Source organism: Phocoena phocoena, chromosome 8, assembly GCF_963924675.1.
Source record: "Phocoena phocoena chromosome 8, mPhoPho1.1, whole genome shotgun sequence".
Classification (NCBI taxonomy): Eukaryota; Metazoa; Chordata; class Mammalia; order Artiodactyla; family Phocoenidae; genus Phocoena; species Phocoena phocoena.
The window spans coordinates 12,142,471-12,264,366 of NC_089226.1; the positions used below are offsets into that span (position 1 = coordinate 12,142,471).

The following is a 121,896-nucleotide window of genomic DNA, read 5'->3' on the forward strand; positions in this document are numbered from 1 at the left end:
TATGATTCTAAATTAATGAGAATGACACACTATAATAGCAATTTGTGTTGCAAACACAACACAACAATTTGTGTTGCAACCATCTGTACTACACAAATAAATTTGCCTCTGAGTCTGCAAGACAGCACTTTCCCAGAGTCCTACAGAGAGTCCAGATGCAGATTTTCCTGGCTCACTGCCTTTGCTTTATCCATTTGGCTAACCAGCTCGTGCGCAAATTTATATGTAAAATTAAAAAGCTGGCTCAGGCCTCGAGAGTGAGGTGCAGAAATAATAACAGCAATTTGTATTTATGTAAGTAGAATATTTATCCTAAGTGATCAGATCATATCAAAATGTTCTCTCATTCATTTACAGCCATTTATTCAAAGCAGAGAAAGTATAAATAAATATTTCAAAAGCATGATTTGGTGAGAAGTATACCCAGCAGTCTACATTGGTTTAAACCAGACATGGGTGTTGTGATTTGTATGTCCCTTAGGGAATGTTTCTTTAAATTCAGAAATGCTGCTTTTTACCAACAGATTGAGATCCCATAAAGTTGTATTTCTTCATCTACTGTGCCTAAGATCTACGAAACACTGAGCTCAGAACTAGAAATAAACAGAACTGTAAGACTCAAACTTTGTAATGCAAGAAATTTACAGCTTAATTTTTCTCCCCCCACCCAGCTTTATTGAGATATAATTGACATATAATATGGTATAAGTTTAAGGGGCACAGTGCGATGATACATGTATATATGGCAAAATGTTTACCACAGTAAGGTTAGTTAGCACATCCTTCACCTCACATAAATACCATTGTTGTTATTGTGAGAACATTTAAAATCTAACCTTATAGCAACTTTCAAGTGTACAATACAATGTTGTTAACTATAGTCACCATACTGTACATTAGCCACCCCCCCAAACTTATTCCTCTTATAATTTGAAGTTTGTACCCTTTGGCCAACATCTCCTCTTCCCCCATTCCCAGCCCCTGGTAAGCATACTTCTACTCTTTGCTTCTATGAGTTCAGCTATTTTAGAGTTTACTATAAGTGAGATCATATAGCATTTGTCTTTCTCTACTTATTCTATTTAGCATAATGCCCTCAAAGTCCATTTATGTTGTCAAGAATGGCAAGAGTTCCCTTTTTTAAAGGGTGAATAAACACTCCACCATGTATATCTATATCTAAATCTAGATTCATCCATTTATAGACACTTAGGTTGTTTCCATGTCTTGGCTATTGTGAATAATGATGCGGTAACACAGAATAGTGATTTCATTTCCTTTGGATTTCTACGCAGAAGTGGAATTGCTGGATCGTATGGTAGTTGTATTTTTAATTTTTTGAGGAAACTCCATACTGCTTTCCACAGTGGTTGTACCAATTTACATTTCATCAACAATGCACAAGGGTTCCCTTTCTTCACATCCTTGCCAACACATGTTATCTCTTATCTTTTCTGATAATGACCATTTTAACAGGTGTGAGGTGATATCTCACTGTGGTTTGGATTTGCATTTCTCTGATGATTAGTGATGTTGAGCACATTTTCATGTGCCTGTTGGTCGTTTGTTTGTCTTATTTGGAAAAATATCTATTCAGGCCCGTTGCTCATTTTTTAATAGGATTATCTGTGAGTTTTTAATTTTGCTATTGAGTTATATGAGCTCCTTTTATATTTTAGATATTAACTTCCTGTCAGAGAGATGGTTTGCAAATATTTTCTCCTATTCCATAGGTTGCCTTTCATCTTGTTCATTGTTTCTTTTGCTGTGCAGAGCTTTTTACTTTGATGTACTCCCACTTACTGATTTCTTTCCTTTGCTGCTTGTGTTTTTAGTGTCATATCAAAAAAGCCTTGCTAAGACCAGTATCAAGGAGATTTTTATCTATGTTTTCTTCTAGGAATTTTATGGTTTTAGGTATTACATTTAAGCTCTTAATCCATTTCAAGATAATTTTTGTGAGTGGTATTAGGGCATCAATTTTCATTCATTTGCATGTGATTATCCAGTTTTCCCATCACCATTTATTGAAGAGACTGTCCTTTACCCATTGAGTATTCTTGGATCCCTTGTCAAATATTGGATGACTGTGTATTTATTTCTGGGCTCTCCATTCTATTCCATTGGTCTTTGTGTCTTTTTTTATGCCTGTATCATGAAGTAATTGCCTTGAAATCAGGAAGTGTGATGTCTTCACCTTTGTTCTTTCTCAAGATTGCTTTGTCTATTGGGGGTCTTTTGTAGTTACTTATGAATTTTAGGGTTGTTTTTTCTATTTCTGTAAAAAATACAACTTTGATGGAGTTTGCAGTCTGTCCTTAGATGGCTTTGGGTAGTATAAACATTTTAACAATGTCAACTCTCCCAGTTCATGAACATGAAATATCTGTGCATTTATTTGTGTCATCTTCAATGTCTTTCATCAGTGTCTTACAGTTTTTACTTCCTGGTTAAATTTATTCCTAAGTAGTTTATTCTTTTCGATACTATTGTAAATGGGATTGTTTTATTTCTTTTTCAGATAGTTATTGTTAGTGTACAGAAATGCAACTGATTTTTGTATATTGATTTTGTATCCTGTAACTTTACTGGACTCATTTGTTTCTATTTCTTTTTGGCTGCACCATGCAGTTTGCAGGATCTTAGTTCCCTGACCAGGGATTGAACCCAGGCCCCTGCAGTGAAAGCACTAAGTCCTAACCACTAGACTACCAGGGAGTTCCCTCTAATGTTTTTTTTATGGTGCCCTTAGGATTTTCTATATACAGGATTATGTCGTCAGCAAACCAAGACAGTTTTACTTCTTCTTTTCTGATTTGGATGCCTTTTATTTCTTCTAATTGCCTAATTGCTCTGGCTAGGACTTCTAGTACCATGCTAAATAGGAACAGTAATAGTGGGCACCCTTGTCTTGTTCCTGATCTTAGAGGGAAGCTTTCTACCTTTCACTGTTGAGTATGATGTTAGCTGTGGACTTGCCATATATTGCCTTTATTATGTTTAGGTATGTTCCTTCTGTACCCACTTTGTTGAGAGTTTTTGTCATGAAACTATGTTGACTTTTGTCAAATGCTTTTTCTGCATCTATTGAGATGATCATGTGATTCACATTATTAATTTGCATGTGTTGAACCATCCTTGCATCCCAGAGATAAATCTCACTTGCTCATGATGTATGATCCTTTTAATGTGCTATTGAATTTGGTTTGCTAGTATTTTGTTGAGATTTTTCGCATCTGTATGTATCAGGGATATTGACCTGTTGATATTGATCAACGTTTTCTTTTCTTGTAGTGATATTATCTGGCTTTGGTAACAGAGTAATGCTGACCTTATAGAATGAGTTTGGGAGTGTTCCCACCTCTTTAACTTTTTGGAAGAGTTTGAGAGGGATTGATATTAATTCCTCTTTAAATGTTTGGTAGGATTAATCCATGAAACCATCTTGTTATGGGCTTTTCTATGTTGGGAGGTTTTTGTTTAGCAATTCACTCTCCTTATTCATTATTGGTCTGTTCAGGTTTCCTGTTTTCTTCCTGAGTCAGTTTTGGTAGGTTGTAAGTTCTAGGAATTAATCCATTTTTTCTAGGTTTGTCCAATTCGTTGACATATAATTGTTCATAGTTGTCTTTTATAATCCTTTGGGTTTCTGTGTATTGGTTGTAATGTCCCCTCTTTCATTTATAATATTATTTATTTGAGCCCTCTTTTTTTTCTTAGTAAGTCTAGTTGAAGTTTTCAATTTTACTTAACTTTTCATAAAACCGTTTTGTTACATTCTCTATTTCTGCCCAGATCTTTGTTATTTCCTTATTTTCTGTTAATAATTGACTCTGGGCTTAGTTTTTTCTTTTTCTAGTTCCTTGAGGTGTAAAGTTAGGTTGTTTATTTGAGATCTTTCTTTTTTCTTTTTTTTTTTTTTTTTTTCCTCCCTCACTCCCCTCTTTTTTCTTAATATACACATTTATTGCTATACACTTCCCACCTGAACAATTTTTGCTGTATCTCATATGTTTTGGTATGTTGTTTCCATTTTCATTTGTTTGAAGATATTTTTTGATTTCCCTTTTGATTTCTTCTTTGACCCATTAGTTGTTCAGGAGTGAACAACCACATTTTTATGGATTGTCAAGCTTTTCTCTTTTTGTTGATTTCTAATTTCATACCATTGTGGTTGGAAAAGGTACTTGGTATGATTTCAATCTTTTTAAAATTGATAAGTCTTGTTTTGTGGCCTAACATACAATCTATCCTAGAGAATGTGACATGTGCGCTTAGGAATGTGTCTTCTGCTGCTTTTGGATGGAATACTCTATATATTTCTGCTAGATCCACTTGGTCTAAAATATAATTCAAGTCCAGTGTTTCTGTATCAATTTTCTGTCTCGATGATCTATCCTTTGCTGAAAACTGGATATTTAATTTTCCTACCATAATTTTATTGTTGTCTATTTCTCCCTTGTATCTGTTGGTGTATGCTTAATATAGTTAGGAGCACCAATGTTGCATACCTATATATTTATAATTGTTATATCCTCTTGATACATTGACCTCTTTATCATTTTATAATGACCTTCTTTGTCTCTTAATATGGTTTTTGACTTAAAGTCTATTTTGTCTGATGTAAGTGTAGCTACCCCTGCTCTCTTTTGGTTTCCATTTACATCAAATATCTTTTTTGATTCCTTCACTTTGACCCTGAATGTGTCCTTAAAGTCACAGTGAGTCTCTGGTAGACAGCATGTAGTTGGGTCTTGTTTTTTTATCCATTCAGTCACTCTGTATACTTTGGTTGGACAATTTAATCCATTTACGCTTAAATTAATCATTGGTCAATAAGGACTTATTAATGTCACCTTGTTAATTGTTTTCTGGCTGTTCCATAGTTCTTTTGTTCCTTTCTTCACCTCTTGCTGTTTTCCTTTGTGCATTGAGGATTTTCAGTAGTGGTGTACTTTAATTTCCTGCTTTTTAGTGTGTCTTTACCTATTATAGATTTGGTTTTGTGACTACCCTTATGCTTACATGAAACTTCTTTTTTTTTTAATTTTTAAAAAAATATTTATTTGGCTGCACTGGGTCTTTAGTTGGGGCATGTGGGATCTTCATTGCAGGGGACGGGATCTTCATTGCAGCTTGCAGGATCCTTTTAGTTGAGGCGTGTGGAATCTTTAGTTGTGGCATGCGGGCTCTTAGCTGCAGCATGCAGGATCTAGTTCCCTGACCAGGGGTCGAACCTGGGTCCCCTGCATTGGTAGCACGGAATCTTAACTGCTGGACCACCAGGGAAGTCCCTACGTGAAACTTCTTATAGACAGGTTTAAGAGTCTATGTTAAGTGATAACAACTTAATTTCAATTGCATGTAAAAACTCTACCCTTTTATTCCCTCCTCCACATCTTATTATTTTTATGTCACAATTTACATGTTCTTATGCTGTGTATCCATTAACAGATTATTGTAGCTATAGCTATTTTTAATACTTCTGTCCTTTTACCTTTATGCTGGAGTTTAATATTAGCACCCACCATGTTACAGTATTGGAGTATTCTGAGTTTGATTATATATTTTTCTAGTGTGTTTTGTATTTTCATATATATTTTCATGTTACTAATTAGCATTCTTTCATTTCAGCTTGAAGAACTCCTTTCCACATTTCTTGTAAGGAAGGTGTAGTTATGGTGAACTCCCTCAGCTTCTGTGTGTCTGAGAGTCTTTATCTTTTCTTTATTTCTGAAGGACGACTTTGCTGGGTAGTGTATTCTTGGCTGGCAGGTTTTTTTCTTTCAGCACTTTGAATGTATCATCCCACTCTTTTGCAGCCTATAATGTTTTTGCTGAGAAAGCAGCTGATAGCTCTATGGGGATTCCCTTGTAAGTCACAAGCTTCTATTCTCTTGCTGCTCTCCAGATTCTCTCTTTGTCTTTGATTTTAGACAGTAGTATTATAATATATCTTGGGGAAATCATTTGGGGTTGAAATTTTGGGGTGACCAGTTAGCTTCATGAACTTGGATGTCTAATTCCCTCCTGTTTTGGGAAGTTCTCAGCCATTATTCTTTAAGTAAGTTTTCTTTTTTTTTTTTTGCCTTGTTCTCTCAGTTTATTTTATTTTTCTTTGAATTTTTAAATTTATTTATTTAATATATCAGGTTCTTATTACTTATCTATTTTATACATATTAGTGTATATATGCCAATCTCAATCTCCCAATTCAGAAAATGTGGAACGCTTCACAAATTTGCGTGCCATCCTTGCGCAGGGGCCATGCTAATCTTCTCTGTATCATTCCAATTTTAGTATATGTGCTGCCAAAGTGAGCACAAGTAAGTTTTCTTTCCCTTTCTTCCTCTCTTCCCCTTCTGGGACTCTAATAATGCATCAATTGTTTCTTTTAAGGATGCCCCATACGTTCTGTAGGCTTCTTTTCATTCCTTTTAATTTTTTTCTTTTTGTTCCTCTGACTGGATAATTTCAAATGATCTGTCTTTGAATTATTGATTGATGCTTTCTTCTGCTTATCCAGTTGGCTATTGAACTTCTCTGTTGAATTCTTCAGGTCAGTCACTGTGTTTTTCATCTCCAAAATTTCTGTTTAGTTCTTTCTTGTGTTTTCTCTTTCTTGAACTCCTCATTTTGTTTCATATTGTTTTCCTGATTTTCTTAAATTGTTTATCCGTGTTCTCTTGTAGCTCTCTGAGCATCTCGAGAACAATTATTTTGAATTCTTTATCAGGCATTCATGTATCTTCATTTTCTTGAGGTTACTGGAAGTTTACTGTGTTCCTTCAGTGGTGTCATGGTTCCATGACTCTTTGTGATCTCTCTAGCCTTGTATGTGAAGAAACAGTCCCTTTCAGATTTTATGGACTGACCTTGGCAAGGAAAGACCTCTACAGCATGCTGGAGCATGTTGTGACTCTAGGTCCACACATGTGGGGACTTGTGATGGTCCATGTCCAGGGGTTATGATGTCTCATCAGCTTGGGCTACTAGGGTCCATGACATCAACAACTGCATGGTCCTAGACGAGGACTGCAAGGGTCTGCAGTGGCTGCAGGGCCTGTTAGTGTCCTCATTGGTGCCTCCAGTTCCAGTGGCTAGGGACCAGGGCAGGCAGTGGTGGTGGCCAGAGCTGGTGATGTGCAGACACTTGTCTGTGGGGGCTGGGTACAGATGCCTTGTAGTGGCATGGACCAGGTACAGAGAAGCACATAGTGGTGGTGGCCAGGGTCAGCAGCAAGGTGCCAGGGCCAACTGTGGGTGCATTGGCAGCTGCACGGGCCCTGGCTGTCAGTGTCCACTCTGTGGCTACAGGGTCTCCCTGTGGGCACAGCAGAGCTGTGGAGGCCAGCAATAGGAGTTGGCCTGGGGACAGGCAAGTGCATAGGTGGAGGGTCTAGCTGCAGGTGAGTCGAGCAGGACAGGCCAGTGTCAGGAGACAGGGCTGGATCCAGGCCCACAAGCCACTGTAGGGCCCCTGGCTATTGGCATTCACTCCTGTGCCTGCAGGATCTCCTCAAGGGTGTGCACATAGCAGTGGAGACTAGTGATGGAAGTCAGGCCAAGCGTGTGCAGGTACACAGCTAGAGGGGCTAGCTAGCCCCAGATGTGCACAGAGTGTGTGGAGGGGTCTGCTGCCAGGGTCTAGGCTGGCATCTTGTATTCATATAGCCACAGAGGCTGGGGCTGGCTGCCAGTATGGATCCCGGCTGTAGGGGTGAGGGAAGTCGAGGATGGATGCTCAGGTGGCTGGCATCTGTGATCAGGAAAACCTTTGGAGGAAGTCTCAATGGTGGACTCTGTAGGGGGTCCATGCTGGCTCTGCTGGGCATTGGTTTCTTCAGTGGCAAAAGCTGCTGGTGTCCTCTGCAGAGCAGGTCACTGGGAACCACGGTCGCTCCGCTATGTGGCTAGTACTGATAGCCCTGCTTTTCTTCCTTGTCCCTAGCTATGTCTATATGTCTCAGCCTTTTCAGTTTCTGGGTGGGGTGAGACCAATGTGAGCCCCTTGTGCAGTGCCCTAAGCAGCTGGTAAAGCTCTCACTCTCCCTTCCCAGCGAGGGGAGCTCTTCAAGCTGCGGAGCTCCCTCCTGGTGCTGAACAGGGTTCACCTGGGGGGTGGGATGATGCAGGCAACATGATTCTGTTCTTCCTTTTTTGTGTGGTTATTCTCGGGTGTTTTGTTCTACTGTGTTGCTGAAGTTTCTTAAGTGGACTCTGAACTCCCTCAGAGCCATTTTTGTTTGTGAATAGCTGTCTAATTGTTGGTCTTTGTCAGGGGCTGGAGGGTGGTGTCTCCTACTCTGCCACAATGGTCACGTCACTCAGCCTAATCTTTCTTAACAGTAATTTTGCACCGCTTCTAAAAATAAGACACATACTCTAGTATGCTTTTAAAAATATCTTACTACGGATTTAATACAGACTAATTGTAAAAAATTTAAAACTACAGAAAAGTAAAAAGAAGAAAATGAAGCCATCTGCAATCTTAATACTCAAAAATAACTGCTATTAACCAGTCGGTACACTTTTCTTTTAGTCTTTTTTAAATGCTCATATTAAAATATAAATTTTACGTAGTTCATACAGATCTTAATTTTCAAATGAAACAATGTGAATTTTCTGAAGTGGCAAAATATTCTTCACAAACTTTATTTTAAAGACTGCAAACTTATTTATTATATACAACCAATAAATATTATGTTTTACACACATCTGATTACGTCAATTCCCCATTGCTCTCAGGTTTAAGTACAAACTTGGCATGGCCTACGAGACTGTTCTTAAACTTTCCCTTGCCTTGTCTCATGCTTCTTTTTCCTCCTTTACGTTCTAGACTGAGGGTGTACTCACTCAGTTTCCATGTATCATATTCTCTCTCACTTCCAGGACTCTGTCCATGCTGATCATTCTAACACATTATTATTCTTTTTCCTCTCCATCACTTACTTCTACCCACTTCTGCTCCCACTCATGTTTTCTAATTAACACCTACTAATCTCTGATGGAAGGAGAAGGTATAGACAGAAGAAAAGAGGGAAGCCTCTGATCAAGTCCTTGGAACAGAATAGAGTTCATAAGTAGACCCAGGCATGTATCGTCAACTGATTTGGACTAGAGAGAGAAGGTAATTAAATGAAGAAACGACAGTCTTTTCAACAAACGGTGCTGGAACAGCACGGTATTTTTATAGAAAGGAAGAATTTCAACCTTTACCTCACACCATACATAAAGATTAACTCAAAATAAATCATGGACCAAAATGTAAACATTTAAACTACACAACTTCTAGCTAAAACCAGAACATAATCTTTGAGATTTTGGAGTCAGCAAATAATTCTTAGATAGGACACAAAAGCATGAATCATAAGAGAAATAAATTCGTAAAATGAACTTCATCGAAATTAAAATCTGCTCTCTTGAGCACCATTTAAAAAATGAAAGACAAGCTGTAAAGTGGGGAAAAAATTTTACAATACATGTAAGTGACCCAGGACTTATCTAGAATATAGAGAACTCTTGTATCTCAGTAATAAGAAAACAGCCCGTAAAAAATAAGCAAAAGATTTAAACAAACACTTTACAAAAAATATATGCAAATGGCCCATGAGCACATGAGATGTTAAACATCATTAGTCATCAGGGAAATGAAAATTATAACCACAATGAGATATCACAAAACATCTATTAGAATGACTAAAAAAGATGGACGACGACAAGTGTGGTGAGGTGTGAAGTGACTGGAACTCTGATGGTTGGTAAAAGGAGAATGTAAAATGGTACAACCACTTTGGAACCAACTTGGCATTTCTCATAAATTTAAAGATCCACTTTATGACCCAGCAGTTCAACCCAAAGTATTTATCCAAGTGAAATGAAAATACATGTCCACACAAAGACTGGTACGTGAATGTTCATGGCAGTTTTCTTTGTAGAAACCCCAAACTGGAAGCATCTCAAATGTCTGTCAACAGGTAGATGGCTTCCATACTGCTCACTAATAAAAAGGAATGAACCACTGATAGATGAAATAACATAGATAAATCTCAGAAACTTGCTGAGCAAAATAAGTCAGAAAAAAAGAAAATATACAATCCCATTAATAGAAAACTCTAGGAAAACTTTAAAGTATAAAAACAGAAAGTGTATCAGTGGTTGTCTAGGATCAGGGTGGTTGTGGGGATTGATTGGAAGGGGCATAAGGGTACCTTTGGGGGTGAGGGACATGTTCTATATCTTATTGTGGTAGTGGTTGCTACAGAGATGTATATATTTGTCAGAATTCATTAAACTGTACACTTAAGATGTGTACCTTTTATTATCTGTAAATTATACATCAATAAGTTTGATATTTAAAAAGTGTGTCCGTTGCTCTTGAGAAGTTTGGTAAGTCAAGGACAGAGAAGGGACTATTGCAAATGGCAATATTAAAAGTCATGGGTGACTTACTTAAGAATAGTTTCAATGAAGGGATGAAGACCAAAACCTGACTGAAGCAGGTTGAAGAGAGAATGGTGGTTGAGACAGTGGAAATACCGCTGTACATAATTCTTTCAAGGATTTTTGCTTTGAACGGAAGCAGAGAAATCGGGTGGTACTTGAGAGGCATGTGGGAGTCAAGGGAAAGATTGGGGTTATTAAGGCATAAGTGTATGCCGATGGGAGTGATCCAGTAAAGAGAGTGAGATTGATGATACAGAAGAAAAAGAAAGTATTGCCGGAGAAAGTTGTTGAGAAGGCGAGAGCATGTGGGATATTAAGCACAAGAGGAGATACTTACCTCTCATAGGAGCTGGTATGCATTGTCCACTGTAACAGCAGAGAAGGCAGGTTAGGTGGGTACAGATGCATGGAGATTGGTAGATATGCTGGTGGGAGAGTGAAGGATTGCTCATCTGCTGGCTGGTTTTTCTCAGTGAATTAAGAATGAGTGGGGTAGAAGGTGGAGGCTTAGGAAGGGAGATTAAGGTGGGAAACAGTCTCTGGAGAGAGAGAGAATTCACTAGCAAATATAGCACGACTGGTTGAGATGACTGCCCACTAGAGAATTTTTAGTCATTCATTCAAAGGGAAACCAATGGGCAGAGGTGTGCGGCTTTCTCTAGCAATCCTCAGCTTATGGGCTGCAGGCACGTAGAGCACAGAATCTTGCACTGAACTAAGGTTGACACTTTGCAGGTGATTATGCAGAAAAAGCTGGGCAGAGGTTTTAGTATGGTTGCAAGGGAGTGTATATAATGGACCATAGAATCTAAGGTAGGTAACAAGGGAATGATGGCAAGAAGCGTGTGATGGATGGAGAAGTGGTCAGGTCAATAGCTTGCAGGCTCTGCCGGGATCAGAGAATTGCTAGAATGGGAGTAAATGAGCTGAAAGGCTAAGAGTTGGAGTATGCTCCAGGAGTATGAAGCTTGAAATCAAGCTTTGAGATTGGGTTCAATTCTTTAGATGATGAGGGTTAGGGTATGACAATGGAAATGATGGCTGAGGGGCAGGTGGAAGTCAGAGACCTGACAAGTCCAAGGCATTTGAAATCACCAAGCATGATGACAGGAGTAGAGATAGAAAGGAGGGCAAGTGAGCCAGGACTAGAGGTACAAGTAAATGAGAGTGAGTGACCAAGTAGGACTCAGTAGGTGACAACCACCCGGAAGGGGAGCAGTTGTGAAGTCTGATGGCTGGCTTGTCTTTACTCTGAACCACTGAATACTATTTCCCCCTTTATATAGTTTTGAAGGTGGAGAGAAAGAAGGAAAACAAAATAGATTGTATCTATGTTCTTAAAGTGTTGAATTTTCCTCTCTATTTTACTGATTTCAAGTCCACCTTGAATCACCTAATCATACTTTGCTGGATGAGTAAAGTTTGAGAGCTCTCCGCTGATGGGATTAAAAGTGTTTGGAAGGATTTTCTTGACGATAACCCGATGCAAACAGCCATTTACAGCACTGTGAATGCAATTGCTACTGAAGGGATTAAATAACAGCTGAACCTTATTAACTATGTTATATGTGGCCCAAAGATCCAACTTTTAAAAAAAATTAATTAATTTATTTTTGGCTGCGTTGGGTCTTCGTTGCTGTGTGTGGGCTTTCTCTAGTTGTGGTGAGCAGGGGCTACTCTTCGTTGCGGTGCGCGGGCTTCTCATTGCGGTGGCTTCTCTTGTTGCAGAGCACGGGCTCTAGGTGCGCGGGCTTCAGTAGTTGTGGCTCACGGGCTCTAGAGCACAGGCTCAGTAGTTGTGGTGCATGGGCTTAGTTGCTCCGTGGTGTGTGGGATCTTCCCGGACTAGGGATGGAACCTATGTCCCCTGCATTGGCAGGCGGATTCTCAACCACTGCCCCACCAGGGAAGCCCGATCCAACTATTTTTATTCAGAGTTATGCCAAGACCCCATTTACTGTGTGGGGCAGACACTCATGCCCAGCATCCTCATTTCTACTTGTGATATCACTCAAATTTTAAAAATCTATTATTAATAAATATATTAAAAACAATTACCTACCATGTTGAATACCTACCATGTGCCAGACACTTGGCTAGCTATAATATTAATATCAGTATTAACATTAATTGAATCTTATTATGTTCCAGGCATTTATGCTTTGACTGTGTAATCTAATTTACTCTCCACAGTAGCCAGATGAAGGGTTAAAGCTAAGATGAGATTATGGTTCAAAAATTCTTGCCTAAGATCTCATAGTTATTAAAACTGAATGCAAATGGGGTTCAAAAGTCTGAAGTTGACTCTGAGGTTTCTGCATGAACAGTATGTCCTATTTGCTGTACAACGATCCTTACTACATGCAGAGGTGAATGGTCCCCTGAATGGTATCACCCAGTGGAGGGAGGTAGACCTCTCAACAAATAGGTACAAGACCACAATGGGTGCTAGGAGGAAGGCTTGAATTATGTAGTAAGTGGTGAGCTCAAGAGCCACGTCAAAGGAAAAATATTCAGCATTTAGCAGATTGGCTAGTTGCCTGGCTACAGTAACAGCCTCCTAGGTGGTGGGCTCCTGTCACCAGGCCTTTCCTTCCATACCATTCTGAATATCCCTGCTAGAAGTCATCTTCCTAAAACACCTGTGCACTTGCTCAGTTTTTCCTCTGTCTAGTATCCAGACATCTGCACTTAGCTTTTAATTCCCATGCTTTTTTTTTTTTTTTTTGGGTGGTAGGAAAACAGGTGATTTTAATTTTCTTTTTTTAAACATCTTCATTGGAGTATGAATGCTTTACAATGTCGTGTTAGTTTCTGCTGTATAACAAAGTGAATCAGCTATATGTATACATATATCCCCATACACAAAAATAAACTCAAAATGGATTAAAGACCTAAATGTAAGGCCAGAAACTATGAAACTCTTAGAGGCAAACATAGGCAGAACACTCGATGACATAAATCACAGCAAGATCCTTCTTTGACCCACCTCCTAGAGAAATGGAAATAAAAACAAAAATAAACAAATGGGACCTAATGAAAAGCTTTTGCACAGCAAAGGAAACCATAAACAAGAGGAAAAGACAACCCTCAGAATGGGAGAAAATATTTGCAAATGAAGCAACTGACTAAGGATTAATCTCCCATGGTTTTTAATGAAGTTATTTCTAAGAACTCTTAAGAACTCCAGCAGGAGTAAACATGTGTGGGGCTTTCTGTCCCAGACTCCCTCTGTCCCAGTTCCTCTGAGGAATTGCCTTCTCTGCTGTGCCCATACCCACTTCTCCCCATGGTCCCCCCTCCATGGCAGGAAACAGGCCACAAGCATTCCTGCATTTGACGAGTATTCCTTTCCTACAGGAGAGGCTGAACTGTTTCTCAGTTTCAGTGCTAAAACCCTAGATTGGGACTTTTCATTCGAGTTGAAAAAAAACTCTGAAAAAATGAATCACAGCCAACAGCAGGCAGTAAGAGGGTGTGAGGGTGCGGGCACATCCTCCTCTATATCCACAATACAAGGAGCACTGTGTCCAAACATGGAAAGAGAGAAAGCAAGAGAATGCTAGAGCAAGCATGGTTTCTTTGTTAAGTATGTTAACATTTGGGGAATCTGGGAAGAGGCATAAGATTTATCTTCTAAGATATCGGAAAATTCTTTGAACTATTTTTAAACCTTTCTATAAGTCTGAAATTAGTCCAAAACAAATGTTCAGCAAATTTTGTGATATGTGTGGGCTGTTTTTTTTTTTAACCAGAATAAAAACGTAAAATAAAATAAAATACAAGTGGTTTCTGGGAGGGGACGGTCAGCTTCAGTTTCCATGGTGCGTGTCACTCCCACTGCCCTGCACTTGATTTTGCACAGGTACCTTGACGACCTAGCCTCGTGAAGGTGTTTCAAGGGATGTGCAGTTAGAATGACCTTACTGGGGACGATATTGAGCACAGGGTCTAGGGATTTTGATGTTATTTCATATCAGCAAACAGGTCATTGGTGGTTTTGAACAGTCAAGCAATATTATTTCGAAAGAGAACTCTATGTGGAGGACAATTTGGAAGCAGAGTGACCTCAGGGAGACTTAACTAAGAACAATGGAAAAGGAAAGGAGAAATGTGAGCTCAATTTTAAAGGAAGAACTGACAGATTTGGCTACTGCTGGTGGTACCATTGATGGAAATGGGGGACACTGGATATGTTTGGGGATACGTAAACATAGAGAGCTACAGAGCATTATAAATAGTGGCAGGGAAAAAGTAGAGGGACTTCCCTGGCGGTCCAGTGCTTAAGACTCCACGCTTCCACTGCAGGGGGTGCGGGTTCAATCCTTGGTCGGAGAACTAAGATCTCCGCACGCTGTGTGGCGCGGCCGAAAAAAAAAAACAACATAAGAAAAAAACAAATAAATCTAACCTGAGCAAAAAAAGGAGAATCACCTTATGAAAAAAAGGCATGGATAAAATCATAAGGTGGGTAAATATTTATGTAATGGGGGGTATTTCTAAATATGACATCAAACAGAGAAAGCTTGGAATATAAAATTTTAAAAAAATATTTATTTATTTATTTGGCTGCGCTGGGTCTTAGTTGCAGTACGCGGGATCTCTTAGTTGCAGCATGCAGAATCTAGTTCCCTGACCAGGGATTGAACCCGGGCCCTCTGCATTGGAAGCATGGAGTCTTAACCATTGGACCACCAGGAAAGTCCTGAACTATAAATTTTAAATTGTATAGATTTTTTAAACCCCCCCACACAAATTAAAAAGTAAATGAATGACCTGAGAATAAACTTTGCAATGTACATTTATATATCTATTTAAGATATATTCTCAATATCAGTAAAGCCATAGTAAAAGACAAACTCCCAATTATGAAATTGGTTAAAGGCAGCCAATTTACAAAAGAAAACACACATATGGCTGAAGGAAGGAAGGGAGGGAGGGAGGGAGAAAAGAAAGTAGTTCAGTCATTAACAGTCAGATAATTAAATTAGAAAAGCTACTGTGTTCCACCCATCAAATTGCAAAGATTCAAAAATGATAGTAAGCCGGGGAGTTTGGGGAGTTATGCAAAGAAACAGGCAGTCACATACGTGATTGGTGGGAACAGAAGTCTTTCTGGAAGAAATGTACATACCTATTGTCCAGCACTTTCCTTTCTAGAAATTAATCCAGAGTAAGTAATCGTAAGTGTATACAGTAACTTATCTACAAGAATATTCATTAAAAGTGTTTAAAATAATAAATTTATTGCAAATGAAGCAACTGACAAAGGATTAATCTCCAAAATTTACAAGCAGCTCATGCAGCTCAATATCAAAAACCAAACAACCCAATCCAAAAATGGGCAGAAGATCTAAATAGACATTTCTCCAAAGAAGATATACAGATTGCTAAGAAACACATGAAAGATTGCTCAATATCATTAATCATTAGAGAAATGCAAATCAAAACTACAATGAGATATCATCTCACACCAGTCAGAATGTCCATCATCAAAAAATCTACAAACAATAAATGCTGGAGAGGGTGTGGAGAAAAGGGAACACTCTTGCACTGTTGGTGGGAATGTAAATTGATACAGTCACTATGGAGAACAGTATGGAGGTTCCTTAAAAAACTACAAATAGAACTACCATACGACCCAGCAATCCCACTACTGGGCATATACCCTGAGAAAACCATAATTCAAAAAGAGTCATGTACCAAAATGTTCATTGCAGCTCTGTTTACAATAGCCAGGACATGGAAGCAACCTAAGTGTCCATTGACAGATGAATGGATAAAGAAGATGTGGCACATATATACAATGGAATATTACTGAGCCATAAAAAGAAATGAAATTGAGTTATTTGTAGTGAGGTGGATGGACTAGAGTCTGTCATACAGAGTGAAGTAAGTCAGAAAGAGAAAAACAAATACTGTGTGCTAACATATATATATGGAATCTAAAAAAAAAAAAAAAGGTCACGAAGAACCTAGGGGCAAGATGGGAATAAAGATGCAGACCTACTAGAGAATGGTCTTGAGGATACTGGGAGGGGGAAGGGTAAGCTGGGACAAAGTGAGAGAGTGGCGTGGACATATATACACTACCAAACGTAAAATAGATAGCTAGTGGGAAGTAGCCGCATAGCACAGGGAGATCAGCTCGGTGCTTTGTGACCACCTAGAGGGGTGGGATAGGGAGGGTGGGAGGGAGGGAGACGCAAGAGGGAAGAGATATGGGGACATATGTGTAGGTATAACTGATTCACTTTGTTATAAAGCAGAAGCTAACACACCATTGTAAAGCAATTATACTCCAATAAAGATGTTTAAAAAAATAAAATAAAATAATAAAATTTAAAACAACCTAAATGTATAAATTAGGGGATTGCTTAGATAAATTATGGTAATAAAATGCTCAGTAGCCATTATAAATGTTATTATAGATGTATGTCATAAGGATGAAGAGTTATTCAGTAAAAAGAAAAAGAGAAGAACAAAAATCATGTATATTGTAATATCATTCTTGTTAAAAAATTCAAAGATAAAAATCTGGAAGTACATGTATCAAAATAATATTAATAAAATTGTTTGTGAAGGCCAGGTATGGAAATTATTTCTTTCCCTCATGTTTTCTTACTGTATTTTCTAATGTTTGTACAAATAGTTTTATTACTTTTATAATCTTTTTAATTATACTTTTTTAGTTTAGCAATCTTAGATTTATAGGAAAGTTGAAAAGATAATAGATCCCTACATCCTTTGCCCAGTTTCATCTATTGTTGTTGCTTTATTGAGATATAATTCACACACCATACAAGTCACCTATTTAAAGTATACAATTCAGTAGTTCTTAATATATTCACAGAGTTTTACAATCATCACCATACTCAATTTTAGAACATTTTCATCATTTCACAATTAAATCTTATACCCATTGGCAGTCCCCATTTTCCCTCAGTGTAGACAACCAATACTCTACTTTTTGTCTCTATAGATTTGACTGTTCTGAACATTTCACATTAAAGGAGTTATACAGTATGTAGCCTTTTGTGACTGATGATGTTTTCAAGGTATGTCCATGTTGCAGCATGTTTAAGTACTTCATTCCTTTTGATTTCTGCATAATATTCCATTGTAGGGAGATACCGTATTTTATTTTTCTGTTCATCAGTGGAAGGACACTTGGGTTGTTTCCACTTTTGGGCTATTATGAATAATACTGCTATGAACATTAGTGTACAAGTTTTTGTGTGGACATGTGTTTTCATTTCTTTTGGATGTATACCTAGGAGCAGAATTGCCGGGTCATATGGTAACTCTATGTTTAACGTTTTGAGGAACTGCCAGAATGTTTTCCAAAGGCACTACACCATTTTACATCCCCACAGCAGTGTATGAGGTTTCTAATTTCTTGGAATATCCTTGGCAATATTTGTTATATTGTCTTTGTTATTCTAGCCATCTTAGTGGAAAAGTGAAATGTTATCTCATCGTGGTTTGAATTTGCATTTTCCTAAGGACTCTTGATGCTGAGCATCTTTTCAGGTCCTTATTGGTCATTCGTATGTCTTCTTTGGAGAAATATCTATTCAGATAATTTGCCCATTTTAAAATCAGATTATTTGTTTTTTTTATTGTTGAGTTATTAGGGTCCATTATATATTCTAGACACAAGTCTTTTATCAGATATATGATTTGCAAATACCTTCTCCTATTCTGTGGGTTGTCTTTTCACTTTTTTGATGGTGCCCTTTCAGCAAAAAAGTTTTTAATTTTGATTAAGTCAAATTTATCTATCTTTTGCTTTTGGTGTCATATCTACAGAACCATTGCCTAACCCAAAGGAATAATTATCTAAGAGTTTACTCAAGAAATGTAACTGTTAGCCTTTACATTTAGGTCTATGACTCATTTTGAATTAATCTTTGTGTATAGTATGAGAGAGGGGTTCAAATTCATTCTTTTGCTTGTGGATATCCAGTTGTCCCAGCACCATTTGTTGAAAAGGCTGTTCTTTCCCCATTGACTTGTCTTGATCCCCTTGTCAAAAATCAATAAACTATGAATGTATGGGTTTATTTCTGGACTCTCAACTCTATCCCATTGATTTAAATAGGCATATGCCAGTACCACACAGTCTTAGTTACTGTAACTTTGTATTAAGTTTTAAAGTTGAAGAGTGTGAATCATTCAAGTTTGTTAGTTTTTTTTCAAGATTCTTTTGGCAATCTAGGTCCCTTGTATATTCTTATGTACTTTAGGGTCAGCTTCCCAATTTCTAGGGGAAAAAAGGTAGCTGGAATTTTGATAAGGATTGCGTTTTGACTCTGTGAATCAATTTAGAGAGTCCTTCCATCTGTAATGGGTTGAATGGTGGCCCCAAAAGGATAGGTTACGTCCTAAACTCTGGAACCTGTGAATGTGGATTTTTCTGGAAAGTGACTCTTTATAGATGTAATTAAGTTAAGGGCTTCAAAATAAGATCATCTTGGATTTACAGCTAAATCCAATGACAGTTGTTCTTATAAGATAAAGGTAGAGGGAGATTTTAAGACTTAAGACACACAGAGGAGAAGACCATGTAAAGATGGAGGCAGAGGTTGGAGTCATATAACCAACCTCAAACCAAAAAATGCCTGGAGCCACCAGAAGCTGGAACAGGCAAGGAAAGATTCAGAGGGAGCATATCCTTGAGGACACCTTGAGTTCAGACTTCTGACCTCCACAGCTGTGGGAGAGAATAGATTTCTATTGTTTTAGGCTACCCACTTTGTGGTAATTTGTTACAGTAGCTTTAAGAAACTAATACATAATCAAACAGCATTAAATCTTCCAACCCATGAATATGGTATATGTTTCCACTTATTTAGGCCTTCTTTAATTTCTTTCAGTGATGTTTTACAGTTTTCAATATACCCATCTTTCACTTCTTCTGTTAAATTTATTCCTAAGGATTTTGTTCTTATCGATGCTATTATAAATAGACTTTAAATTTTTAAAATTCTTGGATTGTATAGAAATACAGTTGTTTCTTGTGTCTACAACTTTGTTGAACCTGATTATTAGCTCTGATAGGTTTTTTGCATATGTGGATTTCTTGAGGTTTTATAAAAATAGCACCATGACATCTGCAAATAGAAATACTTTTGTTTCTTCCTTTCTTAGCTAGATGCCTTCCTTTTTTTCTTGCCCTTTTGTCCTGGCTTGAACCTCCAGTACAACGTTAAATGGAAGTGGTGAGAGCATGTGCACAGCATTATGCAACTACGTGGCCCTCTAGATTCCCAGGAATATGTCAGATAATTGCAAAGCCCCACATAAACATCTTATTCCTCAACTTTTTATTTTACCCCCAGTTTTTTGGTTATCCTGTTGCGTTTTGAATGAACACCAGCTCCTTTTTGCTACCTTCAGTGTTTGCCAGGCTGCTGGTTTTAACTGTGATTGTGGGCTGTTGGTTTTCAGGGTTATCATAGAGTGAGAAGGGGATGGAAATAGGGCAAGTTAAATGCCACAAGGCTCATTGTTCTTATCAAGATGCAGCCTTTTTTCTTGAAACAATGTTCCCTGATTGTTTATAGACTTTGATTAATTTCCAGAGTTCTGAAAAGCTGATCATGACAATTTTCACCAGTGTTCCCTTTTCTTTTATGGAGTAGAGAATTTTTGGAGGTCATTTTCATTACCATCACCTTTATAGTCTTCTTAAGCTTAGATTTTAAAACTGAAAATGTATTGTCAAATGTGTTTTAAGTACTGAGAAAGAGGTCTGTATACAAAGAATATTGATGTAGATCTTCCAATAGCCAAACATCTTATTGTGCAATGAGATGTTGAAGAAAAGGCAGTGAGAGTATGATGAGTTTGATCTGCATCCTGACTATGTAAGTGATCTATATGGCTAGGTGCTGTGTGTAAATACCAGCTTGAGGAGAGGTTTATTCATGTATTAAATCTAGAAATAAATAATCCATGTTCCTCAAGATTTATTAATAAAACATCGGGAATGTTATTAGGAATTAAGGTGGCCTGCATGGCTATGTTAAAGATGACTGAGGAATATTTTGCTCTGGAAAATTCAGCTCCCGGCTCCCCTAAGCATTTGAAGTCCGTCTCTCACTTCTTAATTTTTGCCTCTTCTTCTTTTCCAACAAATGACTCTGCAACTTATACAACCAAATCTCCCAAACATTTTTGTCTCTTTGCAAGACTATGAGCTTTCAGTCATTTTAGAATCTTAAAAAGGTGTACTAGGTCACAGCATCCTCTGGCTGGTAGATAATTAAAATCAGCACACAACTGCAACGTATACCCTCTAAAGCAACGGTCAGTTCTCAGCCTTTTTGCTGCCATGACACGCTTGATAAATGATTCTTTTACGTGGAAAACACTCTCAAGGGCACATTCGTATTTGGACAAACATCTCCCAAATTTGGAAGTCATGCACTGTGGTAATTTGTAATCATCAGAAGAGTTAACAGGTAGCTCTTTGTGATCTATTGCGGGAGATAAACTTGGGCTGTGCGGCAGGACATTCTTAGCGTTCTCGCTGTGATGCCACTCCCTTGTCTCCCAGAATTCATATATATATACATCTATACAGATATATGTATATATGAATATAAACACACATACATACATAAAGTAAATCTTTTGGAAATTTCAGCACTTTAACTAAAACAATTTAACATATTGCTTTTGGTTCAGAGTCTGTGCAGCCAGATTGTGTAGGATAGAATCTGGCTTCACTGTGTACTAGCTGTGTGATGCTCTGGCAAGGTACTTGACCTCTGTCCTTCAGCATCCTCATCTATCAAGTGGACATAATAGTGCCTATGTCATAAGGCCATTGTGAAGACACCTGAGATCACGTATGTAAAGAACCAATTCTGCTTCTCGTAGTGGACACTCTTGTTTGGAACAGATCACTGTGACTCACCTTGCACTTGATTGCTTGAAAAGATTAAGAGTTACCTAATAAAACTACGTGAGTTTGGTTGAATAAGTTTTCACACCCATTCAGGACACTGTGTCAGTAATCTTGAAACCTTTTTGGTTTCAGAGACTGAATCCTTTATTCACATGAAATCATAAGGAGAACCCCAATGTGGGAAACAAACAGATGCCCTATTTGTAGTGGAGGGTGGGAGGTCTGCAGTCGCATCTATTCTGTCTGCAGTGGCACTTGTAGAGTTGTAAGGAATTCTAGGGATCCAAGGAAGACAGTTTGAAAGCCTGTAGTCTGTTTGGTTATGCTCTTGCAATATCAACATTCTCTTTCTTGGCAACCTCTGAGCATGTAAAATTAAGTCTAATCTCCAACCTAGCTTGTTATGTCTTGGGCAAAATCAACATGTAGGCTTGCATTATTCAAGGCTGTGAGCTCAATTAGCAATTTCATCAATGTATGTGTTTAGGAAATTATCTGCCTTGGGAGTGCAGTACACCATTTGGAAAGTAAAACCTTATAGGATAGTGGCTTTCAAACTTTAAAAAACATTAGTATCACCTGGAGGGCTTGTTAAACCACAGATTTCTGGGCCCTACCACCAGTTTCTGATTTGGTAGGTCTGGGATGGGATTTGAAAATGTGCTTTTCTTTTTTGTAAGCAATTTTATTGAGATATAATTCATGTACCATATTATGAATCCACTTAAAGTGCACAATTAAGTGGTTTTTAGTATATTCACAGAGTTGTGCAACCATCACCACAATCAATTTTAGAATCAATTTTCATCACCCCAAAAAGAAACCCTGTACCCTTTAGCAGTCACTTTCAGTTTCCTCCCAACCCCAGCCCTAGGCAACCACCAATTTGCTTTCAGTTTCTAGAGATTTGCCTATTGGGGACATTTCATATAATATGTGGTCTCTTTTTAAAAAAATTCATTTTATTAAAGTATAGTTGATTTACAATGTTGTGTTCATTTCTACTGTACAGCAAAGTGATTCAGTTATATATATATATATGTATATATTCTTTTTCATATTCTTTTCCATTATGGTTTATCATAGGATAGTTCCCTGTGCTATACAGTAGGACCTTGTTGTTTATCCATTCTGTATATAACAGTTTGCATCTGCTAATCCCAAACTCCCAATGCAACGCTCTCCCACCCCCCTCCCCCTTGGCAACCACCAGTCTATTCTCTATGTCCCTGATCCTGTTTCTGTTTCATTTGTGTCATATCTTAGATTCCACATATAAGTGATATCATATGACATTTGTCTTTTTATTTCTTACTTACTTCATTTAGTACGATGATCTCTAGCTCCATGTCCACCCGTGTTGCTGCAAATGGCATTATTTCATTCTTTTTCATGGCTGAGTAGTATTCCATTATATATATATATATATATATGACACATCTTCTTTATCCATTCATCTGTTGATGGACATTTAGGTTGCTTCCATGTCTTGGCTATTGTCAACAGTGGTGCAGTGAACATTGAGGTGCATATATCTTTTTGAATTATAGTTTTCTCTGAATATATGCCCAGGAGTGGGACTGCTGGATCAGGACATCCATACTGTTCTCCATAGCGGCTGCACCAACTTACATTCCTACCAACAGTGTAGGAGAGTTCTCTTGAAAATATGCATCCTTAACAAGTTCTGGGTGATGCTGTTGCTGCTGGTCTGGGACCACTTCAAAAACCATTATTATTAAAGATGAGAGTAAGTGGAGTGGTTGGTTAGTCCATAACACCAGGGACTTATTTTTGATAAAACAATCTATGTTAATCTGCAACCTTGTGAAAGTTTGAGATTTAATTTAACAGTTATTTATTGAATTCCTACTATGGGCCAAAAAACACTGTGCTAAATACTGAGAGTAAAATAGACTAACTATACTGTATCTTCTTGAGAAGGATTGTATTTTGGTGTGGGACAGTCCAGTAAATGGGCAATTACAATATGGTGTGCTAAGTACGAGGTGCTAGGGAACATCTACGTGGGCACCTACCGCATCTTTGGGCTCAAAGACTTTCTCAAGAAGATGATACCTACTCTTAAAATAAAAAGCACACTCTCACTTAGAAGACAACCTAAGGAATATTTGGTAGGTTTTAGGTTGTATTTGCTGGTGGTTAACATTTATATATCAAAATAATCTTGTCATTGAGTCTAAAATTCAGTTCTTTTTATATTTACTATTCTAAGAGCTAAGACAAGTTTCTGGCAAGGCATGGAAGCATGACCCATTGTACAAGCAAATGTGGAAGGGGGAATTATTGTTTTCTATGCTTGAGCAGCAGGAACAGTAATAAGAGAAGTTCCTGTAAGCGGTTTTCATTTCTCTTTCTTTTAAAGTGTAATTAGAATGACTGGTCTATCGTGTAGGTTATAATATTTGCTGGTAAACAACTTATTGATAGGTTTCTTCTGAAACACTTGATAGGAGTGATTAAAATGCATGAGACTGGGCTTCCCTGGTGGCGCAGTGGTTGAGAGTCCGCCTGCCGATGCAGGGGACACGGGTTCGGGCCCCAGTCCGGGAAGATCCCACATGCCGTGGAGCGGCTGGGCCCGTGAGCCGTGGCCGCCAAGCCTGTGCGTCCGGAGCCTGTGCTCTGCAACGGGAGAGGCCACAACAGTGAGAGGCCCACGTACCGCAAAAAAAAAAAAAAAAAAAAAAAAAAAAAAAATATATATATATATATCAAAAATTTTGATCTAAAGTAGTTCTTAGAAAGAAATTTATAACCTTAAATGCTTATGTTAGAAAAAAAGAATTATACAAAATTACTTAGCTAATTCTACATTTTGAGGAGTTAAAAAAATAGCAAAATTAGCTCAAAGAAAGAATGTAATAAAAACAAAGGCAGAAACTAATAAAATAGAACACATAAATACAAGTAGGAAAGATGAACAAAACCAAAGATTGATTGTTTGAAACACAAATTGACAAATCTTTGCCAAGATTGATAAAGAAAAAAAGAGAAAAGGCCCAAAAGATCAATGTCAGGAATGAAGAAAAGGGGAGAGGGGATTACTGGAGATGTTACAGACATTAAAAAGATGACATTAAAAAGACATTAAATAGATACAATCAACTTAATGCCAATAACATTTAACATTTAAATAGAATGGAAACTCCCTAGAAAAATATAACTGCTAAGACTCAGTTTTATTAAAAATATTAATATTTTATTAATTTTATAATTTATAATGATTATAATAATTAATATTAAAATATTTTATTAAAAATAAAACTGACTCAAAGAAATAGAGAACCACAGTAGTTGGGGATTAAGGGAATTGAGTCAGTGGTTAAATATTGTTCCACAAAGAAAACTCTAGGGCTACGTGGGTCCTATAAAACATCAAAAGAGAAAGCAATTCCAGTCTTCCAAAAACAATTGCAAAGAATTTTTAAAAATAAATATTCTGGAATGAATTATATGACTATAGCATAATTTTGGTATAAAATTCCAATGAGGACAGCATAAGAAAATAAAAACTATAGGCCAATATAAACTAATTATTAGCAATCCAACAATGCTCCAAAGGTGGATATTTCACAAGCAAGTTGTATTTCTCCTAGGAATGCAAGGTTGGCATCATATTAGAAAATTAATTAAGCAGTTCACCACGTTCATAAATTAAAGGAGAAAAATCATGTGATGAACTCTATAGATGCTGGGAAAGCATTTGAGAAAATTCAGCATCCAGTCATAGTGAAAACTATTAACAAAGTAAAAATATAAGGGAACTTTCATAAACTTATAAGCGCATTCACAAAAAGTTTGAAAGCAAAGATAATACTTAGTGGAGACACATTGAAAATTTTCATTTGTGATCAGGAATAAGACAAAAGCAGATGCCATCACTCATATTAAAGAGCATCCCTGATATCCTACCAACACAGTAAAAAAAAGAAAAATAGTAAAAGGTATAAGAATAACAATGGAAAAAACAGAATTATTATTTTCAGATTATATGCTGTATATATGGAACACACAAAGACTCTACAGATAAAATATCACAGTTATTTAGGGAGCTTGTAGAAATTGCTAGAACGAAACTCAATATATAACAGGCAATTGTGTTTCAACACATCAGTAGCAGTTAGATAATGTGTTCAGAAACAAATACCATTTACGTAACAACAATAACCAAATACCTAGGAATTTTTAAAAAGAAATATGAAACTTTGAGAAGAAAAAAATTGCAAATATTTGGAAAATTATTAAAAATCTAAATAAATAGAGAATCACAGGTAGGAAATCTCAGTGTTATACAGATGTCAGTTCTCAAATGGATTTTTGGATTCAGTGCAGTTCCAGTCAAAACACCAACAGGTTTTTTTGTGTTGTTTTACTTTGGGAAATTTATAACTTTTGTTTATGTGAATTTATATGGAAGAGCACATTATATATGCTGAAATTTATACAGAAGAGTAAATGCCTAAGAATAGCCAAGTCATTCTTTTTTGTTTGTTGGTTTTTTTAACATCTTTATTGGAGAATAATTGCTTTACAATGGTGTATTAGTTTCTGCTTTATAACAAATTGAATCAGCTATACATATACATATATCCCCATATCTCCTCCCTTTCGTCTCCCTCCCACCCTCCCTATCCCACCCGTCTAAGTGGTCACAAAGCACCGAGCCGATCTCCCTGTGCTATGTGGATGCTTCCCACTAGCTATTTTACATTTGGTAGTATATATAGGTCCATGCCACTCTCTCACTTCGTCTCAGCTTAGCCTTCCCCCTCCCTATGTCCTCAAGTCCATTCTCAACGTCTGCGTGTTTATTCCTGTCCTGCCCTTAGGTTCTTCATAACCATTTTTTTTGTTTTTAGATTCCATATATATGTGTTAGCATATGGTATTTGTTTTTCTCTTTCTGACTTGCTTCACTCTGTATGACAGACTCTAGGTCCATCCACCTCACTACAGTTTCGTTTCTTTTTATGGCTCAGTAATATTCCATTGTATATATGTGCCACATCTTCTTTATCCATTCTTCTGTCGATGGACACTTAGGTTGCTTCCAGGTCCCGGTTATTGTAAATAGAGCTGCAATGAACACTGTGGTACATGACTCTTTGAATTATGGTTTTCTCAGGGTATATGCCCAGGAATGGGAATGCTGGTTCGAATGGTAGTTCTATTTTTAGTTTTTTAAGGAACCTTCATATTGTTCTCCATAGTAGTGGTATCAATTTACCTTCCCACCAAGAGTGCAAGAGGGTTCCCTTTTCTCCACACCCTCCCCAACATTTATTGTTTATAGATTTTTTGATGATGGCCATTCTGACTGGTGTGAGGTGATACCTCATTGTAGTTTTGTTTTGCATTTCTCTAATGATTAGTGATGTTGAGCATCCTTTCATGTGTATGTTGGCAATCTGTATATCTTCTTTGGAGAAATGTCTATTTAGGTCTTCTGCCCATTTTTGGATTGGGTTGTTTGCTTTTTTGATATTGAGCTGCATGAGCTGTTTGTAAATTTTAGAGATTAATCCTTTGTCAGTTGCTTCATTTGCAAATATTTTCTCCCATTCTGAGCGTTGTCTTTTCATCTTGTTTATGGTTTCCTTTGCTGTGAAAAAGCTTTTAAGTTGCATTAGGTCCCATTTATTTATTTTGGGTTTTATTTCCATTTCTTTAGGAGGTGGGTCAAAAAGGATCTTGCTGTGACTTATGTCATAGAGTGTTCTGCCTATGTTTTCCTCTAAGAGTTTTATGGTGTCTGGGCTTACGTTTAGGTCTTTAATCAATTTTGAGTTTATTTTTGTGTATGGTATTAGGGAGTGTGCTAATTTCATTCTTTTACATGTAGCTGTCCTGTTTTCCCAGCACCACTTACTGAAGAAGCTATCTTTTCTCCATTGTATATTCTTGCCTCCTTTATCAAAAATCAGGTGACCATTTTTGCGTGGGTTTAACTCTGGGATTTCTATCCTGTTCCATTGATCTATATTTCTGTATTTGTGCCAATACCATACTGTCTTGATTACTGTAGCTTTGTAGTATAGTCTGAAGTCAGGGAGCCTGATTCCTTCAGCTCTGCTTTCTTTCTCAAGATTGCTTTGGCTATTCAGGGTCTTCTGTGTTTCCGTACAAATTGTGACATTTTTTGTTCTAGTTCTGTGAAAAATGCCATTGGTAGATTGATAGGGATTGCACTGAATCTGTAGATTGCTTTGGGTATTATAGTCATTTTCACAATGTTGATTCTTCCAATCCAAGAACATGGTGTATCTCCCTCTGTTTGTATCATGTTTAATTTCTTTCATCAGTGTCTTATAGTTTTCTGCATACAGGTTTTTTCTCTCCTTAGGTAGGTTTATTCCTAGGTATTCTATTCTTTTTGCTGCAATGGTAAGTGGGAGCATTTCCTTAATCTCTCTTTCATATTTTTCATCATTAGTGTATAGGAATGCAAGAGATTTCTGTGCATTAATTTTATATCCTGCTACTTTACCAAATTCACTGATTAGCTCTAGTAGTTTTCTGGTATCGTCTTTAGGATTCTCTATGTAAAGTATCATGTCACCTGCAAACAGTGACAGCTTTACTTCTTCTCTTCCGATTTGGATTCCTTTTATTTCTTTTTCTTCTTTGATTGCTGTGGCTAAAACTTCAAAAACTATGTTGAATAATAGTGATGAGAGTGGGCAACCTTGTCTTGTTCCTGATTTTAGTGAAAATGGTTGCAGTTTTTCACCATTGAGAATGATGTTGGCTGTGGGTTTGTCATATATGGCCGTTATTATGTTGAGCTAAAGTTCCCTCTATGCCTGCTTTCTGGAGGGTTTTTATCATAAATGGGTGTTGAATTTTGTCAAAAGCTTTTTCTGCCTCTATTGACATGATTATATGGTTCTTCTCCTTCAATTTGTTAGTATGGTGTATCACATTGAATAATTTGCATATATTGAAGAATCCTTGCATTCCTGGGATAAACCTTACTTGATCACGGTGTACGGTCCTTTATTGTGCTATTGGATTCTGTTTGCTAGTATTTTGTTGAGGATTTTTGCATCTATGTTCATCAGTGATATTGGCCTGTAGGTTGCTTTTTTTGTGACATCTTTGTCTTGTTTTGGAATCAGGTTGATGGTGACCTCGTAGAATGAGTTTAGGAGTGTTCCTCCCTCTGCTACATTTTGTAAGAGTTTGAGGATAGGTGTTAGCTCTTCTCTAAATGTTTGATAGAATTTGCCTGTGAAGCCATCTGGTCCTGGGATTTGGTTTGTTGGAAGGTTTTTAATCACAGTCTCAATTTCAGGGCTTGTGATTGGTCTGTTTATATTTTCTATTTCTTCCTGGTTCAGTCTTGGATGGTTGTGATTTTCTAAGAATTTGTCCATTTGTTCCAGGTTGTCCATATTATTGGCATATAGTTGCTTGTAGTAATCTGTCATGATCCTTTGTATTTCTGCAGTTGTTACTTCTCCTTTTGAATTTCTGATTCTATTGATTTGAGTCTTTTCCCTTTTTTTCTTGATGAGTCTGGCTAATGGTTTATCAGTTTTGTTTATCTTCTTAAAAAACCAGCTTTTAGTTTTATTGATCTTTGCTATTGTTTCCTTCATTTCTTTTTCATTTATTTCTGATCTTTATGATTTCTTTCCTTCTGCTAACTTTGGGGTTTTTTTGTTGTTATTCTTTCTCTAATTGCTTTAGGTGTAAGGTTAGGTTGTTTATTGGAGACTTTTCTTGTTGTCTTAGGGTAGGATTGTATTGCTATAAACTTCCCTCTTAGAACTGCTTTTGCTGTATCCCATAGGTTTTGGGTTGTCGTGTTTTCATTGTCATTTGTTTCTAGATATTTTTTTATTTCCTCTTTGATTTCTTCAGTGATCTCTTGGTTATTAAGTAGTGTATTGTTTAGCCTCCATGTATTTGTATTTTTTTTACAGTTTTTTTTACTGTAATTGATATCTAGTCTCATAGCATTGTGGTCAGAGAAGATACTTGATACGATTTAAATTTATCAAGGCTTGATTTGTGACCGAAGATATGATCTATCCTGGAGAATGTTCCATGAGCACTTGAGAAGAAAGTGTATTCTGTTGTTTTTGGATGGAATGTCCTATAAATATTAAGTCCATCTTGTTTACTGTATCATTTAAAGCTTGTGTTTCCTTATTTATTTTCATTTTGGATGATCTGTCCATTGGTGAAAGGGGGGTGTTAAAGTCCCCTACTATGATTGTGTTACTGTGGATTTCCCCTTTTATGGCTGTTAGTATTTGCCTTTTGTATTGAGGTGCTCCTATGTTGGGTGCATAAATATTTACATTTGTTATATCTTCTTCTTGGATTGGTCTGTTGATCATTATGTAGTGTCCTTCTTTGTCTCTTGTAATAGTCTTTAAAGTCTGTTTTGTCTGATATGAGAATTGCTACTCCAGCTTTCTTTTGATCTCCACTTGCATGGAATATCTTTTTCCATCCCCTCACTTTCAGTATATATGTGTCCCTAGGTCTGAAGTGGGTCTCTTGTAGACAGCATATATATGGGTCTTGTTTTTATATCCATTCAGCCAGTCTGTGTCTTTTGGTTGGAGTGTTTAGTCCATTTACATTTAAGGTAGTTATCGATATGTGTGTTCCTATTACCATTTTCTTAATTGTTTTGTGTTTGTTATTGTAGGTCTTTTCCTTCTCTTGTGCTTCCTGCCTAGAGAAGTTCCTTTAGCATTTGTTGGAAAGCCGGTTTGGTGGTGCTGAATTCTCTTAGCTTTTGCTTGTCTGTAAAGGTTTTAATTTCTCCGTCAAATCTGAATGAGATCCTAGCTGGGTAGATCAATCTTGGTTGTAGCTTTTTCCCTTTCATCACTTTAAATATGTCCTGTCACTCCCTTCTGGCCTGCAGAGTTTCTGCTGAAAGATCAGCTGTTAACCTTATGGGGATTCCCTTGTAAGTTATTTGTTGTTTTTCCCTTGCTGCTTTTAATATTTTTTCTTTGTATTTAATTTTTGATAGTTTGATTAATATATGTCTTAGCATGTTTCTCCTTGGATTTATCCTGTATGGGACTCTCTGTGCTTCCTGGACTTGATTAACTGTTTCCTCTCCCGTATTAGGAAATTTTTCAACTGTAATCTCTTCAAATATTTTCTCAGTCCCTCTCTTTTTCTATTCTTCCTCCAGGACCCCTATAATTCGAATGTTGGTGCATTTAATGTTGTCCCAGAGGTCTCTGAGACTGTCCTCAATTCTTATCATTCTTTTTTCTTTATTCTGCTCTGCAGTAATTATTTCCACTATTTTATCTTCCAGGTCACTTATCTGTTCTTCTGCCTCAGTTATTCTGCTACTGATCCCTTCTAGAGAACTTTTAATTTCATTTATTGTGTTGTTCATCATTGTTTGTTTGCTCTTTAGTTCTTCTAGGTCCTTGTTAAACTTTTCTTGTGTTTTCTGCATTCTATATCCAAGATTTTGGATCATCTTTACTATCAGTACTCTGAATTCTTTTTCAGGTAGACTGCCGATTTCCTCTTCATTTGTTAGGTCTGGTGGGTGTTTATCTTGCTCCTTCATCTGCTGTGTGTTTCTCTGTCTTCTCATTTTGCTTAACTTACTGTGTTTGGGGTCTCCTTTTTGCAGGCTGCAGGTTCGTAGTTCCTGTTGTTTTTGCTGTCTGCCCCCATTGGGTAAGGTTGGTTCGGTGGGTTGTGTAGGCTTCCTGGTGGAGGGGACTGGTGCCTGTGTTTTGGTGGATGAGGCTGGATTTTGTCTTTCTGGTGGGCAGGACTGCATCTGATGATGTGTTTTGGGTTGTCTGTGACCTTATTATGATTTTAGGCAGCCTCTCTGCTAATGGGTGTGGTTGTGCTCCTGTCTTGCTAGTTGTTTGGCATAGTGTGTCCAGCACCATAGCTTGCTGGTCATTGAGTGGAGCTGGGTCTTGGTGTTGAGATGGAGATCTCTGGGAGAGCTTTCGCTGCATGATATTATGTGGAGCCAGGAGGTCTCTGGTGGACCAATGTCCTGAACTCGGCTCTCCCACCTCAGAGGCACAGGCCTGACACCTGGCCAGAGCACAACGACCCTGTCAGCCACACGGCTCAGAAGAGAAGGGAGAAAAAAAGAAAGAAAGCAAGCAAGCAAGAAAGAAAGGAAGGAAGGAAGGAAGAAATAAAATAAAATAAAGTTATTAAAATAAATATTAAAAATAAAAAAATTGAAAAATAATAAAAATAGAAAAATGGACAGACAGAACCCTAGGACAAATGGTAAAAGCAAAGCTATACAGCGAAAATCACACAAAGAAGCATACACATACACACAGAAAGAGAAAAAGGAAAAAAAATATATATCATTGCTCCCAAAGTCCATCACCTTTATTTTGGGATGATTCGTTGTCTATTCAGGTATCCCACAGATGCAGCGTACGTCAAGTTGCTTGTGGAGATTTAATCCGCTGCTCCTGAGGCTGCTGGGAGAGATTTCCCTTTTTCTTCTTTGTTTGCACAGCTCCTGGGGTTCAGCTTTGGATTTGGCCCCACCTCTGTGTGTAGGTCGCCTTAGGGCGCCTGTTCCCGCCCAGACAGGACGGGATTAAAGGAGCAGCTGATTCAGGGGCTCTGGCTCACTCAGGCAGGGGGAGGGAGGGGTACGGATGCAGGGCGGGCCTGCAGCGGCAGAGGCCGGCGGGACGTTGCACCAGCCTGAGGCGCCGTCCGTTCTCCCGGGGAAGTTGTCCCTGGATCCCGGGACCCTGGCAGTGGCGGGCTGCACAGGCTCCGGGGGGGGGACGTGGGGATAGTTACCTGTGCTCGCACACAGGCTTCTTGGTGGCGGCAGCAGCAGCCTTAGCGTCTCATACCCGTCTCCAGAGCTCGTTTAGGCGGTCCTCTGAATCCCCTCTCCTCGTGCACCCCGAAACAATGGTCTCTTGCCTCTTAGGCAGGTGCAGACTTTTTCCCGGACTCCCTCCGGCTAACTGTGGCGCACTAGCCCCTTTCAGGCTGTGTTCACTCAGCCACCCCCAGTCCTCTCTCTGGGGTCTGACCTCCGAAGCCCGAGCCTCAGCTCCCAGCCCCCGCCCGTCCCGGCGGGTGAGCAGACAAGCCTCTCGGCCTGTTGAGTGCCAGTCGCCCCGATCCTCTGTGCGGGAATCTCCCCTCTTTGCCCTCTGCACCCCCGTTTCTGCGCTCTCCTCCGCGGCTCCGAAGCTTCCCACCTCTGCCACCCACAGTCTCCACCGCGAAGGGGCTTCCTAATGTGTGGAAACCTTTCCTCCTTCACAGCTCCCTCCCAGAGGTGCAGGTCCCGTCCCTATTCTTTTGTCTCTGTTTTTCCTTTTTTCTTTTGCCCTACCCAGGTACGTGGGGAGTTTCTTGCCTTTTGGGAGGTCTGAGGTCTTCTGCCAGCGTTCAGTAGGTGTTCTGTAGGAGTTGTTCCACGTGTAGATGTATTTCTGGTGTATCTGTGGGGAGGAAGGTGATCTCTGCGTCTTACTCCTCCGCCATCTTGAAGGTCTCCAGCCAAGTCGTTCTTGATAGAAAGAACAGAATCAAGGGATGTGTCCTTCTAGATATCAAGATTTATTATAAAGCTGTAAGTTATCAAGATAGTGTGGTTTTAGGTCAGGGATAAATAGATAGGCCAGTGGATAAAATAGAGAATTCAGAAATAATCCATGCGCACAAAGGAGGCATTGCGATTCAATGGAGAAAGGATAATTCTACAAATGGTGCTTGGGCTATTTGTTACCAAATGAAAAGAAAAAGTGTATCCCAATCTCACACAAAAATCAATCCTAGTAGATTAAAGACAAATATAAAATGAAAATTTTAAACTTTGGGGAGAAGAGCTTTATGAACTTGAGGTAAGAAAGGTTTTTTAAAAACACACACAGGCAGATGCCACTAACTGATTGATAAATCAACTATATTAAAATTAAGAATGTGTATTCCTTACAAAAACAGTAGAGTGAAAACAGATCACAAATTGGGAGAAGATATTTTCAACATATGTAATCATAAAGATTAGAGTCCAGAATGTAAAAGAATTCTGTGAATCAATAAGAATGACAATTTATCAGAAAAAACTGAGCAAAAGACATAAACAGATGGCACAGAAGAAGAAACAAAAATGACTCATAACCTTAATAGTAATCTAGACAATTTAAATAAGAAATACGATACACTGTTTCACACTCAACAGATTGGCAAAAATAAAGATTTACAAAACCAGGTTTGGTCAAGGAAGCCAAGCAATGTCAACTCTCACGCATGAGGTTCAGAGAACAAATGGATACAATCACTTTGGTAGACTGTTAGCATTACTTTGTAAAGTTGAACATCCCCTGTGACCCAGCAGATTCACTCCTGGATATATACCTTGGGAAGGAAAAATGTGCATGGTAGCGCTGTTGATAACAACAGTAGAAGAAACATGATGCAATTCAAATGTCCTTCTGTAATAGAATAGTAAATAAACTGTGGGTTATTCCTATAATGGAGTACTACAGTCGGCCCTCTGTATCCTTGGCTTCTACATTTGCAGATTCAATCAATCACCGATTGAAAATATTTGGGGGGGAAAAAATTACAGAAAGGTCCAAAAGGGAACACTTGAATTTGCTGTGGACTGGCGACCATTTACACAGCATTTACATTGTATTCACAACTATTTACATAGCGTTTACATCGTATTGGGTATTATAAGTAAGCTAGAGGTGATTTAAAGTACGTGGAAGGATATGTGTAGGCTTTATGCAAATAGTATGCCATTTTCTATAAGGGACTTGAGCATCTGTGGAATTTGGTATCTGAGGGGGGTCCTGGAACCAATCCGCCGAGGATATCAAGGACGACTGTATACAAAAGTAAAAATGAATGAACTAGAGCTACATACATTAGCATGGATGAATCTCAAAAATGATGGCGTTGAGTGAAAAAAGCAAGTCAGTAAATACATACAGTATGATCCATTTTATATACAATTTGAACAAAGGAAAAGGGAAGTCATTTATTGTTTGGGGTTACATATATAGGTGGTAAGATTAAAAGGAGAAAATATGAATGATTTAAAAGATAATGATTACCTTGAGGAGGGTTACGTGCATAGATTTGATTGGGGAGAGTCGTTCAAGGAGGTTTCAGGGTATGTATAGGTAATGCTCTATTTTGTGACATGTGGTTGGCACCTGGGTATTCAGCTTATTACGATTGTTTATCTTTATACACTGTCTTGTCTGTATATAACCTACTTCACAGCAAAAATTTTAATTAAACATTTACAATTCTGCAAAGTGAACATCTGGACATTTTCTTTCATTATTTACAAACGTGTCTCAAAGCCTTTTAATAAATTAGAAATCACATTCATAAGTAAAAAAATAACAGTAACACTAGAAAACCCAATTAATTTGCTGCTATGTACCTGATGATTGTAGAATTCGGCTAAGTATCGAAAATTTTCAAGAATAATGAAGCTTATTCTGTTACTTTGCTCCTACTGAGGTATCCCTACATAATAATTACTTAAAACCTCATCTTTAAAAAGTATACTTTATAATATACATAATATATTAGTAAACCAGTACCGATATCTAACTTGTACGTAAGCATAAATATTATATTGGAGCATGCTCAAAAATTTCTACTGAGTGGGCAATCAAAACATTTGAAGACCACTGCTCAAGAAACCGTTTGCCAGCCCCTCTGTAACCAAGGGTGCCTGAGAGTCACCTGAGCACACGTTTAAAATGCTGTCTCCCGGACATACCCCCAGGATTCTGTTAAGTTAGTATGGAGAGGGCCCCGGAACATGCATTTTTAATACACACTCCAGGCTGTTCTGATATAAGTAGTTCCCTGCCGCAATTTTGCTCTAAGTTTAGATAACAATCAAGTCACATCTTTAGAGAGCTGTGTACCCAGACTGTGCAGAATGGCTTTGACTGAATTGAACTTTGGCATGATGCCATTGAGGGGCTCTGGCAGAAGGAAATGGCCTTTTAAAATTCATGCCAGCAACTGGGATGAAGCTATGATTGATGATATAATGTATGGAGAGGGCAGATCATAAAGCCCAGCACAGAGTGCGTACTCAATAAATGGTCACTTCTTATGTTATAATTCTGTCTTATGTGTTAATTATCCTTATGAGAGCACTTAGGAGCAAGTTCCTTCTGCTCTAAGTATAGGGAATAATTATGCTATTCTTTATAATACAGCAATTTGATGGTCTCCTTCTTAGTTCAGTTTATTTTGATACTGGGTTCAAATGGCTGTCATAGTGACCAAAGATACTTCCTACGAATATGGAGATCCCAACAGAAAAATGAGTCATTGGTTGGACTTACTAAATGGTTATACCTATTTACTTATCCCAAGTAGTCTGTTTTTATACTATAGACATTCCATTGAGTGACTTTGCATTGTTTCCTAGGCAGCTTAGAACCAAATTAGTGGCTCTTCTTTAGCATCTATGTAGAATTTCATGACATGCAAAAAAACATATAATTTTTTTAAAATTAAAAAATTTTTTTTGCCGTACGCGGGCCTCTCACTGTTGTGGCCTCTCCCGTTGCGGAGCACAGGCTCCGGATGCGCAGGCTCAGCGGCCATGGCTCACGGGCCCAGCCGCTCCGCGGCACGTGGGATCTTCCCGGACCGGGGAACGAACCCGCATCCCCTGCATCAGCAGGCGGACTCTTAACCGCTGTGCCACCAGGGAAGCCCCAAAACATATAATTTTTTATACTATTTTACGTTCTTACCCCTTTTTCTCACCTACTTCTAAATAATGCATTTGGGGGTTATTTCTATATTCCTGTATTGCCTTAAAGAGGTGTTGGAGTAGAGCCAGAGGAAGGGAAAGAAGAAGGTGTGAGTAGGGACATGGATGAGAAGAGGAAGAAAAGTGAGCAGCTAGAAGGGACCCAAGCATCTAGGTCAGTTCAAGCTCATTCATGCCCTGGGGCAATAGTCAGAATTAGGGTTCAAGTAGGCAGTTCATATTCCATGGATATTTCTCTTTCTCTTTCATGGATATTTATCCACTGGTTCTATATTTATCCACTAGTTCTATATATATCCACTAGTTCTATAATACTAACAAATTAATTAGCTCTTTTATAGAGAATTACCTGTTATTTTTGCTTATAGACTGGTCTCCATTGTATCGTATAAGTCAGTGGTCCCCAACCTTTTAGGCACCAGGGACCAGTTTCGTGGAAGGCAATTTTTCCACGGACAGAGGGATGGGGGCTAGGTAGGGGGGATGTTTCAGGCGGTAATGAGAGAGATGGGGAGTGATGGGGGGCGGCAGATGAGGCTTTGCTCTCTCTCCTGCCGCCCGCCGCTCACCTCCTGCTGTGCGGCCGGGTTCCTAACAGGCCTCGGACCTGTACTGGTCTGTGGCCCGGGGGATGGGGACACCTGGTAAGGTTTGAGATGCATCTTTTTAATTAACTGGGGGAAATTTCCAAGTGTTCAATTTGGAGGATGAGAGAGGAGCAGTCCTTCTTCAATTTTTCTTGGATTCTTAGGAAGTTTGTTTTAATCTTTTCATTGGTCGAATTTTCATAGGCTAATGGAATTGTTATCAGTCTAACTAGCCTTAATAGGACTTTGTGAGGATTGCTATTTTGAAAAGAAGTTTCTATTTTTAAGTGCTAGTTAAGAGCAATGTTTCATCTTATATTTCTTCCTACTGATAACATTTAGGAAGAATATCCAAGTGCAATAATAATGGGTCTGAAATGAGTGTGTTTACATAATTTTTAATAAATGAAAACTGCTCATTTTCTTTTCATTAATGCTTCACTGTTTTTAATAGCTTTTAATGTCTCATACCTTTTTGGAAAGGCTGCATGCTCGATAATTTTCCCTTTTAGACAGAACTTTAGCATTCAGAAACACCAGCAAGGTTTTTGGAGAACATTCCAATAAGAGGTATCTATATGAATGCTTTTACAATAAGTGGGCTAGTATTCTTAAGAGGTTAATAACTTTGCTGATTTGGTCCCTCTGCAGGTTAAAATTAATTGGGAAAAAGAAGCCACTCAAATACTTTACAGGACAGACAAAGGGTATTAGGGAATGGTAAACAAAACAGGTTTTAAAGTAATTCATGGTATACTCTCTCACTGACACTGAAAAGCAGTGTTTTACTACAAGAAGAAATTTATTCTTATACCTTTTTAATGATTTGTAATGTCAATAAGGAAAGAGAAATAGGAAAAGGCAGTATAATTGGCATTCTTAGAAACACGGTCCTCTGCTAACTTCTCTTCCATACAGTACAACGACAAAGATGGCATTGAGATAATGAAGATGGAAAAAAAAAGCCTGCTGTATACTTATTATATACAGAGCCCCATGCTAAGTGGCAGAGATTTGTCATTTCACTAAGTACTTCGAAAAAGCATAGAGAATAAGTAGTATTATTCCTATTTTATAGACTTGGTAGGTTCTCAGAAAGATTCAGTAACTTGCCTGATATCTTCGTACACTCAACACAATTGGCCACTCTATCCTGCTTGAAATACTCTCTTTCCATGGTATCAGTCACATTTTCCTCTTGAGTTTTGCTCGGCTTTTCCTGGCTATTCCTCAGTTTCCTTTGGTCACTCCTCCCTCTCTTCCTAACCTCTAAATTTTGATCCTGCATATTCTCAGGCCCCCTGAAAGTGGGGCCCCTTCCCTCTCTAATTCTGTCCTCTGCTTAAATGCCATCTAAATGTATAGGATTCCTATATATGGCTTATCACCACCCCAGACTAGTCTGACAAGCTCCTGTCATACATCTTCCTGCCTACTTGACACCTCTGCTTGGATCTCTTACAGGCATTGCGTGCTCAACATGTACCAAACTGAACAGTTGATTTTCTCCCTGACACTATTTCTCACTCTTTTTCTATCTCAGTAAATGACATCATCATCCATCCTGCTGTACAAATCAGAAACAGTTTTGATTTCTATCTTTCCTCTATCTTCAAATCCCATGTATGACTTAGTCTCACAGCTTCTTCCTTCAAAATATAGCTCGAAGTCATCTATTTCTTCCTAAGTCCCTGGGCTTTTGCCAACCACCCAGCCCTGTACAAGAGTCCCTTGTTTTTCCTGCTTCTTCTCTTTCTCTCTACAAATCCATTCTCCATATAGCGTTTAGAGTTATTTTTTCATGGCAGTTGGTAGGAATAAATAGGCAGAGCACAGAGGGTTTTCAGGGCAATGAAAGTATTCTGTATGATACTATAATGGTGGGTACATGTCATCATACTTTTGCCAAAACCCACAGGGCGTACATCACCAAGAGTGAGCCCTAGTGTAAACTATGGGCTGCGGATGATGATGTGTCAGTGCAGGTTCATTGATTGTAACAAATGCACGGCTCGGTGTAAGATGTTGATGGGGGGGGAGCTATGCATGTGTGTGGGCAGGGGATATTCGGGAAATCTGTGTAGCTTCTGCTCGATTTTGCTGTGAACCAAAGACTGCTCTAAAAGATAAAGTATTTCTTAAAAAGTAAATTGGATGATACCACTCTCCTACTAACAATCTTCTAGTGGCTTACAATTGCCCTTGACTTAGAATTCAGATTTTTTATGGCTGAAAAGGCCCCTGCCTACCTCTCCAGCCATACATAGCGTGTGGCAACCCACAACAGCTCTCCACTTCCCTGCAAATGCCATTCTCAAGCCTCAGGGCCTTGCCCTTGCTCTGGCCTCTGTCTGAACCCCCTCCTTCATGCTTGCTTGGTTCCTTCTTTTCCCTTAAATCTCAGCTGAAATGATACCACTCAGAAGACCTACTTGACCACTGTATCTAAATGAATTTTCTACCCCCATTTCCCCCCATAGCATCCTGTTTGCTTTCTCATAGGACTTTTCTCCTTTGGAAATTAAATCTTTATCAATTTTCATTTACTGCTGTAGACCAATACCTGGTACAAGGGAGGCAATCAATAAATATTTGAAAAATGAATGAATGAATGGGTGAAATGTATCTGGCTAGTAAGTGGTGAAACTAGGACTCAAACCCAGAATCTGTCTGACTCCAGAATCTGTGTTCTGAACTCTTATGCTAGGAGTAAAATCAATTCGTGTTCAGTGGAATTTTAGAGTAAAATTAATTTTAGCATAAAAATCTAAAATTCTTTTTAAATGTGATAATCCACATGATAACCCTCCAAGGACAACAGAGTACTTGATTGACCTCTCTCTTAGTGATGCTGAATAACATAAAGTATCCAGCAGTATACAGTATGACAGTATGGATAACCTGTCATATTTGGCATTTTATTTACTAAGATGCCCAGACAAGATGCCTTGCAATAATTCTTTTAACTTTGTCAAATATTCTGGGAAATCAAATAAAATGACTTTCGGAAAGTTACTTAACTTCTTTAGACCAGCATCTATAAAATAGGAAAATAATGATTTCTTAGGATTATTTAGGAGGAATACAGAAAATAGATGAAAAGTCCTCACCACAGTGTTGGTATACGGTAAGTAAATAATAACTGTGGTTATTTAAAAAAGTCTTAATTCTTCGATTGATTTTAAAACTCTAATCTTCAGGGTTAAGTAAACAGGGCTCCTTTTTAAACTATTTCTCAATTCTGACATGATTTGGATGAGCTGGATTGACATGCCAAGTCATCAAAGACTAATGATAGCTGGAAAAAAATAAGCAGGAGAGTTTCCTCTTCAGAGGGACCCGAGAAATCCACAGGCAGCTTCTAAATCTCAATGAACTGACTTCTAAATTTCCATTGAGTTTACACTTTATTGCAAAGGACAGCTATAGTCCTGATTTGAAGTCAGTGCCATTTTTGGAATTTGTGTCTGGTTCATGAGCTTACATTTCTGACAAAGCTTTGAGGAATATACAAGAAAAAGGGAGCAACGTATATGTTTTTCCAAATTACTTTTTTTTTTTTTTTCTTGTGGCACGCGGGCCTCTCTCTCACTGCTGCGGCCTCTCACCGCTGCGGCCTCTCACTGCTGCGGGTGCACAGGCTCCAGACGCGCAGGCTCAGCGGCCATGGCCCCACGGGCCCACGGGCCCACGGGCCCACGGGCCCAGCCGCTCCGCGGCATGTGGGATCCTCCCGGACCGGGGCAAGAACCTGTGTCCCCTGCATCGGCAGGTGGACTCCCAACCACTGTGCCACCAGGGAAGCCCCCCAAATTACTTTTAAAGAGAAGTTTGATTCCATTCATTGATTCTGCCTAAAACAACAACAAAGTAAAACAAACACACACTGATATTTAGGGATAGGAATTTTTCTTTTCTTTCCTTTTTTTTTTTTTTTTTTGTTTCAGGGGACTTTTTTTTTTTTTTTTGAGATCAGTTTGAGAGGACCATATTTCTTTCATAAGAAAAAAACCTCAGAATTTCTTTTCTGTCTCTCAGGTTTTGGATGTTATCGTGACAAAACTAGACAAGCTGGCAGAGGGAGCCATGGAAATTTTTGAGAATCTGAAAACGTAACAAATGGAGTTGAATGGATTTTGAACAATAGATTCCTCACCTAACTCAGGAGAAATTAAATAGAACTTTTGCTAAATAGTTCACATTTTAGAGAAGAAAAACTCAGACCTAAATACTACAAATTTTAAGACTCATCACAATGAGAGTCTTTTCTTACAACTCATCCTGGAGTCTTACATTTACACACACACACAGACACCTGTATAAATAAGTGGGACCTCAGCTGTCCTTGATGACTGGGACTTAGGCAAAAGAGAATGGCCAAGCCAACAGTTTTACAACATCCTAGGGGGAAATTATTGATATTTCTTATGTATCTTATGAACTGGACTTAATATTTATTTACTTGTGCAACATAATCAGTTTCGTGTTGTTTTAAAATAGGCATTTGTTCAGAAGGTAATTGTATCAAGACACTTCGTTCTTTCCTTTACATGGCTTAGTGTCTAGAAGGAATATTTTATTAAATTCAGACTTTCTTCCTCAGGGTAAAATCCAGTCTTTACATTTCATTTCTTGGATCTGGATCCCATTAGATTTTTACTCACTGAATTAAATCTGAGGGAGTCACGGGTCTCCTTCTTAGAGTGTTTCCAAACATCTCAGAAAGAGAATTAAGATAATTTTCTCCCACCTTTTAACGAAATCTCTTAGGAGTTTTTGCAAGAGAGAACTTTCCTTTTCTTGTCATTTTTGGAAGGGGAAGTTAGTTACCTTTGATGGCATCTGGTCAACCTGGCTCTCTCGAGGACCCAGGAGAAGTAAGGGCCAACCCCGATCCATCTGCGTTCTCTCTACTATCATCAGCTGCACTTTCTTACATGTTGGAGTGAAATCTTCTTGTCCTACCTTCACAAAACTGAAAGGTTATACCACTCATTTTTCCAACCTATGTACATTTACATTCTTCTGGTGAGAAGGAAAAGCCCAGAATAGGATTGGAATAAATAATGTAGGAATTTGTGAAAATGCTTGCATTTTCAGTTGTTCATAAAAATAAAGCTGCCATAGGAGCATGCATTGTCAGTGATCACTTCATGTTTTGGAAGTGGCATTTAAAGAACCCACTTCTAAGATTAGACTAAAAGATGAGGCATTGTGTTGTTTCTGTAATATCCAGGCACCTCAGGATGACACTTTTTGGTAGAAGACTTAGAAATACACCCATACATTCCACAACATTTTATTATGGAAAATTTCAACCATCGTCCAATTTTAAGTTCTGTAGTTTCAAGCTGCCAACACAGTATGGAAAACTCAAAAGGAGAGGAAATATAAAAGAGTTCATACTGCTGTAGCTGTGAGGTCTCCTGGCTTCTAGGAGTCACGGGTACCTCTTTGGGGGTCTACCCAGGAAAGCTGACTTTTGATGAATTTGTGTTTTTAGAGTATAATACCTGGGAACACAGCAATGTCCTCATTTGTTGTGACTGTCGTAAACTGCTCTTCCTCAACTTAAAAGTGTTTAGAGTTGTATGTGCAGATGCGTTTCCCTAGGGTTAGGCAACCTGTGCTTTCAGGGCAATTTGCCTAAATAGTGTGCATTCAAACTCACTGCAGTCATTCGCTAAATTGTTTACTATGGTCCAAGGTGGTGGCGGGTTTTTAAGGTAAATGTGGTAAGATTTCTCTCCCTCTGTTGACTTAGTTCTTGATTTCCACTTAAACTTAACTAGTGAAAGTAATTGTTTATGAAAAGGGCCAAAAGGGCAAAAGTACAACTAATAAATGTTAACACATGGGAGATGTGAATACAATCTACAGGGGCCAAGCGTCTCTAGACTCTGCTAATCTGGAATTAATATTTAGAATATTTCCACTCCTGTCTTGGAGGTTCAAAGTAAGCATTTAGAATCTGTGGCTTTTTTAGAGAAAAAAAAAAAAAAAAAAAAAGGGTTCTGTGCTATCCACAATTCTCACTTTATGCCTTTAATATTCTGCTACAGCGCCTAGACACTTTCACATTTTATGTTCATTTATCATTCATCATTTTCCCTTGTCAAATTAGTTTGCCAAATTGCTTTTTGCTCAGGACTCTTCAAGAGAGCAGAGTTCCTCTTTTGCAGGGATGAAGACATTTCTTAACAGCATTTTGCAGTCGTGAATTCAGAGACTCATGGAGAACATCATTGAATGTACACTTGTAACTCCTTGATTTGAATGATCCATGTAGATACGTAAACTACACCCAAGGACTAGGACGGCTGGTTGCATTGAGAATGTTTGTGGCAGGTAAGAGGAAAGTACAGGAGCCACGCATTTTTGTCTTTGATTAACACATAATTAACTTAATAGCATATTTCTATGTGAATAGAGTGTTTAAATCAGAAAACTTTTGTGAGTCCTAGATAGATCCAATGCAAAGATTTTCAAGACCTAAAGTACAATAATTAAAAATGTTATCCTTCTCAGTAAAATCATATATTTTTGCCCAACTAAAAATAGGGTAATATCAGTGGATTATTGTACCCTAAACTATTCCCCAAAGAAATTCAGGAGTTAGTGGGGGAAACCAATAATGGTATGTCATGGTTTGTTTGTTCTTAAAAGGCACAAAAGGCTGAAAACACTGCTATCATTCTCATATGTCTCATTAGAAGCTGGAAATTACTCAATAAACCTGTAAGCACAAGCACACATATGAGTGGGTTTGCATTTTTCCTTAGCTAGTACTTTAAGCCATTGTAACTTCAACCTAACGCTTTCCCTCTGATTTCTCTGTCAAAATGCAGCATGATTTAGGATTGAATAATAGTAAATACGGGTGGGAAAGCATTTGTTATGAAAGATGCTCCATGCGCATAAGGTATTGTTATTTCATCTGATGAGAGAATGTCTAAGTTTCAAAACTATTTCATCATCAATATTTTATGCTAATGAATGAAACAGCAGCTAAGCCAGAGGCCACCTGCAAACAGAAACACACTGCAAAATATACAAAGAACATTCTTCCTCCATTTGTTTCCTTAGCAAATACAACTTGATTACCGAGTTCTTCATGGAGCGATGAGTCTTTGTGTTTTATTTCTGACTATAGACAGAGATCTGTCCCTCTGCCACGGAGGTGTTGTCTTAGAGTCATATTTCAGCAAACATAATTAAACCATCACAAACAGAGTCTTCCATTAGTCAGACCAGAGTTATGGTTGTTGTGCTTTAGATTCATAAGAAAGCATTTCACGTTCTGCTGGGGGAAAAGAAAGACCGCTAAATATTTCATGGCTTTTCTTGATCACATTGTTTATTTCTCAGCATTTTAAAGAGATACTTAATTTTTCTCGACAGCTATTTTTGTCAACACGTTAGAGAGATTAGATACTAAGGGCAAAATTTGCATGGGATACCAAGAGCTGGTATTTTCCTGGAATGATGCTTACTGGGTGTATAAGAATAAATCTCACGCTGTTCTCCAGAAATGTCCTTGGCATATGATGTGTTCTCTAGAGCTACATTCTGGTAATGTTCCACATCTAAGGTTTCGAGGAGGGGGAGAAATCATATTTTGATTGGTGTCGTTCAATATACGTTTGGGTTTCATGCAAAAATAAAATGCGGACACTAGAGGGTGCTGTTTGATTTTCTTTTTCACTGAGTTGTGCTGCGGATTCCCGTGAATCAGGGCCCTGAAAAATACCATCGTGTTCTAACCAGGACCAAATCGCACTGCTCTACAGGATGTAGAAATACCCTGAGTTCAAGGAGAGAGGCCGGAAGGTTCAAAATGGGGTAGATGCTAAATTAATTCAGAATTAGTAAAGAAGTCATTCTTTATTACTTTAAACCTGTATGATTGTCATTTTCTGATAATTACTTAATTTCCTTGGTTGAAAGAAGTTTTATTAGATTTCAAGCTCTCGCTAAATGTCAAATGGTTCTAAAAATAGCTAGAATATTAGACAATGTGAAACAACTGGTGCTCTCAAGTTTTGGCACTAGGATTTTGAGCAGAGCGCATACTTACTACTGGTTAAGAAACTAATTATAGAATTCTCAATTGTCAGAAATGCCAGACCCCGCGATGTTGTTTCTTTTTGATATCAGAGAAATACCAAGTTAATAAGATTCCCAATTTTCACCTTCACTGAACATGTGCTTCCCCCTCACCCCAGCCCCCCACCCCCCCCGCCCTGCTTCCTTGAAGCAAATCTTTTTGAGTGGCAGGAGAAGGCAGTGTTCTGGAGTTCTCTAAATATATGATATCATATGGTTTATGTTTGTATCGTGTCATTTTCTAACCTAAGAATATTTTTTAAAAAGCTTAAAGTTCTCGTTTTATAGAGAGGAAAGTTAAGGTATTGTGATCTTAAATGATTTATTTCAAGCCGGGAATTAAATTAGTAGAAAGGTCAGGATCATCTCCCAGTTCTTCTGCCTTGCAGACAGTCAGCTAAGGGACCTGTTTGTTTTTAGTTCTGTAGATGTGTTTCTCTTTAATACAGATGGGCATGACTGGCTCAGAGACTACTGGCAGCCATCACCACAGATTTCCAGTTCTCCTCCCTCCCAGTTTCATGGGAAGTTCACAATTCCCCCTCTCTGAAAGTTAGTTCCAGCCATGTACCTTGCTTCAGCCAGTGAAATGGTAACAGAAGTGTGTGTGTCCCTTCTGGGGTGTGACCCCTAGCTGAGGTGAGCCCCAGAGCCTCGTTTTGAGCTGGCAGCATCAAAAGATAATGAAGTGTCAAGAAATAACAAGTGCTGGTGAGGACTTGGGGAAAAGGGAATCCCTTATTGGTGGGAATGTAAATGGGTGCAGCCACTGTGGAGAACAGTATGGAGGTTCCTCCATAAATTAAAAATAGAACTACCATACAATCCAGCAGTTCCACTTCTGGGCATTTATCCAAAGGAGATGAAAACACTAACTCAAAAAGATACCTGCACCCCGCTGTTCACAGCAGCATTATTTATAATAGCCAAGATACGGAAACAACCTAAGTATCCATCGATGGGTGAATGGATAAAGAAGATGTGGTCTATATATACAATGGAATATTACTGAGCCATAAAAAGGAAGAAAGTCTGCCATTTGCAATAACATGGATGGACCTTGAGGGCATTAAGCTAAATAAAATAAGTCAGACAGGGAAAGACACACATAGTATGTTCTTACTTATATGGGGGAATCTAAAAACAAAACAAAACAAAAAACATAGAATGGATTGGTGGTTGCCAGAGGCATGGTAAAATGGGTGAAGAGGGTCAAAAGATACAAACTTCCAGTTACAAAATAGATACATCCTCGGGATGTAATGTACAGCATGGTGAGTATAGCTAATAATACCGTATTGCATATTTGAAAGCTGCTAAAAGAGTAGATCTTAAAAGTTCTCATCACAGGAGAAAAGATTGTAACTGTGTATGGTGATGGATGTTAACTAGACTTTTGTGATGATCATTTCCTAGTGTGTATATATATATAGAATCATTATGTCATATTCCTGAAACTGATGTAATGCTATACGTCAATTATATCTCAATAATAATGTGATACAGGGCTTCCCTGGTGGCGCAGTGGTTGAGAGTCCGCCTGCCGATGCAGGGGACACGGGTTCGTGCCCCGGTCTGGGAAGATCCCACATGCCGCGGAGCGGCTGGGCCCGTGAGCCATGGCCGCTGAGCCTGCGCATCCGGAGCCCGTGCTCCGCAACGGGAGAGGCCACGGCAGTGAGAGGCCCGCGTACCGCAAAAAAAAAATAATAGTAATAATGTGATTCTGACACAGGAACAGACAAATCAGCCAATGGAAGAGAATCCAGAGCTCACAAAGAGAACCACAGAGGTTGAAACTTGATATATGATAAAGGCGGTACTGAAGTCCCATGGGGAAAGGATAAATTGTTCAATAAATTCGGTTGAGAGAAAAAAAAGATAATAAAGTCTCATCAACCTCCCTCCCAGGATGGAAGTAAGGATCAGAGCCCCCTGATGTGAGAAAGAGAGAAATCTTTGTTGTTTAAGCCACTGAGATTCTGGGGTGTTCTAATATGGCTCTACACCTAGCTTATCCTGATGACAGACAAAGGTGTCCACCAAGTGAGAAGACCAAAGGCCAAGAATTAAAGTGTGGTAAGAAAGGATTTAATTAAAAATCTAAAAAACAATTATAGTGTTTACTTTAGAAATTTCTAGTGACTTTGATATGAAAATCAATAAAGAGAAGTTATTAAATATGAAAACATTTCCTCCTTGTATGTCTTCAGTTAAAATTCATCTAAGGAAATCAAGTTAAAAAAATAAATGAGATGTTACTGTGTTCAACTCAGAATCTGACTGTGGAAACCTAAACCTTAGACTATGGAAATGAGAATGGAGCTCTAAGTCTGCTGATCTTGAAGTGGGGGAAAGTCTGGAGTTGAGGATTTTCACGTGAAAAAAAACAGGTACATGACATCAATTTCCATCATGGTGAGGAAGAGATACTGTGTCTCTCCTAGAACAGACGGTTTGATTCCTTAATCCATCTCAATGTTCAGCATTTTCCCAAAAGATCCTAAGATGTTTAAGTTGAAGCAGATGTATATTTTTCTCCATCAATACTGGTTGTCCTCTTGGCCGCATAGCATCTATGACTGCCAAGCTAGAGCTTGTGGACCCTCCCTGGGGCTGGGAGAGCAAAGCCGCTCAGTGCAGACTCAGTCTATACCCCGCTTCTTCAGCCCAGTGACAGTGTGATGCCGGGCCTTTTATACGTAAGACAACAGGAGTCGTACCCACAACCCATGGTCAAGGACGCCAGGATTTCTGCTCAGCGTTTCTGCCCAGAGTTCCCAGAGAAAGAAAAGAATGCCATCAGCTTAAATCCAAAACAACTTCAAAATAAACTTGAAGTGGCATTTACTTTGTTTTTAACCTTAAAAAGAGAGGCACCCCAGGGATATATTTACCAGGCCCTCTATTGTGTAGTTAATTATAGTAAATGTGGGTTTTTTGTGCCACATACAAAAGAGGACGCTGCTTGCTTCTCTTCTACATGGCACCTCACTAAACAACCTGCTAATGCTCTGCCAGGACAAATAGCCACATTAACAAAACGCTGGCCAGCAGGGCCTACCTGCTCCAGTCGCTGCTGCTGGGTTTTTTGTTTTTTTGTTTTTTTTAAATCAGAGGATGCTATTTGGTGTGCAAAGCTTACCATCGATAAGTGATTCCAGCCACGGAGTAATGAGAATAATTGAACACAAAGTTTATTTAAGCATAAAACACGTTAAAAATGATTTGGTTGATTTGTGAGAGAGAAGAGTTTGGGTCTGAAGAGACGGATGGGGTGTTGGGGTTCCCCAGGTCTGCAAACAATACATGCGGTGGCCACGTGGCCCGTCAGGGCTGGAGGACACAGCGGCGGGTGTGGGGAGGGGAGCAACACAGGCGCATCGAGGTCAGATGCTTCCAAACATCGGAGAGATTCCTTAGAGGGAGTCAAACCTTCCAATCACCGCTTCTCAGTATTCGATATCGTTCCAACAGGCCCCTTCTCTACAAAAACTATGATACAGAAACAGCACTGGTGGGATAGATTTCTCTGGTCAGATTTCCGACAGACGTGTCTAACCAGAATTTTTTCCTTTACCGGTTTTTCATGCGAACCAACGTTTCTAGTGACAACTAATTGGAAATTTTAGGCAAGATATATGTTTTCCAAAACTGGCTTTTAGAAGCCCAGTTGCATACCTTGAAAGAGGAGCATGGCATTTCCCTCTTTTCTGGAACCCTGACCGTTTGGGGCAGGTGGCATCACTTTGAGACAGTGGGCAATCTCAAATAGGTTTTGACTTAAGGGCACACACCTTTTATCCTACAGGGAGTTGAAGTAAGTAAATTACAGTACTTTATATAGCAACCTTGAGTTAATTATGAGGTCGTGCCTGATGTATAGACAAAATGCCATAATGAAATCTGGGTCATGATGAGAAGCAGCGTCCAAACTTGAAGTTCAATGGAAGAATTAGAGGCTGTGAACAGAGAGAGACATAGTAAGTCCTATGGAAAAAAATATACCTGTTTGACATGGATCAGACATCTTTGTGGCATTCCAATAAAGGAACCTACTTTCTTCATTGCCAAGAACCCACTGTCTCCAAATGGCCTGGACTCAGGCAGCACGGAAGCGAAATTAACCCAACCTTTAGGAGAGTCCTGCTAACTTAGAGGGTACCAGGGACACCTGGCAGCCAAGGCTATTGCAGGAAACCTTGTTTGTTGGATCACACACCCCAGTCCCAGCTCAACCCAGGTAGACATGGGGCCAGATCTAAGGCCAATATTTGGTATTTAAATGGCTGGATAACTTCCTTCTTTAAATATCACCTTCATCTATACAAGCAGCTCATGCAGCTCAATATCAAAAAGACAAACAACCCAATCCAAAAATGGGCAGAAGACCTAAATAGACATTTCTCCAGAGAAGATACACAGATTGCCAGCAACACATGAAAGGATGCTCAACATCATTAATCATTAGAGAAATGCAAATCAGAACTACAATGAGGTATCACCTCACACCAGTCAGAATGGCCATCATCAAAAAATCTACAAACAGTAAATGCTGGAGAGGGTGTGGAGAAAAGGGAACCCTCTTGCACTGTTAGTGGGAATGTAAATTGATACAGCCACTATGGAGAACAGTATGGAGGTTCCTTAAAAAATTAAAAATAGAACTACCATATGACCCAGCAATCCCGCTACTGGGCATATACCCTGAGAAAACCATAATTCAAAAAGAGAAGTGTACCACAATGTTCATTGCAGCTCTATTTACAATAGCCAGGACATGGAAGCAACCTAAGTGTCCATCGACAGGTGAATGGATAAAGAAGATGTGGCACATACATACAATGGAATATTACTCAGCCATAAAAAGAAACAAAATTGAGTCACTTGTAGTGAGGTGGATGGACCTAGAGTCTGTCATACAGAGTGAAGTAAGTCAGAAAGAGAAAAACAAATACCATATGCTAACACATATATATGGAATCTAAAAACAAAAAAAAATGGTCCTGATGAACCTAGGGGCAGGATAGGAATAAAGACACAGATGTAGAGAATGGACTTGAGGACACGGGGAGGGGGAAGGGTAAGCTGGGACAAAGTGAGAGAATGGCATTGACATATACACACTACCAAATGTAAAATAGATAGCTAGTGGGAAGCAGCCGCATAGCACAGGGAGATCAGCTCCGTGCTTTGCGACCACCTAGAGCTGTGGGAGGGTGGGAGGGAGACGCAAGAGGAAGGGCATATGGGGATATACATATGCATATAGCTGATTCACTTTGTTATACAGCAGAAACTAACACAACATTGTAAAGCAATTATACTCCAATAAAGATATTGAAAAAAAAAATCACTTTTATCTTTTAGATAAAAGAGCAGGGGGCTTCCCTGGTGGTGCAGTGGTTGAGAGTCCGCCTGCCGATGTAGGGGACACGGGTTCGTGCCCCGGTCCAGGAAGATCCCCACATGCCGTGGAGCGGCTGGGCCCGTGAGCCATGGCCGCTGAGCCTGCGCTCCGAAGCCTGTGCTCCACAACGGGAGAGGCCACAACAGTGAGAGGCCCGCGTACCACAAAAAAAAAAACAAAAACAGGGACCAAAAGGTTTAAAAAAAAAACCCAAAATGATGCTAGAATTCCTTGGGCGTTTCCCTCATCTCTCCTTCTTACTTTCTGGAAGTCTCATAGATCAGTTGCTGACCGAGTGGGCCTCATAGGACTGTCTCCTTCTCAGGGTCAAGAACGTCCTATGTCCCCAGCTGCCGGCCCTGAACGGGAGTCGTGCTCACCTCTGCAGCTCTTGCCGTCCTCCTGCAGGGTCCCCGTCACGCAGCTGCACAGAGGCCCGTCCACCCGGCTCGTGCAGATCTGCTCACACCCTCCGTTGTCCTCACACCAGTCCAGCCCTGAAAAAGAGCCGCTGGACAAGTTACCTGCAGACAGTCCAGCTCTTCAACTCGTATCTAAGGGCAAGGCCTTAAAGAGAGGAGTGGAAGGAAAAAATCCCGGTACTGTCATGAGTTTTTAATAGTCCGTGAAAAGATTTCATTATGGAAGCGGGCAGGCTTCTCAAACTGGGGTCCCCAAACTGGCATCCTCAAGCTCCTTGTTCACCAGATTCACACAGTAGGCGAAACACACCCCAGACTTAGCCCGAGCCTTCAAATCCCACTGTTTTAATCATTTATAGTGTATTTTAGGGAACATACATACTTTTTCTCCTAATAGGTCCCACCGAAATGATCTGTTCTTTAGGTTCCTTGGTGTAATCTGTGGCAATCCTGGAATTTTGAGGGCAATTCTGAAAGACAGAACACCGGAGGGAAATTTTCACACAATTAAGCTGATAACTTATTCTTCACCACGTTTCCACCTCCAAAAGAGGCAGTGGCTCAGCCTGGAGCACTACTGCAGCTCAGATTAATTAGAATCAATCCATTCTTGATCACTGAGCCCACTGGGACTCGGGGCTTTATGTGGAACAGAATTAAATATATTCTCCACACTAGAATTAGATTCAAAGAGGCTCCCTTCCCAGGGAGGGGGATCCTGTATCAGATCAGACAATAATGTACACAGCAGCACCTGTAAGTAGCTCTGACCATAATTCACATCTCGATTCGGCCAACATGGGGCGAGCATAAAGCTGCAGCGTTAAAGGTGAGGGACGAGGTACTACTGCAGTAAAATCTTAGGGACGTAGCCTCTTGTGGTGGGGATGTAAGCCTGGCGTGGACCAGGTGATTGGTTTGTCACCTCATCCCGCCAGCCCCTCCAGAGCCTCAGGCCTGGGTGTGGATTTGGACGACCTGTGGGATAATCCCTGTCTAAAGGACACCTGGATAAAGCGTATCCTGAACCCGGGAGTTTGCTTCTGTGGTGGAGGGGAGCTTGGCCCCATCGCTCACCTCAGATGCGGGTGGCCTGACTCTGGCATATTGGTTCTCAGACAGGGCTAATTTTGCCCCCCGAGGGACACTGGGCAAAGTGGGGAGGCATTTTGGGTGTTGCAAGTGGAGAGCAGGTGATACTGGGGTCTACTGGGTAGAGGCCAGGGATGCTGCTAAACAGCCTACAGAGCACAGGGCAGCCCTACAACAAAGAATCGTTTGGTCCAAAATGTCTGTAGTGCTGAGGTTTGAGAAACCCTGGTCTAGTGTTACGCCGACAACAGACTGACATTACTAAGTCAGGTAAAAGGAGTAAGTGGTCATCATTCTACCCTGCTCTCTCATTGTTCCGGATGACTGCCACTCCTAGGCATCTACAGATGGTTCCACGTCAGCCACTGCCAGGTGCAGTGAGTCCTAAAGAACTCTAAAGAGCCGCCGACGTCGGGATTCGTGACTCCCCCCGTGGGGAAAACTGGGACTGAGAGAAATAAAGCCAAGCACTGAATTTTCACGCTCACTTACTATTTTACAGGAGTACTTTTCTGAATCACAGAGGGACACTGCGCAGTGAAGATGGACTTCATCGTAATCCCCAATGAACTTAAAGACGGTGACGTGGAAGCGACAGGTGAGGGAGACACCGTTTTCCTCGATGCCAATGGTGTTGTCTTTAATGTTCTGACACCTGTTCGGAAAAAAGGGACTCTCTGCTTCACGCTTTCACGTTTCATACAAAAACCATCGTGAACGGTAAAAATGCCTTTGCGTTTGAAGGTGACCTCTGGAGTGTGTGGGTCTGTCATTTACTACGACTCCCTTATAGTTTCAGTTTGTTGGAAAAGCATCAAATAGCACCTCAAATTAGGATCTTAACTACAGCTAAAAACAAAATGACCACAGGCCTGCACTCAATTTCCCTACCCGCCCGTTTCTCACTCCTCCCCCTCACGATGCTGTGTTTTACTGATATCAGTTTAATAAACACAAGATGAGTCCTTACATCTTCTGTACTTTCTTCAGTTAATTATCAGTTTTGGCAGGGGCCCCTTTTTCAAGCTCTATTGGCAAATCTGTTTTCACTTGTGGGAGCTGGAGAAGACGGACCAGCAGTCAAAGGTGAGCTGAACGATTGTTCTGATGTAGGGATCACTCCCTTCCCCTCTCCTTTTGGTACTGAGCCAACAGGCAGGGACACAGGTATCTCGCCTCCTCCTGTTAGAGTTTCTTAGATGGACCACAGTCTCTTATGCCCCAGGGTCTTTCATGTACTGTTTCCCCCACCTGGAAGCCTCCCTGCACTCCTTCTGCTGCTAACTAACCCTGCTCTTTCTCCAGTGCCCATCTGTGGCTCCCCCTCCTATATACACATGCCCTGACCAGGCAGGAACAGGTGGCTTTGCCTGGATTTGCCAACAACACCCTGGTGAACCCCTGGGGTGCAGGAACCAAGGTGTAGTCCTCACTGTGTCTCCAACACACTGAAGGACACGCAGTTAAGTATTTAAAAAGATGTGGTACATATATACAATGGAATATTACTCAGCCGTTAAAAAGAACGAAATAGTGCCACTTGCAGCAACATGGATGGGCCTGGAGGTTATCATACTAAGTGAAGTAAGTCAGACAGAGAAAGATAAATATATGATATTCTGCTTATATGCGGAATCTAAAAAAAGTGATACAAATGAACTTATTTATAAAACAGAAATCGACTCACAGACTTAGAGAAAGAACTTATGGTTACCGGGGGGGAAGGCTGGGGGCGAGGGATAGATTGGGAGTTTGGGGTTGACATGTACATACTGCTATATTTAAAATAGATAACCAACAAGGACGTACTGTAAAACAATAAATAAAAATGAAAAATAAATTAAACAGAATACTTAGATGCTCTTTAGTCAAACTCACACAAATATTTGCCTGAGAAGCAATAAAAGCTATGACCCGTCTTTCAGCTCTGAGAGAACGTGTATGTGTATATATAAAGCTGTACTTTTACTTTTGAAACATTACGTACAGTATTAACTCTCAGAACCGTTTTGTTTGAAATATGGTATTAAAATTATACTTAATTTTTAGACCAAAAAAAAAAAATCTTTTTTTTAGACTGCGTGAATCAGTGACTGAATGAATGAGTTGTGCTTCCACGGCCAAGGTTGGCCCACTGTGGCCAAGAAGCTCTTTAAAACGATCTTATCGAGATAAAAAGGGTGACTCTTTTCCTTACGTTTCCTTCCCCTGGCCCCCAGGATTCGGTAGCTTTGTGATAAGGAAAATTAAAAATGGAAGTTATCCGTCAGCATTCCCACACCTATTCAGTTTGGTAGTTAGTCCATAAGGCAATAGTTTCCTTAAATGCTTTGAAACAAAAACTTACTTGCCATACTTCTCCTTGTCACTGTGACTCATTTGAATAATCTAAATTGGTTCAAGGATTCTACAACATTCTCAGCCCTCCAGTCTTCACGCAGACCTTCCGTCTTAACTAGACCCCCAACTCCCAGAGAGATGATTCGAGGTTTAAGTGTCAGAAGAACAGGAAGCAGAAGGAAGGAGCCTCGGGAAGCAGGGACAGGCTGTCTGGTTGCCGCCTTAGGGGGACAAACAAACCGAGCACCAGAATCCTTTGTCCACTATCAGAGGAACAAGTGTCCTTTCCTCTGGGCACATGAAGAGAACAGAGAAGTGACCTTCGTGTGCCCAGACCTTGGCATCACTGGTAGATGGCGGCGGCATCTCTGCCCCCAACGTAGCTGGAGAGGAGCGGCTGGCCCCTCCCCCCAAATTCTGAGGCGGACCCACTCTGCTGCATTGGGCGGCAGTTTTCCCGTAAGCTCACTGGGAAAAACCAATAACCACATCCCTCCAAGAAAGGTCAAGAGGACTCATGAATGAAATTCTCTCACACGCTGAAATTCCTTCACACCCAACAACAGTTTAATTTGAAGACCTTCCTGCAGACCCTGGGGGGAGCTGAGATTTATGAACCCGCTCACTTACTCTCCCTCTCTGGGTCAACTCTATTAAATACTATGTAAAAAATGCTAAATGCCACAGTGTCCTTCAAAGGCGGCCCAAGCCTGCCCACCCGGGTTGTACAGCGGCTCAGATCGCAGCTCTTTTACTTTGGGAAAGGGCCATGGCTGGGGCGCGGGGAGGGGGAGGGAGAGGAAGGGAACAGATGAAGAAACGGAGACCTGTGATGTTAGCCAGAGCATCTGGGCCTGTTAAGACACCACACAGTCACCAAGTCCTTCCCTCTGCCTCTAGGGAGGCTAAAAATCAACTCAAAAAGGTAGTGCCTTCATGAGGCCTTTGCTGAAAATCCCAGTCTTTGCCTCAGCAACGCAGGCCACAAGCCACACCTGGCCAGGTAGGGAGTTGATGCGTCTTGGTGCTTGAAAGATTTCTTCCTCTGCCCCTTGCCGGTTGGGTGTCCTTGGGTGAGCTGTGTACAGGCTCTGAGCCTGTTCATGTGTGAAACAGTGGCTATTTATTGTCTGTCTGCCTAGAACCATACTCTTCTTCTCTGGGAGAACCATCCCTTCCTTCCCCAACTTTAAGGGTAATTACAGTATCCGTAGCACTCCCTGGGAGGGACCACTCCAGGGAGGGATGCTGACTCAGGCCTGGGATAGGGTTCAAGAAACACTACCCCCAAACCTGGCGCCTTGAATATTTTAAGCTGACGGAGTTTGAGAAAATGGCAGAACCAGGAATGTCACTCTTCTCACCCGAAACAGGTCATAAAGCCCTTATGTGAGAGGTGCCCTCCCTATACCAGAAGGAAAGGAGCATCCTTATTTCTGAAGACAAAGGGACACTGAGATGAAACTGAACAGTCTGGCTAAGATTCCCCGCAGTTTACTACAATTACCACACACTCTTGACCTTCTCCACGACTGTCCACTCTTCATCAAGCCGGGCATAACTGCTCAGCATGAACTGTTTCTTCGAGTCTTCGTTTCCTTATGAAGACTCCCAAGTCACGTAGAACTTACATTAGATAAATGTTATGATTTTTTCCTGTTAATCTGTCTTTGTCCATTTAATGTTCAGACCCAGCCAGGAACCCTAAGAGGGTCAAGAAAAACTTTGTCCTCCACAACACCAGGCAATTTAATGTTGCATCTCCTCCAAACAAGGCAGAGGAAATCCATCCGAGAAAGGCTAATCATACTCCTTCTCAGGGATTCCCTGAATTGGGGTTAGAAGGAATGCTCGCTCCGGGGGGTTACAATGCTGAAAAAAATGCCAGTGTCTAACGAGGTCAATGAGAGAGACAGAGACAGAGAGGGACAGTGACTGAGACAGAGAAACAGAGAGCAAGGGATAGAGGGAGGGAGGGAGTCGACAGCATCTGGCTTCCTGGACCCAATCCCTGAAGCCACATCTGCTTAACGTGATTTGGTTTTGTAACCATTAAGCGCCTTGCTTTTGCATAAACTAGTTTGAAATGGTCTCTACCGCTTATAAGAGAAAGAATTTTGATTAACATAGTCAACTGCTTTTAAGAATTATGGTACTGGGATGATGGAAATGTTCCAAAATTAGATTATGGTGATGGTTGCACTTCTCTGTAAATTTACTAAAAATCATTGAATTTTGCACTTAGAGCAAGTACATTATATTGTATATAAATTATGTATGCAATAAAAAAGCATTGTTGCTTGACAAAACCAGTAAGTATGTTTATAAACTAAAGATAATTATCATGGCGGTTGTTTGGTCCAGTCTTTTCTTCTTTCTCATTCACCCATTCATTTTTTCATTCATTCAACAACTTTGTTGCACAGCCATGCTGTTTCAGGAAATATGCTAGGTGCTGGGCATATACTGGTAAGTAAAAAAAAAAAAAAAGTTCATAAGCTATTATTCTAATCCCTTTTAAATTTTCATAGATGTTCTATTCACCAACCTTTAGTTATTCTCCTTACATCCTTTCGTTTGCAGATAATCCACATTCAACTCAGATTGAAATTCAAGTAGGCAGGACAGAATGCCCTCTTGGGTCACATTGAGAGTAAAGCATTTTCTAGTTAATGCCACATGGAACTGGTGATCTACCACTAAACTGCTGTGGATTTAAGCACTGCTTGATTCACTAAGCCTCAGCCTTCTCATCTGTAAAATGGGGCTTATAATATCTACCTCATACGTTGTCATCAGGATTAGACAGTTCTTGGGTGCAAAACGCTGGCCCTGTAGGTCGTCAACAAATGTTAGTTCCCATTCTCTTCCCTAAAAAACAATGTAGGCAAATCTAATACTAAAGGCTCTGAGACTGTCCTCCGAGAAGAGGCTACCCACCCTTCTTCAATGATGAAGTATCGGAGCTTGTCATTGCTGTCGCGGGAGGGGGTGGCGTAGCATTTGTTCAGCGTCAGAATCAGATGCGTGGAATCGGCTCCAACCACAAAGACCCCTACATACAGCACATCTCGAGTCGTCAGCACCACTTCGCCCTGGCGGTATGGATGTTTGTAGGAGGCATTTTTGTAGAGCGCCATCTTGGTGGTGAAGCTGCCTTCTTGGGTTGGAACTGTCAGGTTAATGACGCTACAAGAGAAACAGTCATAAGTCGGGGAACCCCAAGCAACGTTATCTATTCAATTACTTACCGTTTTCCAGGCTGAAAATGCAGAGGGAAGGCCAAGCAGAGAGTAGTAAAGTCTAATAATTAAATGTAATTAATTAAATCTAATTTTAATTAAAATTAAAAATTCAGTTCCTCAGCACCTCTCTCGTCCTGGCACATTTCAAGAGCTCAATGGCCACATACAGCTACTGTATTGGACAGTACTGATATAGGACATTCCCATCACTGTAGAAAGTTCTATCGAACAATGCTGGTCTAAGGCATCTGGGTTCAGAAAATATGAATTATTCTCTCCCTAGTGCTTCAGAGACAGATGCTAGCAGTTTTGACTGTGCTAACCTTAACTGTCAAGGAAAAGACAGAGCAACGTGCACAGCCCATGAGATTCTCTACCTTAGCATAGGCTTCACGACAGAGTCCAAGGAGATCTTGATATCCAGCTCATAAGCACATGAAAATTCCACACTGATCGTCCTGTCCCTGGTGATGATGTTGCCAGTATTGTTGGCACTTTCTATCCAAATGGTGTTTTTATACATGATATGAGTGGCATTGGACTGCAAAGCAAAGGGAGGTCAGAAATCATTAAATCTGGGCGCAAGTATGTGGCTTGCATTTCAAATCCACGGGCCGGAAAGTGGAAAAATGGCTTCATTTCATATATAACCCAGAGGCCAATATAAGTCAGGATGGAGCTAGTCTCAGCACTTACTAGAAAAAAAGTATTACAATAGATGTCAACAGCACCCTTGAATGCCCACGGAGGGTGATTTCATGTACCACTGAATTCTAAGTACAACCGATCCCCAGTTATCTGTGGGAACCCAAGCTGGGGACAGCATGAAGTATTGCCATCCTGAGGTAATATATATCTTCTCTTTCAAGTCTTAATTCAAAATCCAGCCTCCGCCAAGTCTTGTACCAGACAGCCCACAAGTACCAAAATGAACACATGCATGTTTCACCGTCTCGCACCTTTCACTCCCTGATAAAAAGTGTTAATGAACACAGTTATCAAAAAAAGACAGTGGGAAGGCACAGGAGGAAGAGAAGTGAGATGCTTTGCTAACCTATGAATTGGATAACCCGACACAAAATGTTGTGACCTTGCTGTATTTCTGCAGCCAACTGTTAAGTGATGTCTGGGATACCCTTACACCCTGAAATAGCTGAACCCAGCTGTCTTTACCTGGAAGAACAACAGAAGCACGAGAGAGGTAAAAACGTGTCAACATGCAGGGCAAAGGACAGCAGACAGCGCATCCAGGGAAGGAAGCATGTCACTTATCTTGCTTTCAGTTCAACCACTTAGCACCCAATGATTATCTTCCCGCTGTCCTTCATTTCGCACATGCCTTTTGCTGTTTTCCAAGGAGCATGTTTCTAAGTCGAACCCCTGAAGTTGGCTTAAGAACAATCAATGTGCAAACACCTGGAGCTGTCACCACCTCAGCCAGGTGCTCTTTCCTGCCCTCGTTCCTCACCTGCACAATGTTTCCACAGTTCCCTTTGGTGTTGTTGATCTGAAAGGAGATAAAGTCCTCTCCCTCAATGCCGGTGCACTGCCTGTCATTGATCCGCACACCCTCCCTCTCGAAGCCGAGCTGGAAGAGTTTGCACTTAGATATGGACACTTCCATCTGGGCAGCCTTGCAGGTCACCTCTGCGTCAATGATGTCGTGGGAGTCTGTGGGGAAACAGTCATTATGAGAGGCACGTCAGTGGGAGTTAGTCTTGCTGTGTGGGTGGGTGAAGCACCCCATTCTCTTTAGAAGAGGCTGATGGGCTTCACACAGAGGCTGTAGCATTTCTAATAAAGCTCTGATCAAACTAAATGAGTATATGAACTCATTCAAAGCAATAACTTGGGCAATGCAAGGCCTTTTTTTTTTTTGTCCATGCCGTGCGGCACGTGGGATCTTAGTTCCCCGACCAGGGGTCGAACCCACGCCCCCTGCATTGGAAGCGAGGAGTCTTAACCACTGGACCACCAGGGAAGTCCCCAGAGAGCCTTTTTTTAAAGGTGAAAATGCTATACAAAGCGTCTTTGATCTTTTCTTCCTAAACCCAGGATTTCCGCCCCGCTTTGGTGGTAGCTACTGTCCGTAAGCTCCATACCGCATCTGGCTCACTGTGGCCTGGCTAAAGAACGTGCCCCCAGTGAGGGCAGCCCTGGTCAGGCCACTCCACAGCCCAGCTGGCACCCAGGCCGGCACTCAGAGCTCTTGTTTTTTGAAATGGAATGCGCCAATGGACATTTTCCGTGAGTACACAAACACAGGCTAATAAGCACTAAAGAAACGGAGAGAAACGTTTTTATCTGCTTAGGTGAAGCCTTTGAACAGCACATGTGGGCCCCTTCTGCGGAGCCTTCTGGTCAACCAGGCTTTCATTCTCTGATGATGCTAAATGTGGCATGTGCCTTCTGAGTTCCTCGATTCAGCCAAGGACACGGAGCTGGGAAGCAAAGCAGGTCCCCCACAAGCCGACAAAACGAGTGTGCTCTTGGCCAGGGGACAAGGCCATTCCTACCTTAAGGGGACTCCTACCTGGAGTCCTAGTTGTTTGCCGTTTGCTTCAACATTTCTGCTTTCTTCAGGACCCACCGAAAAGCTTCGGGCCAGATAAAGCTGGCTTTAAACACGTCTTACATCACCTGGCACTCTCATCCTGATTCTTTCATGTTTTCGTCAAACCACCTTATCTCCCTGTGAGTCTAAAAGATCAGTTTGGATCCCTCTGATGTTGAACATGGCCTCAGATGGAGCTGGCTGATGCTATGCATGTCCAAATTTGCGTGTTATCATTTATTGAAGAAAAGGATGTAGCTACAAGGAAACGAACATTAGCCTGCTCTGAAGAGGTCGGGTTCCTTCCTTGTTCTGCTTAAATGCTCATGAAAGCTTCATTACTTGGGTTTCTAACCCACAGTGTGGGACGTGCGGGCTCCCACCCGAAAGCCTTCCTACATGGCTGCCGGGCGTCTCCTGCGGGGCCTGTCTGGCTGGGGGTGGGGTGGCGGCAGGTGTCACTCACTGTTTCCGTAGGGAGGGGGCTCCATGCAGCCACACAGCTCCCCTCCGTTTTCCAGCTCACAGGTTCGATTGGGACAGTCCGCCCCCAGACAGGGATCTTCAACCACTCCTGCTAAAAAGGAAAACAAACAGAAACACAACTTGATTTTCACACCAACGCACGGCAGCATGTGGTCACACTCTGGACTCGCCACTTCAGTGGACCTGGTGCGGTCAGATGGCAGATGCAAACCAACAGACAGGGCAGCCTTCCGGGAAATCATGACGATAGCGAGTAATTGGGTCTTTGCTACGTGCTTCGTGCTTTGGTGGCATTACCTCTTCCGACCCATACGAGCTCTGCCAGCTAAGTATTGTAACTTGGCATCACAGCTGAAATGCACCCAAGGTCACACACAGGTGAAGGTAAGTGGGGAAGATGGAATACACAGACACGTTTAACTGCCGGGACATCCCGAGACTGCTGCACTTCCTGCTCTGTACCACAATCATATGCATTGGTATCGTTATATTTATATAAAGAGTAGGGTCCAAGCCATTTACCTCTAGATTCCCAGCACCCAGCCACCTCATAGTAGATGCTCAACAAATACTTGTCAACAATGAAGATTTTAGGGCCAGTAAGGTCCCAGAGAGGTCCCTCAAACCAGGACTTCTTAGTCTTTTTTTTGATTCATGGTCCAGCTACCCCACAAACTTCTACTTAATGTTATAAAAATAGACAAACTACCTACACACAACTCACCAGCATTGACTTAGAGTAACGGTACTGTTTTACCAAGAAGGGGAAAACTCTAAGTAAAATACAGATGTATGTGAAGTGCCATCACCAACAGGTTATAAACAATATTTCTGTAGTAGATGAGCCCATAGGCCACCTGTGAGCTCATCAACATTTCAGTTTGAGAACTACTGATTGAGAGCATTTCTTTTAGACATTCACTTGTTTTCTTTGAGTTCTTTATTTTTTTTTTTATTTTTATTTTTTTTTCCGGTACGCGGGCCTCTCACTGTTGTGGCCTCTCCCGTTTCAGAGCACAGGCTCCGGACGCGCAGGCTCAGCGGCCATGGCTCACGGGCCCAGTCGCTCCGCGGCATGTGGGATCTTCCCGGACCGGGGCACGAACCCGCGTCCCCTGCATCGGCAGGTGGACTCCCAACTACTGCGCCACCAGGGAAGCCCGAGTTCTTTATTTTTGATATGCGTTTGTTTTCTGATGATTTGACTCAATATAACAAAAGCACATTTCACTTACATATTTCAGTTGTTATTTCTAATTGTGTTCCCTTGGAAATTTTTAATTTTTAAAGTTTTGTCAAATTGCCATGCAAAAAAAAAAAAAAAAAAAAAAAAAAAAAAAAAAAAAAATCAAGTAGTCCTGAGAAGCTTAAAGTGAAACCCAGCAGTCCCTCGCCTAGGCCCTCTCCACTTCCCTGTCATTTTTCTTGGTCATTTTAAAAGTCTTTTGGTGGTTTCATCGGATATTTAACTCTATGTTTGTAAATGGTAAGCAAAAACTGTTTTCATTTAATTTTTACTTTTATCAGAATAATACTGGTAAAAAGTCAAATAATGCTGTATTGAAGAATGGCAATCCCATGTCCCAATCTTCTTATCTTCCAGTTCTAATGCTTCTGAGACAACTATTTTAAATCTTTTAATTCTTCTAGTTTTTACATCCATATATCGAAATATCACTATTTTTCTTGATTTTTCAGTATTAGATCTCTGTCGACTTCCTCTTAGAGAAGATTAGGATTTAGTAGACGCTCACTTCTTTATTTAAAGACTGTCTCCCTATCCAGGTGTAATAATCCTCATCGTCGTGGCATATGATGGTGAGTGTTGAAGAAATAGCAATGATTCAGTCCCAGCACGAGCCAAGTTCTCTTCACGAGTTCAAAAGCAAAACAAAACCCCCGAGCTATCCCATAGCTGCAGATGCTGCTCCCGACCCTCTGCTAAGTAACTATTATACGTGGGAGGATGGGTATGGCGGAGCATCAGCCTGTCTTCATTCCTAGAAAGACGACTGAAGGAAAGCCATCAGCATCAGTTACAGGCACTTACTTTTTAAAGGCTTCCTTTTGTAAAGACGCTTTTGCTTGCCCAGTGGGTTCAGCACCTAACACCGGTGCCAAGCACACAACAGCCGCTCCATGTATGTGCTGGTTGATTAACACAATATGAACACCACCCAAGAGAATAAGGGAAAGAAAGTGTGGAGGTTACAGCTTCCAGGAAGGGAAGAACCTCACTTACAAACATGGTGGTCCACCTACCGCTTGGCAAATACGACATGCCCAATTCAGAGGGAAGTTTTAAGGTTAAAAGCAAAAATTCATACTTAAAAAAAAAAAAATCCAGACCATTTTTAAAGTTCAAAACAGTTAACGTTTTTTAAAGTATTGTTTATTAACAGAACAGGGTAAAATACTGAAGTTATCAAACAAACTATTTCTGTTGCTTGCTAACAGAGACCGGTCATTTGCTTGTTAAGAGTTTCTGAAGTCACTGAATGCATATTTTAATGAACCACATTGTTTTCAGGTTCTGAATTAAGTACATCCCTACTCTTGCTCAGGTTTGGTCTGCAGATTTACTGATGTGCACGCTCAGTCTTGGAGTGAACAGGGCCAGTTTTCACGGCAGTACCTGTATGCACATCGGGTTGGTGGTGCGTGTCGAGGGACAGGCACACATCCTGTCGGCCGCAATGTCATACTGCATTCATGGGACAGATTGATCAGTATGTATACGCACACACATATAGGGATGTGACAAATTTATGTGTGATTACGTACATATTTATTTGCTCCATGTATTTGATTAACATGGTAAGAAAATGAACAAAGAGAATAATGGATAATGCAGATCAAAATAGTTTTCTTACTACAGAAAAAAAATGCAAGAATCTACAGATCTTTATTTCATTAGTAATATATGTGTGATCCCTTTATGAATCCAGCCATGGCTTCCCTGCAACCGGGCGGATACAGCCAGCTCAATTCCAACTCGACTTGCCACTTGCCATGTGCCTTCTCGTTCTGATCTGGGCTCTGACCCATGTTAAGGGAGCCATGTTAAGTAGAGCTGAGTTTGGGGCACTGAAATCAATCAGGAATCCTATACTCTGTCCAGCTATCTTAAAGTCACTAGCTACACTGGTGTTTCTCCAACCCAGAGAACCTCACCTTCCCCAGCGGGTGTTCCAAATTCCATAACTGGTCAGGCAATTAGAGGGGAGTCAGGCTCCACTGAAAATGCGCCCCATGAAATCTGCTACAGCTCACACAGCTCTCCACCCTCCAACCCTGGAAGCAGATCTATGGGTCAAGACGCAGACCAGCCAGCCGGCCCTGGACACAGTGATGCCACTGGCAAAGCTGTGCTTTCAACTTAGAAAAGAGTCTGCAGAAATAAAATAATTCTCTTACAGCAATTCTCTTTCTCAATCCACTCGGTGCTGAGGATCCCGAAGGAGCGGCAAGACTCCCCATAGGCAGCCAGGGAGCCGCACAGCTGGTACTTCTTGTGGTTGTAGCAGCCGTCCAGGTAGCAGGACTCGTAGAAGGGAAGGGGGTCGAGCAGCCCATAGCAGGGCTGGAAGAAGCCCTTCATGTCCGTGAGCTTCAGGCAGTAGCCGTCGCCCTGCATCTTCTGGATGTGCACGTTGTCACACATGGCCGCGTACTGGGAGAACTGCAGCTCGTTGCAGCTGGGGGCGAGAGGTCTGGTCAGGGTAGGAAGCAAAACGAGGCATCCAAGATGGCCGATGAAAGGGCAGACCGTGGCAGTGCCCTTTTCAGCTAACCCAGAAGTTAGTGTGGGATGCTGATCCCAACACTAACAGACTGTGTGACCTTAGGAAAGTCACGGTAATTTCTATTGTTACGCCACTGGGATAAGTGAGGGTAAAATAAAGTTTTGGACTGGTAGCCAAAGTGTCAGACAAAAGGTAGATATTGATATAATAACCATTAACCTTCGATATAACTGATGCAATAACTATTAACGGGTGTTCATATAATAACAACCACCACCAATAATAATAATAGTTACTATCACTATTAATAATCATAGCCACGACAGTTGGTAGAATTAAAGATTTGAAAGGAAGTCCAGAAACTTCTCAACCAGTTCCAGTTTAGCTATCAGAGACCGAAAGTAAAATCATCACAAGAAAATTGGTGTCAGGCTGAAATCGTTTATAAAGGAAGAAAAAAAGGAAGAAAGGAAGGGAAAGGAAGCTTAAACAGACTCATAACTCCTCAGGAGGAACTGAAGCTTGCTCACCTTTGGAAGCCCCAGAATAGCTTAAGTGTACAAAGTAGTCATTTTTCTAACTGTGGGCCCTAGAAGTGACATTTTAGTGAAAGCATCACATTAGGAATTCTGGAATCTAATCCTGGCTTTGCCACTTATAGGACCCCGTCAACGTAAATCATTCCACTCTAGCCTCTGTTTCACCTAGAAAAGCGACTGGACCGGATGGTGCCCAAGGTTCTTTCCAGCTCTGGGTCCCATAATGCACAGGATAGTTTAATTTATGGCACATTTTTCGGTTTACACCTGCAGAAGGGTCACAGAGGGTTTGGAGCTTCATGTTCACACCTGGGAATTTAGCTGATGTTTGGTGTATTAAAGCACAAGGGGACAGAACCATTGTACGAGCAAAGAAATGCCAGGAAAGAGAAGCATATCTATAGATCCTGAGAGGAATTAACATAATTCAGCAGCCCAGAAGGGCCCTAAATTAAACACCTTTGGAGTAACTTGTTTAGCTCATTCTATTTCAGCTGGCCAGAGAGGGGCCTGATAATACCCTCGCGGACTTCTGCTTTTAAAAAGGCTTTCTTGATTCCCACCAACTTGGACCTGCCCAAAACCAAGCCTCTGGTAAGAGTCACAGACACACAGTCTCAGCACGGGGGAGCAAGGGATAGCCCTCATCTCCTGGGTTAAATCTTAATCCCACCCCCCAGCAGGGGTGCCCAGTTGCAGTCGGGCAGCTGGCCAAGGTTTCGGAATTCTAATCTTGGGAGCACTCTTCTGTTTAGCCGAGGGCTGGATGACACAACAATTTAGACTTTTATCATCTAAGCCTAGTTCCTCCCTCTGCTGTTCAAGAAACTGCTGTGCCTATTTGTATGATGAAAACTCCAAAGACCTTCAGCTTAGCTCTTTGTAGGAGTCCGGAAGGGTGATGCTGTACAAAGTCCCTTCCTCAGCAACACCTGTCATGGACGTGGGAGGACTGGGGCCCCTGAGTCTAGCGGCTGGAAGTTCTCACCTCTTCTGCATACCGTTGGTTTTCCAGCTCTGGGCCAGCACCACGCTGCTCACCACAGGCCTCCCCCGCAGGGTCACGTAATCATCGGTTAAGTCCCCGTTGAAGTTGCCACAAAGGCCACACACTTTGTTCTGCAGCCTCTCACTGATGCTGATTTTTATTACGTTGAAACCATTGTAGTGTATCTGGATGTCAGGGCTGGTGTCGATCACCAGGAACCCCTCGCTGCTGTAGATTTTGGTTGCCAACCCGGTTATAAACGGAACATTCACTTGTGTGCCATTCACCTGTCAAAGGAGAAAGAAAAAGTATATGACCCTCAAAGCAGGGGCTGGCATTTACTGTAAAGGGCCAGAGTAAATATTTTAGACTTTGCGGCCCATATGATCTCTGTCAACTCTGTCCTCGTGGCAGGAAAGCTGCCAGAGACAACAGTAACTAAATGAGTGAGGCTGTGTTCCACTAAAGCTTTATTTACAAAAACAGGCAGCAAGGAGATTTGGCTGAATTTCATATTTTGCTGACCCCCTGCCCTAGAATTTGAGTACTCCCTCATCTAAGTGTCCACAGTTCCCCCCAAAGAAGCAAAATATGAAGGCAGAGAGTTACAAAAAAAAAAAATGATGGAAAAGTATAACTCACAACAAATGGCTGGATTTTTGTATAAAACTTTCTCTAGCATAAACCAATTACTGAAAACGAAATCCCAATCCCGTGCTAAAGAGGGTCTAACACGGTTAAAATGAACCCGGGGGTCATTGCTATGTTAATTGTTTTCTTGTTTATAATGTTGAAACAGGAGGTACCCTCCCAGAGGTCCTATAGGTACAGTATTTTCTCCATTTGTCATTTTCTTGCTTTATAACAGTTTCTTTTTTCTTTAGCCCTTAGGACAGAACATAACATGCCTTTCCTGTACTTACAAAATAAATTCTTCTCCCCACCCCAGGTTATTAGTAACTTTCATTTCTTAAAAAAAGCAGAAGCCTTTAAAAAATATGATTCTTTACTATTTTAGTGGCTGGGGGTATTTTATTCAGCACAATGTCAGTTTTGCTGTCACGTGGTCCCTTTTCACTTTCTTGCTGCTGTATTCTGGACCAATGCAGTTGTGTCTATGTGGGCCAATTTGCAAAAGGAATTGGAGTGTCAAAAACAGTAGCAGCTTTCATTGACGTTAAAAACCAGTATTAAAATCCAGACTTTTCCTTTTAAGCCTGCAAAATACTGCCAGTCTTTTCCCTGAGGCTGGATACTAAGCTATTTGATGACTCTTCAAATAAAGATACTCCCAGTACACAATTATCTGAGCCGGTGGTAGAAAGCAGATACAGTAACACTCAATTCCAAAAATGCTCCTGTGTGTGTGCTGGCTCTCTCCCCGGCCCTCCCTAGCTGGAACCGCAACCCGGGGTAACGGGGTGCTGACTCCATGGTTCTGGTCTGTCTGCTGTGAACAGCCTGGTTTAGCTGAGAGGCTGGGGGTCACCACCACTAGTTCCGAGCAGATTATCTTCTTAAATGGAGGGATGGGAGGAATGCAAGTTGGAGAGGTGTATTAGTTATGGGGGTGGGTTGGAGATTCACATTTATTTATATACGGGTCTAAGATTCACAAGAAACCAGGCAGCAGGCCTAGGGAAGGGCCAACCTAAGAGAAAGCCACCATATCCTTCCTCTGCTTTCTTTCCCTTGGTGTGTCATCAGGGGGCGCTCTCATAGCGAGGGACGATCCCTCCCTGCCGTTTTTGTTTGTTTGTTTAACATCTTTATTGGAGTATAATTGCTCTACAATGGTTTGTTAGTTTCTGCTGTATAACAAAGTGAATCAGCTATACATATACATATACCCCCATATCTCCTCCTTCTTGCATCTCCCTTCCGTTTTTATTTAGTAGCTGTGTTTATAGGCAAACGCTTGCCTTCTCTCAGTTTCTATAAAGGATGGCAGAGACGAAAGAGTGGGTCAGAGCTAAGAATAATTTTAAAGGCTCTTAAAAGCAAATGAGATGCTTTTTGGAAATTAATTCAGAGTAAAAGTTGACTTAGCTACCATTTTATCACCTGAGGCTCTATCAGTACCCACACCGACCTTATAGCACCCACACCTGAGGCACCCACACCGACCTTATAGCCCTGAGACACTGTACATTTCCTTTGGAAATCGTTAGTCAAGGACTAAATGGGGCCCACGCTTACGCTTATAGAATCTTTATATTTTCATTCTTTAAAATCTGGTCGTCGGTGTATGGTACGTATGAAGCAACAGCCTGTTATCCTCAAACCTCACGGAAAACCACAGCAAACAACCCCCTAGACACGCCCACGTTCCAGAGTACGTTTCTTAAGAATCAAGGACAGGCTTGTCACCTTGACAGTGTGCCGGTCGTTGATGAGAATCTGCTCTTCGTTAATGTAGAAATAGACGGGCGAAATGATGGTGAGATTGGGGGACGACCACTTGTCGAAGTTTATGATGAGCTGGAAGGAGATGTCGGGGAGCTTCTGGCAGATGGTGGAGAGCACGAAGGCGCAGTTGGCTGGGAAGCGGAGGAAGGCGCCGTCGAAGGTGCGGAAGACGCCGCCGCCGGCCGCCAGGCAGTAGGAGGTCTTGGTGCTGAAGCAGCCGCGCACCCCGTTGCGCAGCGCGCACTCTTCGTCTGACTTGCACTGGCGCGGGTCGCACTGGATCAGGTTGCGCCGGAAACAGCGGCAGCGCCGCGTGCAGTCGCTGTTCCAGAACAGCTGCTTGGGCTGGAAGAGAGGCGCCGTTTGCATGCAACCCAGGCTGTGGTCAGAGTTGGGGCCCCCAGAGCCCAGACCACCTGGACCCTTTCCAGGCGGGGCTGGCCTATCAGTAAGGGGGCTGGAATTTGCAACAAGGAGCAGTAGGGAGGCTGGTTCAATTCAAACGTTAAACCCCCTGCATGTAACTCAGATGCCAATGTGTAGTTTAGTCTTTATTGGTTTCAGTCAAGAATTTGGGAATCTCTGCGGCTGGACTGTAGAACTAATCACAGCCAACCAACCGGAACGGGCAGCTGTCAGAGGAACTAAGTGAAGAGGAAAAACAGTTGGTAGGAAATTAATCTAACAAGTACCAGCTCCACTTCAAGGAAGAAATTTAAATTCACTCAATAATGATAAACCCCACCCTTCAATCTTAAATAGGCTAAAAGAAAGCGATAACCAACTCTTACGATGAACCATTTCAACATTCCACGATACTCACTGTTGCAAACGTCTTCCTTGTATCTAATCTACTTCCAATTTACTTCTGTTGCAAATACTCCATTGCTATGTCCTGAAGTGAGAGACCTAGATAACAGTGAGGTCCCACGAAAGGAGAGCTTTGAGATCAGGCCACCTGGGGTTTGATCCCAGCCCTACATGTGCCACCCTGAAGGGCACTACCAAGCTCCCAGAGTGTCAGTTTCCTCTCTCGAAACTGGAGATAATAATAATGTCTTGCAAGGCAGTTGTGAAGATTAAATAAGACATGTGAAGCACATTTTCCGGCTGAGAGAAGGTACTCAATAAATAATAGCTGCTGTTGTTACCGGAGAAGGACCGCTCACCCTCTTTCAGATAGTGAGGAATTATATAAAGTTATATTAAATCCTACGACCAAGTGGATCATCAGTTGGTAGCAGCTATTATTTTTCACTCTCTGCAATCTGTAGACATGACTCTGCTTGGGGACCTCGTGCTCTTGATCTTGCACTTGTTCTAGAGCAAGAATTCCAGGGAACTGTTGGAAATCGGTCGTGATTGTCCAAGTGGAGTGTGGTCCCAACGAGTGGACTACTTCATAGAGATGTGGCCACTCGGGGCATTAATTCAATTTTCTAAAACGGTGCTATCCAGAGGTGGTTTATTTATTTATTGTTTTTGCGGTACGCAGGCCTCTCACTGTTGTGGCCTCTCCCGTTGCGGAGCACAGGCTCCGGACGCGCAGGCTCAGCGGCCATGGCTCACGGGCCCAGCCGCTCCGCGGCATGTGGGATCTTCCTGGACCGGGGCACGAACCCGTGTCCCCTGCATCGGCAGGCGGACTCTCAACCACCGCGCCTCCAGGGAAGCCCCAGAGGTGTTTAAATGGCACAAGATGGGCCTATGCTACTGTCTGGTCACCATTTTCCATTTTAACTATAGACTTATCAAAACCCTGGATATCAAATACAGATCTGACTCAGATCCAAGGGTAAGTAGATAGAGGGTGAGATCTTCCAGGAAGAGTTTTCTCAATCTGGTGCACTTCAAGATTCCAGTGCACTGCTGATTCTTTCATCCTCAAAATGAAGTAGTTTCTGGAAACAAGTCTTCCCTCCTTCCAGACCTGTAAAATATTGACTTTCTTTCTCTTGTCAGATTTGCAGAAAAATTGAGCGGATGGTCTGGCCTCTCTCTGATAAGAAGTCAGACATTACATGGGTGGAAAGAGCAAAATAACCTGAAGTATGTGGATATGATCAAGGGTAGAGAACTCATCCCACAGGAGAACTTGATCATGAAACTGGCATCACAGTAAAGAGACAGGCCCAGTGCTGCTTTCTCCACCTTAATTAGACCTGACAACATCAGCTGGGTGATTACCCTACATGCTAATGGCTAGATGTGTTCTCTTTTTATTTCCAAAGAAATCTGTTGAATAAACAAGCCTCCAAGCTTGTTTGAATTGTGGCAAGTAGATGTGGATTATCTGTTTTGTGAGTTTGCTACTTCCCAGATATATGTTGTTGTCAAAACCCACTGACTTTCTGATGAAAAGCGGATAATAATGTTTATAAGTGCTAATAGTTGCCGAGAGCTGTATTGTGCCTTCCTGAGAGCTCCAAGGGCTTTTACACACATCATTTCACTAACACACCTGGATTTTTCATTTATAAAATGCTTCTTAAGAGAATGAACAAAAACAATAGCAGTTACCAATTATTGAACTACTAGGTGCCAGGTACTAAGGCACCTGGCATTGATTACTTATACAACGACCATACTGAGTTGGTATTATTGGTAATATTTTGTAGATAAGGCAACAGAAGCTCAGAGAAATGACACAGTTTGCTCAATGTCACATCAACAGCATTGGTTCAGCTAGGATCAAACCCAAATCTCATTCTATTATGTCACAGACACTCAGGATCTCTGTGGAGGGGTGCATGACACACTTGCTAGATGGAAACATTTCAGTAAATCTCTGGACAGGGGAGCAGAGATTATAATAGTGTTTTTCAGTTTTGAGCCTGGTTATCTCTTCTCCCAGATTGTGGGAAAACGGAATCTATTATTATTTTCTCCCACATGGTCTGCCTCTTCCTTTCAAATAATCAATATTTCTAAGAGCTTAACTTCAAAACTCACCTCTACCAAGAAGCCTTCCTTGATCAATTTTACTATTTTACTCTACTTTTTCCCATCTTTCTAATACAACATTTAAACAAATTTCCCACCGAAAATGAGACCAAAGGTAACGTCCATATTGATTTTCTTTTATCTCCTCTCAAAGTAAAGCCAACTTAGTTGTTCTTGAACAAGAACAATGCATCTTTACAGAAAGGAGGCATTATTTATTTTTTGCCTAGTTTATTTCCAGTTCAGTCATTTCAATTAGATTTTTTTAATGCTGTGGCTCTTTTTCATCTTAAAATTGATTAGTTCTCTAGGGTATTATATTTCACTTGTTGATATGTTATTTTGTAATTGTCCTCTTGTTCTTTAAAGTGCTTTTTTTTTTTTTTTTTGCGGTACGCGGGCCTCACTGTTGTGGCCTCTCCCATTGCGAGCACAGGCTCCGGACGCGCAGGCTCAGCGGCCATGGCTCATGGGCCCAGCCGCTCCGCGGCACGTGGGATCTTCCTGGACCGGGGCACGAACCTGTGTCCCCTGCATCGGCAGGCGGACTCTCAACCACTGCGCCACCAGGGAAGCCCTAAAGTGCATTTTTTCCCCCTCTCCTGAATAGATTTTCAAGTTCCTTAAGGCAGGGAACATGCTTTATCATCCCCAACGATACCACTAGCACAGGATCTGCAAATAGCAGCTATTCCATCGATGCTATTGTTAACTGTCTACTCGCCAGCCAGTGTAAGGTGTTGATATCCTTTAAACAGAGAATGGCCTGGAGGCAGAACCAAGGGCTAAATACCCTCTCCAGGAAAGATCTCTTCTAGCTTAGCATCACAGCACATAAAGAAAGATTACAGGGTAGAAAAGTAAATGATTTTGTGAGCTAATATGTTTTACTCAAAGAAGGGCATCTTCATCAGCTTTATGTGAAGCCCCCAAAAAGAGAGAAGCAGAGGGTAGGACACAACTCTCGGGGGATGGTACTAGAGTGACAAATGACACATGCAGAAATGGCAGCCCTCACTCTCTCTAATGGAGCTGCAATAAGCAGAAGAGGGAAAGCCCCATCTGCTAGCCTCGAGCTCTATCTTTTGCAGTTAAAAGTGTCCTTAGCTGAGACAGCTACAAATGTCAGATTCACCACCATCCTATTTCCAAACAGTAGCCACATCAGAAGCTTTCTAACTAAGATTTACAGGAGAAGAAATCAGAAGGGCCTAGAGAAAGGCGTGGAGGAGAGAGAAACACAAATGCTAGCGAGGAAGGGTGGGAGAGTGAGACCCAAACACGTTTCCCAATCTGGTACTCCGTGCACAAGAGCCTCACCAGACCTGTCCTTGACCTCTCGGCCCCCCGCTCTGCCTGCCTGCGAATCCACACCACGATCTTTGTAATCAAGTGGGAAGATGGGTCCACCGTGGCCCGCCTCTTGGAGCGGGAGAGAAATCTGCCCAGCAAGGAGGACCCGGTGGGCGGGGCACCCCTACCTCGTAGTACTTGCCGTCAGAGTAGCAGCCGCAGCTGTGGGGCAGGATGCAGCTCTTGCCATTGAGGACGTAGCCGGCGTCGCACTGGCAGCCCTCCACGCAGTAGTGGTTGCAGTCGCTCTTCAGGCGGATCGCGGCACAGCGGGGCTGGCACACGCTCACGCAGCTCTCGTAGTGGCTGTTGGGAGGGCAGGTGACGGCTGGAACGGGAGACGAGAGTCAAGATCGACAGTCACCAGGACGGTCAACGCTTTCCTCTGGCCCATCGCTCACCCACTTGCGGAGACGGAGGCCCGGCGGGGAGGAAGCTTTGCCACCTTCCCTCTTTCCTACTCTCTCTGCTTATGGAAAGCCTCTATCTGACTTATCCCTGTGGGAGTAATGGACCAAAGAGCAGATGGAGGTGACAAGACTCCTCACACCATCTTTGTCCTGTCCTCAGCCTTGTTTCCTGAGGTCCTCTAGAACCTGTTGCCTTAAACCCATCTCCCAACATGCATCTTGACTCCAGTGAGTCACTGGATGGCCCCCCGGGGGTGCCCCATATTCACTCCTGCCTTTAGGTCCCCAGGTGTGTTGATCTCCCTTCCCCAACCCCTGCTTCATCCTCCCAGCCTAACTGAATCCTGCATTCTTCAAGCCCCAGGTGGAGTCCCAACTTATCTGCAGAACTCCCTACTCTTATACCAATACCAACTCAGAACTTCCAGGACCTTTTTCTAAGACAGTAGTTTATAAACGGTAGGCCCCTGAGCCTCTTGATTTCTGAGAAGGCAAACGTGCACTGTGTGTGTGCCTGTGTATACAGACCCATGTCAGCTATGTTCTGTGGTTTTCAAATGCATGTAGATGCTTTTCTGGAAGGCAGTTGGGGTCCTGGTGAAGAGCGTGGGCTCTGGAGCCAAGCTGTAAGAGACTGGAGCCATTACTTAATCTCTCTGGGCCTCAGTTCCTTATCTGTACAACACAGATACCCACAGCACCACTTCATGGCTCATTGGGAGGGAATGAGTGAGTCTGTGTACTTACAACAGTGCCAAGCAACTAAGTGTTCAGTAAGTGTTAGCCAATCATTAAAGATAGGTTTGCTTAAAAGTTTTACAGAAACTAATAATGCCATTTGCAGGGACATGGATGGACCTAGAGATTGTCATACTGAGTGAAGTAAGTCAGACAGAGAAAGACAAATATCATATGGTATCGCTTATACGTGGAATCTAAAAAAATGGTACAAATGAACTTATTGTCAATTCCACTCCTGGGTATATACTCAAAAGATTTGAGAGAAGTATTTCAAAGAGAGATTTATACACGTTGTCATAGCAGCATTATTCACAATAGCTAAACCATGGAAGCAATCCAAGTGTCCATCAATGGATGAGCAAAATGTCTATATACAATGGAATTATTCAGCCTTAAAAAGGAAGGAAATTCTGCAGTATACTACAAGGATGAACCTTGAGGACGTTATGCTAAGTGAAATAAAGCACCCACAAAAAGACAAATACTGGGGGACTTCCCTGGTGTCTCAGTGGTTAAGAATCCGCCTGCCAGCGCAGGGGACATGCATTCGAGCCCTGGTCTGGGAAGATCCCACATGCCGCAGAGCAACTAAGCCCATGCACCACAACTACTGAGCCTGCGTGCCTACAGCCTGTGCTCCGCAACAAAGAGAAGCCACCGCAACAGGAAGCCCACTCACGGCAACAAAGACTAGCCCCTGCTCGCCGCAACTAGAGAAAGCCCACGCACAGCAATGGAGACCAATGCAGCCAAAAATAAATTAAAAAAAAAAAAGACAAGTACTGTATGATTCCACTTCTCCAAGGTATCTAAAGTAGTTAAGTTCACAAAGACAGAAAGTAGAACATTGGTTGCCAGGGGCTGGGGTGGTGTGGGGTGGTGTGGGGTGCGGAGAATTATTGGAATGTTATGGAATGGAGAGTTATTATTTAGTGGGTACAGAGTTTCAGTTTTGCAAGATGAAAAGAGTTCTGGAGATGGATGGTGGTGATGGTTGCACAGCAATGTGAATGTATTTAATGCCACTGAACTGTACACTTCAAAATGGTTAAGATGGTAAATTTTATGTCTGTATTACCACAATAAAACAATTTTAATGCCATATCTGCTATGTCCTTATTTCATGTGCATTCTTTGTGAGGTTGACTGTCTTTTCATTTGTTTGTAATCCATTTGTATGTCTTTCCTGTGAACTGCCTTTTCACATCCTTTGCACATTTTGTGTTGGTTGAATTTTTTTCTTATTGAATTGTAAAGGCTCTTTATAAATTAAAAATAGACTTTTGTCTGTCATGTGTTAAAAATATTTATCATTTGTCTTTTGACTTTGCTTCTTCTTTTTTTTTTTTGGTATGTTTGTGGCTTTGATTATGTTCTTGCCACGTAGAAATTTAAAAATTTAAAGTAATCAAATTTATCAGGTTTTCCCTTATGGCTTTGGTCATCTCTCTTAGAAAGTCCCTCTCTACTGCAAGATTACCAAAAAGACTCCTTTGTTTTTCTTCTAGTAGTTTTATAACTTAAATTTCTATGTTTAATCTTGGTTCTGTCTGGACTTTATTTTTTTTTCATTCCCTTTTCTTTTTAATTTAATTAAATTAACTAATTTTTTATACAGCAGGTTCTTATCAGTTATCTATTTTATACATATTAGTGCATACATGTCAATCCCAATCTCCCAATTCATCCCACCACTACACCCCCAGACTTTATTTTTGATTGAGGAAATGAAGGAAGTGTTTAAATAGTTTTCTGCCTGCTAGTTTGTCCCTTATTGAATAGTACATTTCCCCCCAGTGATCTGAAATGCCAGCTTTACTATATACTAATTTCTCTTTAGTGTTTGAGCCTGTTTCTGGACTTTCTCATCAGTCCACTGGTTGGTCTTTCTGGGAATGTGCCGGTATTGACTTGTTTTAATTACTGAAACTCTACAATACATTTTAATATCTGGGAAGATATACTATCGATTTAGAGATGTCCACTGTTGTTTCAAGTGTGCTGGTCCTATTTCTCCAACTAGACAATAAACTCATTATTTTACACTTCTGATTCTTCCAGGGCCCTCAAAATTGTGCTGAGAACATGACAGGTGGTTAATAAATATTTGATTCTTGAAAACAAACTTCCAAATTCCTAATTCTGATTTTCTCTACCCAAATGAAGTACTAAGAGCTGAGAGTGATGATGTCTCTACACCTGGATTTCTATCACGGTCACGAACGTGTCTCTTGCTGTGGCCAGTGGACTGATGTAGCCTTTGTGCCCAAGGTGGGTAGGATGTGTGGGTCCCTCTGAGGAGCAATGCAGCAATGCAATAGAATTGACCTTGTTTGAGCCCTGGCTTTGCAACTAACTAGCAGTGTCACCTTGGGCAGGTTACTTACTCTCACTAAACCTCTGCTTCCTCATCTGTAAAATGGGGATAATGAGTAGTAAAGATAAAATGAAGTGCGATTTTGCAAAGCTTCTGGTACAGGGCCTGGTACTTCAATGAAAGCTTCTGTTATTAATAGTAGGAGCAGTTGTAGTAATAGGAATAGGAATTTAAAAAAGTTGTTCCACTAGAATTTATTGAGTTTGCAGAGAAATATATAAGAAACCCCCTAATTACCAGATTTGGACCCAGGACTCTGAAGTAGCAAAAGCTGCCTCTGATAAAAGAGAAAATGATAATGATACTCAAACTTGGCTGACCACGTACCAGATGTCAGGCACCAGGTGGCCTGGTTTATGAGACATCATCACAGTTAATTCTCACGATGGCCCACTGAGGTTGGTACATGCCTTCACAGACCTGATCCTACAGAGCTGTACACCCTCTGCAGTACCTGCAGGCTCCCCAGCTCCTCAGGGCCTCCTGGCCTGACCAGGGTAAGAGAAGCAGTACTGCACAGGGGGAGAGCATTGTCTCTGGAGGCACTTTCCAACTTACCCGAGCCACTTGCCTTGGGAAAGTCACTGAATCACTCTGAGCTTCAGTTTCTTCCTCTAGAAAATGGGACTATTAATGGTGCCTACTTTACAGGGTTGCTGTAAAGTTACAGGAGTCAATGAGTGAGGACTCATATCGCACTTAGAATAGTGCCTGGCACGCGGGCGGAGCTAAATACCTGCCGTGCGGGTTATTTGCTTCTCTTACCGTACCCTCACCATCCCGTGTTCTACTTTAAGTCCCCCATTAAGGGATTGAAAGAATGACAAATTCAGCTAAAGAATTTTAAGGATGGGTTAGTAATGAAGACAATCGGCCTCCCTTCCCCCCCCCCGCCCCCCCCCCCCCCACCGCCCCAAGTCTGTTTGTTCAACTTGGGTGAAGGAGTTTTCCAATGCATTTGCAAAGAAGGTAATTGAGTAATAAATTATCCCATTGACAGGAACAGCCAATATCGTTGAAAAACAACAGCATTCTACCTTGTTACCAACAAAGCGTACGTTTAACGGGCAGTTCTGGTTTAATCCTTTTTCTCCTGAAAACACCATTCTCATATCTCAACATGTGAGTGTTGAAATGGATTAATTCTTAGTAGAGGCGGGGGGTGGGCAGAGGGATGCTGTTCTGCCCTTGCTTCTCAGAGATTAACATCATGTCAGATATGGTTACAAACAACTGTATTCAAGGCAGCCTGTGTTCACTGATCTCTCAGATTGAATTGGCTGAGTTAGGACTCCATCTCCCACGGCTTTTCTCTGTTCTGAAATTCAAAATGGAAAACTAAGCTGTCTCCAACTGTGTCCGCCCCCCCAATCTCCACCCACACGCCGTCTTTAAAGTATAATTTCTTTCTCTTATTTTAGCTTTTCTTTTTGCCAGTCACCACCACCACCTCTTCAGGAGCTCTCTTTTGGATCTTGGCCCCTGTCCTGAAATGCCAAGGTGGGGGAAGGTCTATCCCTCTCGTGGTAAGGACGCTTGGCCTGGGCCTTGCTGGCAGGCAGCTATCTAGGCCCGGATGGGGCCCGTGGCCAAGGGTGAGGCAGGACAGACTCTGCTCTGAGTGCCTTGGATGGAACTCCCTGTGACGGTGTATAGAGTAGGCAACCGATGTCTGGACAGAACTTTGAGGAGGGGAGAGGAAAAGTTGCTGGTGGAGGGGACAGACGGACAAGAAAAATAGTTTTCATATGCATTATGAAGGGTATCCGTTTCCCAAACTGTTTCCCCATCCTGCACCAGTTTCAGCCCCGTGAGTCCAAGCTGCATAGAAGTAGGGGACCTTCCTCCTCAAAGGTAAGGTCATAAGGGCTTACGAACTTGCTTCCTTTTCTTTCCTGTGAGTGACAAAAATTGATATCCATAAATTAAGGTGAGACTTCCTGGAATTAGCCTCCTCTAAAAACAGTTCTTCCCTACGGTCTCCCTGCCCATTGCAGCTGGAGGCAATGGATGTGGGCATACACTACCCCTCGCTCCCCATCCCAGCCACGCCACACAGCAGTGCAGTCGCCATGGCATGGCCACAGGAAAAGAGGGAACGCCCTGTAACAGGTCTCAAGAGGCAGCAGGCAGTGTCTCCTTCCTAAAACTGTCTCCCCGTCCTGCACCATCTTTAGGCCCCTGTGTCTACAGCCTGGTGTGCTGATTTAGAGGAAGGCAAGCTCTCTCGCCCCACTGAGCTCACCCCAGTGAATCCAGAGTAGCTCTAGAGATTTATCCAGACCCTGACGTTTTTATAGGCATATTTATTTTACTAAAGTCACCAGAGGCCAATTAGTCTGGACAGTCACTCCTACTGGCATCGCTCCCCCCAGCCCCTCACTCAGGGACTGAGCATGGCTGAAATGGCATCTTTCCCCCCGCCCCCACTTCCTCCCACCCTGTCCTCCCAATCTACATGAATCCAGTTATGTGGGATGTACACGAACTGTGTGAGCATTAAACGACAACACTGTTTCTGGTTTTTTATCCAAATCTCCCTTTCCCAGGATGAAAAGGGAGCTTACTCTCCGGGACCCCTGCTGGATCACATATTTAGAGCTCTTTGCATTCAGCATCCATGTGTAGCCTTTTTCACACAGTTAGGCCTCGAAGAAATCTGCTATAGCTAATGAGATTGAGATGGGAAAATAGACCAAGGCAGATTGGCCGAAGACCAATACTGGTTTCTCTTCCCCATCTTTTCCTATTGTGATGTGCTAAATGCAGACAAATTATCCCACTGTGAAGTATATGAGTTGAGGGCAGGAGCTTTGGGGCTGGAAGGTCAAACCCTGACTCTGCCACTGAGAGAGTAGGACCTTAGGCAAATTACTTAACTCCTCTGAGTCTCAGCTTCTCCCTAACTGGGTTATGGAGGAACAAATGTTGATCAAGTGTGTAGCACTGGGCTTGGCTCAAAGCGAGCCACGAATGTGAACGATACCACTTAACAGGCATGGAGTGTGCTAGGCTTTCAGTTACCCAGCTTGATCCTCCTCACGTTTCTGTAGCATAAAGAGTGTAGGCAGAGCATTATTGGGGGAAACTAAGGACTGGGGAGGAAAAGTGAAATGCTTCAAAGTCACACCGATCCCTAAGGACAGAGCAAGGCTAGAATCCAGGAGCTCTAGTTCTTTTTCTTGTTTTTCATTGACATGTCGTTGATGTGCATCTAATTCTTTTCCCAATGCTTTTAACATTCTGCTATATTTCATCAACGCAGAGACGGATATATGACATATATGAATCAAAGAGAAAAACACACTAAGAGAAAGTGTATAAATGATCAGTACACTTAATGATGGGTCCATGAGGTTCTAGAACATACTAGGCTATCTACTAACTCACTCTTCCCTCGATTCGTCCTTTGTTAGAATCTTATTGTGCCCTTGCTGAGCCCAAATGCCATGTGTGCTGCTCTGTGCTTTATGTATGTGATCTTATTTCGTCCTCAGAGGAATACAGGGAATAAGCGGTATTAACCCCACTTTATAGATAAGAAAACGGAGGCTCCAGGCGGTTCAATCTCTTGTTTCAGTTAACAAACTCAATTCCAAAGTGCATTTCCTGAAATTGCCCCACTCAGTTTGCTCTGACTTGTACTGGATGACCGGCCTGCCCACACCAATCAAGATGGAAGGAGAGACAACGGGAAGGACTCACAGCAGGACGTGTAGTTCCTCCAGCCGGTCACTGCGATGCCCTGCGTCTGGCACGTGCTGGCGTAGTTCTGCAGCCAGCTGCAGGCGGTCTGCACGGCGCCGCCATCGATGCAAGAGTCAAACAGGCAGTTCTTGTAGAAGAAAGCGGGGTTGACCTTGCTGTGACACTTGGTGAAGCCTGAGTTCTGGTTGGGGATCAGGCTGCAGAGCTGCTGCACTTTGGAGAAACCTTCCACTTTGGCACAGGAAGGGCAGCGGTCGCCACAGCCAACCTGGCAGAAGGTGTCCCTCTTCACCCAGCTCTGTCCAAACTCATTGACGCTGGAGGCCAGCAGGCCCATGGGCATCTCCAGGTCGTCTTCGGGGTTGCCGTTATAGCGGCCACACAGGCCGTAGGTGATGTTCTGCATGCCCCGAGGGACCGTGATGGACAGGAAGGTCTTCCAATCATACACAACCTTCAGGCCAAAGTCAGTTTCCACCACCACATGGAAGCCAAAGGAAAAGATGTTTATCTTCCCTTGTCCCAACTTCAGGGGCAGATAGAGCCGTTCACTGTTGACCTGCAAGAGCAAGAGGGTGGGCACAGACAATACAGGTGGCCCAGGCAGCCCCGCCCCACTCTTCTAATGATTAGCCTCTGAGAGGCAGCCCCACGGGGGGTTGGAGCAGGTTGAATGAAATCTTTGCCTTTAGTGTTGTTTCTGTCCCTCAACTATTATTATTAGGATTTGAACAGACTTAAATGACTATCCTTTGTACACGAATATACCTATTTATTTCAGTGCCTTCTGTTTATAGCATTATTCCCTCCAGGAGTTCCAATTGTTTTCTCCAAGGTAATGAGAGGGTAATAAGAATTCAGTTAAAGTTTAGACTAAAATACCCAAACCTAAAACTCTTGTGCTTTACTGTGGATTTCTCTTAGGCAAGCCCCAATTTATTAATTCCTCTAGGATCTTCTTTTTCCTGAGGAATGACTTGATTTTGCTGGCGCCTCTGCCTAGGATGCCGTTCTTTACCTGCCAATATCCTTCTCATCCCCCAGACCCTGCTCAAATGTCGGCTTTTCTATAAGGCGGGATTTTCGGAGCTGGTGGTCAGGAAGAATCACTCCCTCGTCTGGGCAACCAGAACATGTTACTTATACTTCTCTCGTGTTCTCCTGCACCTCTGGCCAAGATCAAGCACGTGTACCCTGCTACTGAAGCACACATCGCATCTGTCTTATATTACAGCTGGTTGTCTACACCTCTGTCTCCACTACACGGTTAGGAGCAATCTGAGGGCAGGGACCACACTTTATTGATCTATACGGCCACCCTCCCCTCACCCCCTGCTGAGCGCCCAGCACAACGGAGAGGGCACTGGATGCATGTTTCCTCCCGCAGATTTTAAATTCAGAAAACAAGGAAATCCCTTAAGTCAAACTCCGGAACTGCACGGCCCTTGAACCATTTTGATGCGGGTGAGCCAAATCCTGCAGCCCTTGGCTGGTTGAGTGCTTGATGGAAAACAGACTGTTGTGAGGGCTAAGAGGAGAGCTGGGCTTCCTCCTGAAAGAAGAAGGTGGCTGCCCACAGGGTGGTGGTCGTAGATTGCTCCCTGCCAGGAAAGAACCCCCCTCCTGACCTCCTTAATCTCTCTCCCATCTGACACCCCTGCCCCCAGCCCCACTGCTACCACCTTAGTTCAGACTCTCATCACCCTCCACCTTGACTCTTGAATATGCCCCCGACTGGTCTCCCTACCCCGGTACTGCCCCCCTCCTCCAGCCACTCACCACTGCCTCTCCAATAGTTTTTAATGCAATTGAAAGCAATTAATTAATACTTAAAACCCCCTGCAGAGCTTGAATAAAATGTGGGGTACGCTTAGCACATGGTACAGGGCTCTCCAGGAGCTGGCCCCTGCCTCTCGCGCCCAACCCACTCACTTCCTCCACCCCAGCCACACCCAGCACTTTGCTGCTCCCCAGATGGACCGAGCTGCCCCATTCCACGTGCCATTTCCTTTGCTGCGAGTGTGGTGGTGCCTTCTGTGTCCATCCTTAGCAGTTGCGATTGTGAGTTAACGATACTCGCAGCTGGCCTTGGCCAAAAGGGGGGCCCTTGGCCCAGGAGGTTATGACACCCCCATCCAGCCCCACCCCCACCCTAAGGGCAGCCCTCGGCCAATGACTGACCAACACGGGGGACCAACTCCGTGTGCAGGTCATGCACCAGAGCTCCCGGTGGCCCAGGCTGATGGCCAACTTAGACCACATCCACGCTGAGCTCTCTGCCCTTGGTTCTTCCCTCACTTTCAGGAATCCGCACCTCAGACTCTGCCTCTAGGGAACCAACCTAACACAGCAATGGTGTCCTTCCCCCATCCTCTCTCTCTCTGGGGCAATTTTCACCCTTCAAATTTCAACTCAGCGGTCTCCTTGCCTATGAATATTGGTCCAGGCAGAATTCACTCATTCATCCAGGAGCCATCAGTTTGGCACTGCTGTGCACCAAGCACCGTGCTAAACGCTGGAATAAAGCATAGGGCTCCTTCCCTAGGAGCTCACAGGCATGTGGCAGAGACAAGTACATAAACAGGTAATAATAACATCATCTGATGAAAGCAACGATAGAGATAAATAGATGCACAGGCACCAGACTCAGCCTGGGGACAGAATCGGGGATGCCCGCAGAGGACGGTGCCCACATCCGGTCCTGAAGGCTGAGTGACGTTGTCCAGTCAAGATGAATTTGGGGCTTGGGAATCAAATACGCCCACTACTAGGTAACTAATAAGGACCTGCCGTCGAGCACGGGGACTCTACTCAGTACTCTGGAATGGCCTATACGGCAAAAGAATCTAAACGAGAGTGGATGTATGTATATGTATAACTGATCCACTTCGCTGTACAGCAGAAACTAACACAACATTGTAACGCGACTATACCCCAATAAAAATTTAAAAAAATATAAACACTACTATATATAAAATAGACAACCAACAAGAACCTACTGTACAGCACAGGAAACTCTACTCAATATCTTGTAATAACCTATAATGGAAGGGAAGATGTAGAAAAAGACTATATATACATGTGTATGTATATATACATGTACACACACACACGCACATATATGTATGTATAACTGAATCACTTTATTGCACCCCTGAAACTAACACAACATTGTAAATCAACTATACTCCAATAAAAATTTAAAACAAAACAAAACAACAACAAAAAATGAAGGAATGAGAGTGAAGAAAAGGGAATCCCAAGAAAAGGGTGTAGCCTGAGCTGAGGCCAAGAGGAGGGGAAATGCCTGATAAATATGAGGAATTACAGCAACTGAATGATGCTGGAGCATAAAATGTGACCTCGGGGATGATGGGAGATGAAGATGGAGAGGCGGGGAGGGCCTGGACCACGGAGGGCCTCGTCTGTAACGTCCCATGAAATCAAGCCTGAAAAAGACTCATTTTTCAAAGAAGAAGCCGCCAGTGATCTTAGTAAGAGAACTTCAGTAGCGTGATGATACCAGAGGCTAGGTCGCAGAGGTTAAACGGCAAACAGGGGATATGGAAGCAGAGATGTCTCTCTCCGGGAGTTTGGTAGGAAAGGGGAGGAGAGGGATTGGTTAGAAGAGGGATTGGATTGAATCGGGGTCAAGGTTTATCTTAGAATGAATATGTTTATGGGTTGAAGAGAAAAGCCCAAGACACAGGAGGGGGAGGAGATGAGAGACAGGCAAGAGCCTGAGAGGGCCAAAAAGAGATGGTGTAGGTGGAGAGTGGCCATGGAGAGGGGAAGAGATAATTCGTTCTCTGGAAAGAGGACAGGAGGTGAAGAGGGCGTGGTGATGGGTCATTTCAGAGACAGCATGGAGGGGGGAAGAGGAAGAGGGAGATCGCGCCTGGTGAGCATAACTTTCTCACCTGGGAGGCCCAGAGACAGAGAGCACAGGTGTGCAAAGTCACCGAGGGAAGCAGAGGCCGTGGGGACTCCCACGAGCCTTGACAACTTGCACGAATAAACTAAAGGCTGAGCACCCAAGGGCTCACGCGTGCTGGCTGGCTTTTCCTCCTGAGTTTCTACGCATTCTCTATTCCTGGCTACTGGGTGTCAAGGAGGGGGCGATACCTTGGAGAGGCCATGTGCCTGGATTACAGCTCAAGGCCTTCGAGTCCTGTCACTGCCCAGGAGCACCTGGGAAAGGAAGGCCTCGACGCAGACAGGCCTGCCCAGCTTCTCCCTGTCTCTCAGGCCCCAGGAATGCGGCCTCCATCCCTACATCACTGCCCTGTCTGTCCCTGTGAAACGGAGGGAAAGAGAGAGGCAGAGGAAGGGAGGGGTGGATAAGGATGGATGGAAGAGGCCGGCGCAGAGGAGGAAGAGAGCAGGGCATGGGGATGAGTGGGGGAAATGTGTTTCTAATACTGAAGTATTGGAAATAAGGCAACATATTCGCTTTTCAGTAGCGAGCTTTCCTTTAAACAACTGGCTGTGATTGCTGCTACAGCTGTTCTTCAGCTGTTCTGAGGTCCCCTTCACACCCCCGCCCTGGATCTCCACTGACGTTTCCTTGTCCTAGGACGCCCTTTGCCTCTTTCACGGCCTGGCCAGTGGATGCCTTCAGGGCTCAGGTCTGGATCATCTCTTGCAGAAGCCTTCCCTCCATCCCCCCAGGCGGCTCAGGCAACCTGTTCTCTCATGACACACCCCCCTTCCCCACTGCACGTCACATTTTTCTGGAACTTCATATCACGCTGACGTTCCCTGCAAACACGTCTGTCTCTCCCACTAGACCCTGAGTTCCCTTAGGACAGAAGCCATGTCTGACTCACGTTTCTACCCGAAGGGCTTGGCACAGAACAGCCTGTCAATGCAAGCCCATCAGATGCAACTGAGCCAGAGTGATGCTCAAAGCTTCCCTCTTCTCTCATGGCCACGGGGTGGGCAATCAGTGATAAAACACCAGCTCTGGAAGGTCCTGAGAGCCTTCACCTTGGCCTAGACCATGCAGGACCCGGCTGTGCAGAAGCCTGAGGGAGATGGAGGAGAGAGGCCGTCTCTGTGGAGCTCGGGCTGTAGACGGCTGAGGCGTGGGCTCTGCGGTGCCCAGGAGTGGCTCACCTCTGTCGCTTACCCCTACTCCCTGGCTGGTATAAACATAGCATATTTATTTCTAATTTCCCTCGGCTTGGTGGGTTTCCCCACATCCTCAGTACTGCTTAACGCCGAGAAAGGTCAGAATCACAGAGGGACCCGGTGTCCCGAGGAGTCACTTCCATGTCACCTCTGGTTTTGCAAGCACCAGCAGTGACCCGGGCTCTGTGCTGTGTTTTGCCTGGCGCTTCACCGCGCTCTGTCATTATGACGGCCGTTATTCTTCTCTCAGGGAGAGATGGTGACTAATAATAACATCATGGGAAAAACAAACGCAAATCATTGAACAAGCAGATCCTGTAATGCATATTAATAATTCAAAGTAAATGCTAAATCTACCCCCTAGGCCTCAGAAGAAAAGAACCTTCAAGCACCCTGAACTTGGTCTTTCTGTCAAGAGATCTGAAAGCTGTACACTCTTATTCCCAGCTTGGGCATTTTGGACATCTGGTGACCTAGAAAGAAGAGCCCTGGAAAGGGTCCCCCCACCCCTTTAATCAATTCCTCCTTCATGCCCATGACTCTCTAATTACTCCCTGTTGTAGACTGAATTGTATCCCCCCAAAAGGTATATCGAAGTCTTAACCCCCAGGACCTGTGAACGTGACCTTATTTGGAAATAGGGTCTTTGCAGATGTAATCATTAAGAGGAGATCATGTGGGGAAAGGGTGGGCCCTCAATCCAATGACTAGTGTCCTTAAAAGGAGAGAGAGATTTGGCACAGAGGGACGAAGGCCATGAAAATACGGAGGCAGAGACTGGAGTTATGCTGCCACAAGCCAAGGGTCACCTACAACCACCAGAAGCTGGAGGAAAGCCTGGAATAGAGGCTTCCCTAGGACCTCGGGGGGAGCATGGCCCTGAGGACACCTTGGTTTAGGACTCCTGGCCTCCAGAACTGTAACAGAATAGGTTTCTGCTGTTTCAGGCCACCTAGTCTGTGATGCTTTGTGACAGCAGCCCTAAGGACTAATATACCCTTCCCTCCGCATTTCTTTGTGGGAGGAAGAAACCAGCTGTGTAGTTCTCATGGCTCTCGACTTTAGGCGTGAGTGCCTCTCATGAGACACGCGCCTGGAAGGTGAGCTGACCCAAAGGGAGGGAAACACCTGGTGAGAGAAGAGAATCAGCCACTGGCGAGGAGAGAAGGGAGAGCAGGGAAAAGAACAAGTGTTCATGAAGATCCAGTGTCTATATGTGAAAATAACTGGGTCAGAAAACATGGGTAGCCTCAGATGTCTATATACCTAAACCTTGACAGCGTGTAACACAAGGCAGAAAATACGCTTTCATAGTACACTGGATGCGGCAGGGCCTGTTAACAGATTATACTTTACAAGAAGAAAAAAACCTGAAAGGTAGAAAGGTGGAAAAGTGTTGAATGTCACAGAGATAAGGAACGATATCCAAAATTATAAATCTAAGGGTAGAAATATGTCAGAGGAGGAGCAAAGGAGAAGAGGACAAACAAGATGCAGCCACATGGACAAAATGATTGATGTGTTTGTTTTAACACAATTGATGAAAGTGGAGGAGAGGGAAGTTATTGTAAAGAGCGACTTTGACTATCCGGACACCTGTTGGAAACCTTTTGTGGCTAAAAGCAAGGCATCTGATACACTCCTAACTTGTCCAGGTGGTAATTTCATCTCTCAAAGTGCTAAAGAAGTGACGAGCAGCAAAATAAAAGCCGTAGGAACCTTGGAAGAAAGGGCTTATTATGATATCTCCTTCGTTCATTTGACAAATGCTTTGAGTGTCACAGCACACAGTATATTCATTTAACATAAAGATGGATTATGTGTGGTTCCTGCCCTCAAGGAGTCCACTATGAATATTGAGTGAGCTGGACATGAACATCATGGAAAAATACAGTACGATTAATGCCATAAATGATAGAGGAACCAACTGTTAGGTGAAACACAGAGGGTACCAATGGCAGTTTGGGTAAAATACCCAAGAAAAGGAAGAAGAATGTTCATAGTGAGACTTCCATCTTAGATGCCAAGAAGGCACACTTTCCAGTAAACGTGAAAGGGAGGACAGTTTAAGAAGCTCAGAAACCTCTCTTTGTCAGAGAAGGGGCTTAAAGAAAATTCTAAGGAAGGAAAGAAGTCAGCAGAGTTGCCCAAGGAAGTCTTTAACAGCTCAGAATTTGAAAGGGAATGTATATGAGAGGAAGAGGAATCTCCTTAGAGATAAATTACACCGCAGACCTGGGAGGATGGTGTTAAAAGGTTGACATCCTAAGTCAGCTCCTCCGAAATGCTAAAGCAGTGGCTTGCTGGTGTCCCAAGTGTTGCTCAGGGCGGGCCCTTGGGGGAGGGGTGGCCGGCCTGTGGCTGCAGCTGACATCCTCAGGCTGGACTCGGAGTGCATGGAACTCCTCAGCCCCTACCCGCTCCTGTCTTCGTGGCCAAGGGAGTGAAAAGTAAGAAGACTGCAAGGGAGCCCCAGGGTGCTCCAGATGTGGACAAGACTCCTGAACTCCCAGGTCCCCTGGGAGCGAAAGGGAGACTGAAAGAGGCAGCAGGAGGCCCGAGGAGGCAAATATTTTGATCTCAGCTAAGGGAAGGAGGTGGATTAGACAGCAGTACCACTTATTGACGCCTAGTCCATGCTAGGTGCACATTCTCGTATACACACAGCGACTGTCTGAGGCCGCTCAGTGTAGCCAAGCTGGGACTCCATGTAGGTCTGTGCCGTCTCCAACACACTCAGCTACGACATGAAAGGCACCGTTCCTACAGCTGGCTCTGTTCCTAATTTGGTGCCTGTGACTTGGGTATTTTTCTCTCTGAGGGCCCTGTTTCCTCATCTGTAAGATAAAGTGATGGGAAGTCTCCAGGGCCCCTCTCTGCTCTAACATCCTCTGCTTTTCCTTGGATTCTGGACCTGCCTGGTTCAGCTGCAGCCTGACTTGCTGACCCGGGACCCCTATCCTCACATCCCCACGGCTCCCCTCCTGGGGGCTGGCCTGTGACCGCTCACCAGCACCGTGTGCTTGTAGGCCCTGTGAATCACGATGCTGTAGCCCAACACGGTCACGTCCACCTGCTTGACCCACAAGGCCAGCGACGGGTCCCGGTCCTCGTTCTTGGCTGTGACGACGAACTTGGGGAACGTGTCTGAGCTCGGCCTGCTTCCTGTGGTGCACAAGATGAGCGGGCAGCTGGTCTGGAAGTCAAAAGGGTAGCCGTCAAAGGTCAGGTAGTGGCCGTAGCCCGAGACGATGCAGGAGGCGTCGGTGCGGGCCTGGCAGTAGTAGAGGCCGCCCTCCTCCATGCAGTACTCGTCACCCTTGCAGGGGATGTTTTCACAGTGGACGCTGTTGTCTGTGCCATTGCAGTAGCAGAAGATCTGGCAGTCCAGGTCCACCCAGAAGGTCTCATTGGTGGCAAGTTGGTGTCCCTCAAAGTTGCAGCCACACTCGCTCCGGGGGACGCACTGGCTGCCTTGCAGGGCATAGCCCTCGTCACACTGACACCCCTCGGAGCAGCTGTCCACACAGATGGGGCCCAGTGCCAGGGTCTCACAGGTCTCTGTACACATCATGCACTCCTCGAAATGGCTGTTCTCCGGGCAGTCCAGAGCTGAGGGTGGGTGAGGAGGAGATGGGATTGAGAAAGGGACAGAGGTCAGAGACAGAGTCTGTGTACACTCATTGGTATGCATGGGTGTGTGCATGTGTGTGCACGTGTGGCTGTGCGCACAGTGTGGGGGCACGTGTGTGCGTGCAGGTATATAAGCTGCATGTGACTTATCTGTCCAGCACAGTGAGCTCAGCAAATGCCATGTGATCAGCACCACTGCCATCCTCATTTGGGGTGATCCACAAGGCTCAGCGAGCCCCTCACTCACGTGCTCCTCTAGTGCACTTAGCTTTTCAAGTAGAAGATTCTGAGACGACGGGCCTGTTCTGAGCACCTGCGGCACACCAGGCACTGTTCTAGGCATTTTAGTGTAATTTTCTCAACAATCTGGATGGTAAGGACAGTCATATCACCCCTGTCTTATAAGTGAGGAAACTGAAGTTCAGTGACTTAATCCAGCTGATAAGTACTGGAGAGAGATTCGAATCTGCGTCTCCCGACTCTGAGTCTCCTGACTCAAAGACTCCGGAAAGAGAGTCCTGGAAGGAACAAGTGCTCTGAGGCTGTAGAGACCTGTGGGTACCGTCTCTGAGCTTCAGTTTCTTCTCTTATTAAATAAGGACAGTACTTACCTAGGACTGCTGTTCTGAGGATTAATAACCTAATATATCAAGCCCACAGTAGGGTCTCAATAAACACTGCACCCTTTCCCTTCTTACACTTCCCTCCATTACAGATAGGTTTCATGGAGGTGTTTCTACTCTACACGTTGGACCTTCCCTGTGTCTTTCATCCCTCTGCTCCTGGTGTCCTCTGACCCCTTCCACCTCCTCACTGACCTCAGCACATGGTCCTGCCCACCTCCTTTATTCACACCCTTTGCCCCTCCTGCATGGCCTTCACAGAGCCAAATCCTACCCATCCTCCCGGTTTCATTTCAAGTCACTCTTCTGCCCAGAAGCCTTCCTTGATAGATCAAGACTGTGCGTCAGTAAGCACAGCACATACAATAAAGGCACATGCGGCTCACCATGGAATTCCGTGTAACTTCCCAGGTCTCTTTATTATTTTTGTTTGTCAAAACTTGACATGAGCCGGGATGAACTCAGGAATACAGAAGAAATCTACCCACAGGTCTGTGTTCTCTAAAGATCTGTGAACATCGTCACCGTCTCCTGGGAGTTTAAGATCTTGCCTTTAAGGCTTTCTTTAGGTCTTATGCATACGATCACTCCTTAAGAGGGTTTTATAATCCAAGGACACAAAGGACACTGTAGAGAAATTGCATGGCAATAATAGTTCCGCCCACAAGTACCAGCTCAACAGTTCTGCCCTATGGACTGAAAGCCAATCATTTTTCCCCTCTGGGCTAAAGGACTGTCTCCACCTCCACTGACTAGTTGTAGGCTAGTTCGGCACTGATTAAATATGTCTGTATAGAGCGATTTTCACATTTGTCTCTAAATTATGAATGTTATAACACTGACTGCAGGTTTATGGTGATAGCAAATAACATGACTTATTTAAATGGCTCTCGTTTTATGACTTATCGTGTTGTCTGAATGTGTCTGAAAGTCTGGAACATGCAGACATGAAGTAATAAAACTTCCCCTGGCTCCTGAAATGCCTCTGAAATTACTTAATTGGGCAGCCTGGCTCTGCCAGCGAGAGCTGGTTAAAAATATCTGAACACAGAAGCAGTGGTTGCCTCTCTCCAGGTCCAAAGAAGATTGTGTTCCTGATTTGCAGCTGTCACTCAATCCAATCCCCACTCTGCAAAACCCTGACCAGATTAACCCCTTAGTACCCAGAGACTTGATTAATCAAGTGTGAGCCCTGGCCCTCCACCCGAGGAAGCCACGCTCCACGTGGCTGCTTCCGTCCACAAGTCTCTCTCTAAAAAAGGCACTTATGAGCGTTTGCTCCAGCTCTTCAGGCCCCGATGAAGGATGGGGAGAAGTGATTCTCAGCAGGCATCGCACACGGAAAAAGAGGGAATCACTGTCATCCCGCCACACTTCCTTCGCATGAGCCATGCCACCAAGCTGTGCTTTGTGCAGTACAAAAAAACAAACCACAGACACTTCCTGCTGGGTAGGAGTTCATAGTCTAAAAGCAGGCACAGACATGGCCTGGCGACAAAACGGATTTGGTATGGGGCAGACTCTGTAATCCCGTAACGTGAATGAACTGTAACTAGAAAGTTGAGTACAGGAGCAGGGGCAGAGATCAGTTTAGACGAGCTAGAGGTGGGGCAAAAGAGGATGTGGGAAGTGGGTTAAAGAGAAGCCTTTGAGAAAGCATTCTAAGGTCCCACTAGATGTGGTGGCCAGTAGGAACCTTGGAGCCTCCCTCCCTTTAGGTGACTTTATGAAAAGAGCATGCTTCCAGAATTCCACCTGCAGATTCACAGCCTCTGTTACTAATCCCCCCCGTGTGGCTAGGGTCACCAGGGATATAACCGCCCAACTCTGAGATGATATTCCATATGCTCCTCTGGACTTCCGGTGCTCAGAAACCAGAGCATTATTTTTAAATAACGATATGTGGCGGGCGGGGGGGAAGGCGCGGGGGATATTCTTAGCTCTGTCTAAGATGTTACTATTGCAAAGGCTTAGAGGCAAGGTAAGGATACCCCAATAGCAATGGGTAAGCCTCACTCAGACCATAGCTTCTAATAACATTCCCCAGCAAAATGAATCATGATTTTTCGGAGTGATGGTTGATTCTAGGCTGGGGCAGGGAAGGTTAAGAGGTGATGTGAAGCATCTCGTTAATCTAGAAAGTAAGAAAGCGACAGAGGCATAGCCGAAGGACGTAGGAGGCAACTGGAAGGGGCACCCACAGGCCAAATCTGTCATAATGTTAAAGCCAAAATAACAAATGCGATATGAAACACGAACCATTGAAACAAACAGGAATCTGTGTGTCCATGTTGATAAGACAGATAGATGATTGAGGTAAATAAATAGATGGATGGATGGGTGGATGGATGATAGATAGGGGACAGGCAGGCAGAAGAGACAGGAGGGCTCTTGCTTACAGTAAAATGACATCTGCTGACGGGTACAAGTGGAGAGAGTGCTGGAGCTGTAAACTGTCAGCATGTAATCGTCATGCTGAAGATCAGTACAAGCAAAAGTCCTCAGTGGGCACTAAGCCGAGGAGGGGATTGTGATGACACGCAGCACGCTGCATGGCCTTAAAGTACTTCCCCACAGACTGCTCATCCGTCACAAGACAGAAACGTAGCGACACAGAGTGGTGATATTTGACAACCCCTGACCAGGGGATCGATGTGCCCATCACCAGCGAGAGGAGGCTGAACAGAGTGTGCCCCACATGTGACCTGATACCATGAGGAAAACATGCCTCTCCTAGGCAGGGGGCTGGGTGGGATGTAGAGCAGAACCCAGCCATGGCGAAGCATCAAATCCAAATGGAGGGCCATTCTATTTCAAAAGGGGGGAGACTGTAATCTTTAAAAATGACAAGATCATAAGAGACAAAGAAGCTAAGGAATTGTTCCAGACTTAAGGAGACCAAAGAGACATGACAGCTAAATGCCCCATGTGGTCGCGGACTAGATCTGAACTGAGGGGTAGGGGAAAGCCATAAAGGACACGACTGGGTCAACGGGCAAAATTGAAGTGGATATTAAGTTATCGCCTCCGTGTTAAATTTCCTGAACTCAGTAACTGTACTGGGCTGTGAATGAGCGTCTTGATTCTAAGGAAATATACACTTAACGTATTTAGGGGCAAAGGCGTATGATGTCTGCAACTTCCCTTCACACAGAGAGTCAGTGAGAGAGAGTGACAAAGCAAACAGGGCAAAATGCTGACAGCACGTCATCTGGGTAAAAGCTCTATAGATAGTCTTGTAACCCTTCTGTAACTTCAAAATTATTTCAAAATAAAAAGTTAAAGAAATAAACAAACTTAGGCAGGAAGAAATATAATGGAAGAGACATAACCAGATGTAAAGGATGGAATCTCAGTGGTAGCCCTGGTCTTCGTGAGGGCCCACCTTCTTGGTGGGGAAGGGGTGGGAGATGTGGTCCAGGTGGGGCAGTCCTGCCTCCAGGCCTGGGTCCCGCCCTCAGCCACTTCTCCTTCTACCCTTCCATTTACTCCTCCCCCTGGGCTCGCCCAGAACCCAGGGGATTATATGTCTCATCTTCCCGGCAATTATTCTCATTACTATAAGTACTGCTGAGAGGGGTCAGATACTCTAGGCGCAAAATGAACAACCAGGCCCATGGGACTCTCTCAAGAACCACTGTCAGGTTTGCCCTGGGGAGCGGGGCTAATCTCTACTCCGGGAAAGGCACCCTGACGGATCACCATGTGCTGAAATGAATGGGGTCCTGCCTTGCCAAGAGAGAAGGCGCCCACTGAGACATCACAAAGATTTCCGGTCCTTTGACATGACGTGTTCCCTCTGCTAGACATAACGAAGGGTCAATAGCTAATTGTTCTACAACGAAGAGGGACTGTGTGATTAGAAACAACAATAAAGATGCGCAATAGTCTGGCCTGGGGGGACGAGCCTTCCAGGGGACACATCAGACTAGGGGAGATGCACAGGGTTAATGAGATTGTCCTCGAGTGCGATTGCGGTCTCGGTTATCAATGCCCCGCCCCGGCCGGCCGCCCCCATGGCGTCACCCGAACTCACGGCAGAAGTCGTGGGTCCTCCAGGGCTGCACCTCCACGTCGGCGTTCTTGCAGGCGCTCGCGTACCGGGCCACAGAGTCACAGAGCTCGGACTCGTTGCCCCCGCTCTGGCACAGGCGGAAGAGGCAGGTGCGGTAGTAGGCGGTGACGTTGACCACGCCGTGACACTCCAGGAAGGAGCTGTTGGAGGGGTCGTTGATGATGCCGCACATGGAACGGCTGCGGTAAAATTTCAGCAGCTCTGAGTCGTTGCCGCAGGCCTTCAGCAGGTCCCCACACTCCCCGTTGCAGATCTCCTCGAAAGTGGTCCAGCTTTCCAGGAACACCGCCAGGTTGTCCGTGCACTTGCCATTGGGGAGACAGAACTCCTCGCTGACGTTCGCGTTGAAGAAGCCACACAAGCCCCCCGTGCAGTTGAAGTAGGCGGTGGAGAGCCGGATGTACAGCAGACCCACGTCTGAGTATTGCACGGTCACGACACCCTTGGACTCGACGGTTGTGCTGTTTTTGTTTCGATAAATTTCCAGCTTCCCCGAAGGATGGAAAAAAGGCAGTTCCACTTCCTGACTGTTCACCTGAAAATTCAAATCGCTATCATCAGTTCCAGATACACACAGGGTGCCCACAATTTCCTAAGCTGTGAATAAAGACGTGGCTCTGCCCCATGACTAGCCCTTGGAGTAAGGTTGAGAAGCTGACAGTGTGCGGAAACCACACAGACATCAACTGTTTTTTTCATGGGCATCTTTGTTTCTTTCTTTCCAGCCTCTTCTGATCCAACACATTTGCTGTTTGTGTGTGTGTGAGACCCTAAGCTAGTTCCAAACAAAACTGAAGTGTGAGCAACAGTCACCGTAGACGTGTGGCTTCCTCCTGTCCCCGACGTCCTGCCTTCTTCTTCTCCCTTCAAATTTTACTTTTCCTGTGTCTCAGCCCCTTGGAAGCACACAGTATATATCTAATTATCTAGCTGTCCATCCACCTATCTACCTATTATTATTTTGATAAATTAATTTCTGCCAGTGTGTCAATGGGAATAAAAACACAGCCCTTTCGGTTTGTGGATGTATGCTTTATTCACTGCATTGACTTTTGCTTTCTAAATTAGATGTCATGTGATATTATGAAATGCACATGGCATTGGGAGGAGGGAGATCTGCTCCTCCCTCACCCTCCATCACCCCCGCTCTGCCACCTTCCAGCTGTCAGGCCCACAGCCCTCATTTAGCCCTTTGGGAGCCTCATGTGAAAACAAGGAGTTGCACTCGATGATGCCCAAGATTCCTTCTTACTAATGATCTGTGAGTCTGCACGCTTAGTGATGGGCATTTCAGACCAAGACAGCAGGGCGTGAGGCACCATGGCAGGCACCCCTTGTGCTACTCCACACGGATTCCCATCTACAGGTAAGAGATGCAGCATGGTACAGGGTAAAGAGCACAGACTCTGGAGCCAGCTGACCCAGGCTTGAATCCCACTTTTAGGGCTGTGTGTCCCGGGGGAAGTTACTTAACCTCTCTGTGCCTCTGTTTTCTCATCTGTAGAATGAGAATAATGATGTTATCTACCTCTTAGGATGAATGTGATACCGCTTAGGCTAGTGCTTGGCACACAGTAAGCATCCTATAAGTATCTGCTACTCTGGCGAGCTAGTTCTGCTCTAATTCGAGGAATTCCAGCTTCACTCCAGGTCTCCACCTGATGGACTTTTATTTGGTGCTGACAGTTAGAAAATGCTCCCATTTCGGAGTCATTGCCTTCCTAGGATCCGCTCACGGTCAGAGGCAGCCAGGCAAGCCTGAAGAGCGCGGCTCCTTCGCTTGGCGGGACTCATCAGAAAAGTCTCCAAGGCCACAGGGGTCTTACCTTGACCTCCGAAGCCCCGATGCCTCCTATCTTGACCTCCTGGTCGGCCACCAGGATCCGGAGACCCCGCAGCCAAGCAGGCCCTGCGTCCGGCTTCTTCTTGTTGATGTCGATTTCCAAGTACTCTGGCCGCTCAGGGCAGGTCTTGAGGAGCGTGTAGGAGAACTCGACGGGGAAGGGGTAGGCGGCGCCGTCAAAGGTGTGCAGCACCTGGTTCTGGCTGAGCAGGCACACGGTCTCCCGCTTGGGGAAGCAACCCTGGTAGCCGTTCTCCACTGTGCACACCTCCTCGCCACGGCACGTCTTGTTGAAGCAGTACACGTCGCCGCCCTCCTCACACAGGCACTGCACCGTGCAGTTGGCCGTGGCCCAGAAGAACTCGCCCATGGCGTAGTAGTGGCCGTCGAAGTCACAGCCGCACTTGTGCAGGGGAACGCACTGGCTGGTGCTGAGGACAAAGCCTGCGTTGCACTCGCAGCCCTCCGTGCAGGGCGTGGCGCAGGTGTGGGAGGCCGTCAGATCGGAGCACGTGTCCGGGCAGCTGCTGGTACACACGGAGTAGTGGCTGAAGCTCGGGCACTGCACCATGGACACTGACGTAGGGGAGAGGAGAGAGCGTGACAAGGTGAATGACCCAGGGGCTAACCGGCCAGATCCACCACGCACGGGGGCCTGGAGGAAGAACGCTCCTTCTGGACCAGTTGGCACCTGGAGGGAAGGCCGAGCCACCACTCACTGGGGGAAGGGAGACTGAGGGTGTGCGAGGGGCGCAACTGCTTTGGTAGTAACTACTGATGGAGCAGGATCTCGCTGGATCATCCTGACTGAAATAAAACTTCAGGTTCCCATCCTAACTAGACTCGACTGATCATGCAATACAGGTTTAGTACTGGGTGAATTACAACCATCGAGATGGTTTAAGATCTTCAACTGATGGGCATATAAGTTGGTCTGACTTTAAAGAACACGGCCCATTCCTAGGAGGAAATAAATCCAACTCACAGGAGAAATGAAAAATCTAACTCTTAGAGGAGGAATTTGAAAAAGTGAACTTTCAAACAGGGACCAAAGAAGACTGTGAAAATGAATTCTCTGGGATATTAAAAATAAGAAAGAACCTTAGCTATCTGAAAAGAACCTGTGTGCCTATTCCCCCAGGAGACTGAACTGGAACTGGATGCCTTCTGAAGGCCCTTCTTGCCTTGGAAAGCTTCGATTCTTATTTTAAGAACATCTGAGTCTGGTTTGAGTCTGGTTGACCCCAACAGGCGGAGACTCGAGAGACTGGTAGACGAGTTCTCTGAATTAAATACAATTCATCCCACTAAAATGAGAGACAGCGAGAGGAACGTGGAGGGTAGGATAGTAGTACCACTAGAAAAAAAATAGCCATTATAGGCAAACAATTAGGTAATTGGATGCTCCTGGATTGCACAAGGATCAAAGAGAAGTCATATTCAATCTCAACTTGAATCAGGATATGGATACTCCAGGCATGATAGAGGCTGGCCAGTCCACACACACAAAAACATTTAAATATACTGTCTTTTAGTAGCTTGATCAATTCTCTAAGAATTGATTCTGATACATATTGATTTATATGAATCCAACCTATACAGATAGGAAAAAATTGCCCTCTGGCCTTGGAACTGAAAGAAACTTTTAAATCTCACCTCCATAGCACTCTCAAATGCACGGATAATAATTTTCGGTTTACTCATATGGAGAAAACCAAGGACCAGGAAAGAAACAAAATTCCAAGAAGCAATTTGGTTTTTCGTTTGCTCGTTTTTAACATTTACATAACTAGGAAAAGTGAGAGAGATGTAAGTTGTATAGAAGGAAGACATAAGATAGCTAAATTGTTCCAAACGCTCAATCCAAAAGTGTAATTCCAAGGGGACAGCTGGATTTCCCACACTTTGGGGGCTTTTTTCCTCACCACCCGGCATTTTAGAACAAGGCCTCTTTCCGGGTCTGCTACCTGCCCTGTCTACTGCCCCTTTTGGACCAGCTGAAATGCTCTAGAGTAGGATTCACAGAACCTGAAGGTAGAGAGGAAACATCCAAGGACAAAAATGCCATGGGTTCCATCTGGGAGGTGCATTCCTCTCCCAAAGGCTGCTCTTGATTCCCCAGGCCAGTGTCCACATGTCCCCAACAGCTGTGGGGACAGCCACCTCCAGCTCAGAAACGGCCCCCTCCCTGCTCAACTCTGCCCGGGCCACCCCTGCTAAGGGCCCTCTTCCGGCCACGCATTCCGTGTCTCCTGACCACGGATGCCCATCAGTGGTTTCTTGTTTTCTGGCCACAGTACTGGGTGAGGAGAAAGGTCAAGATGCTTTTACAGTTCGTTCTTTATCATTTGCTATATTTCAACCTCACCCTGACTCTCGGGCAGTGTGTCTTAACAGGGAGCTCTCCGAGGAGCCCCGAAACCCTCTCCCGGCCCCCCTGCACAGGCGTGGCCTTCCGTGTGGACAGGATGCCAGCTTACCACACCCAGTCTGGATTCGCCAGTCTCCAATCGGAATGCCCTGGGCTTGGCACACGAGGGCGTAGGCCTGGATGGCCTGACACAGAAGTGTCCCGTTGTCCCTCACGCTGCATAGGTCATACACGCAGCTGTGCACGAAGGCCATGGGGTCCACGACAGTGCCACACTCCCACAGGGGGCCGTCGGTCTTGTTGAGGAAGCCGCAGTAGTCGGGGCCAAAGTAGAGGGCTTCAGTGGCCGTGTCACACTGGGTGCAATTATCCACGCAGCCCGAGTCACACTTCCAGTCGGCGTGGTAGACCCGCCAGCTCTCTCCCAGGTCTAGGATTGACATGGCTGGCCTGCCGTCGGGGCGCAGGAAATCATCCAGAGGGTTTTTGTTGTAGTTCCCACAAAGCCCGCAAGTGGAGTTGATGTAGGAGCCTGGGATGGAGATGGAGGCGTAGTGCTGGCCGTCAAACGTCACTAAGAGCCCAAAATCCGTTTCCACAGCAGTAGACATGCCACTCTGGTAGACTTTCACCGCCCCCAAGTCTAAGGTGACGGGCAAAGAAGCCACTAGGTCATTAACCTGCCAACAACAGCAATAGTAAAAAGGCAGGTGAGCAGGGGCCAGGGCAGTGGGTCCAGCTGAGGTCAGGAAAGGGGGGAGGGATGGAGGGACTCAGCGCCACAGAGAGAGTGGCCCCCAAAAGGCTTGGGTGCCAGCGGGCTTGCCTCCCAGGAAGGCAGAGGCCCCAGAACCTTCGAGAGCAGGCCGGCGTTTGAGTTGTGACAGACGTGCATTGCTTAGTGCCACTCTAAACCCCTCTGGGGACCAGGGGCTTGTCAACACTTCCCGGCTGGCTCTTGGGCCAGCTTCACGTCTTTTCTTGAAAGACTAGTTACCTGGCTTTTCCCCCTTTCTCCTCGAAATCCATTCTTTAAGTCTCAGCTTAAGGCACATACTTTCCATGACCCCCTCGCTGCCCTTAGCACCCCAACCCCTCCTCCCAGCTGGAAGGTGCTCTACAAACTGTCCCCACCATCGAGTTTTGAGGCTGCCCTGGTGTTATTCTCTGAGTGTTTCACCTTGTCACTTCCTGATACCAGGCCTATGTCATACCATCGTTCAACACAACAAATTTGAACACCTACTGGGTACCAGGCACGATGTTAGGTGCTGAGAAATAAAGAAGAAGAAAAGTAATTGTCTCTGCCCGTTATGAGGTCTGGGTCTACTGAGGAAGAGGGACACAAATTGATATTTATGACATACAGTTTTAAATATGTGTTCATAGGTGATGCAGTGATGCAGTGGGAGAACGGTACCTGACCACTGATCCAGCCTGGGGACGGGGCGGGGGGTCATATAGGCTTTTTAGGAGCAGTTAAGTCTGACCTGGGTCTTTAGAGATAAAACAGAAGCAGCCAGAGGAAGAGTAGGGGGCAGAGAATTCCAGGACAAGTGAATAAAATCACGTGGTTAGAAGTAGCTGCATGAGAATAGGGACAGTCATGGGGTGTCACTGTACTGCAGAGGGAAGGGGACGGGCGGCTGGAGAGGGAGCTGGACACAGGCAGAGTCCATTCATTCAGTAGATGTCAACTCAGCCCTTTCTGTGTGTCAAGCTCTGTTCTAAGAGTTGGGGATTAGCAATGAGTGAAACGGACGAAAATTCCTGCCTCTTGGAACTGTCTATTCCTCTTCAGGAGACCAACAGCAAACAAAACCAATATGTAAAATACATAACAGCATCAGAAAAGTGTTCTGCAGGAAAATAAAGCTGGGAATGTGGATCCAAAGTGCTAGGGAAGAGGGTTTCTAATTTTAGACAGGAGGGTCGAGGAAGACCCCACGGGGAGGGGGATATTTGAGATGAGGAAGAAGCCTTGCAGTTATCTGGGGTGAGAGTGGCTTACGCAGAGGGGACGGCCAGGCCCTGGGGTGGAGCATGCTGGGCGCTGGGTTCGCACGGGCCAGTGTGGCCGGAGCGGAGAGCCAGGAGCAGGCAGTGGTCAGGGAGGGCAGAGAGATAAGAGCAGCCAGAACAGGCACGGCCTTGTCAGCCATTGTAGAGACTTTGGCTGTGACTCTGAGGGAAGCCGAGAGCGAAGAGAGCGCCCAGAGCAAAAGATCGACATGATCTGACTTCCGTTTTGGAAGAATTGCTCTGAATTCTGTGTTGGGAACAGATCTTGGAGGGCCTTTGAAGCATGTTTTTAAGAGAAAACAAAACGCCACAAAAACAAAAACAACAACTTGGATTTCTCTTCTGTAGGAAGAGCTCCGAAAAGTTTTAAGTAAGAGAATGATGTGGTCGGACTTGTGTTTAAAAAAGTCCACTCTGGCCGGTACGAAGGGTATATTGAAGTAGGTGGAGATTAGAAACAGAGAAATCAGGCGGGCAACTGGTGCTGGAGGCCAGGGCTGATGAGGGCGAGGCCTGACCTGCACCCAGACGTGGAGGAGGGACAGCTCGTGGTGGACACTCCACAGGGCCTGGGGCTTTTTGCTGGGGGGAGTGAGAAATGGGGGAAGAATCAAGAGTGAGTCCCACAGGAATGAAGACGAAGACGTAGAGAATGGACTTGAGGACATGGGGAGGGGGAAGGGTAAGCTGGGACGATGTGAGAGAGTGGCATGGACATATATACACTACCACATGTAAAATAGATGGCTAGTGGGAAGCAGCCGCATAGCACAGGGAGATCAGCTCGGTGCTTTGTGACCACCTAGAGGGGTGGGATAGGGAGGGTGGGAGGGAGACACAAGAGGGAGGAGATATGGGGATATATGTATATGTATAACTGATTCACTTTGTTATAAAGCAGAAACTAACACACCATTGTAAAGCAATTATACTCCAATAAAGATGTTTAAAAAAAAAAGAGTGAGTCCCATGTGTAAGTGGCTTGATAAGCCTCCAACAGAGAGTTAGTTTTCTTCTTTTTCACCCTTAATGTGCCTGGCATCTCTAGACATCACTTTTGAGGGCTGGAATGGATGGTTAGTCCTAGAACAGCCCTGGTAGGCTGACTGTAAGTGCACGTCCAGGCTGCCCTGCACCTGTACCGATTTCTGGCACACAGGAAGATCAAGGGTCTTTAGTGCCACCATTGCTGCAACTCTCTGGGTTGTCTAGGAAGTGAGACAATAGACTGTCCAAGCATCGCTCCCAAGGTTTACCATGGCTAATGGCATGTGCAATTCTCTGTCCCTAGAAATTAGTATGACTTATGGGGGAAGGGAACAAAAAAACAGGCTTGAGATGTAAGCCATCCTATGAGAGCAGGAAGTAGAAAAAAAACCACCCAGGGGTTGATTGATTTATCCTTATCTCCCAGGTAGCAAGTTAGCCAACAAGGATGAGAAAAGCCACACTCTGAGGAAGGTCAGCCAGCGAGAGCGCTGGGTGATTATGGTGCATTGCTCTATGCTGAGATGTAGGAAGTGAAATCTCCTCCAAGGCAGTATAATCGTAAATGCCAAACACCTCCCTCGCTGAATGCCCTCCTCTCCTCTCACTCAGCCCCTGCTAACAAAGGACAGCGGTTGTGCTTCCGAGCAGAAGCCACAGGGTGCGGTGGGGGTGGGGGGGGGCGACTGTCTCTGGATGTTGCAACCGTCCCCCTGCTGCATCCGATCTCGTCCCACGCACACTGCCTGTGTCCCTACGCTGCCCATCGGCGTTGCCCAGATTTTCCCTTCGTTTTCGGCATCAGTGGTCGTTTCTCCCCCTTTCTTTCTCACGCATGTCTCAGTTTCAGCCACACCTTAGAGTCCTGTGCTTGTACCCCAGAGGGCTCGGAATGGGAGCAGCTGGGGACTCTCACCCAGCCCATGGCTTCTTATTTCTTTCCTGCTGTCCCAGTCCTCAGACCCTGATGAGCCAATGTTGATGAGTCTCCCTGTTTGCTTCCCTTCTTCTCCCCCCTTAACCATGTCTCTCCCAGGAGTGGGTAGGGGCAAGGTTAGGTGGGAGCAAGGTTGGGAGAGAGAAGTAGCATCGTAGGACAGGCCTTAGAATGAGAAGAACTTTCGGTGGGAATGGCAGTGTGGGAATGAGTATTGAGTGCCTACTGGGTGCCAGGCTTTGTACTAGCAGTCGCACATGTGGCTATCCTATTTCATCCTCACAACAACCTAAGAAGGTCCTTACCATCTCCCCCTTTTGCAGATGAGGAAACTGAGATTCAGGGCTTGCATTATTTGTGGGTGACAGGACCCGACCCTCCACTGCTTCCTGCTGCCTTTTGTTCAGTGCTGAGTTGAGACAGCCAAGTCCAAACTACAGCCAAGAGCCCTGCCTTCTAGACATGACACGATTACCCCATTTTACAGATGGAGAAAGTAAAGATCAGAGAGGCCACTCAGCTGGCAGTGGTGGCCCAAGGCTTGTGCAGACCTGACCCCAGAATCAGAGCTCTTCGTCACCATCAGCTATTTGGCGTTGGCACTCTTTTTCCTGGTGTACCCTAAACTACTCAGTTTTATCTGGGGGAGAAAGATGAAAACTGATAAGTATTAGTTAGAAGGAGACATTTACTATATATGGATGTTAGCTGGCTTTCTTTGGCTCCTATTAGCATACACAATCCTAAATTGTTTACTTTGTCACTCGAGAACATCTCAAAGGGGGAAAATGCATATTCAGAGCCCAGCTCCTAATCCCAGCATATGGAGAAAGGCAACCTGTTCGTTAAGATCTGTTTGCAGGGCCCCGCCCTGTGTGTCTGGAAGTTGGCAAATCAGGCTCCTTCTTGCCTCCCACCCCCTCTTGCCTGTCCCCACTTCACCCCGGGTGGGGTCTCTGCCATCCATGGAGGCACCCTCCCCAGCAGGGCAGGTGTATTCAGAGACGCTCGGAAGCCATTTGGCAAAAGGAAAAGGGACCCATTGTTTGCTTGCAGTTGGAATCACATAACCTTTTCTTTCTGAAACATTTACATTCACGTCCACATCTCCCTGTCGCTACAGAAAATTGAGGAATCCATGCCCTACGCTCGGACGATGGAAGAGAGCCACGCAAAATTAGCAGAGCTGCTGGGCCTGAAAGCAAGGGGCTGGTGTCCCTTTCCTTCTAAAAAAAAAGAGTCTGACTGTGAAGGGAAAAGAATTTTAATCAAAATGGAAAATAGGAATGCAGCATGAAGCTTTCGTCTCCAACTTCAGATATTGTACCCATCATCCCCACAAGACGAGGAAGTAGGGGAGAGCTAGCAAACATTTTTCTAGCTGGAAAGGTTAGCATCTATCCACAAGGACAGGTGTGGTGCTCAACAGCACAAGAGAAATTTAAAAGGGAAAAACTCCAAACTTCTGCAGCCGGATTCTTACCTCTGGTTTGATTTACAGAGCTGTCTCTAGGGAGACTAACCGAATACCAAGCAAACTGGCATTTTAACCACTGTAATAGCCCACTTTTCTAATTACGACACTGATACGCTGGACAGACCTAGGAAGGGCAGAGCCAGAAAAAGTGGAATTAGTTCCTTGGTGCTGCCTTTTGTCGGACACGCTGCATCAATTAAAACTACAACACGTTTTTAAAAAAAAGAAAGACCTCCCTACACCGGCATCAGTTCTGGTCTGTAATCTCTGTGACGACCTCCATGCTTGGGGATTAAGGACAGCATGGGGCTGCAGCAATCAACCCCTCGCGGTCCTGGTTATTATTGCTTGAATAAATACATGGTTGCCCTGAGGTCTCCATTAACATCATGAAACTTGGGGCCTCCACAAATTGAGTAATTGCCACTGGCTTTTTGTTCTCCCTCTTTTGTCAATGCCCCAGCCTGAAATCCAGGTAGACAGGGACAGGAGTCATTTGCATATGCTAAAGGAACCACAGAGATCCGTGTTCTCTCCCATTCCAAGCAGGAGTGGGGAATTCTGTTAAAGGGGTCAAGCTTTCAGGGGAACTTTCCACCCAGGTTTCACTAAAGAAGTCACCGAGCCCACTCCAGCTGCCTGGACAGGCAGTGCCCATGGATACACCAATCAGTTTGGACGTTTGGACGTTTCTCTGAGAATGAAGCCACAGCTCTCGGGTAAACAGGATGGGGGGATGTGAGGACTGTTAATCAAAAGCTGCAGTGAATTACGGGTTTGTACTTTGTGTTTACACTGTCTCCAGGGCATGGCCACGTGGCTACCATTGCTGCAAGCCAGGTTCATGAGAAACAATTTACTTCTGTTCCCAGTTATGTCTGAGCTTGGATGTGTGTGTGTGTGTGTGTGTGTGTGTGTGTGTGTGTTTGTGTCAACTAAGAAGTTAAATGTACTTTAAGATAAACAGCAGATAGACATGTCAAAGAGAAAGCTTAGGTTAGCTCTTGTACAAACAAAATTTAGCCTAGTAAAGAATTTTACAAGATATTTGCATGGATCTTTACAAAGATCCATGCATCTTTTTGGTACAAAGAGCAAACAGCAGTAGATCTGGGGAAGTCTTCCCCAGGCGGAAGCACCTCCAGCTTCTCCATCTCCCCGTGAAGGACGGAGAGGGTCTCACCTTGACTTTTCCATAGCTTCCTTTGGGGATGAGAATCTTGTAGCCATTCACCTCCACCGAGAGCTCCTTCACCCAGGAGACGGCTGAGCCCCCCCGGTGCTCGTTCTTTGCCTCCACGCTGAAGAAGGGGAGGCTGGAAGTATGCAAACACTGTCGGGCCAACAGGTAGGCACAGGAGCCTTGGAAGTGGAAGAGGAAGCCATCAAACGTGTGATAGTGTGGCTCCCCAAATACCACGCACGTGCTGGTCTCCACCGGGCTGCAGTAGAAGAATTTGCCTCTGGGTTCGCACACCTCGTAGGGGCTGCAGGAGACCTCCTGGCAGTAGATCTCGTTGTTGAAATCCAGACAGCGGCACTTAATGGTGCAGTTCAGGTCATCCCAGAACACCTCCCCTCGCCGAAGGAACTGTCCTGGGGAATAAGGACAGTAGAACTAACATTTATTGAGCATTTACCTTCTGTGCTGGGCATCGGGCTAAAGGCTTTACTTGCCTTATACCGTTTAATCCTCAAAAGAACCCGATTAGATATGAAGTGTTGCCCTCACTTGTCAAGTGAGGAAACTGAGGCTTAAGGGAAGTTAGGTAATTCATCCAAATCACTCAGCAACTCAACTGCGAAGCCAGGATTCCAAGCCAAGTCTGTCTGAATCCAATCTAAGCTCTTGACATTACTGTCACCACCACTGGTGAGCACACTTTCATTCAAGGAAAGACACATTGTCTCACTCCATGGGATACACCAGGACACACGGCAGTCCTTGCCTTCCTTTCGGCGATAAGAGGAAGGGTATTCTGAAAGAAGGCCCGCACCCACCCCCCGGGTAACTCGGCATCACTGTCGGTTCATTTGCTAACGTGAGCATTCATTCACTCATCCACTCATCCACTCATTCAATCAACAAACAGCTGCTGGGGGCTCAGTATGTGCCAGAAAAGAATCAGGAGTCAGACCCACAAATTTAAATCCCAGGCCTCCTGGGATGATTCTGGAACGGGCTGACCCCTGGCTTCCCACATTTCCGGGCTCGTAAATCCTACAGACACTGTTCCGGCAGAACTTACACCTACACCAGTTGTCTTCTCCCCTCATCCTAGGCCCGGTCTAAGTCCAGCACTCCTCTCTCTTTATCCCCTGGACAGAACTTCTTGACAGAACCTACGTCAGGAGGAGAGTGAGATGGGGAGGGGAATGGTCCTAAGGGATGTGCTAATGTTTAAAATACTTCTATTGCCTTGGTAGGCTTTCAGTCTTTAAAACCATTTCTCTAAAAGAATGATTTCCCCCACCAAAAACCTTGAAATCTACCAGTTCTTCATATCAACCTTCAGTTGACACGGGAGCATCTCTGGGCTGGGGGCTATGACCTAATCCTTGGTTGGGGGTCGGAGTCAAGAGAACTGGGCAATGGTCACAAATCTGCAATCAACTGCCAAGACTACTGGCTGAACTTCCGCCTGTCTTAATGTTCTAACCCATAGAATGTGGACAAGGTTATTTTCTCATCCCTGCCTCCTGGGGAACAGAGATGCTATAAAAAGTTGGCACAGGTCAATAAGGTAGAGGTATTTGTACATTGAGACTGTCTGAAAAGGAAAGTATCAAAGATACAACATTAAGAATTGTAAACAATATCATACACCAGGAGTAATTATGGTTTGAAACCGTAGTTTGAAAAGGTTTCTCAAATTTTTATAAAACTGAATACCTAATGCAGAGCACAAAGCTGCCAGCTGAGCCCAGGCAGAAGCCATGACAGTTGGACACTCCTTTCAATATCTGTCCAACAGGAACAATTATGTCTCAACGGGCAGTTATGTTTCATATGGCCCCTGAATGGGATAATAGATGTATTCACAGTCCCAGTAGGTCAGATGCATCAGCCCTGAAAACAGGCCCCTCCAACCTCAATGCTTTTTGGCACTCACCCAGGCTGCATATATTCTAACAGCCTCCACTCGGTATGATTTCCAGTCTCTGCTTTCTCAGGCTTCCAATAAATGAGGGGGAAATGTCTTTGAATAGAGGAGGTTTGGACCAAAAGGTAGACTCTCTGAGATAATTTTGTTTGCAAAATGATGATATAATAAACCAGCTCTATGCAACACTTCCCCTGTTATCGCCCAGGCCAAATCCCCATCTCATTAGATTGATGTATGTCCAGTGGCACATTAAAATACACAGCAGCCTGTATGAGGAGATTGAATTTGTCCTGTATATGAAACCCAAAGCCATAACTCAGGAGGGAAAGAATGAAGTCAAAGTGAGGACTTTGTACACTGCTGGCGTCTGACCAACCCCACAGCTCTGCGAGCCAGTGTTTTCCATTATCACAGCATTTCATTCCCGGGACTCAAGGAGAGGCTGTCACCTGGCACTTAGGTAGCACAGCCACAGCCAGTCAGCTCCATGACACTTGGACAAAGGCGAGAGGCGCTGGGTAGGTCCCTAGCCCAGGCCATAAAAGCGAGAGAGATAACGGGGCATTGGTTTGGTATCTTCATAGACGTTAGATGAAGACGTGTTTACACTCTGTAAGGGAGGAGAGTGCAATCTCTGAAATCCTGGTGACCTTTGGAGTTAGATTCTTTTCTGTCCAGTTTAATACTGGCTTAGCTCTAAACATTTATTTGCTCTTCCGAACATGGAGGACTTTACAGAGTCCACAGAGGCAAAGATGCCCAGGCAGGCCATCTTCACAAATGACCTTTCCTCAGAGCAAAAGCAGAGGTTTGATAAGTGTGACCACAGCGCAGGGGATGGGGGCAGAGGGTGTGGGCATTTCAGATCGGGGGAATATGGCCCTTCTGATTATTACACATATCAAAGCCCTCAGGGGTGCCGAGACTCAGAGGTCACCTGGCCATGCTCTCAACGGAAGGAGGGCAAGAGACCTCCTGAAACTTTCATCCCAACCCATAACTTTCTTAGGAATCTGGAAGCATTTTCCCCAGGGTCATCTTCTGTGCTTACACAGTACCCTGCACTCACATCTCTCATAATAGGTCTTACATTGTATCATCACTGTTTCTGTGCTGTCTTCTCTACCATGGTAGGGTCATGGGGGTCCAGAGCAAGCATCATCTTCACCAACCTAAGAGATTGGCTAAGCACATTTGGAAAGATGCAGTGGCTGGAAGGCTAAATGGATGGATGGGTAGTTGGGTGGGTAGGTGAGTGGGTGAGTGGATGGGTAGATAAATGCACAGACAGATGGATAGATGATTGACTAATTCTAGTTGCTATAGCCTCCACTCCTAGAGGCAGAAATACGCCCAGAAATCCTGTTTTCTGAATACTTTTAGACATATAAGAAGCGGGAATCTATAAACCATGGTGTCCCTGTGAGAGTCCTGGGCTGTTTTGTACATCCGAAGGGGTTTGGACATTTCAGAGGAGGCTCCAAACTTTGGATGCCAATGTAAAGGAAACCCACGGAGGTTCACCTACAGCTTGTTCCCACAGACCTAAAGCCGGCTTTGATTCTCCCTAAATTCCTGCATGTTTTGCTGCTGCTTGGAGGATTTTAGGAGAAGCTACCCTAAAGACTATGACACGTTTTTTTCCTTTCTTTCTAATCATACTAGGAAGTACTGATTTTCTCTCGTACAGACTTGGTGATGCTCCAAGCTCACCCACTCCCATGGATCTACAAAGTGCAGATGGTAGAGCAGGAGTAAAGATGAGAAGGAAAATTTAAAGGGGGACATGGCAACAACAACGACAACAAAAATAATGTTAAACAGGAGGGCTCTCTTCTGTCCCTCTGGCTGCGAAATCATTCAAGAGCTTCGTCCACTTTGCAGCAGTTCCCAATGGGGAGCTGTGTTCATACCCCAGGCAAAGGCTTCAGAAACTGCGGTATGGCCAGCGCAGGGTTTCAGCTCCTGGAGTGATGAACGTGCATGCAAAAATTACCTTGATCTCCATTACCCAGAGGAGAGACTTCAAAGGGTAAAGCATCAGCCACGAGTCCCCCCTACCATGGCTTAAAAGCCTGCCTGTCTATCTCAACGAAACAAACCCTGCTTTGCCTCAGAGAAGAGGAAATGCCTTTACCTCTGGAGGTGCAGCCATTGGCTGGGTCAATTTCCTTCCCATCAACTTTAAATGCCCAGCGACCGGGAACATTGACGTTTGTGGTCTCTTGGATATTCACAATATCAGGGGTTCTTGACCCCGGAAGGCTGAAGTAATTGGTGATGTTTCCACCATTAAATCCTGCCTAGAGCACAAAAGGAAGAGCAGACTTTTGAGCACACACGTCATCCCCTAACCCCCACCCCGACCTTGGTTTACTTGCCCACCATCTTGTTTTCAGCACACCTGAAATCAAGAGACCCCTTTTCCTGGAGTCTCTGGGGCCACCATTTCAGGTGATAATGGCCCGCTAGTTCATGCCACACCCGGATCCAGGTATCAAAGATGGGCAAGACTAGTCCCTCAGTCCACCTGCAGGATCAGACACGCTTCTCCAGTTCAAAGCAGGATTCCCCCCAGATGTTAAGAGCATAAGAAGAGAGTGCAGTGCTTCAGAAACACATAGGAGGATGAGCCAGAGAACCACCTACCTGTGCCATCACTCCCCCAAGACCCGTCAGGGGATCACCGCCGCTCGCCGTCCCAGTGGTCCAGTTGATTTCGTAATAATTGAAGAGCGTGAATGTATAGGTGCCGTCAGACACCAGGACGGCCTGGAAGGTGTTCACCTGCAGGATGCGAATGGGTGGGTGGGCTCAGGACTCACATCCCCAGGAGCTCCTCTCCCCAGTAGCAGCTCCCTTTACCCTGCCCCCTCCCCCCTCAAGCAGCTCAGAGCTGCTCTGACCCCAGCCTCTGCGCTCTGCCTTCTCTCCAAATATGTTCTCACCTCCAGGGGGAAAAGCAAGACATGTGGGCTGTGCATCCAGAAAAGAAATTGCCTGAGAATAACCTAGAGGCTGACTCAGCATCCCTCTTATATCGCTGACTGGCACCAGATAGGAAAGTCAGCGGCCCGACTCAGCATGTGATAATACGTGGGCACCTATAGATGGCAGCATGAGAATAAACTATAGGAACTAGTCAAGCCAGGGAGAGGGCTGTGAGCACCTGTTCCCAGAGCAAGTGGGGTAGGGCGTGGGGGTGGGGAGGGAGAGGGCAGAGCACGCAAATGCCAGTCGGTGTGACTCCAGTGGTGGCATGGGCCCTGCTCTCTCGCTTCCTGGAACACACCGCTAATCTTGGTGAGATGTCTCCCCCTCTTTTAAATGCAGGTTGGAAAGTGATCCGTTGCGGAGCACAGGCTCCGGACGCGCAGGCTCAGCGGTCATGGCTCACGGGCCCAGACGCTCCGCAGCATGTGGGATCTTCCCGGACCGGGGCACGCACCCCCGTCCCCTGCATCGGCAGGCGGACTCTCAACCACTGCGCCACCAGGGAAGCCCCTGGAAATTGATTTTTAAAAAGCACTTGGTGGGGAGAAATCGCTACTCTAATGGAGCATTTATACATCACTTTATATCTGCAAAATTCTCCACCTCCATCTGTACCTCAACCAATGCTAAGACAGGCAATTTTTTGGCCCATTCCCATCATAGGAGCTAAGAAAACTGAGGGCTCAAGGGAAATGAATTGCTGGAAGTTCCACAATGACCCAGCAACAGAAAACAGAATTGGAGCCAGAGCTCCCAGTCTGATCTCTTCGTGCACTGTCATTACACACGGTCTTAATTTTCAACTTTTTAGGACAGAGATGTTATATACATTCAAATCAGTCTTGCAAACAGTTTCCAGAAACAAGCTGTAGCAAACTCTGTCCTTTACTATTTCCCTTTGCTAATCCCTACCCGCTGATGCATGTTTTCAGGAAATTCAAGTAAAAAACAGAGTTAAAAGGAGAGGCTGCTTCGACCTTTTCCATTCAAACCTAGCATTTTCCCAGCTGCCCGATACCGTCCTGGTTAACATTCTGTCAGATGCAGAGGAAGACCCACATCCTTATCCTGTGTAATCAAACTGGGGTAGAGGATCTTGGAAGCCCCAAATCTCCCATCCTAGACAGTCCCAGGGAGGGAGAAAAGGTGCAAGTAAAGAAAAGCCCTTTTTGTACACGAGAACTTTCTCCTCAAGCTCCGTGCTTGCCACAGCTGATGGCGTTTATGATAGAACCGCCCAGGTTTATGCCTCCATTCTCCGGCCCCGTTCAACAAAAGGGCAAAGTGGGACACAGAGAGGAGGGAGCAGTCACCTATATGGCCGCTGTGGGGTCAGATTCAAGAGAAAGGCATAAAGTCAACATCACACAAGGACCAAAGCTAAACCCTCCTTCAGACCAGGATGCTCCTTCCGGATGTGAATTCCTTCTCCTGAAATAAAGTTGGAAATATCTTTGGTCCAAGCAGGTCTTGAAAGCAACCCATGTCTGATCCCAGAAGTCACCTTAAAACCAGCCAGCCATCCTAAGAACGCTCCAGAAGCTGGCTCGCCCTCATGCACCTTCTCCCTCACTCTCACACACCCCCCCCCACAGGTAACTCTTCAACATGGGTTGTAAGACTCCTCTGGATCTGTTCTTGTAAAACCATGTTTTTAATTCTTGAAAAGCCCTTTTATACTTCAGAGGACTTCTAATGCTACCTGGGGGGGGCAGCTGAGGAAAGAGTTCAGGATTCAGAGTTAGGAGACTGGGTTTGCACCCTGCTCTGCCGCGTATGAGGTTCAAATCCCTTTTCTTGACACTTGGACAAGTTACTTAACTTCTCTGGGCCTGTCCCCTCACCTTTAAAGTGGACGGCAAGCTTCCTTGGGAACATTCTTGTGAGGGCTAAATGATTTGCAAAGATAGCCTATCACAGCCTTGGGTTCACAGTCAGCCTCAATAAATATTAGTTTTCCTTCCTTAAAGTAAACACATACTCTTGACTTTCTACTGGGCTTCTGCTTCTAAAAGATCTCTCATGCCCAGTGTTTAGTTGGCCTGTTGATACGTGTTCCTCTAAAGAAGGGGGGGCCTAGGATAATGGGAGATGGAAGAGGGGGCCGATTTCGAAGACAGGGCTGGATGGACACTCCTGCAGCTCTGGAGGATTTTTATCATCTTTTTCTCCAAGGAGCTCAAAGCACTTAGATGTTACCTCATTCATCCTCATTGAAAGAGTCCTCACCTAGTCCATAAATTTACGCCCAAGTACAAACCAGAAAGTATCTAAATTATCTTGCCATTTTTACTGCCAATGGAAGTTTTTTTTGAAAAACTGGTGGTCCGCATCTGATGGGCATTTCTTTTCTTTATTTTTCTCCCTCTGATACTAAAATTTATCGATCGCTGGCATCCTGCATCCTAAAGCTGTAAGGTATGAGGCTCAAGGACGTAAAACATCACCCAAGGAGTTGTTAGCAATCCATAACATGACAGGGGGAAATTTTTGCTTCTTTAGAGGTTATTTCTAGCCAGTGCATCCACTGTTTAAACTTGTATCTTTCTGTTCTCCAGAACCTCTTAGTGATAAAAGTGCATTGCGATGCTCTGGTCAGAAGGTGCAAAGAGGCAGGGTGCTCACAGCAGGGCAGCTACGAAATGCAAGCCCAGCACTTTTCCAACTCTGCCTCTAACTCAGTAGTTTCTGTTCCACCCTGAAACAACTGACTCATCGCCAGGGAAATCGGAAAACAGATGGAATTGGAAATAATCCTAAGAAAGCGGAGGGAAGATTTCTGAGTGTTTTTGCTTACTGGAAATTATACATTGAAGACGTATCTCATGCTTCAAAAAAGCTCCATTGCCAAAGTCATCCGCACAAACGGCAGGCTTTCCTGAAAATTACGTTCTGTCCCTTTTTCTGTAGAAAGTTGATTATCTCTATAATAATGCCAGTGATAATCTTTCTTATATGGTTTTTATCTGATTGCCCATTTAGGATTTCTGAGCAGATGCTGAAACTTTATTCATGAAACACTTCAACTGCCCAATCCAATTAGCATCAAATATGAATAATTCTAGCCCTGGTCACAATTTTAAAAAAGGTCATAACATAATAAAATGAGCCAGATCATTTGGCTCCAAACTGGCACCCTAGTTTCCTTTTCCTATCAGGTTTTGTGAAAAAAGAAGAAAAGGAAATTAGCTGATGGAGAGAGGCATTTGGGCCTCTGGTAAGGAAAAGGGACCTTTGGGTTCCTGGTGGGTCCCTAATCGTATGGGGTCTCAGTGTCTCAATCAGTCTCCTGCAAAATAGGAATGCTACCTACTGCAAGAAACTTGTGGAGGGCTTCTTTTTAGACATTTGTAATGGCTCATGATAGAGATGACACATCTTCTGAAATATTACAGCTGACTGGACTGGTTAGGTGTGATAGCTCCCTCTGTTTCCTGGAAAGTGGGTGGCAAGACTCCTCAGTGTAACTCAAGGAAACTGACATTCTTCAGCTCTAACAATTAGACTCCTTCACAGTAGTGAAGATGGACAAGAATTAGATGTCAGAATACGAAGTGGAAAAGGGAAAATTTGAATGATTACAGGTGTGGTGCTGCTTCCTCCATAAAACGTTACTTCCTCCCAGGTCACAATGAAAACCCAAGTGGCAGAGAAGGTTGCCATGTCTTTGAAGTACTTCCTGATGTCCTTGGTGGCTCTTTTCAAGATGACAGGGTCCATGGTCTCTCTGTAATAGATCTCGCCTCGAATCCCATTGTGCACATCTGCCCAAAATGGAGCAATGAAGGCCCTCCCATCCGCTAGGGGAAAAGATTCGGGCGTGAACTGGCTCACCAGCACGTTGAATGAAACAACTCCGTTGTTATTGACCTACAAAAATAAAAGAGGTTTTGCACAGTGGATCTGAGACCGTGACAATTTCAGAGTCATAAACCAAGACAGATGCTCGCCTAATCATATGAATAGAAACGACTTTTAAACTACTGAATCAGAACCCCAAAACAGCAGCTTCCATTGCTCAACTAGGAGGTTCATTTGCTTCCAGACAAACTCATTGGTTTCCTTTCACTTTCAATTTGTAGCCAGCTGCATTTCTTATTAATAATCAGCCTCATTTTCATGTTCTCTATCCTGTCTTTATTTATACTTATCAAATGCTACTGGATTGTGTGTATGTGTGTGCGTGTGTGTGTGTGCGCGTGTGTGTGTGTGTGTGTGTGCATGTGTTGGGCTAGCAGGTGGCTTATGTGGGCAATAAAGAAGATCCAGAGTTACAGATGCAAAGTAGACAGGAAAAAACCCAAAAAACATGGAAGCAGAAAGTTAAATTAAAAAACGGAGGAACTCTATATTAGACCTTGATTCCTATTACATGACAAAAGAGGAGTGTCAGTGAAAGGTAAATCAAATACTCCATCACCAAACTCAGATCTCAAGATGAACCATATCCCACCCTGGATGAGACATTTAAAGGATTTCTATTGATGCCAGAACCACTCGGTACTCAGAAAAAGATAAGGTTACAACCTACAGATGAGCCCAATTCCATTACAGCTCTTGTAGTTTGTTAGCTTCTTTGTATAGTCTCTGCACAAAATGGAGACATGAAAACTTTACACTGTATATGTAAATGACTATCTTATGGTGATTTCTTCATGATTTGTAAATGGCTTAGTAAACTTATTAAATTACTAAACCTTACTGCAAATAACAAGCCGATATATATACTCATAAACAGGATCTGTAAACAATATGCCTCTGCCTGTGTCTGCAGCTCAGTATGTTGGTACATGAAGCTGATTTAACCCAAAGGCTTGTACGGTTTCAACAGCAGGAGTGTCTGTGACGGGAATACTTGCAATTCCTCAACAGAGAAACATTCTATTGTTAGGTTCATATTTAATTAGTAATATTATGGACATTAACAGTGACTCAGATCCCAGAGATAAGTTATCAGTACCTGGGCCAAGGGTATGTATGTCAACCTATTTTGGAAGCAAGGGTGTGCGGTTTGGAAAGGAAGCTGGAGATCCAGCTACAAGGACATTCAGAGTCTGCTGTCTGCAAGTATCAGTGAACAACCCAGAAGCCTCAACAAGACTGCATGGCTTAAAGTGCTGGAAACCCAAGGAAAAATTTGCCCTCGAATAAGCCTCCCCCAAATTAAGGACCCTCCTTCTGCAAAGGCAAGAATTATTCACACTCCATGTCACTTAGCACAATGGAGGAGAAAGGGGAGCTTAACTAAACACACGTGTTCTAGAGGTCTAGGAGACCAAGGCTTCCAGAATGGAAGTCCTGTGCAGCCCTCTCACCTCCAAAATCAGGTCAACACATTCAGAAACTTACAATCAGCTGTTATAGACTAAGGAGGCTCTACAGTGAGTAGAGCATAAAAGGCATTTCAGGATGCCGGAGCAATGTGTCTTCTAGGGAACAGTGGTGTGATTAAAACACACAGACTAGCAGAGGAAGTTAGTGATGACCCAGATTTGTTTTGATTATATTCTATAGTTAAGAGCAGTGGTTCTCAAACTTTTGTGGGCAACAGAATTCCCTGGACGGCTTGTTCAAACAGATAGCTGGGCCCCCTCCCAGATTCAGTAGGTCTGGGGTGGGTCCTGAGAAGTGACATTTCTAGCAAGTGCCTAGGTGATGCTGATGCTGCAAGTTCAAGGACCACAGGTTACATAATGGAAGAGGGAACTCTTTTCTAGTGGGAGTCAGCCTTGAGCTATCAATCAAAAGTTGGGGAAGATAGAGGTTCCAGATGCAGAGGAGGCCAGAGGTGGAGGTACCTGGAGTTTTATTGCTTCTTCCAGGGCAGAGCACGGAATAGAATAGGATGTAATATAATCTACATTTGCTTCACTCAATTCTTTTAAGGCCGAAAATCAAGACAGGTTCAGTTGCTCTGAATCTTCTTGTCAATGTGCTATAGTCTCACTAGCAGCAATTCCAATGATCAAAAAATTAAAAATAACCTGAGAACACAGGTGCCCAGGAGAGCTCTGACAGCAAATGATACCATTTCTTCATGCAGCTTTGACAATGAGACCCTATGGCGTATCTCAGGCCCAGTGAGGTTGGCCAATTCTGCAAACAACCTTTATATAATAGTTGAGTACCCCTCTACTCTGCTTTGACTCTGCTCCATATTGGTAGGAAGCCTCAGAAGAGCAGATGCCTAAAGTCTTCACAGCCCCAGAAGGGAAAGAAAATTGCTGTTGCTCCTATTATGGTTCATTGTATCTTTTTATCTTGTCTAGTGGCAGAAATAATGTTCCTGGCATTGGGGTCTCTGCTTCGCTTGGGTGTTTCATCACCCACAAAAGCAATCCATTGCTCTGTATACTCCTCCGCTGTGAACATTAGCCATGAAATATACCTTTGACTTTCTTAATCATAAAACCTATCAGCTCATGAAACTTCAGAACTCGTCATCTGGGCTGCCAACAAATCCTCCATTCCCAGAGCCCTGGAAGAAGGTATTTAAAATACTTTTCCTTAATGACCAGCAAGGTGGGAGAGCCCTAGAGCAACAGCTGGGCTGCTTGTCACTTACATAGATGGTGCGGTAAGGAACGCCAAAGAAGTAGATGGGGATGGCCAGCTTAATCTCGGATGAGCTTCCGTCGTCTACTTTAGGGGTTTTGGTGTCATTCTGCCAAAATGGATACATGAGCTCCCTGGGCTGAACTGTCAAGAGACAGGGCGGTTAGGTGGATGGCCGATCCCCCTTCGGTTCGGCAAGCTGCTTTCCTCCCACCCACTAAAGCCAGCTTCTTTCAGTAAGTCTTACAAACGACGTGTAAGTCAGACAGCCTTTTCAGTTATCCTCAGCCTCGGCTGGACACGGTGCGTTATCTTCTGCCTCTGGAAAGGGGAGCGTGGAAGTGATGGCATTTCTCCGTAAGAGAAATCACTTCCCGCTTCATTTCTATGTTTCCATACATTTAGGAGACAGCAGTGGTTAACACTGGCTGGAAAGTTGTGAAATCAGCCCTGCCTGGGGCTCTCAGAGCACTGAGAGGTGCCTCTAGGTCTGGTGTGGCTTAGCCCGCTGAATCCTTGATCAGAAGGCAACGTACAGAGAACGTGGCCAGTGGCTATGAGACTCCCTTCTAGCTCAAGAATTCTACTATCAAGTCTTTTCCTGAAAGGAGTCCCCTTCCTCCAGATGCACAATAGGAGAAGATACCAGATCACAGAGGAAATAAACAATAGTTGGATCTGGGACAAGAGTGGGAAGAGAGGGTTTGTAGTAACTGGCCTGTGAATGACCTTGATTGAGCTCCCGCCCCATGAGAAGTCTCTCTGCCCAGCTCCTGTTTACAAAGACAGACTTGGGATCCTCTGGGGCAAAGGAGGTTGGGCCTTTGAGCAGTCTTTGGGAGGAGGCTTGGGGCGCTTACTCATCATCCTGGTCAAAGGTGAGAGTCATCACACAGACACACACAGCTCCCCTCCTGTAACCGTGTCACCACCTCTCTTGGCAAGCTGGCTTGTTTCTCAGAAGATTCTCATCCAAACTCTTGCAAGGGGTGGCCCAGCTCAGAGAGAGAAATTAGACAATTTCCCCAGGGTCTACATTACTGATGATCAGGTCCAATGGCATTTATGAAATAATCTGTATCTGGGGTGTAATGTTTCTTTGCCTCTGTCCTTTCTTTTCTTGGATGAAAACTGAGCAATAGAACATCATCTGTTCTTCCGTCTTCTTAACTCATGTGTGGCAAATGCATTTGGGGCTTCTGCTGACAGTTCGTGAGGCACCTGCTTGCAGGTGTTGATGCCCCATCCCAAGGTCGGGGGCCCCTCCTTGGGAAAATCCCTGCTCTGTGCTGATGGAGCCGATAGGCTGGCGAGAAACCACCAAGGGCTGCCCTGCTCTTTTGGGAGCCTTTAAGTGAGCAGAGAGCAGCTCATGTAAGAGAGTGGCCGAGTGACCAGAGAGCAGCTCAGTAGTGCCTGGCCGAGTGCCAGCTTCTCTCCTCGTGGAGCAGGGAATGAGGGGAGGTCTGCCTGGGGGAAGAGCTACTCTGTTTCCAAGGGCTAACTAACATCAAGAGGGAAATGGGGAAGACGATCCTGGTCATTAGTGTATAAGCATCGTTCCCCAACCTTCAGAAGTCTCTGTGAAGCCAACTAAAGGAAATCTTTGGGAGGTGCTGTAGTTAGTTTTATCACAGGGGCACTCAGCCCACGTGCTTTATTTAATGTCACCATCAGTAGACAAAAAAGGTTTCTCTAACAGTCATAATTACATAGAGGTAACAAATTCCAAATTCCCAGAAGGAAGCAATTTTTTAAAAAAAATCTCTTTATAATCCCTATCATAGAATTATACACAGGTACTTATTAAATCTGAAGGGTAATGAACATTCTCAAATTAATAATAATAAATCAAATCGTGTCATGGATTTATCCTTCATGGGGAACTTTTTAGAAGTGATGTCCAAGTGTGTACAAGGTCTCAAATTCACGCTGAATTGTAATCATTTGAATAGAAAGATTAATTGGTATTCGGGGCAGTGTTGGCCAATCTGCCTAGGACAGGAGAAATCCATGCCCCTCCTGAGGAGACAGAAAACTATGGTCAGAGAGATTGTCCCTAACTTCTCTCTCTGCTCCAAAGGTGACACAAATTTGCAAGATTCATCCCTTCAGGAATGATCCTAACTAGCTCATGATTTTGAACAGGAAAGGATGGACAATCAACATTTTTCAATTTTAAGAAGAATACAAATAATCAAGATATCTAATATTGTAAGTACTTATCAAATAGTTGTTGAATAAAAAAATATGACTAATAAAAGGGAGTAGGTTTAAACTACAGCAATTCCTACCTTAGAAGTCATTACTATTATAAAAATATAGCTTGTTAACAGCATAGCCTATCAATAGAATCAGAGTTAATAGAAGATAGAATCTCCTCACCCATGCTGATTTTAGGCCAGGAATTTTACAATAAACTCTATGTTCCCAGAACGTTGTTTTTTATTTTTTTCTCCAAATAAGACATACTTTCTTAGAGCAGGAGTACGAGGTTAGAGGCAGTTGGAGTCATTATTGTGGGGTTTCACACTATAGCCTGCCTGCTACAACTGCTTAAGTTTATCCAATCCTAGGAAAATGTTAGGGCTCCACATGCCTTATAGATCTGTTCACTCAGACTTGTAATCACGTGTCCGCTGAACTAAACAAACAAAACAAAGAAGATGCTCTAGAGTTTTAGCCATAAAAGTTTCAAATCGATATAGACTTTCCCATCTTTCTTGCCTAAAATTCAAAAACTGTAGAAATGCATGAGATCTCCTACCTACCCGGGGCAATGCTACATAGAGAAAAAGGATGAATCACGGAGGGGAAAATTTTTCTTATTTCACTTGCAGTTTTAGATTTTTGGCCATTGTAAATGGCCACTGATACTCAAGTCACTGACATTAATGCCACTGGAACTCCCTCATTTTGGCTTAAACAAGTGTATTTTTTAAAGTCTGTGCCACCAGTGAAATGCCTTCATTGGAATCAATCATCAGGCATGGGATGCACACACACCTACCCTGTGTACTTTTAATGAAAATAATTTGCATTATCTTAAAGACTTATTCCATTGACATGGGGCAACTTGGTATATACAAATTGTGTTCGAAGTGAAATAAGAAAAAGTAGGAATGTAAATGAACATCATTCAGAGTTAATGTATTTTGCCCTTGACGGCAGAATTTAATTTACATTTTTCTTGTTGTAACTGTAGACACACGTACACCTGCCCTGATAATTACAGTTCCAACAAAAGCGTCTCTTTATACATTCAAGGGCATGCTAATCACGAGCTTTATGGAAGTTTGTAGTACTCACCTTGGTGCCGTACAAGTGCGAAGATGAAAGAGACCCAAATTCTAAGTAATGATGAATAATTCATCCTGGAATTTTAAAAAGAAAAAGAAAAAAAAAATCCCCAGCTTGCCAGAGTAAATAGAACACCAGGTGTGTTTGGTGGCAAGTCCCAAGACACATCACAACCATCATAGAACATTCACATAACAACATCAACAGTTCTGAGTCAGGATGAAATGCCCTGGATGCTGGCAGGCCCTCCTACGTTCAACACCTCATGAACAAATTAGATTCCCCCATGAGAAGCAGTTTGGAAGTGTAATGAGATCATTCAAATTGTCAGGAAATTAGAAAGAATCAATGAGCACGGCAATGAGTCAAGGAAAGGCATCTACTCTCCAGCTACTAAAGCCCTGAGAAACAGGACCCCACTCTAAAGATGCCTGCTGTGTCTCTAGAACAGACATCCATCCTCTGTGAGACCAGGCTCTCCTAATTTTTGCAACAGCTTTCAATCAGGATCCCATAAAAGTCAGTTAAAACACAATGTGGTCCTACAGGTAGGAGGATTTAGAGTTTGCCATCACCTTCTGTAAACTATAGAGCCAGTCCATCACTCTGAAGTACAGACCAGAGTCACAGGTTGTAGAAGACTGTCCACTGACTTTCCATATGTGAAATGAATAATAGACATGTAATAAAAAAAGAACCATGCCAGGGGTGGCTCCTTGGAATTACAATAAAAATAGAATCCGGTACACAAGCAAGTAATTAGTCGCAGCAAATTAATTAGAGAAAGAACATCACAAAAGTGAACTTGTTTTCATTTTAGTTACAATCCGTTGGACCGCTGGCTTTACCCCTTGGATGATCTGTGCCGCTCTGTAGAGCTGAGAGGCAAGCTCCAAATTACACATACTCCTGCGTCAGCACCAAGTGCATGGGTAGACACTGGAGTTTGCTTCCGATAGCATTCTTAAAACTAAAAACCCTTCTCTAATTATTGGAAGCTATCACAATTCTTCAGACAGACTTCTATGGAAAATCAGTGAGTCTCCCCTGTGAGTTTTACTGTAAATCTTCAGTTGTCAAGCACACACATTGAAATCTTAAGCACATAATAAATATTAGTCAGTTTTGCTGAAAATGGGAGGAAGCCTTTAGCAGAGATCACACACAGCTTTTAGCAGAAGGAGATGTGAGGCAGGTTTAAGGCTGGAGTCCTTAGGGAAACAGTTCAGAGAGCAGGAAGGAGGATTCATTTAAATATTTGTATTTATGAAAAATGTCACTAACCTGTTCTGCAGAGACTGGAGGAATGGAGTCGGAAATATTAAGCCAAATCTTGGTAAACCAGGAAAAATTAGGTAAAACAAGAATTCATGTCAGTTCTCCCCCACTTGCTGCCAATTATTTCTGATTCCTGAAATGATGTCTGAATCCCCTACTCTCAAAACCAAAAATTCAGTTAGTCCTGCGCTAGAGTCACGTAAGTGTTGAGTTGCAATCAAGTTTTTCTTCTATTGATTAAGGAAAAGTAAATCTAAAGATCAGTTTCAGGATTGCGTAGAGAGGTTCTTTTCCTGAAAAACTAGACCTTTTTCTCCCCCCTTTAAAAAAAAAAAGAGAGTAGATTCAGATGGAAATGTCAGTTACTTGGAGCTGAAACCTTGGTCCTTTCTGATCGGAATCACTTTGCACTGAAAAACACAGAAGAAAACCCCCCTTCTACCTTTGTACCCAAAAAAAGGCAAGTGTATAATGTTACGGAATTAGCATCCACCAGCATGGGATTCAAACACCAAACAAAGCTGCTGCCTGCAATATTTAAAGTTGGTTTTCTACCAAAGTCTTTTTTTGTTTCTCTGCTTTTGAACGGCTGCCACAAATAGGCTCTACCCTGTTTTTTCACAGGTGTGCGTGAAGTATTGAAAGAAACTGTCTCAAACTTTTCTAGGTTTTATTCCTGCCCTTTTCCCTCTGATACACCGCAGGGCAGCGGGTTAGGCCAGGGGACAGGTAACCAACGCAAGGCAGGATCTTTCACAAGGGAAAAACCAAGGGCTCTGGAAACCTCCACAGATACCCAGCGAGGGTCCTTGGAGGGAGTGGGGACAGATAGACCCCCCCCGACGAAAGTTGCAGTAGGTATTTAAAAGGCATCGTGAACGAGGTAAAAAGGTGTCCGGTTCGATGCAGAATGAGAAACATTGGCTAAGGCAGAAACTAAGTTTACTATCCAAAATATTTAAAGTGAGACTTGTTAAAAAAAGGAAATCATTTGAAGGTAGCAGGAGAAAACTCTCTGTAAATCAGTGGGAATTTAAAAATTGCTTCAAAGTTCTCTCTGACCAGACATTTAAATGCCAACTGTATCAAAAGACATAATTCCAGTTTTGAACAAATTGTCCTAAAATGGACAAGAGGTTTGGGAAACTAGTCTTTCAGTCTAAATTATTCAATATTTTCCCCATAATCCCGTGGTGATTCAGTAGGTTTTACGAATTCTCCACATTTACTTTCAGATGTCAAATGACTATTTTCCTCCCCAAGGCACATATTTATGTAACAGAAAATCTGATTTTTGGGGTGCCTGTCCAAAATAAAATTAAACTCAAATCCAAGACTCACCTCAAAGCGCATTCTCCTTGCCCAGCCTTTATTAAGGTTTCAGTCCAGTAGTCAACCTAAATGTAGTGAAGCAAAAGAGTTGGTTCTATTTTAAAAACTGCTAGTGTCATAGTAATTGCTTTGGTCTTCCTTCATGCACTCGTGGGTATTTGTATCTCAGCCTTTTGACCCATATTAAATGTTTCATCCTTCTTGGGGCAGGACTGCTCCTGGGATAAATGCCACCTGGGCTAACCAGATACACAAGATGGTGGCATAAATGGATCAGAATGACTGAGAAGCTGGGTGCAAGCGAGTGCCAGGTGCTTGAGGACAGACGGAGCTGGCTTATCGCTGGTTGGGCTGGGGAGTCAGTTAGTGAGCATGTATTCCGGGTGTACACTCAGTGGTCACAGAGGGAAAAATGACAAAAATCTCTTTTTATGCCATGTCGGCAGGAGGGTTTATTCTGTTTGAAAGGGTGAAGTGAGCCAAGATTTGACAAGATTTAGACCAAAGGTGGTGTGGGCGTGGCTTGGAGCTAGTAACCCAAGACAATTTGTGTTTTACAAAGATGGCATAGCTGGAAGCTGCTTTTTAGGCAGGAGGAAAGGCAGTTCAAAC

The 121,896-nt window shown here is 43.5% G+C and overlaps 1 protein-coding gene and 1 non-coding gene across 3 annotated transcripts; both read right to left on the bottom strand.

Moving 5' to 3' along the window:
* Positions 1-6,217: 6,217 nt before the first annotated feature.
* LOC136127709 (U6 spliceosomal RNA) lies at positions 6,218-6,324 on the bottom strand. The gene has a single exon (XR_010656164.1). It is a non-coding gene; the product is annotated as a U6 spliceosomal RNA (small nuclear RNA).
* A 41,704-nt stretch (positions 6,325-48,028) lies between these two features.
* On the bottom strand, positions 48,029-121,674 carry TECTA (tectorin alpha). 2 transcript variants are annotated; one of them, XM_065881259.1, is made up of 24 exons: positions 121,294-121,674; positions 118,684-118,748; positions 115,385-115,518; positions 112,402-112,689; positions 108,475-108,612; positions 107,963-108,128; positions 103,902-104,314; positions 97,405-97,975; positions 94,908-95,500; positions 93,043-93,616; positions 87,761-88,362; positions 79,615-80,176; positions 72,510-72,709; positions 68,047-68,430; positions 65,677-65,963; positions 63,821-64,101; positions 60,384-60,494; positions 58,832-59,034; positions 57,741-57,904; positions 57,059-57,307; positions 52,271-52,433; positions 51,069-51,156; positions 50,645-50,761; positions 48,029-48,816 (listed from the first exon to the last, which is right to left on the bottom strand). In XM_065881259.1, the coding sequence occupies exons 2-24, from the start codon at positions 118,745-118,747 to the stop codon at positions 48,716-48,718; spliced, it is 6,453 nt and encodes a 2,150-aa protein (XP_065737331.1). In that variant the 5' UTR covers position 118,748; positions 121,294-121,674; the 3' UTR covers positions 48,029-48,715. The 2 variants fall into 2 exon arrangements, with proteins under 2 accessions (XP_065737331.1, XP_065737330.1); XM_065881258.1 differs by lacking the exon at positions 121,294-121,674 and having other exon boundaries at positions 48,716-48,816; positions 63,821-64,116; positions 118,684-118,747.
* Positions 121,675-121,896: the final 222 nt, after the last annotated feature.

Coding starts and splice junctions, on each gene's coding strand:
- TECTA (XM_065881258.1), bottom strand. CDS start 118,747: ATGAATTATTCATCATTACTTAGAATTTGGGTCTCTTTCATCTTCGCA. Junction 51,157..52,270: donor AAAAGTACTCCTGTAAAATA/GTAAGTGAGCGT, acceptor TCTGTCTTTCAG/AATTGCCCTCAAAATTCCAG. Junction 50,762..51,068: donor GGGACCTATTAGGAGAAAAA/GTATGTATGTTC, acceptor GCTCTTTTTCAG/GGCTGGACTGGTGTGAGGAC.